This window comes from Heterocephalus glaber, unplaced genomic scaffold (assembly GCF_053883595.1).
Source record: "Heterocephalus glaber isolate CG9 unplaced genomic scaffold, H.glaber_assembly_v1.0 deba00001666, whole genome shotgun sequence".
NCBI classification, from domain to species: Eukaryota; Metazoa; Chordata; class Mammalia; order Rodentia; family Bathyergidae; genus Heterocephalus; species Heterocephalus glaber.
In genome coordinates this window covers 10,456,413-10,578,308 of record NW_028258406.1, presented here as the reverse complement: position 1 = coordinate 10,578,308, position 121,896 = coordinate 10,456,413, and the positions used below count along the sequence as shown (strand labels likewise).

General features: G+C 38.3%; 1 long non-coding RNA gene and 2 pseudogenes across 2 annotated transcripts; 2 read left to right on the top strand and 1 right to left on the bottom strand.

Annotated features, from left to right (window-relative positions):
• The first annotated feature begins 2,007 nt into the window (after positions 1–2,007).
• Positions 2,008–77,480, top strand: LOC101706591 (uncharacterized). The gene is made up of 4 exons (XR_015445833.1): positions 2,008–2,873; positions 4,292–4,376; positions 6,502–6,655; positions 62,750–77,480. It is a non-coding gene; the product is annotated as an uncharacterized LOC101706591 (long non-coding RNA).
• Positions 77,481–100,638: 23,158 nt separating this feature from the next.
• Positions 100,639–112,995, top strand: LOC101706592 (protocadherin-8 pseudogene; annotated as a pseudogene). The gene is made up of 3 exons (XR_015445899.1): positions 100,639–101,416; positions 101,517–104,057; positions 107,801–112,995. The product of XR_015445899.1 is annotated as a protocadherin-8 pseudogene (transcript).
• Positions 112,996–119,552: 6,557 nt separating this feature from the next.
• LOC101706827 (uncharacterized protein C19orf47 pseudogene) lies at positions 119,553–120,748 on the bottom strand (annotated as a pseudogene).
• Positions 120,749–121,896: the final 1,148 nt, after the last annotated feature.

Here is a 121,896-nt window from a genome sequence, read left to right as displayed (position 1 = left end):
AGTGGATGGTATTATTTCAGCTGCTCAGCAATAACTTTATCCATCTCTGCTCTATCATCTGTAATGCACCAGCCTTCATACTCATGTGGTAGCCTCATCATGGAAAGATGGCTGCCATACTTCAGGCATCACATCTGCATTCAAGGAATTAAAGAAGAAAAGGGGAGGGAGATGATTCCAGCAATATCTTTCTGTATTTACCAAAATAGTAAAGAGCCTCCAGAAGCCTTCTGCCTATATTTCTGTATAGGAAGAAATGATCCTCAAAATCAGAGATAAAGCAATACCCAAGGGAATATAATAGGTTAATAAAAACCCAAATAATTATATTTTATAGTTTCTATGGGTCCAGAATTTCACAGAGGCTTAGCCAGGCATGTTGGTTCAGGGTCTCTCATAACATTTTCATTAGAATGTTGACAGAGCTGAAATCATGTAAAAGCATGACTAGGGCTGGAGGGATCTACTTCTAAGATAACTCACTGCCAAGATGGCAGCTTGCAGGAGCCTGTTACTGACCCCGTGGGCCTTTCCAAGGTCCCTGTGTTGTCTTCATACAACATGACAACTGTCAGTGTGATAGTACTAGGAGGTGGGGCCTGTAAGAGATGCTTAGTCCATGAAAGTTTCTCCTTAGTGAATAGTTTTAGGGCCTTATCAAAGAGGGTATGTGACTTCCCCTTCTACCTTCTGCCCTATGATAGTGTGGCAAGAAGACTCTCACCAGAAACCCAACATCAGTACCTTGCTTGGCCTTGGCCTTCCCGCCTTCACAATGAAGAATGAATTTCTGTTCTTTATAATTCCCCAGTCTCAGATATTTTGTTATAGCAGCACAAAATGAACAAGGCAGTTGCTTTCACCTTCTGCAGGGAGGAGTACCAAAGAATTTGTGGTTATATTTAAACAACTACTGCTTCCTTAACCAAAATGAACTCACTTGTTCAGTATCATTATAGTGGAGACTGGGAAATAAATTTACCACTGAAGGCTGTGCCCATTCTTACCTTGAACAACACCACTAGCAAGAAGAAAGAAGAAAGAATATTGGAAAGTCAACTAGTTCAGGAATTTGTATGTAAAAGAATGTTTCTTATCTGAAGGAATAAACCATTTAAATAGATACAAATATTTTTGAAAAACAAGGCTTTTTAGAAGGTAAAAAGGCAATGACCCAAACTGTTAGACTTCAAAATACAAGATGAACCAATGATCTGGCAAACAAATGAGAAACAACACACAATACAAGCATAGATTCTAATTTATAGGAAATTAATATGGAAAGGAATGAGCTTTTCATAAATGCTATTGGAAAACTTATGTTTGAATAAGATCCATTTACGGGCTTACTATACAACAGAATAAATTCTAGATGAATTCAAAAGCAAAACATGAAAGGTGAAACCACTTTAAAAAACTGGACAAAACATTAGGTAAATATTTACCTGGTCCCAAGTGGGGAATTACTATCTGAACATACAAACAGTGAACTAAATAGCAAAGGAAAAGATTGATTTTAATATTTAAAATTAAACATTGTATGTCAAAAACAGCATAAAAATTTAAAATCAAATGAGAAGATTATGCATTATTGATTGTTTGATGGGATATATTTATTAACAAGAAAAAACCTTAGCTTTGCTTGAGGTCTGCGGCCCTTTTCAATAGAGTAAATATTTCAGAAATTAAAAATAAAACAGTGGGAGGATATTAATATATAATGAGTTAATATAACTGATAATAAAACCTCTATTTTCTCCATAAAATAGGCAAAAACATAAACCTACAATTCACAGGACAGACAGAAAAAAAGGCTAATAAACAGGAATAAATGCTCAATCTCATTAGTAATCATACAGATAGAAATAAAAGAATAAAATTTAGTGTTTTACTTATCAGAGTAAAATAGATTGTTTGGTGGAAACACATAAGGCTGGCCATATAACTGAGACTTAAAGGCTAGGACTGCTGATACCTATGAGTAACTAAAAATAGGAAAACTTGGCATCTCTTCCTCATTTTATACCTGTCTCCTTTATTACCTTAAAACTTTGGGTCAGATCTCTGTTCAGCTTTGCAGGTAGATATATTCATCACTTAAGGGATACCTGTTTAAAAATTAGTAAAATGAGATTTATTAGCCCCAAATTTACCTAACCTGAATTGATTCCCTTCAAAACTGAGGACACCGAGATAAGAGTAACTAAGGTATTTTCAAGATTTTCAGGGACTATCAGTGTCCTGTTCCAGACCCCTAGAGTGGCACCTGTAAGTCTCCAGTCATTGTCTAAAACCTACAGTCCACTTGGATTCTAGGAAAAGCAGAGCCTCAGGTTGTCCTAAGGTGAAATCACTCTCTAAGTAGAAGCAGTTACCCTGTAACAGAACTGAGGCTCCCCCCCTAAGCAGGAAAAATAAGTCACCGAATAGGAACCAGATTGTCCCCTCAAGCCAAGAGGACTTTTGCAGGACAACTTGCAGAACCATTCCAGAGGCAATGATCAACCAGACCATGGCCTGACCAGGATTACTTATCTTGGCAGCTATGCAAACCTCACAGCTAACCCCAAACCCTGGCCTTTGTTCCCTTTTTCTATAAAACCTTGAAGTTCTGTCAGCCCCTCCAAGACATGTTGAACCTCTGTTCTTCCTGCTGTGACCACACTGGTTACAGCCCATTTCCTGCCCTTCACCACTGCGCAGCTGCTTACTTGACGTTTTGGGAAGTGTGGTCTGTTGTGATCCCGGGAGCTGGGGCTTTGCCCTCAAACTCTGGTCACAGCCAGAGTGTGGTGAAAAGAGGACTACCTGGTTCTGTTGGCTTTTGCAAAGCACTTTGTCAGTCAAGGCTCTTTCTCAAGAGCCTTCAACAGGTTTGTTCCTTTTGCACCTGATAATTTTTCTTATAAGAATCTAACTAAAAAAAAAAAAGAATCTAACTTATTTCTAAGAAAAATAACAGTAATATACCTTAAGATATATGTATCTCAATATCGCTTATAGAAGCGATATTGGGGTGTATCTCAATATTACTTATAGAAACAAAGAGAAAATTACCTAAGTAGATTCACAGCTAAAACTAATCGTGGAAAACAAATCATGGATGGAGTATTAATTTGTTGTTAAAATATTTTAAGGAGTTTCAGTGACTGTGAAATATGTTCATAACACATCTTTAACTATAAAAGCAACACATAATACATAAAGTATATGTAAAAGTATATAAAGTATGGATTATGTATTGGTGTATTATGTAAGGATTTTAAAAGTGTAGGAGAAAATAGAACAATTTTATACTGTTTCCGGAGATTTTTTGGAGTTTGTAAAATTATAAAAACTTTGAGCCTTGTTTAATTTATGCACCTCAGATTTCCTCACTATGTTGCTTTTGTGATCAGAAAAAACAATACTCAGTAAGCTCTAAATGGACTACTTAATTCTATTATTTGGCCAGTATTCGTGCTCTTAAGGCATTGCAGTGTATGTGTGGTGAGGAGGTGGGGATTTGTGTACTTGAATTCTAGGGAACTTACAAAAATGATAACACTCATTTTGTCAAGAAGTGGTAGATTAAATCCTACAATAATGCATTAACTCTTTCAGGTCACTCAGGGACCAATTAGTGTATTATGCTAAGGGGCACTAAATCATATCCTACTAGCCTGGAGGAGACCAGGCATATCCCGAAGCACTAACTCACATTACCACTGGGAAGTGATTCAAGTCTGGGAAGAAGCTGGCTCACTGAATATTAATTGAATGGGTGAATAAATGAAGGGAAGGCAAAGGAGGGAGTTAACAAGCTAACGTATTGATTTTTTACTCTGTGCTAGGGGCTTTCCATTCTTTATCCCATTTAATTCTAATGGTAGCCTGATAAGACCCCTCTTATAATTACCACCTTGCTGAAAAGGAAACTGAAATTGTTCTACATAAAAACAGCTTCCTGCTACTCCTTTTGGAAGATTCTGGCACTGACTTTAGTCAGTCACTTACGTGCTGTGGCCAGGCCTTGGCAGAGTCTTCTTTCAGGCTAGCTCATTCATACAATTCCACAGTTCAAGAAATGCCTTTTTAGAGTGAGGTTTTTCTGAGCATATTACAAAAATATAGTATCCTCAGGGGAGAGCTGGTTAGGGAGGGGGAATTTATTCTTTTTCTGAGTAATTAATTAATAGTATTAATTAAATAATTTATTATTCTATACTGGAAATTGAACCCAGGGCTTTTGCACTGAACTACATTCACCAGCCCTTTAATAAAAAAGTTTTTTGTTTTTTTTTCTTGACAGAGTTTCACTAAGTCCTTATGTTGTCCAGACTGGGCTCAAATTTGCAACCTTCCTTCCTCAGCCTTCTACAGTGCTGGATTTGCAGGTATGTACTACCACACCTAGTTTAAGAGAACATTATTATTTATTTATTAAAAATATAATACATACAATAAGAAAATAAAGGAGACAACAGCAAAAGATTATTGGTACATAGGAGAACAAAAAGAGTCCCCCAGGATAGAAAAAGACAGAATAAGGGCCAGGGTTATGACCTACTGACTGCTAGAATTACTAGGGTGTCGCCAAGCCACTTCTCCTTTAGTGCTCTGAAGGGGAATAAGAGACACTTGTAATGTCTGTGCTGTGTTTCTGTCTTGCAGAAAAGGAAATTGGTTTGTAAAGGAAATGCACTCCTAACTCCTTTCAATAACAAGAAGTTGTAGCATAGTAAAGAGGCTAGTGTAGGCTTGTATAGGGTAGTAAAACTGTCAAAAGAAAACACAATATGGGGTCAGACCCATTTTACATAGGAATCCTGGGCCAGGGGATGAGCTATTTCTATTTAGAACATATTTTTTTTAAAGTGAGGGGCAATTTCCTGTACGGATGCTGAAATACAGCTCAACGTTTTAGACAATTAGAAGTTTTCAGTTCAAAGTTCTTCATCTCTAGAATTTTTGTTTTTGAAAATGAAAGCATGAGTGACACTTCAAGGAATAAGAAAAATTCTAAAAGAAGCCTTTTATTCCTTTAAACTTCTTAGTTTAGCTACATTTTATATTTAGGCTCTCAAAGAATTAGGGGCAAATATATTCTTTCTAGAAAGAAAATCCAAACTACTAACATCTCTAAATAGATTTACACCCAAATTATAGACTGTGAGTCCACAGGTAACTTTATAAAAAATCATCCATAAGGCCTTTTGTATTGGAATCTTTTATAAGATACTAAAACTCCTGTAGGAGGAAGGAAATAATGATTAGGAGTAAGCAAAGTTAAAAGATATTTTCTCAGCTGGAAGCTGTTAATACTTCAGCTGATAGAGACTTAGAGAATAACTCCTCTGTTGTGTGTTTAAAAAATAAATATACAAGCACTGGAATAATTCACAAGATGAGAATTCACAGGAGGGAGAAAACAGCTGAGCAGATCTGAGACTGATTGTTTTTCTGCTTATGGGGATGTTGCTCTTTTGCTCTAAGTCTTGGACTCACAGCTCTTCTGGATGTTATCTCCAGTCCTTTGGGCCTTGTCTTTGAGCAAATACATATTGCTAAGTCAGCTGATGGCTTCCCATTTTCATAGAAGACAGATAATTATTGCAAATAGACTCTATCTTCTAAATCTTCTTTATGTTTAGGAAAAAATATAACCCTTTTTTTCTTTATATAAAAACAGTACATGTTCATGAAAGTCTTAATACAGGGAAAGAAAGAGAAGAATGTATACAATAAACCTACTAGGGAGAAATAATCACCAGTTAGAGGTATAGTATATATCTAGTCTATCTTTTTTTAATCCTAGGTAGTATTTTTAACCAAAAAAACCCTTCCTCATATGATACACACAGTTATAAAACCTTGGATCTGCTCTCCTACCCATCCTGATGAGTAATAGTTAAAAGTCTACACTTCGGAATCAGATCCAAATTCCATGGTGTTCTAAGCCTGCTACTAACTACCTGAGTAACAATTTACTTCTCCACAAAATAAAGTTACCTGGCTTGAATGGTGATTTGAGGATAGAGATAATGTATTTAAACTGTCTGGCATTACTAAGTTTTTAGTACATGGAAGGTATTAAATTTTTTTTTCTTCCATTTTCTACCTCTACCATAGTACTGTAGTGTGTTGCTTTTGCTTAGTTTTTTATTTTCTCCAGTATTACTAAAATTGCATATATAATTCAAAAATATATATTCTTAAAATGTTTCCTGATGAAGAAAAAACTGGAGTTTCCCATCTGTGTACAATCAGCTGCATTAAGAAAAAGCAGCACTGAATATGTGTAGGTTTGCGTGCCAATTAAGTTTTACTTTGGAATGCAAAAATTGGGGATGCTTTGGACATATCAGAACAAGCTGACATTAGAATGCCTTAAGTCACTAGTTTTACTGCATCAACTCTGACTTTTTAATTAAAAGTGTTCAGCCCCTAATAATCAGGTCACTCCTCTGAGAGAGGAATCCAAGGACTAAGAAAAGAACACCTTTACTTCTGTTTTAACAGCCTTGAAAAAGACAGGAGTGTGGGATCAGGTCCCATTGTGATGGGCAAGAGTAGGAGGTGACAGAAGATTGAAGCTCTGCTAAGGACTGCAGCTCCTTTGGGACATGTTCCCTTGTTCAGGTTCTCATGACCTTGCCTGAGACAAGCAAACGAGGTATCTGACTATTAACTGTGAAGTTACAGAGTGAAAGTAATCACATATAGAAACCTGCCTATTATTTATCATATTCACATTCAGGGAATGGTGGGCTGGGAAAATGTACCCCAAAACTGGGGTAATAGGGACAGAATGTGTGGTCAGGGGCCCTTTCCTCTTCTCCTTGCTTGGTTCACCCAGTAAGCAGAGCAATTTCTTTGTCTGCACGCCGTGTATAAATGGCATGTGTTATTTAGTTGACTAATGGGTGAGCCTGGGAAGATTTAAAAACCTTTTCATTATGGAAATTTTTAAGCTTACACAAGATTAAGGAGAACAGTATAACAGATCCATGAACCCACCACACAAAACTTCAAGCAGATTTCAACATTTTGCCAATTTGTTTCATCTTTTGCTCTGCCATTCCCCTTCATTGCTTTATGTGTTATTATAGCTTTCTAAAGCAAATCTTAGAAAAGACATTCTCCACATGCTTCAGTAGGTATCTCTAAAAGATAAGGATTAAAAAACAGTAATCACAGTACCATTCATACTTAACAAAATTAGTCATAGCTCCTTAATATCACCTAATATCTATTTCAAGTTCAAATGCTCCTGATTGTCTAAAAATAGCACTGATTTGTTCAAATCAGAATCCCATAAAAGCCTGCTCATTGCACTTGATTGTTAATTCTTAGAAAATTCTTAATAATAACCATTCTTCCTTCTCCACCCTCTATTTTAATGCCATTTCATTTTTTTTAAGAAACTGGATTATTTTTCCTTTGGAATCAGAACTGCTTTTGAGTGAGCTGTATTTTCAGGTCATAAATTTTTTTTTCTAACTTAGAGGCCAATATAATAACAGTGTACCTATGAACAGTTAATATCTAATCGTGGTAAGACTCAAATGATTGAGTGATCAATGGACAAGGGAGAACAGTTTCACCACGAGATATGGAAGACTGCAAATCACTTCTTAATTAATTACTTCTGATGCGGAGAAACTTAAGTGACAGCATAGCAGGATAACTGCCTTGTGAATGACCTTAATGATCACATTTTTGTTCTTTCTTTGAAGAACTCTATCTTGACCTATGGCCATAGAATCTGTAAGCCCTGTCATCAGACATAAAGATTTTTGCATGTAAGACTGTACTATCTTCCAAATACAGTGGCAGGCCCTTATTTATTTATTTTGCTGGCATTACAATGATTTTTCCATCTATAGATTCTTTTACCACTTCTAGCCAGCCACTTGTGATAGTTATTTATATACCTACTATGTGCTCTGTGTAAGAACAGAAGTATGGTTGTGTCACTCGAAAAGTCTGCTTTCTATCCCAAATTCAAACTAACTCTCTAAGGTTTTTAAAAACTACTTAGTTGAGGGCCAGGAATTTAGCTCAGTGGTTCTGCTGCCTGCCCCACAATTCCAAGGTCCCAAGTTCAATCCCTGGTACCAAAACAAAACAAAACAAAAAACTACTTGGGGCATGATACCACAAGATTCTGGCATGAACTGGAAAAGAAAAATAGATTCTTGTATAAAAGAAAAAAATTGATAAATAAGATTCCATCAAAATTTAGAACTTTAAATGACATCATTAAAATGAAAAATAGTCCTTAAACAGACCATATTTACAATGCATATAACCTATGAGCAGAATATATAAAGAATTCTTAGAGCTCATTAAGAGACAACCCAATAAATATGTAGACATAAGAAGATGATAAATAGCCAGTATAGCCCAAGGAATGGTGTGCAATTCTAGAATCAGAAAACTACTAATCAGTACAATAATAAGATTGAATTATATACTCATTAGGGAGATGAAGTTCAAAGTTTTAAAAGCCTTGTCAGGACTTTTCTTTTTGTTGGATTCTCCCCCTTTGCATTGAATTTGTCATACCCAATGGATTCATTCTGCTGGGTTTCCTGGGGTTGTGATCCTAATTGCCTTTTCCTGAGGTATTGTCTAAAATTTTTTGGAGTGCTGGTTTGGTATTCATGAAGTTCCTGAGGTGCTCTTTATCATGAAAGTATCTTATTTCTCCATCAATTTTGAAAGATAGTTTTGCAGGGTACATCAATCTGGGTTGGAGGCTTTTTCCTTTAGGGCTTGAAATACATCACTCCAAGCTCTTCTTGCCTTGAGGGTCTGCATTGAGAAGTCTGCTGTGATTCTGATGGGCTTTCCTTTATATGTGATTTGTTTCTTTTCTCTCACTGCTTGTAAAATTTTGTTCTTCTGTTGGATTTCTGGAATCCTAACTATTATATGCCTATGTGTAGATTTTTTTTGATCAAGGCTAGCTGGAGTCCTATATGCCTCACTTATCTGTATGTCAAGTTCTTTTCCCCTCCTTGGGAAGTTTTCTGCCATCACTTCTGTGAACAGTTTTTTTATGTCATCTGCACTCTCCTCTTTCTTCATTGACTCCAATCAGTCTTATGTTATTCTTCTTTGCATCGTCTAGTAGCTGCTGGTTGATTTCTCTTGTTCCCTTACAATTTTAAAGCAATTTTTCTTTTCCTCCTCACTAATTGCAATCTTATCTTCTATATCTGAAATTCTATCCTCGCATTGGTTCATTCTGCTGCACAGACTTTCAATGGAGTTTTTAATCTCCTGGAAATCTTTGTATCTGTTTTACGGATTCCATTTGTTTCCTATGTTGGGATTCCATCATTTTCCTCAGATCCTCTATTTTTTTATCTGTATCCTCTCTAGATTTATTAATCATGTCTTTTGTATCCTAGGTAGTTCTTGCCTACCCTGAATTCATAAATATTTTCCCTTATAATTTCTTCTTAAAGTTTTATACCTTTAGGCTTTTTTATTTAGGTTCATAGGTCCCTTCAAGTTATTTTCATGTATGGAAAAAAAGGGTTGAGGTTAATTTTTTATATACAGATACCAGGTGTTCTAGTGCCATTTTCTGAAGACACTATCTCTTCCTTGGCTCTTGAATTGAGTTTATATTCTATAAAATGCTAATGTTAAATAATCTTTCAACTCAGTGGACTATTTACATATGGTTCTATTTCTAGATTTTCTGTTTTATTCCAGTGATCTATATGTCTTTCCTTACACCAACACTGCCTTGATTACTGTAGCTTTAAAAGAAGTCTTAAAATTAGGTACTAAACCTCTTCCAACACTGTTTTTGTTTTTGGCTTTTCTGGGTCCTTTGTACTCCTACATAACTTTTAAATTTCAATATCCAATTCTTCATTTATAGCAAGTATACACAGACCTAAATTTTTATATATACCTTGTGTTTTCTAATCCTGCTAAATTCAAGTACAAGTTCTAGGGGCTTCTAGAGATTTCTTAGTATTTTCTCTGTAGATGATCATTTCATCTACATATAAAGATTTTGCTTCTGTCTTGCCAGTCCTATCCTAATTGTGTCATTTTATTGCCAGACTATTGTGGTTGGGCCAAGGTTTCAAAGTTTAATGGATAGATAAAGGGTAAGCATATCTGCCCTTGTTCCCCACCTTAAGGAGAAAGCATTTTATCTTCTCCATTCATATAAGGCATTCTTGCTGGAAGTATGGAGTACATGCCCTTAATCTGTTGAGAAGGTTCTGTTCTACTTTTAGTCTCCTGATAGCTTTTACCATGAACAGCTGTAGAATTTAGTCCAATACTTTTTCTCCAATTACTGACAGGATCATATGGCTTTTTCTTTTCCTCTGTTAAAATGATGACTTTTGGGGGTGGATCTTCCAATGCTGAACCAACACTGCCATCCCTATAACAAAACCACTTTCTACCTACTGCCAGATCTGACTTCTAATAGTTTGTTTTGTTAAACAACTTTCTATGTGTGTTCATACTTTTTTCTTCTATTATCTTTATCCGGTTTTAGGATTAGCACAATGTTGAGTTCCTAAAATGAGGGGAGAAGTGTTCCTTCTTTTTTCTGCTTTAATTGTTTGATATAATTTATCAGTTAGAATGTATATGAGCCTGCTGTTGTCATATAGTTAGGTTTTCAAGCTAGAAATATACTTTCTTTAATAGGTGCTATTCAAATTTTATATTTCCTCCAGAGTTAGTTTCATTAATTTGTCTTCCAAGGTACCTCTTAGAAGTTGTTTAATTTATTTCAAAAAAGATTTTTGTAATATACTTTCTATATCCTTTTAAATTCTGTAAAATCTGTGGTAATGTCTCCTAGATCTTGATATTGTAATTTAAATAATGTATAACTGATATTGTGTAACAGGAAGAAAAGGTCTAAAGAAGCAGGGGAATTGGGAGGGGTAGGGGAAAGGAAAAAAGGGAAAAGAAAAAATATGAGAAAAGGAAAAAAATGGAAACAAATAGGTCTTTGCAAATAGGGAAGGGTGGAGGGGGTGAAGGGAGGGCAAGGGAAGGGGAAAAAAAATAAGAACCAAGATACTCATGTGATGGTACAAGATCACAATGATGCATGTAACTGTATTTTATACCTAAAATGTACCAATAAAGTTAATGGGGGCAGGAAAGAAAAGAAAAATAGATTCTTTGTTTACATGATGTTGGAGTTAACTTGGCTATTTTGTAATCCTTGGGGGTATAAATGGGTAGTAACCGGGTGAGGAAATAAAGCAGAGCTCTGGATTCATAAATAGGTCATGTCCATATGGACTGCTCAATTTCTCTTGAAAATACAGTACTTTATGATTTTCTAGCACTGTGTGCTGTTTGCTCTTTTAGCAAATGTTCCTTGTCAACTTCCACTGAAATTTCTTGAAGATTCAGTTATGATGACAACTCCTCTATGAGGCTTTTCCTAAACTCCTAATGAGGTGTGTTTTCTTCTCTGAACTTCCAAAGTGGTAACATTCAATGGACATGTTGCAAATAGAACTTGGGAAGAGACAAGAGCTCTCACTATTCCTTTTCCTCTAAGGCCTCTGAGGAACATGGCCAGATATCCAACCAAGAAAAAAAGGACATGTTTCCAACTAGTCAAGTGTCTTAGTTACTTTTCTCTTGTCGGTGAGACAAAATACATAGCACCCAAAGTTAAAGGGGAAAGGTTTATTTAGCTCACAGTTTGTAGAGGTTTCAGTTCATAATAGGCTAGCTCCAAGGCAGGTGGCACATGGCAGAGGGGCATCACAGAGGAGAAACAGTTCATGTTACAAGATAGCAAAAGCAACAAGGGAACCTTAACAGTGTGTTTCTGCACCTGTTATCTTATCCAGATTACAGGGATTAGGGTGGTGCCAAACCAATCAGTTTACTAGTTTAGTAATCACACACCCTTAATCCCACCATCACCTGTACCACTCTGCCTTTGAGCCAGTTGATTATGGACTGAAACCTCTACAAACCTTAAACTAAATAACCCCTTTCCCTTTTAACTTTGGATGTTGAGTATTTTGTCTTAGCATAAGCGAAAAGTAACTAAGACACCAACCAAGATGCAAAAAACAATTAAGAATGATGATATGTAATAATAGCATTTGGTGAATTATCCTTACCCTCATGTTTTGTTTGTGGGTGGAAAGTTGAGTTCAATTGGATTTTCCTTTTTTTTTGGTACCAGAACCAAACTCAGGACCTTGAGCTTGCGAGGCAGATAGTGGAACCACTGAGCTAAATCCCTGGCCCAATTGGATTTTCTTTTTGTCTTATCTTTTAGTGTTTTCTATGTGCTAAAGACCATTCTAGATACTGGGAGTGAAATAATAATTGTAGCTAAAATTGTATTATATATATACCAGACCATGATCTAAGCACTTTAAAGTTATTATTCACTTAATCGTCAGGACAATGTTATAAAGTTCATGCTATAAATACTTCCATGTCATTCACTCACTCATTCATTCATTCACTGAAATAAAGGTTAAGCAAATTGCCAAGGCTACTTAAGTTGGAAGTGACACACCTGGGATGTGAACAAAGGTGATGAGCAAAGGTGATGCGACTCGAAGTAAGACATAATATTTTAGTCTTTATATATTTACAATCTGAGGATTCTTACAAGATGGGGAATATGATTCTTTTCTGTCTCAGATTCCCAGACTTTTCACAGAACTGGAGTCAACAACAGGTAGAGTAAATTTTGGGCTAGGACACTGTTGGACAAGGCCATGACTGAGGCAGTGCAGTGAGGTGGTTTTCTCAGTGTGTAGCAGGTTGAGAGGGAAATTACAGATGAGGACTGAGATGAGCCCCCTGTTAAATTGTGTAGTCTCACAAAGAAGTTATTGGGCATTGTCCATCAGAAGTGACCAGGATGGTCATAACACAAGGAGACTAGCCTTGCCTTAAGAGTTCACCTCTAGTTCTAGTTCATTGTCACCAGTGAATCTGACTGCACAAAACTACTTTGTGGCACAGACTCACTTCCTATCAAGAATAGCTCTAGGGCCGGGGATTTAGCTCAGTGCTTTTGTGGCCTGCTGTGCAAGCGCAAGGACCCGAGTTCAATCCCCAGTACCAAAAAAAAAAAAAAAGAATGGCTCTGATGAGACCTTAACATATAAATAACCATTTGCATATTTCCCTTCAAAGTAACAATCATTTGAAAAAAAAAATAACAGTCATTTGGCACTGATGAAATTGCTAAACTGAAGCCATGTGGAATTGTAGCCAAATGTTAGGATGGTAGAACAATCTCCACAAGCATTTCTCTGGGGATTTGAGAATGTTCTGTGTAACCCTCCATTTTAAACTCCATTTTTTAAAAAATATATAGCCAAATAGGTTTTCTGAGAAAGAAGAGGTTTTAAGGGCTTCTTTGGAGATAAATGAGCATATAATCATCTACTCTAGAGGGAAATGGTTCCAAAGCTCTGGCATAAATCTAAGAAGTTGTTGCCTTAGAAACAACTAATGTTGTGTAACTCTCTTCCCTGGACAACCATTAAGGTCTCTATAATTTGCTCACTCTATCCACAGTTTCTAAACCTTTAATCCCAGGTGAGAAATCTTAATGTTTTTCTTCAATGAGGATGATAACAAACAACCTTTCTCATTTCCCTACACATTAAGAACTAGGTGGGGACCAGTTCTCTTCTTTTTAAGTGACATTCTGTTGTGCTGGTGGAGAGGAGATAAGCCATGCCAGCACCACTAGAGGTTCAGTGACATCTGTCCTGGTTTACGCATGACTGAGTGGTTTCCTAGGATATGAGACTTTTAGTGCTGAAGCCTGGATGGCTGTTTACCCAATAAAGGACATGGTAGCTCTCTAAGTGGGAATTCAGAACTCCATGGAACCCTGGGCTCTGGACAGCTCAGAGTCCTTCCCAACCCCAAGTCATCTGTGGAGCACATACAGCTCAGAACATAGTTCCCTCTGAACCAATCAGTGACTGTTCTTTCAAAGATTTCTCCAGAGAAGACAGATTTACATTAGTAAAACTGCTGGAAACCTCACACAGGGCCAGATTCAGTTCCACTTATTCAGTTTTACTCCATTTGTCAAGCCTATGTGGAGTTCCTATACATGACAGTGCACTAGGTAGCTGGGGATACAGAGAAGAATAAGGTACAGTCCTGGTCACTAGAGGCTCTTAGTTTAATAGAAGAGAAGCAGTTAAAAAAAAAAAAAAGAGCATCTTTCAACATAAGTGATGATGTAATAGAAACAGCAGTCATGGTGCAGAGGAGGAGCACTAGCAGAATTGTTAACTATGTGAGGTCAAGAAAGGTTTCACAGAGGAAATGATGCTTCAATGGTGAATTCGAGTATGAGTTGTTTTTCAGCTGGAGTGGAAGAACACTTCAGGCAGAGGTGAGAAGACAGAAAAAGTACAGAGATGAGAAATTATCTAGTTGAGTAGGAGCTTCATGGTACACTTAGGGAACAACAAGTATGGCTGGAATGCAGGACTTGAGAGGAAAGGAATGGTAGGGAGAAGGCTGGAGAAAAGGGGCAAAAGATAGACTACAAATAGCATTTATGCTGTTACAGTCCTGTTGGCTAACTGTCCAACATCTTTTTCTACTTTGCTAAATTTTAGGTGATCCTCCCCTACTTAGCCATGACTTTCTTTGAAACAATCCCAGTGATTTCATTTCTCTTAACAGCAGCTTTCTAAAGATTTGTATTGAGACAAAATTCTGGCCAAATAGATACAAGGAGTTGTGGACCTGTTGAGGATTCTGTAGAAAGAGGTGATATATGCATATGTGGCAGCCATCTTGTGACCATGAGGTCATCTGGCTCAAAGACAAGCTGACTCACTGAGGATGTTAGAGCAAAAGATAGAAAGTGTGTGGGGCCTCAAAGTCACTTTCATTGGACATAATGCTATGTGAGATAAGAATTTTTCCCCATTGTTCCACCCATTTTCAATAGATTTCTGTAATAGGTGGTTGAAAACACTTAATTATATGGTATAATATGCTACAAAGCTGAGAAGAGGTTACAAGAGAAGTAAAGTAATGTCATGAGTTTTATTTTAGGGCATTAACTCCTATTTGTCAGTGGCCATGTTTCCTGCATTTAATTCCTACATGCAAACAGGCATTTATTCATTCAATTACAATTTTTTGAAACTTATGTCAGGTACAATTTTAAATGCTGGAGATACAATGTCAAATAAGATATAGCATCTTCTTGTAGGGAACTTACAACCTCTTGGTGGAAACAGGCCAGTAAATCAACTTCACAGTATACTGTGGAAAGTGCTTTGATAAAATTATACTCAGGGTATAGTAGTGGTGCTATCCAGGCTCCTAAATCAGCCTGATAAACTGAGAACATTTACTAAGGAAGTGATAGTGGGACTGAATGAGTCAAAGGCCCCTGAGTAACTGGTCAGCTACAGAACTCCACCTGCACCCATACACATCTACACCCTTACTCCTCTTGTTTCTGCTGTGGTCTCTCTGACTTCAACCCATTTCTGGATGCCAGAAACTGTCTTTATGATTGTTTAGTGTATTAGTTATTTTTTCCATCACTGGTACAAAATACCTGACACCCAAAGCTTAAAGATGAACCAGGATTTAAAGGAAGACAGGTTTAATTTGGATCATAGTTTCAGGGGATTCAATCCATGGCTGGCTAGCTTGAAGGCAAAATCATCATGGTGGAAGGACATGGGGAGGAAAGATGCATAGTTCACAGCAGCCAGGAAGCAGAGCAGGGAAACAGCACCAGAGAGGAAATGGAGAGGATCCAAATATAGACCTCAACACCATGATTAACCCAGATGTACCTAGAAGTGTGCTTCATTAATTCCCTGGGCAGATCCCAATGTCAATCAAGTTGGCAATCCACCTTAACTGTCACATTTCACCCCTTGTCAACTTGACACAGATACATTTCCCTAAACAATAATATTCAAATAAACATAAGGCCACAATTTTACCCAACATTATATAACTTGCACAACTGAAACAACATAATTGACCCCCCCACCCCCACCCCGAAGGGTGAAGCACACATGGCTCCTAATCCAATTGCCAAGGAAATCCTTGTTTCCAGCTGAAACTTCCTGAGTCTGGCCTTTACTATACACGTTCTTATCAACATTCTGGTCTTTTGAGTTTTGGTCAGAATCACCCATCAGGCTTTGCTTACAGCACTCCAGGGCTTCTCTTTCCCACGTTTCCAAACTTTCCAAACTACTTCTGGAAATGAGTTCCAAAGACTTTTGAACCACATAATCTGCCATAGTCATAACAATGACCTCACTCTTAGTATCACTTTTCTTTATCAGTCATTTTTCTCATTGCTGGTACAAAATATTTGACACCTAAAACTTAAAGGACACCCACAACATAAATGAAGAGAGGTTTAATTAGGCTCACAGTTTCAGGGGATCCATTGCATGGTCATCTGGCTCTAAGATAAAACCATCATGACACAATGAAATGGTAGAGCAAAGATGCTTAGTTCAAGGAGATCAGGAAGCAGAACAGGGAAACAGTATGAGAGAGGAAGAGGTGAGTGCCTAGATATAGATCCTAAGGCTATACTTCCATGACCCACAACAGATACATTCAGACGTGCAACGTAACCTGGGTGGATCCCAAAGTCAATCAAGTTGACATGATCAAGCTTAACTGTTACACTCAAACTCAGCTCTGTTAGATTTAGTTTCTCATTCCTATGAGAATTGAGTTGAAGATTTCATCTATTCTAATGTTGTTTTGTTGGTTTTGTGTTTGGTTCTATCTTCCAGGTTCTTTCAGTGGATGTGTTCATCTAGTCTTGACTTCACAGATTTTGGCTTTTGGTCTCTACTATTAGACATATTCTTGCTTGGGCGATAAATGGCTCATTTCTAGCCTGTTTGACTTCTTTTTGTTTGCTTTCAAAGGGTCATGGGATTAGTTGCCAAGGTATATGGGTTCAGTATAGTAATGATGATTGTGGGTCCCATTCATGTAGTCATTTTGAAACTGATGTAAAAGTCATATTGGTTAAGAAAACTTTGGAGTGCGTAAAAAATTAATAGACTATAATTACCATCTTCATGCCACTTTTTGAGAGTTGAATGAGTTTTGAGAACAAGTCTCAAAACTTTTCAAACATACAGAGAAGCTATATATGGACAGCAGAATAACCTCCCATTTACTACAATTATTTTCATTGTAGGTCATGATTTATTTTAGTGTGAGAAGAGTATTAACAACCCTTAATACTATGTAAAAGGGCCTTGTGTTTGTGAAACAAAAGAATAATCTTCAATTCATTCAGTCTTCCTGAGAATTAAGTCTATCAGTCCTAGAGGGGTAAGGAATTTGGGAAGGCTCTTCAGAAGGTGTCCTATACATTTAAAATAGCTAATGTTTACCCTGTAGGATCAGCAGACTTGAAAATCAGTAGGTGGGAAGTGTCCAAGTGAAAAGCATGGATAAGAAGAGGTACATATTATATTTTTTAATGTAAACTTCTCTTCTCTTGGAAACATACCATTTAGAGTTAAATCCACATTCCTGGGCCATAGTCACTCACATGTAGCTCAAAATAAGTGATTTTCTTTCTGTCTTTTCTTTTTTAAAAAATTAAGGTTCTCTCAAATATGTGTATATATTTTCATTAAGAATAATAGTTCTATTGAAGTTATAAAATATAGCTCTTTATAAAGAAATAAAGCATCAAAAAAGGCACAAAGAAGAAAGTCCAAATCTCTCCATACAGTAATACCATCATGAAAACATGTAATATCATTGTACTTAGCTCTCTATGCAAAATCTAAGCAGAAAGAAAAACGCTGCAACCCACACAGCATAGGGTCTGAAGCCAGGGAGAGTGGTGGGAGATTAAGAAAATTGAAAAACAACAAGAAAGAAGGATACATACCAAGATTATGCTTGAAAGCTGGGACCAGGTGGAACCATAGCCTGTCAAGAGCTAATGGCCACCTGGGGTCCAGCATATTCTTTATTTATAGTGTAAGACAAACAGGAAGAGAAGGCAGGGTAACTAGCACTACATGACCTACGTGGTGTAGGCTGAATGTAGCATGATTGAGGTATGCACAGAAAGGGAACAAGGAAGGAGGATACATAATGCAACTGTCTCCTGGGGCTGTGCCATCCAGGGGCTACGACGTTAGTGAAACAGACTGTTTGACTATCTAGTCTAAGGAGGAGAAAGGGAGTAGGGAGGAGGCGAAGCACCATGTTCAGGCTTGGCCTGCATCAGAAAAATATGAAAAAAACTGAATTGGGAATGTTCTGTGACACTTAAAAAAACCTGTAGTTCACATAGTTCTAAAAATCCAAAGTGAAATACATAAAATTATTTTATTTTAAATATGAGAAAGATGTAAAAAAATATTTTAAAAATTGATGTCAGGATTTTAAAAGAACTTTATGTGCCACTTGTGGGCAATATTTATTGACTAAATGTTAATAAAATAAGAGAAATTAGTATATTACTATTTTTATACTATTAACCTCTTTATAATACTTATGTTCTGTTTATAATTGTTATTGCCACCATTGTCTTGTCTTATTCTAAGTACAAATAAATTCAGTGCTCACAACCAACCTTTTTCGCATGGATTTGCTACTTCTGAGATTTTCATCTAATCCACAACTTTATGGTCAAATTTATGTAATATGTAGTATTTCTGCCATATTCCTGTCCCTTCCAAAAATGTCTGTGAAGTGTTTTTTCTTCCCTTTGAGCTCCAGAAAATGTAATCATTACATTTTTTAACTGACAGTGGTTAAAGCCAACTTGCACTTTCCCCTTTATATATGTCTTGCTTGCCTTGAATTACCATGTTATTTTTTTCTTTATATCTCAAAATGCAATAATTTCATCACCATACATAGTTTTCTATAATGTGAAATTACTCTTTAACTTTTTTTGTAGAAATTTTTTCATACTTACTTTATTTTGGAGAAAGGCTTACATTTGTTCTATATTCTTCTTCAGGAATACCAGATATATGTACTTTGGATTGTCATTCTTTTTTTTTCCCATTAAGTTTATTGGTACATTTTTGTATAAAATACAGTTACATGCATCATTGGGATCTTGTACCATTACATGAGTATCTTGGTTCTTATTTATTTCCCATTCCCCTGTCCTCCCTTCACCCCCTCCACCCTTCCCTATTTGCAAAGACTTTGTTTCCATTTTTTTCCTTTTCTCATATTTTTTCTTTTCCCTTTTTTCCTTTCCCCTACCCATCCCACTTCCCCTGTTCCTTTAGAACTTTCTTCCTATTACACAATATCAATTATACATTATTTAAATTACAATATCAAGATCTAGGAGACATTACCACAGATTTTACAGAATTTAAAAGGATATAAAAAGCATATTATAAAAATCTTCTTTGAAATAAATTTGACAACTTCTAAGAAGTAACTTGGAAGACAAATTAATGAAACTGACTCTGGAGGAAATATAAAATTTGAATAGGACCTATTAAAGAAAGTATATTTCTAGCTTGAAAACCTAACTATATGACAACAGCAGGCTCATATACATTTTAACTGATAAATTATATCAAACAATTAAAGCAGAAAAAAGAAGGAACAATTCTCCCCTCATTTTAGGAACTCAACATTGTGCTAATCCTAAAACCGGATAAAGATAATAGAAGAAAAAAGTATGAACATAGATAGAAATTTGTTTAACAGAACAAACTATTAGAAGTCAGATCTGGCAGGATGTAGAAAGTGGTTTTGTTATAGCGATGGCAGTGTTGGTTCAGCATTGGAAGATCCACCCCCAAAAGTCATCATTTTAACAGAGGAAAGGAAAAAGCCATATGATCCTGTCACTAGTTGCAGAAAGAGTATTGGACCAAATTCTACAGCTGTTCATGGTAAAAGCTATCAGGAGACTAGAAGTAGAACAGAAACTTCTCAACAGATTAAAGACATGTACTCCATACTTCCAACAAAAACTCCTTCTATGAATGGAGATGATACAATGCTTTCTCCCTAAGGTGGGGAAAAAGGGAAGATATGCTTACTCTTTATCTGTCCATTAAACTTTGAAACCTTGGCCCAACCACAATAGTCTGGCAATAAAATGACACAATTAGGATAGAATTGGCAAGGTAGAAGCAAAATCTTTATATGTAGATGAAATGATCATCTACAGAGAAAATACTAAGAAATCTCTAGGAGCCCCTAGAACTTGTACTTGAATTTAGCAGGATTAGAAAACACAAGGTATATATAAAAATTCAGGTCTGTGTATACTTGCTATAAATGAAGAGTTGGATATTGCAATTTAAAAGTTATGTATGAGTATGAAGGACCTAGAAAAGTTAAAAAACAAAAAACAACAAACAAAAAACAAACAAACAAACAAAAAACAGTGTTGGAAGGTGTTTAGTACCTAATTTTAAGACTTCTTCTAAAGCTACAGTAATCAAGGCAATGTTGGTGTAAGGAAAGACATATAGATCATTTGAATAAAACAGAGAATCTAGAAATAGAACCACACATATATGGTCCACTGAGTTTTGAAAGGTTAACATTAGCATTTTATAGAATATAAACTCAATTCAAGAGCCAAGGAAAAGACAGTGTTTTCAGCAAATGGCACTAGAACACCTGGTATCTGTATATAAAAAATTAACCTCAACCCTTTATTTCCATACATGAAAATAACTTGAAGGAATCTATGAACCTAAATAAGAAAGCCTAAAAGTATAAAACTTTAAGAAGAAATTATAAGGGAAAATGAGATTCCATCAAAATTTAGAACTTTAAATGATGTCATTAAAATGAAAAGTAGTTCTCAAACAGACCATATTTACAATGCATATAACCTATGGCCAGAATATATAAAGAACTCTTACAGCTCATTAATAGACAACCCAATTAAAATGTAGACATAAGAAGATGATAAATAGCCAGTATAGCACAAGGAATGGTGTGCATCTCTAGAATCAGAAAAATGCTAATCAGTACAGTAACAAGATTGAATTATACACTCATTAGGGAGATGAAGTTCAAAGTTTTAAAAGCCTTGTCATGACTTTTTCTTTTTGTTGGATTCTCCCCCTTTGTGTTTAGTTTGTCACACCCAATGGATTCATTCTGCTGGATTTCCTGGGGTTGTGATCCTCATTGTCTTTTCCTAGGATATTGACTAAAATTTTCTGGAGTGCCAGTTTGGAATTCATGAAGTTCCTGAGGTCCTCTTTATCATGAAAGTATCTTATTTCTCCATCCATTTTGAAAGATAGTTTTGCAGGGTACATCAATCTGGGTTGGAGGCTTTTTTCCTTTAGGGCTTGAAATACATCACTCCAAGCTCTTCTTGCCTTGAGGGTTTGCATTGAGAAGTCTGCTGTGATTCTGATGGACTTTCCTTTATATGTGATTTGTTTCTTTTCTCTCACTGCTTGTAGAATTTTGTTCTTCTGTTGGATTTCTGGAATCCTAACTATTATATGCCTATGTGTAGATTTTTTTTTTATTAAGGCTAGCTGGAGTCCTATATGCCTCACTTATCTGTATGTCAAGTTCTTTTCCCCTCCTTGGGAAGTTTTCTGCCATCACTTCTGTGAACAGATTTTTTATGTCATCTGCACTCTCTCCTCTTTCTTTATTGACTTCAGTCGGTCTTATGCTATTCTTCTTTGCATCGTCTAGCAGCTGCTGGATTGATTTCTCTTGTTCCCTTACAATTTTAAAGCAATTTTTCTTTTCCTCCTCACTAATTGCAATCTTATCTTCTATATGTGAAATTCTATCCTCACATTGGTTCATTCTGCTGTGCAGACTTTCGATGGAGTTTTTAATCTCCTGGAAATCTGTTTGCATCTGTTTTATGGATTCCATTTGTTTCCTATGTTGGGATTCCATTATGTTCCTCAGATCCTCTACTTTTTTCCTCTCTAGATTTATTAATCATGTCTTGCACCATGAGCACAATCTTTGCTGTTATCTGAGCAATTATTTCTGATTTCATTTTTCCCAGATCCTCTTTTGTTGCCAGTTTAGAGATTCCAGGTTTTTGAGTATCAGATTGTTCCATCTCATTTCCTTTTGGGGTTGCTGTAGGTAATCCAGAAGTTTATTTTTGAGGCTTGTTTACACGTCTTCTCATTTCCATGGGGGGCTGGGGGGTGTGATTCTGGCACCTGCGTGGCTCAGCTTCTCTGTCCTAGGAGTGTGGGATGGTGGTGGGGCAGCTTCCTCTGTCATTCTTATCTTTCAACTGTTTTTCATTTTTATAGTTTTGTTATTTTCCACTTTATTGTGTATGAATTAATTCTCTCAATTCAGTCTTTGCTTTTCCAATCAGTGTTGTATTGTGGGTTTCAATCTTTTAATTTTACTTTCAGTTTCTATAAGATTCTCCCTCTCTCTCTCTCTCTCTCTCTCTCTCTCTCTCTCTCTCTCTCTGGTATTGGAGATTGAACCCAGAGCTGCACACTTGACTACTTTTCATTTTTGAGACAGGCTAAGTTGTTAAGGCTGGGCTTGAACTTTCAGTCCTCCTACCTCAGCATCTCAGAGTGCTGAGATTACATGTATGCACCATCATGCTGGAGAAGACTGAACTTAAGCTTCTCCAAAAGTTTCAGGATATGGGCAAAATATAGACGAATTTCCTGTCAGATCATAACACACATGGTCTTGAGTTCAATTGCCAATGGAGTCCTTGTTTTCAACTGAAATTTCCTGTCTTGTCTTTACTGTCTGCATTCTGATCTTTTGAGCCTATCTAGAATCTTTCATTAAGCTTGGCTTATGGCATTCTAGGGGTCCTCTAGCCCATATTTCCAAACCATTTCCAAAGGCTTCTAGACCACATGATCAAGTACAGTCACAGCAACAGCTTCACTAATTCTCAGTACCAAAATCTGGCTTAGTCACTTTCTCTACACTGACACAAAATATCCAACACACACAATTTAGGAGGGGTTTATTTTGGCTTACAGTTTCAGAAATTTCAGTCCCTAGTTTGTGGGCTCAAATACAGAAATACCTTGGTGAAAGGACCTAACATGGAGGAAAGATGCACATGTCATGGTGGCCAGGAAGCAAAGAGAAAAGGAAGGAGTGGGAAAGGGAGTTACATTCTATCAGGTCACATCTTCACTGGCCCACCTCTTCCAACCAGACTCTGCCTCCCAACAGCAATTCAGTTATTTTGCCTCCAATCCAATCACCTTTCAAACACATGAGGCTTTGGGAACCATTTTATTTTATTTATTTATTTTATTTGTTTTTAGCAGTGGAAAAGTTTATTTGAGAAAGTAAAAGTGAAGAGTGGGAGAGAAACTGGTTCTGTGGGGTGACTTGGGCAGAATAAAGAGAAAAAGACGATAAGAGCAAAGATAAAACCACACTGTTTCTGGAAAACACAGCATGGGCTATAATAGAAAGTTATGATAGCTGGGAGCCATTTTAGATTTAAACCATAATACAGTTGTACACATGAGTCTTGTAGTTGCATTGTGGTTAGCCTATATAGTTGACTTGTACAATATTTCAACAAAAAATGATTTTTTTTTCTAGTGGTTATGAATCAGGAAAATTTATACACAAATACATGGATTTTTAGCCTCTTTTAAAATATTAAACAGTCTGCTTATACTGGCTCCACATCTCCTACCAGTCTACAGTCATCTAGAGGTAGAATGCTCTCCTGGAAATGGTGTGATCTTTCATGCTCTAATTCTTCTTGACATAGTCCTTGTCAACCACTTAAAAATATATACCCAGCATTTGCAGAATTTGAGTGGATAATCACTTCTTAATCAAAGGTTGTAGGATAAACCTTTGCATATAGGATAGTAACTTATTAAATAAACCTTTTAGGTGGCTATTTATGGGGCTGTACCTTGTAATATCAAATGGTAGAGATATAAAGACAATATGATGTAGTCTCTGCTCCTAAGGCCTTCAAACCCATGGTAAGGTGGAGGAAAGGAGGTTAAACACATCAACAGATAGGAATTATATCTTAGGTTGTGCCCCTGATACATATATGAATAGCAACAAGATATACCACCTGCCAAGCACTTTATGAGCAATACATTTAGTCCTAGAGCATGTTTTAGTGAAGAACAAGGACTCCATTTTGATGTTGTCAGGGAGAAATATTTAAGCTAGTTTTTAATGGGTTTTCAGGCATTTAATTGGGAGACATGGTGAAAGTGGAATCTCTAGAGAAGGCAAAACCATAAGCAAACCAAAGTATAGAAGTGAACAAAAAGGGAGAGAAACTGGGTACTGTAAATCATACTTCTAGGGGAACTAAGGTTTCATTTTCAATAATTGCAAAAGATATGACTTCAAAGGTAAGTTAAAGTAAGGTCAGTAATGCTGAGATTTGGGTTGTATCCTTTGTTCAGTGAGAAGTGACTGCAGATTGCAATGGGGGAATGACATGATCAAAGCAATGTTTTGGTGGATTAAACATTATCATTGAGTAGGATCGATTAAAAGAGGAGAGAAATGCAAAATATCTTAAATTTATTATATGCAAATCTCTGTGAATTAAAAAAAGTGATCATGCTTATGAGATTTCCCCTCTCCCAGTGCTGAAATATGAAAAAAATGCAAACAGGCTATATTTTGATGGGTGCATCCTTTCTAATGAATGTAACTCGTGTCCTTTTTACTTTAAATTTGATCTTCTTTTATTTGTTTTATTGATTTTTTAGTTACTCATCTCTCTGAAATTCTTTTTAAAAAATATTTTCATTAAGTTTATTGGTACACTTTAGGTATAATATACAGTTACATTCCTTGTTGGGATCTTGTACCTTTACGTGATATATCTTAGTTCTTATTTTTTCCCCATTTCCCTGCCCTCTCTTAACCCCCTCCACCCTTCCCTATTTTCAGAGACTTTGTTTCCACTTTTTCCTTTTTTCATATTTTTTCCCTTCTTTCCTTTCCCCTACCCTTCCCACTTCCCCTACTCCTTTAGACCTTTACTTCCTCTTTCACATTATCAATTATACCTTTTTTTTTTTTGGTACCGGGGATTGAACTTGAGACCTTGCACTTGCAAGCCAGATGGCTGAATCACTGAGCTAAATCCCCAACCCTTCAATTATACCATTCGAAACTTATTTACACTTAGCTTTTTACACCAGAGAAACTATTCAGTGTTTACATTATACATAAATAGTAGATTTTCTGGATTATTCCTCTTGTGTCTTTCACCTTTTTAATACTTTATCATGTTCATCTTTTAGACTCTAAGTTATGGGGAAGCTTCTTGAACTGGTACTATAATTAAAACTTTCAAATTTTATACAGAATCTATTTGCTAGGTACTGTATTTGTTGCATTTTAAAAGGCATCTATCATTTATAATCACTAATAAATATTTTCTGATGTTAAGATGACATTAGAAAAGGTTTAAAAACAAGGCTCTATAAAGTTATTTCATTCCAATCCTCAGGAATAAATCCACAAGGAGCCATTTTTATTTCCATTTTAAGAGTAGCTAAGCTGAGGCACAAAGGTTTATGAAATTTGCCCCAAATTCCAAATCCAGCATGTAAAAACTAGCATGTGAATAGTTTTCCTAACTGTCTGACTACAAAGAGGATGATTTGGTCCCCTTGTTCCACATCAGGAGGAGGGATGGCATCATGGAGAGCTCATAATAATTTTTATGCTTATACCCAATATGCCAAGATACTGAAGAGCTAAAATTATATTATTTATTCAGGACTGAAGTCCCACTCTTTCAGCTATCTGAATTTGGAGACAATTTAATAGCATTGGAGGAGGCACAATCTAAACCATATCCCTTAATTTAATTGGCATATGAGACCCTGAGCCAGAATAGCTGAAACAAAGACTCTGAAAATAAATACTTCATTGACTTTTATTTCTTTCTAGCTCTAGAGAGAAGGGAGAAGGGTGATGAGAACTCTGCTTAAAGTTGTTCAGAGCTCCTCAACCAGTTTTCCACACTGGCAGGTACCAATAGAGGACAAAAGGCAGGTTTGTGGAGTTAACTCCTTCCCGCGTGCCTGCAGGGTGTGCGCACAAGCTTGTGCATTGCTGACACAGCTGCTAGAAAAATCTAGTTTTCTCAGCTCACTCTTAGGGATTTTTCCCTCTTTAGCACCAGGCAAACTTTTCTAGTCTTTTTTTAAATTAAAAAAATAAGTCGAGATACAAATATTTACTTCAATGACTTAGAAATACATTAAAACAGTTTCATAGGGAAAACAGGAAAGAAGACAAAGTTTTAATTAATTAACTTCTTTTTTTTCAGATAGGGTCTCATTATATAGTCCAGGTTGGCCTTGAGTCATTATGTAGCCCAGTCTGGCCTCAAACTCATGGCAATATTCCTGCTTTAGCCTCCCCAGTGCTGAGATTACAGGCATGTACCACCACAAAAAGCACAAAAAGACAGTTTTAAAAAGCTAGTTCTTAGGTATTGTGAGTGAAGGTTAGAAAGAGAACTCTGATTTGATTCCTCATAAATTTTATGCACCTAAGAAAGAGAGTATATTCAAACTGGTACATTGGGGCACTCATCTAGGATTCTCTGGGTTCTTCTTGTGTACAACCCTGTTTACACCCCTTTGGAGGGCTCTGGTCTGCCAGAGACTGACTTAGGTCAGCAGTGTCCCAGAGCTTTTTCCTGTTCCTTTGTGTTTCATCTTAGTGTGGAAGAAAAAAGCCACAGTAGCAACGTGTGTGATGTGGGATTAAAGACCTCTTTTCTAGCTCCTTCTTCAGGGCACCTGGGTTTGCCAGCATATAGGTTACTATAGAATAATGGTTATCTGAGATTATTGCATCAAGTATTATTGAACATTATACATTTTAATAATGATGATTAAAGCTCAATGTGAATGACACCCGATAGCTCTTTATTTCTACTGTATTAGATAGCAATGCACCAAAACCTAAAACAATCTCAGAGGTAATGGTTAGATTAAGGGTGGTATCTCCTGACTGTACTCAGGGTAATGAGTGTGGTTTCTGAATGCTACACTTCTGAGGAGACAGGAAGTGCCTGGAAATTTTGAGGCACTGAGAATGCATCCTAGTCTGCAAGAAAGAGCCCAAAGTAGCATGTGACTCTAGGAGTTAGACTAATTATGTGCTGTTCCAGGCAGACAAAGACAAATGGTGCCAGAGAGAGTTCTATGGAGGAGTAACTTTTCTACTTGTGATGGAATGGGTTCTGTGAGACACAATGAGCTCTCTAATGTAAGGAATATTCAAGTATATACACCAGATAAGCTTCAAAATAAAATACTTTGTGGTTATTTGATGTCCTGGTGTCATGTAAGGAACTTGTTTATATAAGTACATGGTTATAGTTCAGATCTGGGGTGTCTTCTAAAAGCTTCATGTGGTCGGGAGATGATTGGGTCATGGAGGTGCTATACTTACTCATCAGTGGGTTAGTCCACTGATGAGTTATAGCTGAGTTGCAGTTAGGAAGTGAGGTATGGTTAGAGGTGGGTCACTGGGGGCGTGGTCTAGAAGGGTACATATCCTTTCCTAGCTCCTTCCTTCTCTCTCTATTTGCTGGCTGCCATGACATAGCTTTCCTCCACTTCAGGACCTTCCATGTTGTTTCTGCATCTGAGCCAACTAGCTATAAACTGCAACCTCTAAAAACTGTGAGCCCAAATAAATCTCTCCTGCTTTAAGCTGTGAGCATTGGGTATTTTGTACCAGTGACCAGAACATGACTAAGACATACACTCAGAGCTGGCAGCTTTGGTTGGTGCCTCTTTCCTTTCCTCACAGTCTCTTTTTTACCCAATCTAAACTGGATTCCATCCCAAGCATCTTATGAAGATTGCTTCTGTCAAGGTCACCAGTATTTCTCACTCACTAAACACCAATCTCTGTCTCTATAGTCTTTCACTCTTCAGAAGCATTGAATGCAAAGAAACTCCTAGGTTCTGGAAATAGATCCTTCTTTTGGCTTCCATGACCTCAAACTTAATCAGTGTTTTTTTTTTCTCCTACCTCACTGATTTCTGTTTTAGTCTCCTTTGGTGTTTATTCCCTCTCTGCTCAACATCAAAATATTGGTGTGCATTAGGGCTCTCCTTCAAATTCCCTTCTCTTCTCTATTTATATTAACTCTATGTAGTGATTTTAAAGCATCTCCTAACATGCCTTCCAAATAGATTGGATCTATGTCTCCTTCCCTTGAATTTGGGTTTAACAAAGTGATTCATTTATAATCAATAGGATGCAGCAGAAAGAGATGATTTGTAACATCAGAGGCTAGGTCATAAAATACCATGAAGCTTCTACCTAGTTCCCTTGAGCCATTGTTCCTTGGCATTCTGAGCTGCCAGCACTGACAACACACTGTAAGGAAGCGAGGCCTTTAGAGATCCTATGTGTAGTACTCTAGGCAACAGCCCAGCTGAGGATGCAGGCATTATGGAGCAGATTCAACCCTTCCCTGATGCGCTGGTCAAATTCTTAAGCCATAGAAACCACGAACGTAATGAAATGGTTGCTTTGTACTCCTGCATTTTTGGATGGCTTCTTATGCACAATGCAACTGATATTCTTTGAAAAGACCTCATCCTGTTGCATGACTTTAAGTATCACGTGTAAATGCTCATGTGTTCCAAATCCACTTTCCAGCCCTGGTCTCTTCCCAGAACTCCAGACTCTCAAATCCAACCATCCAAATGTGTATTTGATAGTCTCACATGGGTTTTAATAAGCATTATCTGCAACTAAATGTGACTAAAACAGAAAACCACTGCTTGACCCTCAACCCTGATTTATGTTTTCCCATCTTTGTATACATTCTGTTTTTGAAGTCAACACTGTATTAGTTTTGTTTCCACCCATTGCATTCCACCCCAAGATGGCATCAAATACAAGTTTTCATTCTTTCACTAAACTATCACTAGACTCTGTTCCTTTTTCTCATCTACCTCTGTCTTACTCCTGAGTCGCCATGATCTTATTCTCTTCTACTGCCACAGTCACTGACCTAGTTTCCCTGCTTCTACTCTTGTCTTCTTAAAATCCATTTTCACACAGTGACCCATGCTAGTTATTCACTGGTGTGTAACAAATTATCCCCAAGCTGAGTGACTAACAGGCAACAACAATGTGAATGATCTCGCAGTTTCTGTGGCTCAGGCATCTGGATATAGCTCTGCTTGGTTCTCTGGCAATGAATCTCAGTGCTTTCTCTGGAAGGATCTGCTTCTTAGTTCATTCAAATGGTGGTTGGCAGAATTCAGTCTTTTGGGAGTTGTTTGACAGAAGGCCCTAATTCTTCAGGAAGTATTGGATGAAGACCCTGGGTGGTCCCTTTTGATGTGGAATTCTTCATAAAGTGGCTTACACCTTGGAAGCTGATTTTGTTAGGGCAAGAGAGCAAGAGAAAGAAATGGCAAGTAATAGGGTTTTTTTTTTAAAGTAATCATGGAATGAGCTCCCATCATTATTGCTATGTTCTTGAGTTAGAAGCAAGTCACAAGTGCAGCCCACATGCAGTGGGAGGAGGTTACACCAGGGGATGAGTATTGGGAGTTGGGACCTTTGAGGGCCATGTCAGAAGCTGCCTACCACATGGCCCCCAAGAGATCTTTTAAAAACATATGTCATATCAACTTGCACACCTCCTTAAAATTCTCCAGTAGGTTTTCTTGCACTTTAAAATGAAATACAGTTTCTTGGTGCTTTACACTACACATCCAGCTCCTTCCTACTTCTCTCATCTTCTGTTGTACTCACTTTCTTTTTTGTTTGTTTTTTGGGTTTTTTTTTTTTTTTTTTGGTACTGGGGATCGAACTCGAGACCTTGTGCTTACAAGGCAGGTGGTGGAACCACTGAGCTAAATCCCAGCCCTATACTCACTTTCGTTCATCTATTTCATTCCAGCCATTCTATTTTCTTTCCTGTTCCTTGCATTCTCCAAGTGTGCTCCTTCTTGGAGCTTTGGATTAGGTTGTCCATCTTTTGGATAACTTTCCTTAGATCTGCATGGAATTGGCTGCTTCTTTTCATGAAGATCTCCACTTCAAGGTCTCCCAGTCAGAAAGGCCTCCCTGACCACTCAGCTTAACATAGATCTCTAGTGTCTATCACATCAACTTCTTTTATTCTGTGTATTGCTCTACCACTACTTAATATTATTCTTGTTTGTTTATTTCTTTCTTTATTTATTATCCCTTTCTTTCCTTTCCCTCCCACAAGTAGAATGGTTTGGCCAGTTCTAACTTTGGCTCATTCACCTGGTATCTTCAGCAGTATCAAGCTTCATTAATAGAATTACCAGAGACTTTCTAATACCCAATTTTCATGAGTAGGTTTATAACAATAGCTATCACTTATATGAAACTTATAATTGGGCAAATACTGTTTCAAATGCTTTACATGCACCAACACATTTATCACAAAACTCACATTCAACAGATAAGGAAAGGGAAACACAGAGAGACACAAAGTTGCCCATGATCACACAGGTGCTAACTAGGAAAGCTAGAATTTGCTTTCAGTCTAATTTTGGAACAGTCTCTTCTCATTCATGGTATATAAACTTTTGCAAAAATCCTTCATCATTATCCAACACAGGCTGGTTACCAGATTCATAAAATTCCCATCAGTCACTATCAGGCACATCTTCCAAAAAGTGTGTAAAATTTGTAGTCTCATTTGTTTATTGTCTTCAGTAACTATGTTTCTTCCATTTTAGTGACTGTGTTTCAACTATCTAGGACAGAGAGGGGAGAAGTGTTGGCATGCAAAGAAACATGTCCTGCAAAGTGATCTTTGAAGCTACTGTTTTACCTAGGGAACAGATTATGTCTCTACATATCTCTCAGATATGCCCTGGCTTATAGTCATGGGATGTCTTTCAGAAGTTTTTTTGGCTTTTTGTCAAGAAGACGGCAAATGTTAGCTGGGTTATGACCTAAAAAACAGTCCATTGCTCCAAAGAGGTTATTGAATCAATGATATTTCCTGTGTTACACCATCAAACACCCCCCTTGGCTGCAACAGTACAGAGTTTTAGTGTGTAATTGCTTCTTTCTCTCTGTGGAGTTATGCCTATTGCTGTGGTTTGACTACTCCATTGCTTGTGTTTGACTACTCCATTCCCTGCAAACTATACACATTTTGAAATTTAGCTGGTAATTTGCCAGCAAAGAAAGTTCTCCTGCCTACATGATGATAATCAAACAGCAGACAACAGGGCAGCATTGGTTGCCAAGAACTGAGATGGAATAAACATCACCCAACTTCTTATGCCTTGCCTTCCAAGAAGGAACAGCAATGTCTTGATAGTCAGGAAAACAGTGACCAAATAAAAATGATTTATGGACAAATATCCAGGATTCCTTTGGGAGCTCCATCTCTGATGTCTCTGCCTGGAGCCAATCTCTTTTTGTAGCTATACAGAATGGACCTGCTGAGGACATTTTCTTTGGTACATGCTGTCTTGTCTCTGGGCAGGAAGAAAGCTATTTTTTTGTTTAAGCTCAGCATTCACCTGAACAAATAGCAGATGTTGATGAATATTAATTTGTGCTTAGATTAATGCTTCAAAGTGTCAATTAATTTCTGTTTTACTATTCAGCCCTTGATTATAATGAGCTACTTCAGGATACGGGGAGCATACACCTGGCAGGGGGTGGGGCTGGAGGTCTTCAGGGAGTGGAGCCAGGTCCTCGGGCTTTTATGTTCCTGAAGTGGGACAATTCCAGTGGAATCCAGGTGTCCCCTGAAAGTCACTCAGCCATGCACAGTCCCAGTGAGAGATGCGGGAGTGGGGGGAGAGTTTTAGGAGAGGCTGGGAGCTAAGTATTCAAGCTGTACTCCAAGCTCCAGGTAGAACAGGCTGCTGAGGTGACCCCCTCATAGTCTCTGTCTCTTTTTAACCTAACAGTCCATTCCTGTTGTTGGCTTTTAAAGTTCCTGAGAAACTTAATTCTAATTTGGACATTCACAAGTCCATGAGTTGCAGGGAAGAGAACATGGCCTTTGTAGTCAGGTATAATGGAGTTTAAGTCTCAGCCTTGAATTTTCCCAGCTCATGTCATTTTCTCTCCTTTCTGAGCCTCAGTTTCCTCACTTGTAAAGCACAGCCACCTAAAAGACTGAGTGAAGCATCTGTGTTCCATGCTTAGCAAGGGCCTGGCACCAAGAGCAATGTAATAAATGCAGTTCCCTTCCCCCTTTCCCTTCTAATGGACAAGCCCATTCTCAAACAATTTAACTTCATCTTTATTGAGTTTTCAAGTATCTCTCTGATGTCAATGTTTATTTCTCCATGTCATAACAATTTCCTGGTTCTCTGCCTTGGTAACTTGGTAAGTACATGTGACATAAATGCTTCTATTTTGAGTTTTCTACTTGAATAAAGTGAATGCTATGATTTTTCCTTTTGAAAAGGATACTTAAGACAGCATACTCCATATTTTCCTTGTTCCTCATTTACCTGTGCTGCTGCTCCTCTGGAGGTGAACAACAGAATGGATTTCTGTCTTGCAAAAAGTTGCTCTCTGCAGCCTGGACCTCCTTCTTGCCTTGGTCTTACTGCGCCATTTTGCCTTCTCTCTTTAACGCTCCCTGCTCATCCTGCAGACCACCCATCTATCAGCACACTACTAACTACAATCAAGAGGACCTTGAGCAGTGCCAGTGTGTAGGACAACAAAGTCTAATTGTCCTGGTGTTGAAATTGTTGATGGGAGGTTTCAGCATGCACTGTGGCACCCATTTCTCTCTAGCTCTCTGGTGTATCAGTTTCCCAGGGCTGCCAAAACAAAGTACTAGAGACTGGGTGCCTTAAAATACCTGAAATTTATTGTCTCATAGTTTTTGAGACTGGAGGTCCATAACTGAGGTGCCAGCAGGGCTGTACTTCTTCTGAAGTCTCTAGAGGAGAACACTTCTTTGCCTCTTCTAGTTTCTCTTAGTGGCCCTTGGCCTTCAGAGTCCCCTGGCTTATGCCAGCATAACTCCAATCTTTGCCTCTTGCTCTCCTGATGTCTTCAAACATTTTCTCTCTAAGCATAGCTGTGTTCAGACTTCCCCTTTTTATGAGGATCCTGGTCATACTGGGTAACATTTCATCCTAATCACCTCATCTTAATTTGGTTAAATTTACAAAGGCAGAGGCATTGGGGCTTAGAGTTTAATACTTTTTTTCAACCCATAACGGATGTAGATTGTGTCTCATTCTTTTCCTCCTTAGGTTTCTGATGAGTCCTTTTGGTCTTTATATGAATTTCAATAGAAAACAAAGTTCTTTATCATCTAGCCTTAATTTTTTATCCATTTTTATACTTAAAAATGTATTTAGCTTTTGCAACATGCATGGCTTGGTACTCTCATATCTATCTCTTATTGAATTCTCAAAGAGCCTAGGAGGACAAAAATCACTATTCTCATTTTCTAAGGGAGAAAATGGAAACACAAATAAATTGAGAGGCTTGTCCATTGCTGTATGTCATAGGTGCTAGAGGTTGTACTTGAGCTCAGACCTTGTACTGATTCAATAACAACCTTTATTTTCTCTTCAACTGTTTCATCTCCACCCTTGAACCTAAGAATCCTGTCTACCTTGATCTTTCTCTCACCATTCTCTGGTCACTCTGAATCCTTTTTGGATATTTTTAGTGATTTTGGAGCCTTCCCTTAACTCTCAAACCAGCAATTTTGGCTCCTACTGGCTGCTTTCTCCCCAGTAATTCTGTTGTGTTTCAAGAACTTGTCTCATCCCTGCATATCTCCTTTCTCTCAGTCTCTTTGTTCTCATAATTCTTTAACACTGCAGCATCCTGACCCCTGATGTCATTCACCTACACCTAAATCTATGTGGCAGTTTCCATCCTTCCTGTTTATACTTTCTGGACATCAACATAGCTCCTTACCACTTCTTCTTGACACTCCACTGTTTCTTCAAAGCGATCCTGATAGCTTCTGATGTATTTTAAATGGTTTTAAAACGACACTTGATACAAGTGTCCCTACTTCTATTGCTTCTTCCAAAAGCAACACTGGTTCCCTGAGGAGGGATACTACATTTTTTTTCTCGAACACTCAGAGGTGCCTTTTGGCTCTTAGTGTTGTATGGCACTTTTTCAACAAAACTTAAGGATGTTAAGTTAAGACTAGATGTCTGACCACTCTTCTAAGAAGTTTTGTCCCTTGCCTGGGAGAGATAGTCAAACTCATTTGAAAGAGGTCTGTCTGGTTGATAGTTCTGCCTGAAAGAATGACTACTCTAAACTACCCTGAAGGTAAAAATGTAGTCTATATGTAAAGCCTCCAGAAAAAGAGATCAGGTTACTCCCTGGATAAAATTAAAAACAATCCTGACTTGTAGCTTGCCTTATTTTCTTCTGTCTGTATCATTCCTGGTCATGTTCTGATCTTCTTTTTGATGTTTTAGATACTATTTATAATCTGAAAATGTAAAATCTAATTTCCTTATCTTGATACCTTGGCCAGGCTCCTGAGCTATATTTTTAGCTACCTGTTCTCTACCACAATCCTATATCTTCTTCATCTTCTAGTCTGGATTTTGGTTACTGACATCAGTTCCATTCTCCATGTCTCACTGAGTACCACTGATCACTTACTGAATGAACCCAGGTTTCTGATGATCCTTTCTGATTGCTCACCAAACATCAGAACTTTTATTTGTTTATTTATTTATTTATTTATTTATTTATTTATGGTACTGGGGATCGAACTCAGGAACTTGCGAACATCAGCCCTTTTAACTCCTCTTCCTCTCCAGTCTCTTTTCATTCCAATTCAAATAGATTTCTTTAGAAACACTAAAGTTTACCATATGATTTTATTGGTGTTTTTTAGACATGGTCTTGGTATGTAGCCCAGGCTGGCCTTGAGCCCACTATGGAGCCCAAGCTGGCCTTGAACTCATGGCAATCCTCCTGTCTCAGCCTCCCGAGTGCTGGAACTATAGGCATGCACCACCACGCCAGGCTTGATTTTCTTACCTTGATGCTGCTGACTTCCCTGCCTGGGAAAAGTCTCTAAACTCATTGTTGTCATTCTGCACCATCTGAAATCTGTGACCTACTTCTCATTCCTTAAGCCCTGTCTCTCTCCTCCTGCCCACCTCCAAGCATACCAAACTCCTGTTAAAGAGGGTTTCTCAACCAGGAGTGTTGCTCATGTCTGTAATCCCAGCACTCTGGGTCGCTGAGGCAGGAGGATCATAAGTACAAGCCCAGCCTGAGCAACTTAACAAGACTCTGTATCAAAATAAATAATAAAGTTTAAAAGGAGCAGGGATGTACCTCAGTGTAAAGGCCCTGAGTTCAATTTCCAGTATTTAAAAAAAAGTAAGGTTTCTCATCATGCCTTAGAAACATCATATCCTGTTACACCTTAATACTTTTACACGTTTCCTCTGCTTGGGATGCTTTTTTCCCCTTCTCATTTTCAAGATCTAGAGCAATGATGAATTCTTGTTGAAACTGAGTAATTTTCCTAGCTAGAGTTGGTAACTGTGTTAGTTAACTTTTCATTACTATAGCAAATACCAGAAGTAATCAATTTATAAACAGAAATGTATTTTGGCTTATAGTTTTGGGAGTTCCAGTTCATGACCAACTGGCCCTGTTGTTTTTGGGCCTGTGGTGAGTCAGTATATCATGGCGAGAGTGTAGAGTGGAATAACACCACTCACCTAGAGCCTGGGGGTGTAGCTCAGCAGTGCAGCACCTTCCAAGCAAGTGCAAGGCTCTGAGTTCAATTCCCGGTACCAATAAATAAATAAATAAATAAATAAATAAATAAATTCACTCACCTCAAGGAGAGCCAGGGATCCAACAGAAAAAGGAGAAGGGATCTGGGGGTCCTATAATTTTCAAGAGCACACCCCCAGCGACTTAAAGACTTCCAATAGGCCACACCTTTGAAAGGTGCCACCCTCCCAAAACAGGACTGTGGGGATCAGGCACAGCACTGATGGCACTTTGTTCACTGTTGGATAGTGTGACTCTATAATAACTTGCCTGTGGTCCCATTTGCTCTTTTCATTAGAGTATGGATTCTCCAGCAGCCAGTGCAGTGCCTGGGATGCAATAAAAAAAAGCCATACATATTTTTGAAAGATTGAACACTTCAGATCATCTCACTCAATCCTATGTCTTTGTCTTTACCTTCCTTCCATCTCTTTTTCTTTCTTAAAGAAAGATCTGAAGCAGCACATGAAAAACCAGTGTTCAAGCTACAAATGAGCAAACAAAGAAGTTGAGGTTTTAAAAAGTAGTGAAATATTATTCAGCCATAGAAAGAATTAAATATTGTCATTTGTTGCAACATGGATGGAAGGAACTGAAGATCCTCATTGTATGTGAAATAGGCCAGGCATAGAAAGACAAACACTACATGCTCTCATCCATATGTGGAAACTGAAATAGTTGCTCTCAGAGGGGTAGGGAGCAGAAAAATGGTCACTTTAGGCTAGGAAGGGGAAACAAGATGGGCTAGAGAGGGAGACTGGATAATATGCACCAAAATACAGTTAGAGAGGGAGAAAATGTTCTTACATTCTACAGCAAAGTAGAGTGACTGTAGGCCAGTGATGGCCAATTTTTAGAGACCAGGTGCCAAATTGCAACCCAAAACTCACTTATTTATCACAAAGTGCCAACACTGCAATTAAACCTGAATACTGAGGTTTTCATTTAGAAAAAACAGCTCATGCATTAACATCTTTGTCTTAAGGGAAAAACACATGTGCTATATGTTTACCACCACTGCTATAGACTGTCAACTACTATTAAGTTCATAACAATTTATTATATATTTTATAAACAACTATAAAAGAGGAGTTCAAAATTTCCAAGCACAAAGAAATGATAAATGTTTAAGATGATAGAAATGTTAATTATTCTGATTTGGTTTTTACATATTGTATACAAATATTGAATCATCATACTGTACTCCATTGCATAATATGGATAATTATGATAATAATTGAAAGTAAGTTGGTAGGATCAAGTTGAGGGTTAGAGCACAGCATGGGTGCTAGAGGGTGGCCACAGAATTTATTTTTTCTGAGCTCCTCAGCAGCCCAAACAAAGGTACAGGATCCTTATTATGCATTTATTAGTATCCATATGACAAAGTAACTCATTACTCCAGGAAAGAACCAAGTCCTGAGACCAGAGAGAAATTTCTGGTAAGGGTGCCAGGGACTTGGTGAACAACCTTATCCATTCTGATAAAACGGCCAAACAAGGCAGGGTGGCTCCCAGCTGTGCTGTGGGAAGAGTCTTATTTGTCTAGATGAATGAGTTTTAATTTGGATGAATATGCAACAATTCCACTTGGTCTGTGTTTGATGGAAAGGGACTAGCATAACAGTGAAGAAGGGTGGGTCCCTATCCTCGGACTAAAAGCCCTGGCAGGCTTATTCATTCATTCATTCATTCATTCATAATTCTTTTTTTTTTTCATAATTCTTAATTGAATGCCTATTTTACAGGAGGCTCTCATGGGAAATTTCTCTTCTACCTGCTATTATGCAATCTCTCCTATCCTAAGTTCTGTTGGAAACAATCTTACCTTATATCAGCTTTTTCAAATCAAAGGCCAGAGAATGCACCTGCCTAAATTGCTCTGCACAGGATTCAGCTCTCAAGCTGGAGGTTTTTCAGTGGCAACTAATGGTTGTCATAGGGAGGAACAGAAAGGGCTCTTGGACATGCTTCTTTTTAAGCATCCAGGGAACATTTTCTGACTCTGGAAAGATTGCTTTCACAGAGCAATTTTAGCCATTATCAACTGAGAATAAAACCTACTTTACAAAATTAAATTAGCCAGTCTTTCCTCCCAGATTCATTTTTCCTCCTTTAGTGCAGTGAAACCCATCTCTATTTATCAGGCCATGTAACCTCTCCTACGGCATTGTTCCAATCGTTCAGTAAAATAAAAAGGCTTTTTAAAAAGGAGGTTACAAATATAAACATGAGTGCAATTAAGATCTCAACTCCATTACATTAATATTTCTACTTTGCGTGGAGTTCATTATGATGCACATCAGGGTTTTAATGTTTTCTCCAGTTTAGTGCCATCCTTAGTTAGAAGGAAACATCATGCTATAGAAAACAATTGCCTCTTGGGTTGGAAAATAGTTTGAATAGGATTCCATTGTGATTAATTAAACTCACACATAATAAAGTAGAAAGAACCAAACAGTTGTTCTTTAAACTGACAGCATATTCTGTGAACAAAAAAGATTTGTAACACTAAATTTAAATTTCCCTGATATAATAATATATTATGGAAATTACTCATCTTTTTTTTTCTTTTTGCTAGAAACATGGTGAGCCCTTATGTTTCTTTTATTCCATGCAAAAAATAGAAGTACAAACAAGAATGAGGGAAATAGAAAAAAAGAGGACTTAATGAGCAAGCACAGGCATGATAATATGGATAAAAGCCTTCATTTTCTCTCCATTACCCTCAAATTATTTCCCTCAAACATTTTATCAGGCAATTCTTCTTTGCAGCCAGCTCTAAATGTGTGCTGCCTTCGTGAGGAAGAGCTGTACATCTTTCTCCTTGGATAACAGCTTTCTTTCTTGGAAATCGTTCTCCGATTTGAAAAGCTGCTCTCCTTGCGTTTCAGTTCATCTGCTGGCATAACCCTAGCCTTTACTCCTCTCAGCGAGTCTCTCAGGAAATAACCATTGTCAGCCCTTAGAATAGGCAGCGAGCCACATCACTGGCATTAGAAACCTGTAACTAACATGTCTGAAAAGAGAATAATGAGTTCTGCTTTGAAAAATGCTGTTTCCACCCAGCCTCTCCTTTCCGTCTGTATTTTGTCTTTGCCTTATGTTAGCTATTTCGTCTTTCGTGTTTGCCTATATCTTTCTTTGTTATTTGTGTTTTGCTGTCCATTCTCGCTCAGTCAGTTCATCTGTTGTTTCCTCTCCCTGACCACCACCTACCTTATCCTGGCCTGCTTTTCCTTTTGCTCTCTCTGCTCCTCCATCTCCCCTCCTCCCCCTCTTAAATTCTGAGTCTCTGGATTGCAATCAAGATTCTTGAAGCCAAATAAGGAGTGATGGAGCATGTCTCTGGAGAGTGTCTTATATTAACTGGCAACACTCAGGAACTGCTGTTAAGGAAGGAAGGCAGTGCCCCAGGGTCAGCTAGTGTTACCAGGGCAGCACATTCAAGTACTCCTTGTTTCTAAGAAATGCAATGCTGGCCTCAAGGGCTGATTTCCTGTCTGATGGCATGGTGCTTCCAAGGATGCGGCAGGGTCAGTGTGAAGCTGAAAACATTGCCCGCCCCCCGTGTTGTCCTTTGCCCATGCTGTTTGGGGTAACTTCCAGTGTGTCCTGTGAGCTGACCCAGGTAGTGAGCAAGATGGGTCTGAGTTGGAGGGGACAGTCTTTAAACTTTGTCTTTATGAGCCACCAAAGGAGTGTTTTCCCTTAAAATCATTTCTGTTTTGGATGAAGGTGACTTCTGCCAGGGGAATGATAGTTTTCTGATGAAGACCCTAATAGGCCAGACAACTAAAATCATACCCATTTGCTTTAAATATACAGGCTAGAGAAACAGAATTGCCCAATTATTCCGAAGATCCGAAGTGATGAAATGTGACAGAAACTTTATTGATTTGACAGTGTGACTTTCCCTTTCTGAGCTCTTGATGAATGTCTAGAACAAGTGTATAAAACATACCAAGGGTTCAAGTGCTACCTCCTAATTGCAGAATTTTTTCTCCCTCTGTGGCCTCAGAGACCTTGTTTTACGGACTTTTTAAGACAGTTGGAATAATTGATTTTTAAAAAATAATTTATAAAATGAGACTTAAATTCATGTTTTAGCTTTGTTCATGTACCAAGAATAGAGAAAAAGAGTTATTTACTTTTGAAATTGAGCTATTAGGGAAAGTAGTAATACCTAAGAATTTAATCTTTCATTTTCTATGGTTTTCTAGTCCTTGGTGCCATCAGTAAAGTTAGAAAAACAAGTTTGATTCAGTTTAAAATATATTTATTATTGTCCTGTACCAGGTGCTGGTGAAGGGCTGAAATTCTGGGGTGATGAAGATATGGTTGTTGCCTTTAGCTTACATCCTTCATGACCCACACAGGCATTTTATGAGAAAAATGCTCAACAAATGTCCTTCTCTCTCTTGCTACTTACAAATATCCCTCCACACTCCTTTCATGCCCAAAGACTGCGTTCTGTGCCCTCCTCAGGGCCCTCTGAGCACCCTGTGCCAGTGTTCTTGCCAGTGCCCAGCACACCTCAGCACCTTAGCATCCCCATCAGTGACGCCAGAGGAACCCTGAGTGACAAGATTGTGTCTTAATTACTTCCCTTATCGCTGAGACAAAATACCCAACACCTGCCAATTAAAGGAGGAGAGGTTTATTTTGGCTCGCAGGTTTTAGAGGTTTTGTTTCATAACCCACTGGCTCTAAAGCAGGGTAGCATGGCAGAGGGGGATGGCAGAGGAGAGTTTGTTCATCTGATGGCATCAGGAAGCAGAGACAGAGAGGTTAAGGGAAGAGCAGGGGAGGAAGATATATCCTTCCAGGCCACACTCCCATAACCCACCTCCTTTGACCAGGTTTTACTTCTCAACATCGCATTTAGCTATAAACTCATTGGTGAACTAATCCACTGATGAGTATCTTGCCCTCTTGATCCAGTCACCTCAAAAGTCCCACCTATGAGCACATGAGGTTTTGGGGGCACATCTAGATATAAGCCATAATGGGCTGTTTCTACTCCTTGTGTTTCCGGTATCTTCCACAGAGACATCCCAAGCATCTGTAAGGATGTGCAGAATGAGCAGAATTGGCAGCACGTTTATAACAGGGGTATCCATTCTAGAAAAAGTTTGCTGCCTCCAATGTCTCCCAGATAGTTTGTGTCTGGAGCATGACTGGTCAATATTGACTTTGGAAGTTATTTTTCTCTCCTATTCCTAGGCAAACTCTATGAATGAGTGCAACACCATCTCCTTGTAGATGTATCCTAACTATGAGCAAAAGCAAAACTTCAATGAGTGTATTTCCCTTTTGATTGCATGCAAACAACCCCAGAAGTGACATTTTCCACAGTCCCACTAGAATTAGTTAACAATTAATCTGGAGAAATTTGTGGTGAATATTGTTGTTTCCTGAAAGAACATACAGGGAATTAAATAAGTTAATATTTGCAAAGCATGCAATCAACAATATATAAGTGCTTGTTAAATGAACAGAAAAAATATCTTTGCTGTTGTGATTATTATTAAACCCTAAGAAATCATGTACATGGAAACATTATTTCCTAGACCACTGAAGCTCTGAATGTTTTAAAGACAAAATGTATAGTTTAAATTTTGGAAGTCCCTAAAATACAACACGGAAGTACTCTTGGCTCGAGGTTTATTCTATTTAACACCTTTCAATAGGGCAACATCTGGATGTTATCATGGTTTGGCTAGATGAGATGCCGAAATGACAAATTCTGGGAATGCTGTGCATTAGGCACTCTTGTCTTTGCCTGTAATTGCCTTAAAGATATAAAAGAGCCTGATTGTAATAACTCCCCTAGTGTAACTATTCTTCATTTCTATTCCACAAGAGAAGAGAGCAGGAAGTGGTATCACTCTAAGAGTATAAGTGAGGAGAGAGGGAGCTAATCCTTAAATATGTGTGCTCGGCATCGAAACGAAGTACTGAACAACAGTGTGAAAGGATTACTGGTAATCTTATATATATCCCTTAACCTATTAACTGGAATAATTGTTGCACTAAGATAAGAACCCCTGAAATATTCCAGGCAAGGTGGCCCTAGGTCAGAAAGCATTCATTATTTATTTCGTAAAGTCCTGTTCTCTAGTGATAGGGATGGAAATTTGGCAGACCAGGTCTCCCCTTGTCAAGCAAGTGAAATGGCTGTTTCATATTTAATCTGAATCCTTTGCCCTGACAGATAAATCTGAAGAGTGCCTTTGAGAATGTGATGAGTTAGGCTCCTGGTGATGTCGGTGGGGAAGACAGCAAGATAGGCAGCCTGCCACATGACTGCAGGCCCTTTAAAGTGAAATAGGTAGAGCCAATCATTTCTATGAAAAGTTAAGCAAGGAGGGAAGTTTGTCTCTAACATATCTTAAATTCTCAAGGAGTACTTCATTTTATTTGAGGAAATGTGATAAAGGCCTTTGTACTGAGCTAGGGTGATGAGAAGAACTGAGCACTGTTGTGGCAGGGTTTGTTTTACCCCTGGGTGCCATGAAGCTTTGTGAACAGTGAAATGGGTGTTTCTGTGATGTGGTTCAAAAGCTCTTGTTGGAGGTGAGCTGTGTAAACAACAGCATGGAGACCGTGTCTGAAGCAGCCTTTGTATCAGGTGGCCAAATATCACATCTGCTAAGAATGAAGACAAAAATTTTAATCCTTATTTGGGTCATCTGATCTATGAGGTTAGTCAAATTGTGGAGTTATAGTTCACAACTAGACTTTTGTTTTGGACTCAGCGATGTTTTAGACTCAATGCTATATATGATCAGAAGTCACTGCAGGTTTTTACCAGGTGTTGATATGATTTGATTTATATTTAGACATGATCAAGGTGGTAAAACAGTCAGGATTTAGGAGACAGAAACCATAATTGTAATTTGAACAGGGAAAATATAATACTGTATAAAATTATGAACTAATTAAAGGCTCTTACCTACAAGAAGTATGAAGAGAATTGTCAAGAAAGTGAATAGAATGCAGGGAATAGTCACTACTCATAGGGGTGAAGGAGAGTATGCAGAAAAGGAATAAACTTGGAGGAAGTTCCTCCTCCCAATGCTAGGGCTGTGATTCATTTCCTGTGGTTTAGTGGTTTGCAGAGAAGTTCACTGAGGTGATTGGAGCAGGACTGTCAAGCAAGAAGCTACCTGTTAGACCAAGGGTAAAACTTGGTGCAAGGTTTGTGTCTCTGGGTCTCTTTTGTGCTATCGGCAAGGAAGCTGCCAATTGTCAAGGAAATTGCTCAGCTTTGTAGGAAGAAGAGCACAGGAATCAGCTTTGTAGGAAGAAGACCTTTCCTTCTGCAGTTTTTTCTCTTGAGCCCTCTACTGATAAGGTCTAACATTGTGCCTGCTCACAAAAGAGATGTTCATTGGGTTCAGTGATGGGATTAGCAAGCAGGGCATTGGTGGTGAAATGAAGGTTGGCTTGGAGAGGGGAGAGTACCGAGGCTCAGGGGGTGGAGTTGCAAAGGAAGAAGTGATGCAATAGGTTGACATGCTGCTCATGGTCCTGAAACGTGGCTGAAGCAGTGGTGATGAAGGTGGTAGTTAGTGGAATATCCCAGAGGTAGAACTCACAGGACTCCATGGCTGTGGAGTGCAAGAAAGAAAAGACAGAAATTTGTCCTGTTTGCTGTCCTTCATAGCTAAGAAAATGTGTTTGTGTTTCAGAGGAAGATAATTTATTCTGTTTTGGAAAATAATGTCAATTTATGGTATCTGTGGAATATCCTGACATAAGTTAAAATTTCCTGGAAAAAATTCAATAGATTCAAATATGTGGTGGGGCTATGATTTTTCCAACTTCTCAAAAACCCACTTGTAAAGAAAAAGAATAAAAATCAATGTTCCACCTTAAGGAGAGTTTAAATAAATTTTTTTCAGAAATAAACATCTTTACATTCATTAAGATCCAAAAATGATTAAAGCTTATAGCAGTAGTGGTTTTTCCTTAAAATATCTGAAACTTTAATTTAGATTAAGGGTCAGCATTAAAGTTCAGTGTATGCTGTGTGTGTGTTTTGTTTTTGTTGCTTTGTACAGTAAGAAATTTTTATATGTATATAATTCTTGAGTAATGTTTCTGTAGTAAGCAGAGTAAGAAATCTAATACTTTATGTATTGTGGCATTTTATTACATATCAAAAGCTGGTTGGCTACATAGACACAAAAAGGAAGAAGGTGGGGTTAATCATCTGAGAAGGCAAAAAACAAAAACAAAACAAATATAATTTTCCCCTAGCACTCATTTGTTGTACTATATGATAGCATTTCTTTATATTTCATAGTTTGTATCTAGTTGTTTCTTGTATATAACCACTGCTTTCTCTTTTGTATCAATTCCAAGTGGACAGGACAGATTCTATGTGCTATTTCTTCTTCACAGTTTATCAATAAAGATCTCAGTTTTAGTTTTCCATGAATGTTTGTTAAGCATCACTTTAAACCAGCAGAAGCCTAGATGATCCTTGAAACCAAGATAAAAACACATAAGTTCTGTCCTGGAGGAGCTCATGATTAACTGAAGAAAAATATAGAAAAAGTCTATTTGAATACAATATCATTAGGTGCCTAAACTGATGATCTATTCTCTACTCAGAGCTGTCAATTTTGAGTGAGTCCTTGAACTAAGGAGACTTGTAGTACCTTTTTATCTTCAGCCCTGTGGATTGAATTTACAGAATACTAAGCTACACCCCAACACTTTTCAATTTTATTTTTAAATTTTGTGATAGGGCCTCCCTAAGTCTCTAAGGCTGGTCTTGAACTTGTGATCTTGCTCTCAGCCTCCAGAGTAATCAAGATTACAGGCATAAGTCATCACATTGGGCAAATATCATCCATTCCCCCCCCTCCCCAAAGACTGTGAGCTCACTGGGTATCAGTTACTGTGCAAGCTACTGCAAACTTCAGTTGTGTTTGTAGGGAAATGTCAAATGCAAGTTCACATATGCCATGGAATTGTACTGGAGGGAAGGCCAGAACAGTCTTAAGCTTTATAAACTTGACAATAACGTTGAGAAGAATAACAAGTTAATCTTTAACAAATGCTTTGAAGATAGAAAGTGCCAACATAAGTGCTAATTATTATTATTAGCCCTGTGGCCTTTTGCCTTTTCCCTTTACTGTTAGATCTATCATAACACTTCTTAACTTCAAGGGAAATTATTGTTCTTTAGCTGAGCATTTTTAATAAAGTGAAATGTTAATATATGCATGTATGGAAAAATCACTTCTTTCATGGTTCTTTTTATCCTCTCTATAGGACAGAGATCATGTCATTTATCTATTCTGCAAGGTGCCTAGCAAAGAAATCCACATTTTGTCACTCTTTAAGTATGTTGGCAATGGTTGTCTTGCTTTTAGGAGAAGTAAAATGTTTTGTTTAGAATCCTAGCTATGACTATGAACTAGTAGCACTGAAAAGAAGTCAGAACTAAAAAGATTAGCATTTTAAAGTGGTCACCAGGAGAGACTGTAAAATCTACTTATACCAGAGCTGTTAACACTGCCCTAAATATTTTTATTCTTTTCATTTTGAATTGCTTTCAGAAGCATTTTTACAAACCATATTAAGAACTAGTGTAGTTATTTTTTGTCACATCTCATACACGGGAAAGAACGTAGAATGCCGAAAGTGGAAATACAGCTAAGGGCTCTCTGTGTTGGTATGTGTGAAGCTCAGAGAGTCAGTGAGTTAGAAACCCAGTGCAATAATATGAAACAAATCATCCTAATGCAATACACACCCATGTAATCTGGGGAAATATTGCAATGTTTTAGAGGACTTTCAAATTTAGAATTTCTATTATATTGTTTTGCTTTGGGAAAAATCAAAACCATGTTTAACAGATATTCAATGAAGAAAAAGAGAAAGAAATGGGAAGAGTAATAACACAAATAGACATAAATACAACACACACACACACACTTGTCTTTCTCTGTTCTCTTTCTGGTAGTCTAATCAAATGTTTTGAAAAAACCAACTTAATCACATACTGACTCTTTCTTTTGTTCTTCCACCATAAGTAATAGAAGCCAGAAATTTTTGCTTATTTTCTACCTTTTTATAATCAACCTGCTTTGTTGCCAGTAAAGAGGACTAGATAATGGGCAGCTGGAACATAGAATTAGCTAAAGAGATACAGGTTCTCTATTTCACACATCTATTTAAGCTTTGTATTGTCTGCTAAGGCCTCTGTAACCGAGTACCACAGACTGGATGGCTTTATCAAGATTAATTTGTTGTGTAATAGTTCTGGATACTGGAAGTCCACAATCAAGGTTCAGAATTGGTTCTTTCTGAGGGTTGTGAGGAAGACTGTCTCATGCCTCTCCCCAACCTAGTGGTTTGCTGACAAACTTTGGAGTTCCTTGGCTTGTAGATATGCTACTTCACTCTCTGACTTGATGTTGGTGTGCTTGTCTGTATCCAAACTTCCTCTTTTATTCAGGCACCAGTTTGTTGGGTTGAGGTCCACTCAGATTATCTCATTCTAAGTTGATTACCTCTGTGAGACTCTGTCTCTAAATAATGTCACATTCTGAGGTCCTAGGGATTAGGTCTTCACATATAAATTTGGGAGGACACAAATTCAACTCATAATAAGCCTAGGGGGAAGTGGACAGAGAAATGAGAATGTAAGGAAACAGAAAGACTAACAGCTTGGTCTTTACACCATGGCACAGATGAATAGGAAGTTATTCCTCTTATTTTCACAAATTTTCATACTGAAAAGGGTCTGGGCTAAGAAATATTTATCATATGCATCTCAAGTAGATTTCTAAAGCACCTTACACAGTTTCTTTTCTTTTTTAGCTTTGACTACAGTTTGTTTTGGGCATAATTTATCTCTCTTATCAAACTATAAACTGTTTCAAAGTAGTAACTAATTCACCTTTCTTCCTATTCCTTGACCTAGCACAGTAACTGATCTATAATAGACATCTGATAATTACCATTGACTGTGTGAACGCCTGTCTACCCTTTTTAGTTACAAGGTTCAAAAATTATACAAAGCTATTGCTAATTATTTTATCAGTCAGGATAAGTCAAGTTGTGCTACAGGATCAAACCATCACAAACTCTCAGTGAATTAATACAATAAATTTTATTTTTTGCACAAACTCTTTTCCAAGTCCAGGCAACTCCTGAAGGAGATTATCCTCCACATGGGAGAAAAGAATCCCAGGAAATTCCATCTCAGCATTACACATCAATATTTCTTGGCAGGGCAAATGATCAAGAATCCTGCACTGGAGCTTCAGGGATTCAACTGAAAAGTGACACAAGTCACTCTATTCCCAGCCCATTGGTCACATGATCCTAACCAACTATAGGAGTGATGGGAAACTTTGTCTTCCATATGTCAGGAAGGCAAGGAGAACTAGAAAAGCTAGTGCTTTAGTAACATATCTTGGGTACTTTTTTCCCCTAAAAATGTATCTTATGTTGGCATTGTGTTTTATACAGTATTTATGGAGCACTTACTATGTGTTAGGCAGTGTTCTAGATATTGAGAGAAGAAAAGGCAGACTAGAGCCTAAATTTCTTTATGGGGCAAGAGTGACATGGGAGTGATCAAATAAATAGATGACGTATTTACATATAGTGATAAATCCTATAAAAACAGAATAGGATATGGTGGAGAATAATTTCCCTCTGATTTCAATCCCAATATGTTCTAAAACTCTTAGCTTTCTATGGGAAAGTCAGTACTCATTTTTGCTTTCTTGTGTATTTCAAAATGTAAAATCATTATTCTTCTATATTTACTATTCCTTGACCTAACACAGTACCTTATATATAATAGACATCTAGTAATTACCATTGCCTCTATGAATTCCTGTCTAAACTTTGTAGTTACAGGGTTCAAAATTATACAAAGCCATTGTTAATTATTTTATTAGCCAGAATAATTCAAGTTGTGCTATAGGATCAAACCATTCCTGAAATGGTTTACTGGAACCCAATTGAAAAGAACTTTCAAAGGGCTGGGGATTTAGCTCAGTGGTTCCTGCACCTGCCTTGCAAGCGCAAGGTCCTGAGTTCCATCCTCAGTACCCAAAAAACAAAAACAAAAAAACCAAACAAACAAAAAGAAAAGAACCTTTCAGTAAATGGGATTCAGAACCTTCCAACACAGATTTTTAGATTTTAAAGTCGTTATGTGACAATGAATTCACATAGAATATGTATAAGGAAAAATAACTTAAAAATGGGAAAACACAAGTGCAAGGACCCCAGTTCGATCCCCAGTACCAAAAAAAAAAAAAAAAAAAAAAAGAGAAAACACTCCTATGTTTCTATTACTTATCTCTGTATGGTAAATCACCCCAAAACCTAGTGGTTTAAAACTACAACAATCATATACCTGCTCATGATTCTGTGGTTTGGGCAAAGCTGATGAGGAGAGTCTGTGCTGGTTGGGCTTTCTCATTTCCTTGACTGATGACTCAATTGGATGATTATAATTGCTGAGGCTTTCTGGACACCTCTATCTCCACGGTCTTCTCTAAGTGGGTGGCTTTGGCTTCCTCACAGTATGACACCTGGGTTTCAAGATGGAGCATTCCGAAAGGATCAGGCAAAATGTGTAGGCGCTTATGAAATGTTGGCATCACATTTGCCGTCTTAGTTGTGTTCTTGTCCCTGAGACACAATATGCAACACCCACAAATTAAAGCAAGAGAAATTCATTTTGGCAACAGTTTGTAAAGTTTCAGTCTATAGTCAGCTGGCTCTAAGGCAGGGCAGAGGGCATAGCAGAGGAGAATTCTAGAGCTCATGGCATGATAGCAGGAAGCAGAGAGAGAGAGAGAGATATCAAGGGAAGAGTGGAGAAGAGATAATCTCAGGCCATGCCACCAGTGACTCGCCTTTTCTGACCAGTTCCCACTTCCTAGCAGCAAGTCAGCTACAAACCCCCATAATCCAATTGATTTCCCCAAATCCCCCCAAAGTGTCATGCTTTTAGATATAAAACTTTATATGCTTTTAGACATTTTAGATATAAATCACAACACCTGTAAATATCCGATAATCCAAGGCCAGTTACATGGTCAATCTCAGAATAAATCTGAGAACTACACAAGGGCATGATGGGAAGCATAATTCATTGGGATCTACTAAAATATTTGTTGACTACTGCCAACTCTATGGCCTCTACTAATTCCCATTCTTCCTACAGATACATTCTGCTTTGCTAAGACTACCAGTAGTTTTATTCAGTCTTGAAGTCTAGAATCTTATCGTTTTAAGTTCAGCCCAGTTAAGGACGGGACTTCTTAGGTTTGGCTGTTTTCAGCCTGAATACTTGTGATCTGAAGAGACAAATTATATTTCCCTCTTTTGCCCATTACCATCAACATATAATGGTGAAGTAAAGACAGAAAATTGGTAATGAAATTTCCTATTAAAAAGAGGAGCAATGGCAGAAATGTAACCAGTCACTATTCCTCCACCAGCCTGCAATCTAGTTGGGTACATATCGCCAGTTCTTTGAGGGTGTAGGTCTGATATTCTGGAAAATGTTTCTCAGTAGTTGTGATCATAGCTAAATCACCTTTCCAGTTTTTGTCTTTCTCATAACAGAGGGTTCCTTCATTTTGAAAAGTCCCCATCTCCTTAATCAAATCTGGCATTGTTTGCACTAGTACAATTTTCTATGAAACTTTGCATTTCTTATAAATCTTATTAAGGGTTCATTTAATTACTCAAAACCATACCCTCAAAGCTCTTTAAGACTGACCCCCTTTTAGCTGAGTGTGGCAGCACATACAATCCCAGCTCTCAGGAGGCTGAGGCAGGAGGATTGCCATGAGTTCAAGGCCAGCCTGAACTGCATAGTGAGGAGATCCCCCCTCAGAATGACCAAGTCTTTGCCTGTAAAGCAGGGTGCTGTGGATGGTGTCCTTAATATATTTAGAAGACTTTTTTTCCCTAGCTGAGACATCCCATGTGGCAAATCCTAAGGATTCTTTCTGATATCTCAAAAACAATGTCCTTAGTATGATTTTTTGATTTGAGGCCCTGTTTTACTGGGACTGCCTGCATTTGATGGTTTCTCTCCAGCAATTTCTTACTTTGAGAATATTTCCCCAATAACCACTAGGGATGAAAATTAGTCTTAATTTTGAACCTAAAATGCTCTGCCTTTTCTTTCAATTTGAGTAGAAAATGAAATAGGTAAATTTTTAGCTCATCTTACACTCATAACTTATCTTAGACAATTAAAAGATGCCAGGTGCCGCCTTCAACATTCTGCTTGGATGTATCTAGAGCTGGGTCCACAAGTTAATTAGGTATCTTTTCTATTTTCTGTATTAATGCAGGTGACTGTTATGCTAATTAATCTGCCCATAAATAATGTGAGTTTTCATTTCTCCAGATTCCAGAAGCAATTTCCCCAATGTCCTTCTCTCTATCACCGTGTGTTCTCCAGGTTTATCAGTTCTCTGCCTACTGCCTCAGAATCCCAAATCCCACACACTTTAGGCTTTTGTTGTAGCAGGACTCCACTTTTGGTATCAATTCCTAACTTCCAAGTTACCTCAGAGAATGATTTTACTAGTTGCTTTGTCAGTATGTAGCTCAAATCTTCTTTTCTCCACTTTCCTTTACCTGTTTTGTCATTATCCTTTCATTCATTAATACTGAAACACAAATTTTAAAAATCCCCTCCAAGTTATATCTGTAGAGCAATAAGTACACATTTAATTTTGTTCTTTGTATCTTCCGGCTTAACATTTACAGTGCTGCATAGCTATTATGGCAGTTATAAAAATTTCTCAACTGCCAAAGATTCAGTTGTCATAGACTTGAAAGATTGCAATCAAATCTCTCTCCCTCCTTCTCTCTCTCCCTCTCTTTCTCCTTCCTTTCCTTTCTTCTTTTCCTCTTTCTCTCCCTTCCTCCACTTTCTTTCTTTCAAGAAATAAATGTTTCTGAGTCCTTCCTATGATTCCACTATATAGTATTTTGCAATAGGGTACAGAAATAGATAAATTATATTTTCTTGCATTAAGCTAATGTTCTAGAATTTAAAACTTTTCCTTCACTTATCTAAAAATCCAATGAACTAAAAAATCTATTTTGGCAATTTGATAATGCAGGAAAAAATTTCAAAGTAATTAAAACTTGTCTTTGGCTCACCATACTTTACCTGTTGGTGAGTGAACTTCTCAGTTCTGAAAATCCCATCTAATCCTAGAATTCACTGTCTTTAAATTTTTCATAGGAAGTATTTGTTTTCTGCTTACTTTCTCTCACAAAGAGCCTCAGGATCTGTGCATAGGTTTCCTGTTTTTCTTCACATTAATACATATATCTCTGTGTTCTTTTTAAATTCCCTTATGACATTTGGTTTTGTGTTTTTGTTTTGTTTTGTTTGTTTTCTGGAGATTGAACCCAGCCCTTCCTGCTGAGCTGCATCCCCAGCCCTTTTTGTTTTTTATTTTGAGACAGAGTCTCACTAAATTTCTGGTCTTGAACTTTTGATCATCCTGTCTCATCCTCCCAGATGGCTGGGATTATAGGTGGGTATCAGACTAATAGCCTTGTTTTAACCTATTTTTTCCCCAAACTTATTATTTTTAGTAATGTGGTACTGGTAATCACTGTTTTCTTTAAGAAAACAGGGATTTGGATAGGGATGTTCTGAAGATGTCCCAACCTAAATAATGTCTAAAATTATGCAAGACTTGCATAAAGATATGTAGCCATAGCTTGGTCTTTTAGACTTTCCTAAATTGCCATGGCAACTCCAGGTGGTCTCTGCACCTCTTGAGAGTCTCCATTTGATGAGGCACTTGTGCAGGAGAAAGCATGTCTTCATGGATGGATAGAACCAGTGGCTGTGCCATTACTTTTATCCAGTTGTTTTTTAGACCAGAGAGGATAGCAGTATAGGTCTGGTTTTATACCTTTACTTTAGAGAACACATTATGGCTGATCAAGTTGCTAAGTGAATCTAATTAGCCAAGGGGTAAAATCTTTACCCAGTGGCCACCAGAACTTTGACTACAAGTGGTAACTGCCATCACCATGTGCTTTTATATTGACTTGAAATAAATCTGTTTTCTCTTCTGATTTCATACCATCTCGATTTCTGGTCACACCCCATTTTTTCCTTGGCACAATTTCTTTTATAATTATTTATGCCACAGTTGGCAACAGATGGCTTAGACATCAGAAGGAATGGCAAGACAGTGAGAGTGGCCTTCTGGCAGTGTTTCTGCTCTGCATCCACGTTGGGGGAGGGGTGTTGTCACTAGAGGTATCAGAATCCAAGAAAGTTGCTTGGCAGGACAGAGATGGTCCAAAGCCAAGTTCCCAGTGATGAGGTGGATAAGAGGAGCTGCTGCAGTCCTGTGCTATGCATTGACACCTGTGGGACCAGTCAAGTTTGGAAACTGCTGCATTTCTGTAAATGTGAAATGTTCTCAAAAGTAAAAAGAATAATGAGAAAGGCTAATTTAACCTCTTCAAATGATAGTTTCTTAATGTACAAAATCCAGATAGTGACATCCACCCAATCTTCACAAAATAAATTATATTTACCGTTCTGGGCATCCTGGGGTTGGAAATGTTAATAAATTTCCAGGAGAGTTTGTGCAAATCAAAACAAAATTATGTTCCCATAGAAAGGGCCAGTACAAATGACTTCTTTCTGATTCAGTTTGAGTTCCTATCCATGGCCAAGCAAAGTTGCTTTTTCTGTGCTTCTTTGAGGTCAAATTCAAACCCAGAGATGGGGTAGGGAAGGGGAGTGGAGGGTATTCATTTGTACTTTTGTTTCTACCTAGAAGAATTTTCTTTTTAAAAATAGGATTAAAAATAGAATATAAAAGTGTTTCCTTTCTTTGAGGGTAGTTAGGTGTGAAACAGCTTAAAGCTACCATCTAAACAGTTATGTCAAAGCTACTTCTTTTTCCAGAGTTGGAAGGTATAATCCTATTATCTTTGTGTGGTTATCAGCACCACTTGAAATTCCAATTAGTGCAGCTAATCACCTTGAGTTCCTCTGGTACTTAGGCAAACAGCTAAGTCTAATTAATACTTTGGCATGGTGGATAAGTGACATTTAGTTTACTCCTGTAGACACATTTTTCTAAGTAAAATTCTGATTTGAGACTTGTTTCATTGCAAGTGGACAATTTATAGAAATGAAACACAACAAAAAGAATCCTTTATGAAACTAAGCAAATAATATCTTTAAGTGATTTATCTAATCTGAAAAGGTCTAGAGGCCTCAGGGAGAAAAATAGGCTATGAGATGAACAGTCAAAGGTGTATTTCACATCCATTTATTGTTTAAAAATAAATCTATATAATAGGAGAGGCATTATTCATTTAAACTCAGATTTGTAAGGAGAGAGATTCATTACCATTTGATTCTTTAATAATGATTCATTTGGTTAGAAACAGAATAAAATATTATTAATAACCTGGGCCTCTGGGTTTTTTAATGCAAATGACTAGGAGCCAGGGGTCTCTGGCAAGTCTATTATAATAACCGGGGTGACCTCCAGGAAATTAATACTTTCCCTGTGGCCAGTAGACATTTTAGATTGGAACTAGGGCTTAACTCAGAGGCAATCTCTGTTCTTCCACGTAAAAATTTTGCATTAACAACCCTACCACCCCTTTCCCCCAGTTCAGAGCCCCACCACCTCTGGTCCTAGTGAGGTGTTGGAATTGATTAGGATGAAGGTCAGTTTTACTGTGGAAGGCTTGTCCATCTGCTCAGTGGTATGCAGTGACCCAGTATTGTGCACAGTTGCCTATGTTTGCCTGGGAGGAACTGGCAGGCAGGCTCTTAACATAGTCAAACCCATTGAGACTACTGAGGCTCCAGTCCTCAGTGTCTGAAGACAAGTGCCACAATACTAACTGGAAGAGTGAGGGTCTGATTTTCTTTCTAGACTTGTCTTTTCATGGGCCTGGTGGATTCCTATGCACTTATCCCAAAGTAATTTGTTCATAATTAAACAGTTACTTTGTTTTTCTCCCTTTATAAAGTCTATATTTGCAGAAACTACCAGCTTCTAAACCAGAAAAGGCTGTAGGGAAGGCTAATGAGTCTCAAAGAGTGGCAAATTTCCTCGGTTTTGAGTCTCAGCCCTTGACTGGGTGATGATCTGGGAAAAGAGGACATCTATTTTAAGACAAGAATTCTGTGTTTAATTTTTGGGAATATGAAAGAGTTGGATGTTTACTTGGGAAGGGATTTGAAACTTTTGGTAGGCTTTTTGAGTTGTGAAGATAAAGGCAATCTACATTACTGTTCTTAGGCAAAGTTCTCCAAGTAGCTCTCACATGAACGAAGAACCGCTCCCCAATGTGTAAGCATTATTCTTTATAATTATGGATATTTTCACTTCCAGAAATATTTTTTTCCAGAAGCTGCTATTTCAAAGGCGTTCAATTCTGTGTGTCGTTATCAAATAATCTTTTTTGTACTCGGGTGTTTATTATTGGATTGCAACAACTATAAAGCTCTAGGGGTTTTTGTCTCCTTTGGTATGCTAATTAGCCTATTTCCTTTTGATCTTTTTCTTACTGAAAAGAGTGAAAAGCTATCTCAGTAGGGAATCTTAGTGCTGTACATTCATCTCATCTCCATAATCTGAGGATCAGAGGAAGACAACAATTTCAATGCTGAATGAGAGTGACTAGGGGCTTTAGTCAGCTCTCACTGCTTCCCAATAATCCTGCTGGCACCCCAAGATGGGCACCACAGAGGGAGACAGAGGGGGAAAAAGACACAAACATTTCATGTGACAGAGTGAGCCCCATTGTTATTTCTTCTCTGAGCATTCAATTCATGCTGATCTATGTCATTTTGCCTAATTTTTAACTTTTAGATTTCTTTCTCCTATTCACGTTTTTAGTGACAATGACTGAATATTGAGTTTGAAGAAAATGGCCCAAATTGTGGAAAAAAATATGCAGCTGACAAAAATCTCTTAGATTGTAAAGCAGCCTTTCGAAAGACAGTGAACTCACTTGTGCAGAGTAACTGGGGAGAAGTTCCTGGCTCCCTGTGGGTTAGATGCACATGTGTGTGTTGGGTTATGTTTGGAAATGGGTGTAATGCCCAGTTTGATTGTTGATGGGCCTATGGAGTTGTGAATATTCACCCTTTCATTAAAATCTAAGGATTTTATACAGGATGGGTGTTTGAATGGGAAACTTTGTATTCAATATTAAAATCACTTAGTATCTATTGAGAATGCACTAAAAGGGCAGCATTTACATTATGAGGACAAGCAAATTGACATTTAAATACTAGTCACAGGAACCATATGCAGTTAGTACAGGTAGACACACACATTAGGTTAAATTACATGAAATTAATGTTTTGCAAGTAAAAGGCAGTTTTATATGGTTCAACCAAATACAATTTACTATTTGGAAGGTGTATTCAAAGTAATTTAGTTTTATTTAAAAAAATCATTCATATATACAAAAAAGTATTTCTTCCTTGAAAATCATCCCGAATAGAGATCTAATTCCAAAAATATTTCCATGGTTAGGGCATTTTTAGACTAGTCCTAAGCCAGAGGTGTTTCATTTTCTTAATGTTTAGAAATCAATCTTTACTCTTTGAAGATGGGCTTGAAGTTTTAGAGTAAAGGAAACTCATCAAAAGATTTATAAGTAAAGATTTATACTAAATAAAAACTATTTTGAGTGTTCAAATAAGCAAAATTTGAATATGAATAATGGAATGGTTTTGTTCAGTGCCATAACTGCTGCTACCATAGCTACACAAATTTCCATTTAGAAAGTATTTTGGAGATCACTGGTCCAGTAGTCTTTCAGCTTTGTTGAACTTAAAAATCTCAAGGGGAATTAATTATGCAGTATTAGGCACCTTGCCATAAAAATTCTGGTTTATTAGATTTAAGAAGAGACCTAGAAACCTACATTTTTAATAAACTTGTCAGACGATCCTGCTGCAGAAGGCTGTTAATCATACTTGTAACTGCCACTCTTTTCTTTTTTCCCTCAGATTCTTTTATTGGTCCATTTTAGATATGCAATACATTTACATTTATCGTTGGGTACTTGTACCTTTACATGATATATCTTGGTTCTTATTTTTTCCCCATTTCCTGTCCTCCCTTCACCCCTCCACCCTTCCCTATTTACAAAGAGTTTGTTTCCATTTTTTCCTTTTCTCATAATTTTTCCTTTTCCTTCTTTCCTTTCCCCTACCCGTCCCACTTCCCCTACCCCTTTGGACCTTTTCTTCCTATTTCCCACTCTCAATTATTCATTTTAATCATTATTTACACTTTCAGTTTCTCATACTAGAGAAACTATTCAGTATTTACACATGTGTCCTATTTATTTCACTTAAGAGTATGTCTTCAATATCCATCCATTTAGCTATAAATGTCTCTAGTGTCTCATTCTTTATGGCTGAGTAATACTCCATTTAAAAACACACACACACACATCTTCTTTTGCCAGTTTCCAATTGATGGGCCCTTGGGCTGTTTCCAAGCTTTTGCTGTTACAAACTGTGCTGCTATAAACATAGGGGCACATATATTGCTGTGGTATGATTCTTTTAATTCTTTTGGGAAGGTACCCAGCAGAGGAATAGCTGGGTCAAATGGGACTTCTAATCATAGTTCTTTGAAGTATCTCCATACTGATTTCTACAGTGGTCGCACCAGTCTGCACTCCCAGCAACAATGGGAGCACACATCCCGACCAACATTTGTTATTGGTTGATTTCTTGATAAAAGCCATTCTTTCTGGGGTGAGGTGGAATCTCAGTGTTGTTTTCATCTGTGTCTCTCAAATGACCAGTGATGTTGAACATTTTTCATATGTATATTTGCTGCTTATACTTCTTTGTCTGAGAAATGTCTGTTCATTTCAGATGCCCAGTTTTGAATTGGGTCTTTAAATTTGGGGGTCTGATTTTTTTCAGTTCTTTATATATTCTAGATAGTAGTCCTTTGTTTGAGGTACTGCTGCTAAAATTTTTTTCCAACATTGTAGGTTGTCTCTTAGCTCTATTGGTGGTTTCTCTTGCAGTGCAGAAGCCTTTTAATAAGATGAGATCCCAGTTGTTGATTCTTTGTGCTAGTTCCCATGCTACTGAGGTTTTGTTCATGAAGTCTTTTCCTATGCCAATGTCTTCAAGAGTTCTACCTAACTTATCTTCCAGAAAGTTTAGTATTTCTGTTTTAATATTTAGATCTTTAATCCACTTGGATCTTAGTTTAGTGCATGGTGATAGATATGGTCTAGTTTTAATCTTTGGCAGGTCGAGATCCAGTTTTTCCAACACCGTTTATTAAAGAGGCTATCTTTCCTCCAGTGAGGATGGTTGGCTCCTTTGTCAAAGATGAGGTGGCTTTGACCTTTGTCAAAGATGAGGTCTGGAGTTGTTTCTGGATCTTCTAATCTATTCCACTAATCTTCGGGTCTGTTTCTTTGCTAGTACCATACTTTTATCACAGTAGCTTTGTAGTATAGTTTCAAATTGGGGATTGTGATACCCCCTGCCATGTCTCTGTTGCCTAGAATTGCTTTTGCTATTCTAAGTGTCTTCTGGTTCCAAATGAATTTTTGGATTGTTTTCTCTAGTTCTGTGAAGTATATTGTTGGAATTTCAATTGGCATTGCATTAAATCTATATAGCAGTTTTGGAAGTATGGCCATTTTCAGTATATTGGTTCTTCCTACCCAGGAGCAAGGGATGTCTTTCCATTTTCTTATATGCTCTTCCATCTCTTTTTTTCAGAGTGCTGTAGTTTTCAGTGTAGAGGTCTTTTTTCTTCTTTTGTTAGATTGATTCCTAGATATTTCATTTTTTTGGACGCTATTGTGAAAGGAATTGTTTCCCTAATTTCTCTCTCAGTGAGTCTGTTACTTGTGTACAAGAAGGCTATTGTGTTTTTGAATGTTGACCTTGATAGTATCCAGCTACTCTACTGAATCTGTCAATTAAGTCTAAAAGTCTTTTGGCAGAGTTTTTTGGGTTTTCTATGTAGAACATCATATTGTCAGCAGATAATGACAGTTTAACTTCTTCTTTTCCTATCTTCACTCCTTTTATTTCTTTCTCTTATCTAATTTCTGTGGCTAATGTTTCCAGAACTATATTGAATAGGAGTGGTGATAGTGGACATCTTTGTCTTGTTCCTGATTTTAGGGTGAAAGTTTTCAGTTTTTTACCATTTATGATGTTGGCTTTTGGTTTTTCATAGATAGCCTTAATCAGGTTGAGATAAAGACCTTCTACTCCAATTTTCGGTAGGGTTTTTATCATGAATGGGTGTTGGATTTTGTCAAATGCCTTTTCTGCATCTATTGAGATGATCATATGGTTTTTGTCCTTGACTCTGTTAATATAGTGTATTACATTAATTGATTTATGAATGTTGAACTATCCTTGAATCCCTGGGATAAATCCCACTTGGTCAGGATGTATGATCTTCTTGATGACTCTCTGTATCCTGTTTGCCAGTATATTGTTGAGGATTTTTGCATCTGTGTTTGTTAGGGAGATTGGCCTATAGTTCTCTTTTTGGGTTGGGTCTTTCCCTGGTTTTGGAATCAAAGTAACATTTGCTTCCAGGAATGAATTTGGAAGTATTGCTTTCCTTTCAATTTCATTGAAGAGTTTAAAGACTAACAGTGATGGTTCGTCTTTAAATGTCTTGTAGAATTCAGCGGTAAAGCCCTCAGAACCTGGGCTTTTCTTGCTGGTAAATTTTTAATTACACTTTCAATTTCACTGATTGTAATTGGAGTGTTTAGAATTTTTATATCTTCTTCATTTCTTTCATTTCATTTATATCTTCATTTCTTTAATTTGGCGATTCATATGTATCTAGGACTCTGTCCATTTCTTCTGTGTTTTCCATTTTTTTAGAGTACAGGTTCTCGAAGTAGGTATTGATGATCTTCTGGATTTCTGCTGGATCTGTTGTGACTTCACCTTTTTTGTTCTTAATTGCGTGGATTTGAGCCCTTTCTTTCCTTTTTTTGATAAGGTTGGCTAAGGGTTTATCGATTTTTGTTTGGTACTTGGGATCATACTCAGAACCTTGCACTTGTGAGGCAGGAAGTGGAATCACTGAGCTAAATCCCTGGCCAGGGGTTTATCAATTTTATTTATTCTTTCAAAAAACTAACTCTTCAATTCATTGATTTGTTTTTGTATTGTTCTCTTAGTCTCCATTGCATTGATTTCTGCTCTGATCTTTATAATTTCCTCTCTTGTATGAGCTTTGGGTCTGTCATGCTGTTCTTTTCTAGGAGCTTGAGGTTCAGCATTTGTTTATTTGAGCTCTCTCTGTTTTCCTAATATGGGCATTCACTGTTATGAATTTCCCTCATAGAACTGCTTTCATTGTGTTCCACAGATTCCTGTATGTTGTACTGGCATTATCATTTACTTGTAGAAACTGCCTAATTTCTTCTTTAATTTCCTCTGTAACCCATTGGTTGTTCAGGAGAGTGTTATTCAATTTCCATGTGTTTGTGGGGGTTTTGCGTTTTCTTATGCTATTGATCTCCAATTTTATTGCAATATGGTCTGATAATATACACAGGGTAACTTCAATTCTTTTGCATTTACTTAAACATGCCCTGTGTGCTAGCATGTGGCCTATTTTGGAGAATGACCTATGTGCAGCTGAAAAGAATGTATGTTCTGATTCTGTGGGGTGGAATACTCTGTAAACATCTATTAAGTCCATTTGTTCAAAAGCTTAGTTCAGTTCTAGAATTTCATTGTTGATTTTTTGTCTAGATGATCTGTCTATTTGTGACAGTGGGGTATTGAGGTCCCCCACTACAATTGTATTAGTATTTATTTGGTTTTTCATGTCCATTAACTTTTTTTTTGTATAGTTTGGGGGATTTGTATTTGGTGCATATATATTTATGATTGTCATCTCTTCCTCTTGGATTTTTCCCTTCACAAAAGACCATCTTTGTCTCTCTTAATTAGTTTTGGTTTGAAATCTATTTTGTTTTCTACCCCTGCTTTTTTCTGGGTTCCTGTCACATGGAGAACTGTTTTCCATCCTTTTACTTTGAGTTTATGACTGTCTTTTTGAATTAGGTGTGTTTCTTGTACACAGTATATTGTTGGATTTTACTTCTTAATCCATTCTGCCAGTCTATTTCTTTTGATTCGTGAATTGAGGCCATTAACATTGATGGTTATAACTGATACTGACTCACCATTGTCATGATGTCTTACTGTTGTTGGCTCTTTCATTTTTTTAAAAATTTTTTCTGGGTACTGAGGATTAAATTCGAGTCTTTGAGCTTGCGTAGCAGGCAGTGAAACCACTGAGCTAAATATCCACCCCAGCTGTTTCATTTTTTATTTTTCCTCCTTTCCCTTTAGTTCCTTGCCTTGCCTGGTGGCTTCACTCTGTTGGGCCTCATGGAGTTGTGACCTTCATTGTCTTTTTCTAGGACATCGTTTAGAATTGTTTGGAGTGCTGGTTTGGTGTTCATGAAATTTCTCAGGTGTTCTTTGTCATGGAAGTATCTAATTTCCCCATTGATTTTGAAAGATAATTTTGCAGGATACAACAGTCTAGGTTGGAAGTTATTTTCTTTTAGGGCTTCAAATACTTCACTCCAGGCTCTCCTTGACTTGAGGGTTTGTGTTGAGAAGTGATTCTGATGGGCTTTCCTTTGTATGTGATTTGTTTCTTTTCTCTAACTGCTTGTAGGATTTTATTCTTCTGTTGGGTTTCTGGGATCTTGACTATTATATGTCTAGGTGTAGCTTTTTTTTTATTGTGGCTAGTTAGAGTTCTATATGGCTCTCTTATCTGTATGTACAATTCTCTACCTCTGTCGGGAAGTTTTCTACTCTTACTTCTGTGAAAAGTTTTTTATGCCATTTGTACTTTCTCCAGTTTTTTCATGGACTCCTATCAGTCTTATGCTATTCTTCTTTGCATCATGTAGCAGCTGCTGTATTGATTTCTCATGGTCCCTTACTATTTTGAAGAAATCTCTGTTTTCATGGTCACTGACTGCAATCCTGTCTTCTATATCTGATTTTCTATCTTCACATTTGCTCAGTCTGCTGTGAATACTTTCAATGGAGGTTTTAATCTCCTGGATATCTGTTTGAATCTGTTTCATGGATTCCATTTCTTTCCAAGTGTGGTGATCGTGGTTTCCATTTTTTTCTTATGCTGGGGATTCATGGCTTCCAGCATGGTTCTGAGCTCATCTATTTTTTTAAATCTGTTTCTGGAACGGCCACTATGGGTAGACACTGAAGTTTAGTGGCCTGTTGGAAGTTATTCTTTTATGCAGGAGTTGCCCAGAGCAAAATTCCAGGCTCCCTACTCCCAGGACAGCCTTCAGAGGGGACTTCTTGGATCTGAATTAAAGTCCAGTATGGTATTTACTCATTTTAAAAACTTTTATTTTTGAAGGTCATGGTTTCTCACTTGTAAAACAAGGGTGATGCTGGTACTGAGATCACAGTGTTGTGTCCTGTCAATCGCTTCTATAGTCCCTGTCAGGGAGTAATTGCTTAGTAATTGGCTACTCTATTTTTATGCTACAGTTTCTACTATGGCTCTTTGCAGTTATTCCTCTTTTTGTACTTGCTCCATTTCATAGGATCTTCCTTCCCTTTCTTTCAGGCACACCCTCCTGACATTCTTTCCTCCCATGATTGAGTTTTTTGGTCACATCTTGCTTCTTGGAACTGCCACCAGACCTGAGTATCACTGTTGAAAGATAGTGCTCAGTTGCAATAGTTCTCTGGAATCCTCCCAAAAAGAATAGCTGGATCTTTCCCATTTTGTTTTTATGCTCAATTAACCCCTAACAATAGCCCTAGTAAGTTGTTATTGTTACAAAAAAAAACCCCACAAAAAACCCAACTGTGAAACCAAAGTGCATAGAGATAGAAAGAATCAGCACAGAAATTTCCTCTTTATGCAAGATGAGTGGAGGGCACAAAACAGCATATGGGAAGGGTAGCTGGCACAGCTGGCAGCATCTGCACTTGCCCATAGGTTCTTCAGACCTGGCTCTGAAGCCAGAAGCCCTAATGATGATGCCAGAGAGAGAACAACAGCATGAGGCATCCATGCAAGTTGCCAGGGAGGTACTTGTATTTCTTCCCATCTGTTCCCATCACCCTTGCCCCCTCCTGTTTGCTCACAAATGGATAAGCAATGGGTGACCAAATGTTGCCTGAGCTACCTGATGCTGCTAATTACCATGACTGCTTAGAGCCAATTATCTCCACAAAAGCCAAACATCTTCATGTTGCGTTCCAAATGGATATGTTTCTTTGGGGCAGAGACAAATTGAACACTGTGGCTTAGTTTGAGCTAAAAAGGCTTACTTTTTCCAAAGAGCCATTTGTTTTAATTTTTGATTGCTTTATAGATGTTACAATGACTGAGAATGCAGCAAATATGACTGAGATGGGATAACTCTATATAGATAGATATATTTACATATGTTTTTAAATTTGTTTACTGTATACAAATACACACATGCACACAGTAGATGCAGAGTGTGTATGTTGACATTTATAAATCAATATGATCTTATTCTTAGTTTTAACCCCCTACATATTTCTCTCTTCATTATCCCCTACCTCAATTTTATTTAAAAAAAGAAAACCATGTACACTATGTAGAGCTTCCATGTAACACAATTATGCATATGTTTCTTCAAGCTTTTGTTGAAAATCTACCTCAGGACTTCATTTATTTAGTATAAATGATTGGACAAAAACCTCTGAGTTAACTCTTTTCTTTAGTAAAAGTGAAATGATGCTTACATAAGACTAATGAAGCGTAAATCTGAAATAATTTTCTGATTTTCTGGTCAAAATATTTCAACTAAGGAAAAAGGTGGAAAATGAATTATACACATTTTCAGCTACTCTGATTAGTGTCATCGGACAATTGCTCAGCTCTTCCCTCTTTGTTCATAGGTACAAGCTCAGTTATTTCTTTCTTGTGCCACCATTGGAAGAAACAAAGATACTTTGAATGAAAAGTATATGTATGATTTCAATATCTTCTCTCCATGAAGAAAGCTTCCACTAAGAAATCAGCACACGAAGGAAAAGGATGCTGATAAATGCAAGTCTGAGCAGGGGAAACACCAGGGAAAGATGATATTCTCCTGGGCATACTTCTGATGTTTCTTTTGTTTCTTTAGAGGAGAAGACCGTATGTCATGACAAGTGTCCTTATATTGATTTGCCCTGGGAAGGTTAATGTGAACTACAGAGTTTTGTCCCACCTCTCCAGTCATTCCTCCTTGGTGTTGGCACTACCCAGTGATTAGCAGGACACACAAGGCTCCTGTTCCTACAGACTTTCATGTGTAGCTGGGGCAAAACTTATGGGTGAAACAGAAAGGCTTTATTCATTCACTGGAGTTAGTTAGAGAAGCAACAGCAAAATACTTCAAGGTCCAAGAAATGCTCTTTTAAATAGTCTTAATTTTGTTTATTTATTTATTTAAAATTTTTTTTTTGGTACTGGGGATTTAACTCAAGACCTTGGGGTTTTCAGGCAGGTGTGGTGTCACTGAGCTACAGTCCCAGCCCTAACAGTCTTAATTTTGTGATTATAGCATACTTATCTGAGACTTAAAACTACCAAGATTACTTCTGATAGTCTTAAGACCTACCAGCTATCCTTAATATTTAGAAGAAATTTGGACATGCTGGTAGTATGTGTTAATATCAAACAAGATTTCAAGATTTCAATTTATGGACTTGGATCTCTACTGGATAGCTACCATAAAGTCCAACTGATGACTGAATTGAAATTTACTGGTTACCACCTTTTCACTATGTGAGCACCAGGTAATAGTTCTTCTAGAAATGATCTCCCTCTTCATCTCTTCTCTGAGGTGCCTTCCTTATCATTAATTGGGAGTGCGTGTGTTTGACAGAGAGAGAGAGAGAGAGAGAGAGAGAGAGAGAGAGAGAGAGAGAGAGACAGAGAAAGTGTGTGTATGGTTAGTGTATGGTTATGGGTTAGCATGTGTATGAACATATGTATGAATTTCTGCACATGGGATGAAGGCACATATGTGTGACTGTATACGAAGGTTTGTGCCTTCATATACCATCATATAGAACTTTTCATGCTCAAAGAATTGAGAGACTGTTCTGGAGAAAATTATTCAAATTATACAGCATTTGAGTAATTCTAGTAACCCAGTACATGCCTAAATGTACTTTTGAAAGGGGGTTTATTGAAAAGAAGTAGACCCTTTTCAATAAGTGTTAGATTCCTATCAGGCTATGAGGTCATCTTTGGACAGTGTCCATGGTAATCTGTGCAGTAGTCCATGTAGCTCTCATTCTAAATTGGTCTGTTTAAAGTGTAGCATTAAGTGGCTGCTCATAAACAGGATTGAGCCATGCTGAGTGGGAGATTCCTTGGTTCCTTACCCATGTAATCTGTAAAACTGATGTGGGAGTGTATAACATTTTTGCTCAAATATCATTATACAGCAATGGGGATATTTCAGCATAAATATTTTCCAGTTTTTTTTCTGGTGAGAAAATATGCTCATTGCCCAAATCCTTTTGGAAAAAGAACCAACGGAGTAGACAGTTTTTTTTCATTTCTTTTTCTTATAAATTCCTCTCTGAATTGTTTCTGTTCCAGCTACTCTTAGGGGTTGTGACATCAAGATAGATTTAGGAACACTGCTCTGTTCTGGTTCATATCCCTAACTTCAAACTCGATGATATGTATGATGATCATATGTATGCTGTTAGTTCTCTAAGTATCTGGAGGCTTGATTTTTTTTTTTAATGTTAACCACCTAGATTCAACAGATACTTATTAAACAAATTTTTATATTGCCCACAATGACAAGCCCTGGGGAGAAAATGACAAATATAATTCAAGACCCTCATGGTACCCTAAGAATGTGAGGGAGACCTCTGGAAAAAAAAAGGACCCAATGGAGAAGGTAACACAGGGAGGGAGGGAGGAAGAAATTGTTTTCATGGGATCAGGGAAGCTTTACAGTAAGATGAGGTGAGGCTTGATGGGTGTGAATTCCTCCCTGGAGAGAACAGCAGGGTGAGAAGTGAGAGAATATTCTGGTAAAAAACATTTGCCTCGATCTACAAATATAATACCAAATGTTGAATTTTCATCCTTAGAGCTAAGTAGTCACAACTTGAGGCTTACTTACTGAGTCTCTTCCTTTCTCATTTCATGTTCTAGTCTTACCATTTTCCTCCTTCTCTCTTGTACTTGCTTTTCTTCTAAAATCTTCTGAAATCAAGCATTTCAAAAAGGAAGGGGATCAAGGGAAGTGTGGGGAGGGAAAGAATGGAATAAGAAATTAATATGTGTTATGTGCATGTACCAACTTCCCACAAGGATGTAAACATTATGTGCTACACACATATACTAATAAACTAAACTAAAATTTAAAAAAGTAAAAAAGAATTAGAGAGTATCTCTTCTAATAAAGAACAGTGCTATTCTGGGTTGTATTTATTTTGCTGACTTTCTGGTCTACAACAAACTGTTTGCTTGGTTTAGAATTTCTTTGTGGTAGAGATAGAGTTGTAGAGGCAAAAATGATACTTTGTATTCTCCAGGGCTACTCATCCTCCTTGTGATGACCCTGGAACAGGAACAAATCTTCCATTCCCATAGAAAAGACAGATCTTTTGGGCAACCCATAGTTCTAGCCAGAGTTTATTCTAGACTGTGTGTTACTTCAAGAGACTCATTTAAAGTCAAGGCTTGTTTAAAATTGGTCTCCATCTGCTTTTTTATTTTATTTCATGTTTTTGAATTGTGAGGAATTGGAATTTTAAGTGGCCTTTAGATAGTTCAAAATGGACATACCAATAAAATCAGATGAAAACAAAACCCCCAAATAATACAAAACCCAAAACTTACCTTGTCTGATACTGCAACCCATGTAGACCTTTGGTATATAGGAATGGAAACCAAATGTGCTACATTTGTACACAGAAAGTGAAGAGTTATTGGAGTTAGGTAATGAAGGCATCAACAAGGGTTCAAAGCAAATATTCTTCTGAAAGCATCAATGACATTCTGTTCTATTTCATTCTAGGTGGGATTGTAAATCTGCAAAGGTCAGGAAATGGCTTCCTTTCAGGCTTATGAGAAATGTTTAAAGATGTCAGTTTGTACAATTCTTAGTTGCAGTATTATACAGTAAAAAAATTAAGTTGTGATTTAATTCTTTCATATGTGTTCTTGATTTGTGGCAATTTATGCTAAGTAAAATTTGAGTTTATAACCCCTGAGATTATTGCTTCCTGTACTATCATCTGTTTTGTCCCCTTTTGTTCCTTGCCTTGCATAAATGACAGTCTTTTTTGTCTAGGAGATGATTTTTATATGGTATGAGAATAGAATTCTGTTTTCTTGGTTCTAGGAACTTGCATTATTTTATCCTCCATTTTCTCTAATTCCACAGCATGAAGTGTAATACAAGCAGGAGAGATGCGATGTGGAGACCCTGAGTTGATTAATATTATTTATTGTGATGTTTCTTTTGGTGAAATGCTGAAAAAATGAGAGCCATCAGCTCTCATCTGGAAAGAGGCACCTGGAATCCCTGCCTTCCATTATTTTCCATCTTTTGAATTCTGCTCCTTGGTTAAGAAGATTTTGTGACTGGGTATAAAATTCTGGGTTAGTTCTACAGATATTTATTGAATATGTATGAAAAACTCTGTATTTGGTGTGGGAGGTGGAAGAACTGGGGAAAATAGCATTGTGGGCAAAGGTAAATAAGAATTGATCCTTATCCACAAGGACCTTAAAATTTTAAAGGGGAAAGGTCGTCTTGTAAATATGAAGGAATGATATGAGTTTTTTAGTGGGTGTATGCGCACAGTATTATGGCAACCTGGAGAAAAGGAAAGGTTTAGAAAAACCATTTCTCTTGAGCTGTAAAAAATTCCTTACAAACTGGAAGTCATTACTTCCAACTTGATGTACTCTCTGAAGCTGTGATATGAATAGATTCAACTCCATTTCACATGTATATTTCAAAATTGCCTCTGGCTTTGGATTTTTCAGGTAACATGTTTTACAGACTGAATAGTTCCAGAGGCAGGTAGTATATAGTTAATAGTTATGAAAAACATAGTATGTAGTTTAGGGAAACCAATTTTTTCAAGTCTCATTTTTTTCTTGGTAGCTTTATGTTATATGCTGTCTTGAGCATCAGTATTTTTGATTGTGGCTTTGGAAGTTTTGATCATCAGTGCACTGCCCTTATTACAACTTGTGTATTCTTCAACTGGAATTTCCTTATTACAAGTTTTAGGGAATCATGTCAGGAACTGTAAATGCATGTAAGAAGTTCACTCTGTGTATATTTTCCTAGGAAGAGAGTTGATTCTTTTCATCAGATTCTCTAAAAGATTCATGAGCAAAATAATACAAAACTGTCATACGTTCTCCCTTCATAGTTTTATCCACTCTCATTATTTCACAACCAACTAAATATTGATGACTTTAAAACCTGTATTTCGAGGATACATTCTTCAGAGTTTCATTCTTATATACCCACATGTTCGTCAACCATCTTTGTATTTTTTGTACCAATAGCACAAATTCACTAATTCCATGGCTAAATTCATGAGCTTTCCTACTAAATCTTGCTTGTACATTTCCATCATTGATGTCACCAACATCCACTACACAGAATAAAACATCCATTACACAGAATAAAAATCAGAATCATTTGCTGATTCTTGTTTTCTTTAAAACAACTCAAATGCCACTTGCTTTAGAAAGCTCCTCTTGACCATCCAAGAGAAGAAAGGTAGTTGCTCTCTGTTGGGGTGCCATAACAGCCTGTGCATTTCTCCATCATTGTTCAGCTGTGTATTAAAGATCTGTCTATTTCCTGGTTCCTTCATTAATCCATAAGATACTTGAAAGAAGTGACCATCTTTTATTTGGCTTTGTAGCTCAGCATTGGGCCTGGGGCCAATACTTAGTAAATGCTTAGGAATCAGTTAATTAAGAAGATAAACAGGAGGTCTTCCATGAATTACATAATTTCCTAAAATTAAGATATAGTGATAATGGCTTAAAATATTCTGATTTCCTGGTCTGTGGGTGTAGAGAAAAGAAAGTTTTGTCCTGACTGTGGCCTGATAACAAAATTATTTTAAGTCAGACCTTAATGCTGATTCTATGTCACTCAGTAGGAAGGGGATACCAACTGTGTAGTAGTAGCCAGTATTCTATGTGTCCTTTCTAAACTTGAAAATCTTTCTCTCTGGGTGGGGGAATCTATTAAGTTACACATTTAGGTTTCAAAAAATGATGTTTTGGAATCAAGTGATTAATAATTCATAAAGTCTTATGGAAATTTGTGTTAGATACAAGTACAAAATTCCTGAGTTCTGGTGGGAGCATAAAGAACAAGTATAGCAATATTTTGCACATTATATTTAAGACAAAAACACTTTGAAAATAGAGATTAATTGAAAAAGAATTAGAATATACCACCCAGTCCTTCACCTACTGCTATAATGTGAGTATTTGTCTCCTCTAAAATCTCATGTAGAAACTTAACCTCCAAAATCATATATTAATAGTATTTCAAAGTGAGATCTTTGGAGGTAATAAGAAGTAGAAAAATCATGAGTATTGGGCTCTCATGATTGCAATTGTGGCTTTAGAAGAAGAAGGAGAAGGAGAAGAAGAAAAAGAGAGACAAAGTTATCAAGCTGATTCTGTCTCACCATGTGATTCCCTGAGCCACCTTGGAACTCTACAGAGTCCTCACCAGAAAGAAGGGTCTCACCAGATGTGGCCACTTGAGTTTGAACTTCCTAGGCTTAAGAACTGTGAGCTGAATGAGCCTGTGTTCTTTAGAAATTACTCTATTTGTAGTACTCAGTTATAACAATAGAAACAGAGTAAGACACTGCCGAACTTCTCTTGAAGTCATCGTAGTTAGGTTTTTTGCACTTTGTACTCAAATAAATTAGAATCTTACATCCCTCCTGTCCTGATGAGTTAAGGAAAAGTGAGTGTTTCCCCTATTCTGTACCATGTAGAGGTACTTAAGAGGATGTATAATGTTAGAAGGGAAGCCTGACATCTCATCTTGGCTGTTAGCTGAGTTGTAGGAGCCTATCTGTCCCTGTGTGACAGTGAAAGCAAACCCTAGTGCAGAGAGAATCTAGGAAGAAGCTAACCTGTGTCCTCTGGGGTTGAGCGACAGAGTTTGAAAAATCCTAAAGGTAAGAAGTTGTGTGGAGGTGCTCCCAATTATAGGCCGGTAGGAGAAAGCTATATTGGGAGTATCCTATCCATCTAGATTTTGGAGAGATAGAAGTGCAAACTTTCTCATAGGTTAACTGGAAATTGTGGTAAGTAGCAGGTAGAGATATCTGGAAAGGACTCTACTGAAGAGGTCTGATTGTCTGCATGTGGTGGCCCCAAGATAGAGACTGATTGGGGTATGGCAGAGGGAGTGGTGGTGGTGGGAATGGTGTTAGAGTCACTATGTGTGTGTTTTTGAGGGGGTTCTTTCCCAATCTCATCCTCAGCTTTCTCTCCACTTGTTGAGAGGCTAGAAAAGGAGTTGACAATGGGAAAGGCAAAGGAATAAGGAAGACCTAGATAAAAACTGAAAAATTACAAGCTGCCATCTTAATCCATGTACACTGCCACAACAAAGTACCTGAAAGTAGACAAATTTTAAATAGTAAAAAATTATTTCTTATATTGTGGAGGCTGAGAAGTCCAAAATTACAATTTTATCACAGTCTGACTTACGCTATAGTAAATTCTAAATTCTTTAGACAAACGATTCCAGAGAAGTGCATTAAATGAAAAGAATAGATATGTCAATTAAAAGACAAATAATGTCAAACTGTTCTTAAAAGAAAACTTCATGCTGGTTATAGTAAAATAACTTAAAATAAAGTTGCAGAAAGTGACAGCAAAGGATGACAAAACTATTCCTTGTTAACATTAACCTAAAGAAAGTGTTTTGCTAAGTCAGTAACAGACTAAACAAATATTAAGGTATAAAGAATTGCTAGAGGGATATTTCATAGTGATAAATGGTTAATCTGCCAGGAAGTAGGATTGATATAATTTGCACAGATATAATAACAACTCTCAAAATGTATAAAGTAAAAACTGATTGAGATAAAGAGAGAAGATAATTCACAATAGTTTAAAGTAATTTTAATATAGCTCCTTTAGTAACTTATAGAATAGGCAGGAAAAAATATTAAGGTTATAGAACAATTGAACAACATCTTTAATACACATGACCCAATTGACATACATAGAATACTATACCTAACAACTGCAGTGGAGTTCAAAATAAGTCCACATAAACTTCCAAATATTAAATTCATAAAGAGAATCTTCTCTGATCACAGAAGAATTAAGGTAAAAATCACTCATAGAGAAACTAGAAAATCTCCAGCTGGTTGAAAATTAAACAAAACAACTCTAAATAAGCCATGAATCAATGAAGAAATTGCAATGGAAATTAGAACTTAGTTTGGCTTTAGAAAGAGAACAAATATCATTGTGCTAAAATGATAACTGCAGGAGTCAAGTAGCTAGCCCAAGGAAATGTAGTAGATTCTTTCTTTTTCACTCTCTTTCTGTCCAAGTGTCAAGGAATTTTGTATCTGTGACACAGATATGTCATGGTAGGGCTTTTTAAGAGTTTTTTCTAAAGTTTAGTATATTAATCTTGTAGGTCAAATGGTCAATTTAGAGTGTTTTTAGCAACAGTGAACCCTGTGCTCAGATACAAAACTGAAATTTCTATCACCCAAAAGATCTGTCATATAGCCTGAGTCCTTTCCTTTTCTCTTTCATGTAAAATGTTACTTGTCCCTGGGTAAAATCTGGCAGATGTTTAGGAGCACAGGGAAGCACTTCACACCAGTATTTAACCAAGCATACTGTGCAGAGTAATTAAGAATCCTGCTATCTGCTTCCTTGAATATGAACAAAAGGGATAGATAAATAAAATTAGACAAACTAGATGTTTTTGTGTTCCAAATAAGAGAAGAGATAGCTTTTTAATGAAAGTAATTTTTTATGTGCAAAATTTCAAGACATTATTTCTTCATAGGGAATATTGTTATTAAATAATAATAATAACTATGTCAAATAATGAATTAGAGGCTAGTGGTCTTTGCTTCTTCTTATATTCCTCTGTGGAAGACTCTGAGCGCCCAATGTCAAAAACATTAAAAGCTAATCAAGTTAGAGACCTTAAGAAGCCTATGGGGTCAAAAGTTATTTTATGGCATCAGTTAGTGTGCTCTGAGGCCATAACCTTCCCTTGCAGGTTTTCACAAATTAAGTGTCATAGATTAATCACAGGAGCTAATTTTAGGGAGTTAAGGAGATTGTTTACTCCTCTCACAGCTCCATTGCTTTAACCTCCAAGGCAAACTACCAGCCCATCAGCTGCAAAGCACTGCTGGCTTCTATTGGAAATGTAAAATTCTTCCTTGATGTTCAGATGAAGGGGCTGCATTTGTAATATTGTGCTCATAAAACAAACTTCATTCTTTCTCAAGTAATTGGCTTCCTGCTGACAGGAGCTCTAAAGAGATGCCTGACAAGAGTCTGAATTGGTGTGTTAGTCCCTTTCTTGTGTATCTCTCTCCATGCTCTGTTTATATTTCCTTCTGTTAGCACACTCTTCACTTGGTAAAGATGAATTTGGATTTTCAATGTCTTCTTGTACAGACTTATTAGTGATTTGTAGTTGTGTGGTGTTCTCATGCCTCAGTAACTGTAAAATTCATGGTTAGTGTAGGACACAGGAAATTGTATAGTCCTGCAGTCCTGAACAGCTCCAAATGACCCTGAGCTTTTGTCCTTCTCCTGTTCTGGGCTTCCTTTGTTTTGTTATGAAAGACTCACTTGGATTATATAAGAGGTAAAAGGAAGTTTTATTTTCAGTGCCTTGCCCCTTAGGCTATTATAGAATGCAATTTCATTCTCTTTTCAGAGGAAAGTTTAAACCCAATGTCAGTGATTTCTATGGGTGGGTGCCTAGAGCCCAAAGTGCTGGTACTGATGTAGTTCTGGGGCTCATACTAATAGATAACTAAATCAGAATAAAAACATCTCTGAGGACAAACACTATGCGAAAACAACTATGGAGCTGCTGAAGTCTTTGGTAGAGTCACGGCTCAGCATGCTCTTGCTAAAGAAATGAGAACATTTAGAAGTATGTTTTGTTCATTTATCCATATAATGACACTCTTTGCTAACTCCCACTCATTCCTAATCCATGAAGTAAGATCACTGGTATAAAATGGATTCTTCCCCAAAACTATGAAGAATAAGAGAAAGGAAACAAATATCTTCTCTCTTCTAATTGTAAATTCAGAGTTTCCATTTAAAATCTATGACTAGAATGCAAATCCTAAAGATTTAAAGTAAGAATACAACTTAAGAGACTCCAGTTCACGAAGGCAAAAGTAAATCACACTAACATGAGTTAAGAAGCTTTATTAACAGCATATTGGTCTAATAATGGAAAAGTCTGGATGCCAAGCTCAGTCCTCAAGTCTCCTTGTCCTATGACTTAATTAAAACAAGATTCTTGATCATGCTCTGACTATTTCTCCTGTGTAATCTACAAGGGTTGGTAAATGTTGAGGATTCCATGAATCTGTGAATTATACCTATGTTAATTATCAGATTTGGGTTAGTGTTTTGCAAGTAACCAATATATATAGGCAGGGTTGAGATTTGAAGTTTTCATCAACCCTACACAGTGGAGGCTTGGTATAAAAAACAGGTACTGGTGTATGTGTGTGTGCTAGGTAACAATCAACGACACTTACGGGAATGGCCCAAAACTGCCAAAGCACAAAAGACTTTAGAAATCACCAGTCCATCTTCTTGATTTTATAGATTGTTGCATCCTCTGTTAGCAGCAGCACATTTTGGTATTGAAAAACTGCTGCAGAAAGATGCACAGGTGCACAGGGAATAGGTACACAATTGGATATTTTAATAAATGAGGTAGATTGTTACAATAACAGCACTAATGAATCATACTTCCTTCTCTCTACACCCTTTCTCAGTCCTGTCCCACATTCACTCTGGCCTTGGCTCTGTGATGTGCTCTGGTTATGAGACATTAGCAAACGTGACACAGCAGAGGCAAATGCTTGCTCATTAAGATCCAGTCCACCGGGCTGGGGATTTAGCTCAGTGGTTTTTGCCGCCTGCTGTGCAAGCACAAGGAGCCGAGTTCAATTCTCAGTAACAACAAAAAAAGATCTAGCCCATTTCTTGTTACTTTTGGAGCACAGCCACTGTGTGAAGAAGCCTTCTGGCCTGTTGCTGACACAAGGCCCAGCTGACAGGCAGCACTTTCCACTAGACTTACCAGTGAGGCTTAGACAAACAAACCCTTTGGAGGTGACAGATAACTATTGTGATGTGAGCTACCCCAGATGAGACCAGAAAAAGTGCTACTCAGATGAACTTACTGCAAATTGCTGAACCACAGAATCAGAATAAATAAAATAGTAGTTATTTAAGCTGCTAAGCATTGGATTGGTTTGACACATAGCAACAGATGCTTGATAAGATAAGGAACTCCAATTTGGGAAAGCAGTTTCTGAGGGTAGAGTTAATGGGGGGAAAGATAGTAGTGGTTTCCTCCACTTTTCTTCTTTAAAGTTGAAATCAAGGACTTGGATTTAGTCTTCATAAACAAATCCCTTGTTTCCAAGATAGGCCAACTTCTTACTTGATTTCTGGTTAAGCATACTTAGTTTGAGGAAAATATAGCTAGTTTGTCTTAATTACTTTCAGTGAAACAGATGCATGGGTTTTTCTGCTTACATTTGACTCTGTGATGATTTTCCCTTTCACAATGCAACAAGGAACTGTTGATCTGGCCTTTTCTTTCTAATTCAGTAGATGGCTCCTATAGACAATTGTATGGAATATTATGAGCATGAAAAGAGTTCTCGGGGGGAAAAGGTGAAAAGATTTTAAAATGATGAGAAACATTGATCTTTTCCAAATTCCATATTACAGCCTGCAGTTATCTTGCTTTCAATGTTGCTTTGAGACAATAAAAAAATCTACTTTATCATTGTCCTATGGCTGCTATCTTCTCTCCAGCAACCACAAGTTAAAGAGTTCTATAAAACAAAATCCTATGGACTCACGCTTTTTGTTATAAATGACTCTAACACTGGGAAAATATTTGAGGCAGATATTTTTAGGTATTGAGTGGCATGCAGCACAATCTCCCACAGAAAGGGAAAATCTCTTCCGATATTCATCTAACTCTCAGCTAAATTTTCCAACTGTGTCCTGGGAAGCTGGAGTCTGCACAGAGCATGGTGGGTGAGCTGGACCAAGGAGGAGAGATAAGAATCCAAGGCTATTCAAGTGGTCCGAAACCACAAAGAAAGGAATTGAGCTGGGTGTGTGACAGGGAGAGTAAAGTCTCTGCACCAGTGCCAGTGAGTTCATAATGGACTGGGATGCATATATGCAGGATTCAGGGCAAGACCACACAAAGGTTGCTGCTATGGAGCTGAGATTAGAATAGAGATGCTGCCAGAGACTGAACATTCCTGGAAGATGTTTAGAGTTCTGACCCAGCCTGAGGAGAAGTTTCTATTAACACCCTTCATATTAGTTCCTTAAAAGAAAGGACTATGTCTTGTGGTAAGACCTACTCTAGACTCATGGAGATAGAGCTACAAAACCAAGCTTTGACAAGATCTGTGGAGGTTAATCCCACTAAGTTGTGGGGATGGGAAACAACTATCACTTTCTATAGCCTAAAATCCAGACTAATGAGTTCAAATGTACCAGGGGTTAGTTATTAAACTGTCAAGGACATCACAAGAAAATTATAAATGATATCACATATCACTCATCGACATAAGTAAAATATGTGGAAGTCCAAGTAATGTCTTTAAAAAGATAATGTACCAACAAAATTAATTTTTAAGAAAAAATAATAGCTGGGTGTGGTGGCTCACACCTGTAATTCCAGCACTGTAATCCCAGCACTCGGGATGCTGTATCAGACAAAGAATTTATGATTAGAATATAGAGAGAACTCATTTGAGCCACCAATAAGAATGCAAAAACCTGTTAAAAATGGGAAAAGACTTAACATGCCACAATAGAAAATATATAAAGAATTTTTATACCTTAAGAGAAGTTAATAAGACAATCTATTAAAATAGAAAAAAAGACTTGAATGAACACTGTCCCAAAACACAGAAATTTCCCATAAGGACATGAAAAGATGCTTGACATGATTATTCACCAGGAAAATGAAAATTGAAAGCACAGTAAGATACCACTTCACACACACCAGAATATAAAAAACTAAAAAAGGTTCTAAATATCAAATGTAGATGAAGATGTGAAGCAACTGGACGTCTCAGATGTTGATGGTAGCATGTAAGATGGTGCACTATTATGGAAAGTCTCGTGACAGTTACTAAGCAAACATTTACTATTTATTCCACTGATTCCACTTGTAGGCATTTATCCCTCCTGCCTTCAAAGTAAAAGTCCACAAAAAACTTGTACACTAATGTTCATGGTCACTTTGTTCATATGAGCCAAAAATTGTAAACAATTCAAATGTCTATATAGGTGAATGGTGTATTAGTCAGTTTTCCCGTCACTGGGACACAATACTGGACAACCACAACTTAAAGGAAGATAGATTTATTTTGCTCTGTAGTTTTAGAAGGTTCAGTCATGGTTGGCTGGCTGCAAGGCCAAAATGGCACAGTGGAAGGGTAGTTAGGAAGCAGAGAGAGAGGGGAAGAGCTTGGGAAGGTGATATATCCCCCAAAGAAAAGCCTCCATTGATCTATCTCTTCTAACCAGGCTGCAACTCCTAATAGCACATTTAGTTATGAATTCATCAGTGGAGTAATCCCTCCATGATCCAGTCACCTTGCGTCTCTGAACACATGAGCATATTGAGGGGCATTCTAGAGCTAAACCATAACAAATGGTAAACATACAAAACGTGCTGTATTCACACAATGGAATACACAAAGTAAACAAAGAACACACAAGTAAATGAAAATGAAATGTGTTAACCAACATGGATGCACCTAAAAAAATATAACACTGTGTCATAGAAGTCAGATACAAGATAATTATTGCATGATTCTATTTACATGAAATTTGAAAACAGACCAAACAGATGTATCATGATATAATTCAGACCAGAGGTTTCCTGGAGTGGTGTTAATGCAAAGTGATACAAAGGAACTTTCTAGGATGATGAAATTATTCTGCATCTTGATTGAGGTGATAATTTTGTGGGTGTATACACTTGTCAAAATTCACTGAGCTGTACACTTAAAGCATGTGCATTTTCCTATATGTAAAAGTTGAGTAAAATCTAATATCCTTTACTAATAAAAAGAACAAATCAACAGCAATAAATATAAAGCCTTGAGGAATACCCCATTGAATGATTCTTTTGACTGAAGAAAAATAATTTATTACTCATCTCTAACCAGTTATTGAGAATATAAAATATTGAATAGCAATATCATAAAATTTAAGGACAGTGCAAGTTTCAGTTCAAATATAACGATGATTAAATCTTTTCACATTAAAAAATTTAAACTTCACAAAAGCAAGAGAGAGAGACATTAGCTGCTTCATTTTTATATTAAGGAAAATGAGCCTCAGAGAGGTTAAATTGCCTGCCTACAGTCATAGGAAAATGCAAATTGTGATGCAAACTTAGATATTTTGGCACTGGATCCAATGCTGTCTCCACTACAGCATGGTGTTTCTTTTCCATGAATCCTTTTAAAAATATTTTCAATAACCAAAGCTAACAAGGTCCTTTTCATTGTTGGGCCTTAAATTGGATTTCCTTTGATGTTATTAGATAGAAACAGGCTTTCTCAGTTGGCACTGAGTTTTTTTCTAAAATCTCTAGCTTTCCAGGGGTGCAGGGATCTTTATCTTCTTTGCAGGAGATATAGAATCTTTGAAGATTCAAATTAAATTGAATCTCATATTAGCATTTCCATGCTTCAACCTGCATTGCTGATGAGAATAGAAACTGGTACAATATTTCTGGAGAAAAATTTGGCAATGCGTATTAAAACTCAAACTTTGGCATATCTGTGGACTAAGAAATTCTGGAAATTTATCTAAAGGAAAACATTAGAGATGTGTGTATCAATATGTGTATAAGAATGTTCATCACGGTGCATGGAACACTCCGGGTCGGCCCGCTGCAGACAGGCAGGTCTGCGGACGCCCTAACGAGGTCGAGTCCTGTGGAACATGCACTGGACCCCCCCCCCCACTCCTCTGTACAGCCACCTGGTTCCACACTAAAAAGACGCAGAGGACGCCAGACCACCAGACCATGGTACTGGGTCCCGCTGCTCCCGGTCCAGAGGTAGGGGCTTCTGAGCCGACGTCCCACTGCTCCTGGTCCAGAGGAGGGGGCTTCCTGGCCACCATTCCTCCCACTGCTCCCGGCCCAGAGGAAGGGGCTTCTGGGCCACCAACCCTCCTGCCACTCCCAGCCCAGAGGTAGGGGCTTCTGGGCCACCATCCCTACTGCAATTCCTGGGCCTTGTCCCACGTCTCCCAGCTCAGAGGAGGTGATTCAGGCAGGCGACAACAGCACCCCCCCCCGCCCCCCCCAGTGCAAATGAGCAAACACGTAAATAAGTCTCAAAACCAGTCTTCCAGATCACCTACAGCAACCCCAAAGGGAAATGAGATGGAACACTCTGATACTCAACCACCTGGATCCACTGAACTGGCAACAAATGGGGATCTGGAAAAAATGAAATCAGAAATGATTTCTCAGATAACAGGAGAGATTGTGCTCCTAGTGCAAGATATGATTAATAAATCTAGAGAGGAGCTGAGGAACATGATGGAATCCCAACATAGGAAACCAATGGAATCCATAAAACAGATGCAAATAGATTTCCAGGACATGAAAAACTCCACTGAAAGTCTACACAGCAGAATGAGCCAATGTGAGGACAGAATTTCAGACATAGAAGACAAGATTGCAATTAGTGACCAGGAAAAGGAAAATTGCTTTAAAATAGTAAGAGACCACAAGAAATCAATCCAGCAGCTGCTAGATGATGCAAAGAAGAATAACATAAGACTGATTGGAGTCAATGAAGAAACAGGAGAGAGTGCAGATGACATAAAAAAACTATCCACAGAAGTAATGTCAGAAAACTTCCCAAGCAGGGGAAAAGAACTTGACATACAGATAAGTGAGGCATATAGGACTCCAAATAGCCTTGATTAAAAACAATCTACACATAGGCATATAATTGTTAAGATTCCAGAAACACAACAGAAGAACAAAGTTCTACAAGCAGTTAGAGAAAAGAAACAAATCACATACAAAGGAAAGCCCATCAAAATCACAGCAGACTTCTCAACACAAACCCTCAAGTCAAGAAGAGCTTGGAGTGACATATTCCAAGCCCTAAAAGAAAACATCCTCCAACCCAGATTGATGTACCCTGCAAAACTATCCTTCAAAATGGTTGGAGAAATAAGATACTTTCATGACAAAGAGCACCTTAGGAACTTCATGAATACCAAACCAGCACTCCAAAAAATTATATACAATATCTTAGAAATAGACATTGAGGATCACAACACCAGGAAGTAAAGCAGAAAGAACCCATCTGGCATGACAAGAAATTAAATGTAGAGGGGAAGAACCGAACAAAACAAAAAAGTCATGGCAATGACAAGTCAATACATTTCAGTTATAACCATCAATGTTAATGGTCTCAATTCATCAATCAAAAGAAATAGACTGGCAGAATGAGTCAAGAAACAAAATCCAACAATATGCTGCATACAAGAAACACACTTAATTCAAAAGGAAACTCATAGATTGAAAATTAAAGGGTGGAAAACAATACTCCATGCAACATGAACCCCAAAAAAAGCAGGATTAGCTATCCTCTTTGCAGATCAAGTAGATTTCAAACCAACACTGATTAAGAGAGAGGAAGAAGGACACTACATCCTTGTAAAGGGAAGAATCCAAGGGGAAGAGATGACAATCATAAATATCTATGCACCAAACACTAGTGCACCCAACTATATAAAACAAATACTAATGGACATGAAAAGTCATATATGCACTAATACAATTGTAGTGGGGGACCTCAACACCCCACTGTCACAAATAGATAGATGAGCTAGACAAAAAATAAGTAATGAAATACTAGAACTCAATCAAACTCTTGAGCAAATGAACTTAACAGATGTTTATAGAATCTTCCACCCCACAAAATCAGAATACACATTCTTCTCAGCTGCACATGGGTCATTCTCCAAAATACACCACATAGAACATGTTTAAGGAAGTGCAAAGGAATTGAAGTTATCCCCTGTATATTATCAGACCATAGTAGGATGAAACTGGAGATCCATAGCAAAAGAAACTCAAAAAATTTCATAAACACATGGAAATTGAACAAACACACATGGAAATTGAACAAACACACTTCTGAATAACCAATGGGTCACAGAGGAAATGAAAGAAGAAATCAGACAGTTCCTTCAATTAAATGACAATGACAATACAACATATCGGAATCTATGGGACACAATGAAAGCAGTCTTACTAGGGAAATTCATAGCAGTGAATATGCATATTAGGAAAACAGAACGAGCCCAATTAAACAACCTGATGCTGAACCTCAAGCTTCTAGAAAAAGAAGAGCAGGACAAATCCAGAGTTCATACAAGGGAGGAAATTACAAAGATCAGAGGAGAAATCAATGCAATGGAGACTAAGAGAACAATACAAAAAATCAATGAAGCCAAGAGTTGGTTCTTTGAAAGAATCAACAAAATTGACAAACCCTTAGCCAACCTTGTCAGAAAAAGGAAAGAAAAGGCCCAAATCCATGCAATTAGGAATGAAAAGGGTGAAATGACAACAGACCCATCTATAGGATCATCAAAACCTACTTCCAGAAACTATATGCCCATAAGATGGAAAACACAGAAGAAATGGACAGATTCCTAGATACATATGAATTACCAAAGTTGAATGAAGAAGACCTAAAAATTCTAAACAACCCAATATCAACCAATGAAATTGAAAACATAATTAAAAACTTATCAACTAAGAAAAGCCCAGGCCCTGATGGCTTCACTGCTGAATTCTACAAGACATTTAGAGAGGAACTACTGCCACTACTGTTTAAACTCTTCAATGAAATTGAAAGGGAAGCAAAACTCCCAAATTCATTCCTGGAAGCAAGCATCACCTTGATCCCCAAAGCAGAGAAAGACCCAACCGAAAAGGAGAACTATAGGCCAATCTCACTAATGAACATAGATGCAAAAATCCTTAATAAGATACTGGCACATAGAAGGCAGAAGATCATCAAGAAGATCATACACCCTGATCAAGTGGGATTCATCACAGGGATGCAGGGATGGTTCAACAAATACAAATCAATCAATGTAATACACTATATCAATAGAGCCAAGGACAAACACTATATGATTATCTCCATAGATACAGAATAAGCATTTGACAAAATCCAACATGCATTTATGGTAAAAAATAAACCTACAAAAAATTGGAATAGATGGTCTGTACCTCAAACTGATAAAAGCCATCTATGAAAAACCATCAGCCAACATGATACTAAATGGTCACAAACTGAAATCCTTCATACTAAAATCAGGAACAAGACAAGGACGTCCACTATCACCATTCTTGTTCAATATAGTTCTGGAAACATTAGCCATGGCAATTAGACAAGAGAAAGAAATAAAAGGAAAAAAGATAGTTAATGAAGAAGTCAAATTGTCATTATTTGCAGATGACATGATACTGTATATAGAAGACCCCAAGAACTCCACCAAAAGTCTTCTAGACTTAATAACCAAATTCAGAAGAGTAGCTGGTTACAGGGTCAACACAAAAAAATCAATAGCATTCCTCTACACAAACAACAGACTCACTGAGAGAGAAATAGGGCAAATAATTCCTTTCACAATAGCATTCAAAAAATTGAAATACCTAGCAATCAACCTAACAAAAGAAATCAAAGACCTCTTCTCTGAAAACTATAGCACTCTGAAAGGAGAGATTGAAGATGATATCAGAAAAGGGACAGACATCCCCTGCTCCTGGGTAGGAAGGATTAATAGAGTGAAAATGGCCATACTTCCAAAACTGCTCTATAGATTTAATGCAATTCCAATTGAGATCCCAGCAGCATACTTCATGGACCTTGAGAAAACAATCTGAAAATTCATTTGGAACAAGAAGAGACCCAGAATAGCAAAAGCAATTCTAGGTAACAGAGACATGGCAGGGAGTATGACAATCCCCAACCTGCAACTATATTACAAAGCTGCTGTGATAAAAACAGCATGGTACTGGCAAAGAAACAGACCTGAGGACCAGTGGAACAGATTAGAAGATGCAGAAACAACACCAGACACACTCAGCCATCTCATCTTCGATAAAGGAGCCAAACACCCTCACTGGAGGAAAGATAGCCTCTTTAATAAATGGTGCTGGAAAAATTGGGCTTCAACTTGCCAAAGATTAAAACTTGACCTATATCTCTCACCATGCACTAAACTAAAATCAAAATGGCTTAAAGATCTAAATATTAAAATAGAAACTGTGAACCAGTTGGAACAGAGGTTAGGTAGAACTCTTGAAGACATTGGTGTAGGAAAAGATTTTATGAACAAAACCTCAGTTGCCTGTGGACTAGCACACACAATCAACAAGTGGGATCTTTTCTTATTAAAAAGCTTCTGCACAGCAAGAGAAACCATAAGCAGTGTGAAGAGACAACCCACAATGTGGGAAAAAATCTTCACCTGCTTTTCCTCAGACAGAGGTCTACTATCTCGAATCTATAAAGAACTTAAAAAGGTCAGACCTCCCAAATTTAAAGACCTAATCCAAAAATGGGCATCTGAAATGAACAGATATTTCTCAGACAAAGAAGTAGACATGGCAAATAAACATATGAAAAACTGTTCAACATCACTGGTCATTTGAGAGATGCAAATGAAAACAATGCTGAGATTCCTCCTCATTCCAGAAAGAATGGCTGCTATCATGAAATCAACCAATCACAAATGCTGGTGGGGCTGTGGGGAAAGAGGAACCCTGCTCCATTCCTGGTGGGAGTGTAGACTGGTGCAACCACTGTGGAAATCAGTATGGAGATACCTCAAAGAACTAGGACTGGAAGTCCCATTTGACCCAGCTATTCCTCTGCTGGGGATCTTTCCCAAAGAATTAGAAGAATCATACCACAGTGATATATGTGCACCCATGTTCATAGCAGCACAGTTTGTGATAGCTAAAACTTGGAAACAGCCCAAATGCCCATCAAGTGGAGACTGGATAAAGAAAATGTGTTTTTTTTTTTTTTAATGTAAAATGGAGTACTACTCAGCCATAAAAAATGACAAATTAGAGACATTTATAACTAAGTGAATGCACATTGAGGTGATACTCTTAAGTGAAAAAAATAGGACACACATGTATAAATACCAAATAGTTTCTCTGGTGTGAGAAACTGAAAGTATAAATAAGGACTAAAATGTATAATAGGTAATGTGAAATAGGAAGAAAAGGGGCCAAGGGGAAGGAAGTGGCAGGCCTAGGGGAAAGGATAGAAGGGAATGGGATTAATATGAGAAAATGGAAAAATAGGAACAAAATCGTTGTAAATAGGGAGAAATGGAGGGATTGAAGGGAGGGCTGGGCAAGGGTGAAAAATAAGAACCAAGAGAGACTATGTAAAGGTGCAAATTTCCAATGATGAATGTCATTATATTGTATACCTAAAATGGACCAATGATTAGAATGAATAATTGATAATGTAAAATAGGAAGAAAAGGCCCAAAGGGGTAGGGGTAGTGGGAGGGGCAGGGGAAAGGAAAGAAGGGAAAGGAAAAATGCTGAGAAATGGAAAAAATGGAAATAAAGTCTTTGTAAATAGGGAAGGGTGGGCTAGGAATGGGGAAAAAATAAGAACCAAGATGCATTATGTAAAGGTACAATTCCCAATGAGAAATGTAATTGTGTTGCATACCTAAAATGTACCAATAAAAGAATTTAACAACAACAACAAAAAACAATGTTCATCATAGCATTATTAACAATACCAAAAACTGGAAACAAAATACTTGTGTGTGTTAGAGACTGTCCTTCCAGTATTTTGTGTCTCTTCTTCATTAGCAGTAAGAATCCTGGTTGGTGGATGGGTACATAGTCACCGAGTAAAGCTTTTCATATGTTGGGCCTCCCACAGGTACTGTGTAACCGTTAAAAATGTGTATGGCTTCTAAGAAGTCTCCTTACTTGGGAACACCTTTCTTTGAAGTTTTATCTTTCAGCTTCCTGGAATGTGGATGTGGTGGCTGGATATGGAGCATGTGTTTTGGAATATGAGGCAACATGTTCTAGGGATGAACAACAGTGAGATAGAATGAGTCTGGGTCTTGGCACTGTGGGAATCATGACACAAACCTTGAGAATGATTTGTATGAATAAAAATAAACTTCAATAAGTTTTAAGTGACAGTATTTAAATGTTTTATTCACAAATATCCAAATTTTAGCCTCACAAATACAAAGTTCAATAGTAAAGTGATGGTTAAATATGATGTGTAAATATGTGTATGCTTTATAAGGTATAATTAAAGCAGTTGTTAAAATGACATCACACAAGAGTATTAACATGAAAAATTTCCTATAGGGCTAAGAGGAAAAGAATAGGCCACATTCAAAAACAAGGTAAAGGTAATATTTGCAAAATAATCTTATCTCTATGTATGTATTTGTACACATACATACACAAACACGTATCTCTACAGATATACATTTACCTCACTTGCCTTCCCTCCCCAATATATAACCAAATGTTGGGAGCTATTATGTTTGCATAGTAGAATTATAAATATGTTTTTAGTGTATTTTTGTGGCTTTCACATTCGGCATGTATTATGTTGGTAATAAGGAGAGAAATCTATAAAAATAAAAATATTTTTCTAAAATAAATCAAAATTAATTGTGATTTACTAATCTTTAAAGAAAAACACAAGAAATTAAGTACTGAGAAAGACTTTTCCCTTACAATGTGCATTTTATAATGTAGGTTGTAGTTGCATATTTTCTTATGTTTATACCTGAATGGTTATGATTACTCTTTAAAACTGTATGTAAGCCAATTATTTAGTAGATGGGAAAATGTGTATACTGTGTAGCTCCTACTCAAATAGGATGTGAAGCAGAAGATATTCTGAAGATGACATCTAGTGGTTGCTGTGGTAACCTTACAGACTGCATTTCAGTAATCTTTCATGTCAGTTTCTAGCATTGGAATTGACATATTCTTAGCTTTGATATACAGGAAGAAGGCTTTATCTGGTTGTTATTAATCCTTAAGAGACTGTATTTGTGGTAACTATTTGGCTTTGAAGAAAGCAGTAGAATCACAATGGAGGTGGTGAAGAATAGCTCAAAATGATTCAAGGAATCTAACGCCTAGTGTTAGAATATTCATGGCAACCTTAAACAACTATCACTCCAGCTAATAATTATAGTTCATATTTATTGTGGAGCACTCACTAAATAATAGCACTGTACTGAGTGCTTTATAAACACCACCTCATTTACATCTGTTCCCTGATATAAACCTTACAATAGTCCTGCAAAATAGAATTATCACTGCTATTTCATAAGAGAGACAAAAACTGAGACTTAGAGAGTTTAGGTAAGTGTTCAAAGCTACATTGTTAGGACATGGTGGTGCCAGTATTCAAACTCAAGTCATCTGCCAACACATTTTCCCACTGCTCTGTGCAGTATCCAGGTGGCTCCCTAATACCAGATATGCGTCTGTTTTAAATGTGCCCTGTGGAGGGAGACACTGCAGCAATGCAGGTTTAGTCACTGGAGTTTTAATCAGCTGCACTTACTAAACAGCAGCTTTATTGAGTGTGGCATCATTGTGATTTCTGAAAGTATGACATCCCTTTCTTATGACATTAAGGTATACAACTAAGCTTATAAGAATAATTGTACCACAACATAATTTTATATTGAAGCCTAGTTCTAAGGCAGATAGTTAAGTGGAGTAAGTCTGTAAGTCTTCCGTCCAATGATGCAGGAGGGAAGACGTATTATAGCTGACGTGATGAGAAGATGCTTTCCAAAGAGCTGGCCTTCGAATAAGTTTTCTATGGCCCAGCTCCTCAGAGAACACCTATGGAGGTGCAGCAGGGATGTCACCTGTTTGAAATGAAGAATCTTAGGCCTTATCCCAGAACTACTGAATCAGAATCTGCAGTTTAGTAAGATCCTCATTTGATTTTCACGCACATTAAGGTATGAAAAACCCCACTTTAAAGAAGATACTTGCAAGCTGAGCTTGGTGGCATATACTTGTAACACCAGCACTCTGGCAGGCTAAGGCAAGAGGATTGCAAGTTTGAGCCCACTCTGGGAAATTTAGCAGCTTAGGCAGACCCTATCTCAAAATTAAAAAAAAAAAAAGGTCTGGAGAATGTAGATCAGTACAAAAGTTTGGAGTTCAAATGCGAGTGCTGAAAATAACAACAACAAAAACGTCCTCATATAGCATTTGGACAGCATATGGTGGAGGGAACAGGTCTGTAGTCACAGGAAAAGCATGAGCAATGGCATAGTGGTAGGAATGAATGAAGCATTTCCAGAGAATTGCACCTAGATGAGCTGTAGCACAACCTGCAGAATGGAATAGAGGGAGTAGTGAAAAGGTAAGAGGGTGATTTTGTGGAGAGTCCAAGAATATATCTTGCCCTAGAGGGAATAGGGATAATTAAAAATTTTTGATCAAGAAATTATGTAATGATAATTTTTATCCAACAGCCCCTTAAAATTTATAAAGTATTTAAGCTTTGTGATAAATTTAGAACTTAACCTTTGGATAATATGCAACTTCACCTATTTCCTACAGTCTTCACATCACCAAACATATCTATTATTAATAGGTATTCAGTTTATGGAGATTATTAAAAGAGAATGGAGTAAACCCTGAAGGAAAACAGAAACATTTGAGAATTCTACACCTATCACCTGTTCCCTTGTAGAGATTTTATAGTTCAACTAGACTAGGAGATTTAAAAGCCCACACAACCTGGTCCTTCACCAATAGCCAGAACAAGCAGATGAAGCATCAGCTCACTGTAGTTTGTATAGATTCAGTTCTCTTTTGCTTTCTCAGTCTGAGAAAGGGCCCCAAATCCCTTCCCTCAGGCGGCTTTGATGAGGAATCTGTGAGAGACAGAAGCTATTTTGTCAAGCTGTCAGCTGTCCTGAATAAGGAAGCCAGGAACAAGAGAAACAGATAAGAGGTGCATTCTCAGGCATGAGGCGGAGCCTTGTCTGCCTTGGATTAAAAGGACAAGGCAAGAGGATTTGGGAAGGGTGGGTGAATCCACTGAATTTTTATTTGTAGGCTGACAACAGTGTGACAGACACAAAATGAGTCAACAAAGATACCCAATGACTAGTTGAGAGTCAGAGACAATCAAGAGACAAGCACTCTGGACACAGGATGCTTCATATCAGGGGTGACTGCATTTGTTACAGAGAGTGAGATAGTGGGAAGAGGAAAAAGGTACATAAGCAAACATATTGCTCCTGTAACTTGGGCCTTGCTAACTAGGATAATTTTTGCTGCCACCAGTTGACAATTTAAGCAGTTCCTTCAAGGAAGCTCAAAGACATGCAATTACTGGCTTCTGGGAAAAGTCAGATCCTGAGAAGAGCTGCACTGTTCTCAGTCAAGGTCAGGAACAACTGCTTGTGATGTGTCAACCTGTGGGATGCATTTAGATTCATTTAACTTTTCCCAAGTATCTAATGACAAATAACGGATTTAAAAGCCCGACCCAGAAAAGGGAAACATACATGCAATGGACACTGTCCTTGGTATGCAGTATATCTGTTGACCGGGAGACACAAGGATTTGCTACCTAACCAGGCTGAGTGTTCTTTTTTTTTTTTCATCCTTTTATTGGTACATTTTAGGTATACAATATAATGACATTCATTATTGGAGATATGCACCTTTACATACTCTCTTGGTTCTTATTTTTTCCCCCTTCCCCTGCCCTCCCTTCAACCCCTCTATGCCTCCCTATTTACAAAGATTTTGTTCCTATTTTTCCATTTTCTCATATTAATTCCATTAGCTTCTTTCCTTTCCCCTACCCTTCCCACTTCCTTCCCCTTTGCCCCTTTTCTTCCTATTTCACATTACCTATTATACCTTTTAGTCCTTATTTATACTTTCAGTTTCTCACACTAGAGAAACTATTTGATATTTACATATGTGTGTCCTGTTTATTTCACTTAAGAGTATTGCCTCAATGTGCATCCATTTAGCAATAAATGTCTCTAATTTCTCATTTTTGATGCCTGAGTAGTACTCTGTTTTATAAAAAAAACCCCACATTTTCTTTATCCAGTCTCCACTTGATGGGCATTTGGGCTGTTTCCAAGTTTTAGCTATTACAAACTGCACTGCTATGAATATGGGTGCACATATATCACTGTGGTATGATTCTTTGAATTCTTTGGGGAAGATCCCCAGCAGGGGAATAGCTGGGTCAAATGGGACTTCCAGTCCTAGTTCTCTGAGGTATCTCCATACTGATTTCCACAGTGGTTGCACCAGTCTACACTCCCACCAGCAGTGGAGCAGGATTCCTCTTTCCTGCCAGCCCCGCCAGCATTTGTTGTTGGTTGATTTCATGATAGCAGTCATTCCTTCTGGAATGAGGAGGAATCTCAGCATTGTTTTCATTTGCATCTCTCAAATGACCAGTGATGTTGAACAGTTTTTCATATGTTTATTTGCCATGTCTACTTCTTTGTGTGAGAAATGTCTGTTCATTTCAGATGCCCATTTTCAGATTGGGTCTTTAAATTTGGGAGGTCTGATCTTTTTAACTTCTTTATAGATTCGAGATAGTAGACCTTTAGGACTGAGGGACCGCTGGGAAAATTTTTTCCCACATTGTGGGTTGTCTCTTCACACTGCTGGTGGTTTCTTTTGCTGTGCAGAAGATTTTTAGTAAAAAGAGATCCCACTTGTTGATTGTTTGTGCTAGTTCATGGGCAACTGAGGTTTTGTTCATAAAGTCTTTTCCTACCACAAAGTCTTCAAGAGTTTTACCTAACCTCTGTTCCAGCCGGTTCAGTGTTTCTGTTTTTATATTTAGATTTTAATCCATTTTGATTTTAGTTTAGTGCGTGGTGAGAGGTGTAGGTCTAGTTTTAGTCTTTGGCAAGTTGAAACCCAATTTCTCCAGCACCATTTATTAAAGAGACTATATTTCCTCCAGTGAGGGTGTTTGGATCCTTTGTCAAAGATGAGGTGGCTGAGTGTGTCTGAAGTTGTTTCTTCATCTTCTAATCTGTTCCATTGGTCTTCAGGTCTGTTTCTTTGCCAGTACCATGGTGTTTATATTACAGTAGCATTGTAGTATAGTTTCAAGTTGGGGGTTGTAATACCTCCTGCCATGTCTCTGTTACCTAGAATTGCTTTTGCTATTCTGGGTCTCTTCTTGTTCCAAATGAATTTTCGGATTGGTTTCTCAAGGTCTATGAAGTATGCTGCTGGGATTTCAATTGAGATTACATTGAATCTATATAGCAATTTTGGAAGTATAGCCATTTTCACTATGTTGATCCTTCCTACCCAGGATCAAGGAATGTCTTTCCATTTTGTGATATCCCCTTCAATATCTTTTTTCAAAGTGCTATAGTTTTCAGAGAAGAGATCTTTGATTTCTTTTGTTAGGTTGATTGTTAGGTATTTCAGTTTTTTGGATGCTATTGTGAAAGGAATTATTTGCCCTATTTCTCTCTCAGTGAGTCTGTTGTTTGTGTAGAGGAAAGCTATTGATTTTTTTGTGTTGACCTTGTAACCAACTACTTGACTGAATTTGGTTACTAAGTCTAGAAGACTTTTGGTGGAGTTCTTGGTGTTGTCTATGTAGAGTATCATGTCATCTGCAAATAATGACAATTTGACTTCTTCATTTCCTATCTTTATTCCTTTTATTTCTTTCTCTTGTCTAGTTGCCATGGCTAATGTTTCCAAAAGTATATTGAACAAGAGTGGTGATAGTGGACATCCTTGTCTTGTTCCTGATTTTAGTGTGAAGGATTTCAGTTTTTGACCATTTAGTCTGATATTAGCTATTGGTTTTTCATAGATGGCTTTTATCAGATTGAGGTAGAGACCATCTATTCCAATTTTTGGAGGGTTTTTATCATAAATGCATGTTGGATTTTGTCAAATGGTTTTTCTGCATCTATTGAGATGATCATATGGTTTTTGTTCCTGGCTCTATTGATATAGTGTATTACATTGATTGATTTGCATATGTTGAACCATCCCTGCATCCCTGAGATGAATCCCATTTCGTCAGGTTGGATGATCTTCTTGATGATCTTCTGCATTCTGTTTGCCAGTATCTTATTAAGGATTTTTACATCAATGTTCATTAGTGAGATTGGCCTATAGTTCTCTTTTTCGGTTAGGTCTTTCTCTGCTTTGGGGATCAAAGTGATGTTTGCTTCCAGGAATGATTTCAGGAGTATTGCTTCCCTTTCAATTTCATTGAAAGGGTTTAAACAGTAGTGGCAGTAGTTCCTCTCTAAATGTCTTGTAGAATTCAGTGATGAAGCCATCAGGACCTGGGCTTTCCTTGGTTGTTAACTTTTTAATTACGTTTTCTATTTCACTGATTAATATTGGGTTGTTTAGAATTCTTAGGTCTTATTCATTCAACTTTGGTAATTCATATGTATCTAGGAATCTGTCCATTTCTTCTGTTTTCCATCTTATTGGCTTATAGGTTCTGGAAGTAGGTATTGATGATTCTCTGGATTTCTGCTGAGTGTGTTGTAATTTCACCCTTTTCATTCCTAATGTACAGATTTCTTTCCTTTTTCTGATAAGGTTGGCTAAGGGTTTGTCATTTTTTTTTATTCTTCTGAAGAGCCAAATCTTGGCTTCATTGATTTTTTGTATTGTTTTCTTAGTATCCATTGCATTGATTTCTGCCCTAATCTTTATAATTTCCTCCCTTGTATGAGCTTTGGGTTTGTCCTGCTCTTCTCTTTCTAGAAGCTTGAGGTTCAGCATCAGGTTGTTTAATTTGGCTTGCTCTGTTTTCCTAATATGAGTATTTACTGCTATGAATTTCCCTCATAAGACTGCTTTCATTGTGTCCCATATATTCTGATATGTTGTATTGTCATTGCCATTTATTTGAAGGAACTGTCTGATTTCTTCTTTAATTCTTCTGTGATCCATTGGTTATTCAGAAGTGTGTTGTTCAATTTCCATGTGTTTATGAAGATTTTACAGTTCCTTTTGCTATGGATCTCCAATTTCATCGCACTATGGTCTGATAATATACAGGGGATAATTTCAATTCCTTTGCACTTACCAAAATATGTTCTATGAGTAAGTATGTGGTCTATTTTGAAGAATGACCCGTGTGCAGCTGAAAAGAATGTTTATGCTGTTTTTGTGAGGTGAAACACTCTGTAAACATCTGTTAAGTTCATATGTTCAAGAGTTTTATTGAGCTCTAGTATTTCATTGCTTGTTTTTTGTCTAGTTGATCTATCTATTTGTGACAGTGGGGCATTGAGGTCCCCCACTACTATCGTATTAGTGCTTATATGGTTTTCATGTCCATTAGTATTTGTGTTATATAGTTGGGTGCACTAGTATTTGGTGCATAGATATTTATGATTGTCATCTCTTCCTCTTGGATTGTTCCCTTTACAAGGATATAATGTCCTTCTTCCTCTCTCTTAATCAGTGTTGGTTTGAAATCCACTTGGTCTGCAAAGAGGATAGCTACTCCTGCTTTTCTTCGGGTTCCTGTCCCATGGAGTATTGTTTTCCACCCTTTAACTTTCAGTCTATGAGTTTCATTTTGAATTGTGTTTCTTGTATGCAGCATATTGTTGGATTTTGTTTCTTGACTCATTCTTCCAGTCTATTTCTTTTGATTGATGAATTGAGACCATTAACATTGATGGTTATAACTGATAACGTATTGAGTTATCATTTTCACGACTTTTTCTTTTTGTTTGATCCTCCCCCTTTGCTTTTAATTTCTTGTCATGCCAGATGGTTTCCTTCTGCTTTGCCTCCTGGGGTTGTGATCCTCATTGTCTTTTCCTAGGATGTTGTCTAAAATTTTTTGGAGTGCTGGTTTGGTATTCATGAAGTTCCTAAGGTGCTCTTTGTGGTGAAAGTGTCTTATTTCTCCATCAATTTTGAAAGATAGTTTTGTAGGGTACATCAATCTGGGTTGGAGGTTGTTTTACTTTAGGCCTTGAAACACATCACTCCAAGCTCTTCTTGCTTTGATGATTTGCACTGAGAAGTCTGCTGTGATTCTCATGGGCTTTCCTTTGTATGTGATTTGTTTCTTTTCTCTAACTACTTGTAGAATTTTGTTCTTCTGTTGGGTTTCTGGAATCTTAACAATTATACACCTATGTGTAGATTTTTTTTTTGATTAAGGCTAGTTGGAATCCTGTATGCATCACTTATCTGTATGTCATATTCTTTTCCCCTGCTTGGGAAGTTTTCTACCATCACTTCTGTGAAAAGTTTTTTTATGTCATCTACACTCTCCTGTTTCTTCATTGACTCCAATCAGTCTTATGTTATTTTTTTTTTGCATCATCTAGCAGCTGCTGGATTGATTTCTTGTGGTCTCTTACTATTTTAAAGCAATTTTCCTTTTCCTGGTCACTAATTGCAATCTTGTCTTCTATGTCTGAAATTCTGTCCTCACATTGGCTCATTCTGCTGCATAGGCTTTCAATGGAGCTTTTAATATTCTGGAAGTCTGTTTGCATCTGTTTTATGGATTCCTTTTGTTTGCTATGTTGGGATTCCATCGTGTTCCTCAGCTCCTCTATTTTTTTATGTGTATCTGCTCTAGATTTATTAATCATGTCTTGTACCATGGGCACAAACTTTGCTGTTATGTAAGCAATTATTTCTGATTTCATTTTTTCCAGATCTTCTTTCTTTGCTAGTTCAGGGAGTCCAGGTGGTTGAGTATCAGAATGTTCCATCTTGTTTCCCTTTGGGGTTGCTGTAGGTGATCTGGAAGTCTGGTTCTGAGGCTTTTTTACCTGTCTTCTCATTTTGACCCAAGGTGTGTGTGTGTGTGTGTGTGTGTGTGTGTGTGTGTGTGTGTGTGTTCCTGGTGCCCATGCAGCTCACCTCCTCTGTGCTGGGTGCCACCGAGGCCCACCTACCTGGAAGCCTCCTGCTGTATGGGATCTGTGGTGCATGGATCTGGAAGTCTCCTCTGGGCTGGGAGCCATGGCACACTTACCCGCAAACCTCCTGCTACCTGGGAGCCATGGCACACCCACCTGGAAGTCTGCTCTGGGCTGGGAGCCATGGCACACTGATCCTGAGGCCTCCTCTGTGCTGGGAGCTGCTGCATGCCTACCCAGATGCCTCCTGCTGCCTCCAGCCTGTGTGTTCTGAGATCAGCCAATGTGTCCTCCCTAGATTTGGTCAGAGTTGGTTCTTCTTGGAGTTTGTCCTTTGTGATTGCATCTGATCTGGGCATAATATTCTACAGGTTTGACCAAGGCTTTAAGCCATTTTTTTAAACCAGTGATTCTGCTATCACAGCCCTTTGTTTGCCAGGTAAATGATTAGCATTTATTTTCATTTGATCAACTCCACCATCAAAGCTGGGTGAAGTGAGTTTATTACCAGCCTAGAGATTTCCACTCTGAGCAACAGGGCTGGATGATTTGTTCATGCCCTTTAGCCTTCAGCTTAAATGACTTCCACCTGGGTTTCTTCAGGATCATTTAGAACAATTTCTCAGAGTAGGAATTGATAGGTCTCCCACTACCTCAGCAGCTATTATGTATAGTAGCTGCCCTCTTTCTATCGTGCCTTGCCCCTCCCCTGTGTGACATCATGCCAAGATGGTTGCTCCCACCAAAGAATAAACCCTTCTTCCCAGTATGCCCCTGTTCCCACCTAGAAAGTAACCTAATACTTGCTCACCTGCTACCACTTAGTGACATCACTGGCTCCTCCATTCCCTAGTCACTACCTCACTGAACCCCACCTCAGCCCCTACAAACCCCACCCCAGTCTCTATAAAAGACTCTCCCTGCCCCAGCCATATTGCTTTTGTCTCTCCTTTGTTCAGAGAGAGCCTGGCAGATCTATTTCCTTAATAAAGCCTTGTTGTGGCCCGGTCTGGTCTTGGTTTTCCACCCTTTTACCTGACAAGAATCACAGTTAATATGCCCCATTGGCCCAGAATGCATTCCAGAGATAGATTTTTCTTGTGAGGCTATTGTCACTTTTCTTTAGTTACATATACCATACTAAAGTTTGGCAGTTAAGGCTTGGTGAGGCCTCACTCTTTGTAATTTTTTTTTGGATTTATTTTCTTGCAATAGTTTTAGTTTAATGGTAAAATAGTTGTGTTTTTTACTCTTAAAGTGTATCAAGGTTTCCAACTATCAGCCTTGTTGAGTTGATGGCCTTAGTCAGAAAAGGTCTATTTTAGCAATATTATTATTTTTGGTCTTTGTCACTTTCAGAGGAACTATGTTTAGTAGGAGACTATCTTTTTCATGTAACTGTAGCCGAGCCCTTCTAATCCCTGACCCTTAGGCTCTGGCTTTAACAGATTCATTGTGTCTTAAATATGAGCAAGAATTTACCAGCAACTGTGTAAACACCTAACAAGAATTCAGGTCACCCTTTTCAATTTATCATTAATAGGTCCCCAACATTCCCTCCTTGTTTCCCCACCCCAGCTAATTATTCATGTTTGGGCCTGTAACTGACAATTTCTTCCCTGATTTTGGAATTCATGATATTTTTTTAGGAGACTAGTGACAGAAAATCAACCACTAATTGGCAGAATGGCAGACATATAGTTTTTCTTTGATAAAAATCTTTAGCAGGAGATCAGGAATGTTTGAATCTATTTGCTAAATGCCATATCAGCTTTTTGCAAAATTTTGACTTTATTCTCAGAAAGGCACTCCAAACCTTGTGGTTTCAGATTCTAGTCTACATCTTCTGAGATCAACAACTTTCTGAATGGCCACAGTTGGGACACATGCATCTACCTGAATCAATCAATGAAGGTAGGCAGATAGAATCCTCTATTTGGCTAAGCTAGATCATGCGGCCAAGGATTGAGGGGATGTCCATTATACTCTACTTAAGTGGATTGCTTTGGTGAGTAGATGGTTTCTTATTTTAGTGTATGTGCTGCTGAAGTGAGCAAAACAGGTTTAGCAACTTTTTTTTTTTTTTGGTACCCGGGATCTAACTCAGGACCTTGCGATTGCTAGGCAGGCACAGTGCCACTGAGCTAAATCCCCAGCCCTAGACAGTTTCTTGAAACAAAACTAGATGCAGAGCAGGCTAAAACAACAAATTTCCTACTTGTCCTGATATGTTAGTGTTGAAACTGAGGCAAGAAAGCAGTTGTTATATGTGGCTGGACCAAGTCTCAAATGTTATTCAATATGTTTCACTTATTACAGAAGTCTCATAATATACTAATTAGAGACAGTAAGTTTATGATTTGTTAGTGGTTTTCATAGTTTTGAATTCAGATAATGTGGTATTTCACAGAAATAGTGTGTGTGTGGGGGATTCCTCGCTAGTATTAATGAGTCCCTTTCACGTGGTAGGCACTAGACTGAGGACTGGCTTATCAATTTGATGAAGATATGGTTTATACTCAAAAGGACTTATAATGGGGTGAGAAGTATACCCTCAAATAAATAAACCACAATGCAGTGTGCAAATGCCTACAACAAAGGACAGAGTTGTCTTTTTTTGTTTTTTGGTACCGGGGATCAAACTCCAGCCCTTGAGCCTGTGCAGCAGGAGGCAAAACCACTGAGCTAAATCCCCATCTCCCACACAGTTGTCTTTTGAGAGCCCACCAAGTGCTAAATGCTTGCTCTTTTGTTCTTCCCACATTTTCTTACTTAGAATTCAAAGCAACCCCTCAAAGTAAACAGTCTTCCCCAAAGACAAGGCTAGGAGACATTAGATCTTCTGATTTTGGTCATTTAGCTAATGAGTAGCAGCAATCTTTCTGGACTTTATTTGGGAAAATCATTTTGTTTAATACTCAGGAATACTGAGAAAGCACGACCAATCTTTAAGTCTTTAGAACAATTTATTTGTTTCATCTTTTCCATTTCCTAGAGCTTATCATGAAGTCCTACTAATTCTTCCATCACATTGCTCCCCAGATCTTCACCCAATACATCCTCCTACTCACTGTTCAGATTTTCAACATCTTGTCCTTAGATTGCCACAGGCAGCTTAATTGGATTTCTCCTTGCTTCCTATTTCTCTTGAAGTCATTCTGCTACCAGGTAAGTTTTGAGGGTGGGAGAAGTTGAATACAATTTTGTCTTGATCATTCATACAAGCCAATCATTGATATTCTAAGCCAATCATTGCATAGAATGTTAGTTTAAAATTGGATGTTAGTTTAAAATGTTTAGAGAAGGTGATGATATATATTATTTATTATACTAAAATACATACCAACAATCTCTTAATCCACAAACCTTGGTGCTTTCTCACTGCCTCCTTAGAAGTATTGACATTTTCAGGGTATCATCAGTCTGTGTTACCTGTGCCAAGCATTCAAACATGTCTTGCACATTGCTCTCATTGATCCATTCATTCCAACTAACTGGTGTATTAGGGTCTTTTACAGGACTCTGTCTGCCTTTCTCTGCATCTTGATCACATCACTGTTAGGTTTCCATCCCTGGCAATTCTAGCTAACTGTACTCTTATTTGTAAACTCTGAGGTTACTTTTTATTTTGTGACCATCTCTGAATCACAAAAATGGATGTCTGAAGTATTTTCTTCTAGCAAGGCTGTGTGGTTTACTGAATCACCAGTATGCGATCAGATAACTGCTTCTAAAGGGCCTGAAAGTGCTCTAATTAGTCATGGATACTAGCTTTTATACTGGTTTGGGTAGGAATGGAGGGGCTCAGATAAGAGGAAAATAGATGAGAGTTAAAATAAGCACAGATGGGCTGGGGATTTAGCTCAGTGGTTCTGGCACCTGCCTCATAAGCGCAAGGTCCCGAGTTCGATCCCTGGTACCAAAAAAAAGCACAGATGAAAAATTGCTTCTCAGCATTTATTCTTTTGTTTTCCTCTTGCTTTACTATATTCTATGGTGGGAGAGAAAGTCTCCTCCCTGTAGGAGGAGAGAGACACCAAACTTGATACTTTAGCTGATGACTGAAGGTTAAGTACCAAAGTCAATTTCACTGGCTCACTTGGAATTTGAGGCATTCCTGAATCAAAACAGTAAAATGATTTTCAGTATTCGATGACTTAATTTCTTTCATGCAGGAACATTAATAAAATCAGTAGTTAAAAATTATTACTTTTATGTAGCGTTTTAAGATTACAGAATTTTGATATCTTTATTAACATAATGATCATTATGGGAAACTTTTTTTGAAGTGAAGATTATGTGCTTATTTTATGTTAAGGGGAGCTTGTGATTAATGTTGATACTCCCAACTGCTTTTCTGTGATTTTTCTCTGGGGTAAAACACTTACATAGTTGACAAAATATCATTTGTTTCTCTGCTATGCATATGATTGATATTTTGGCTGACTTCAAGGCTGAATTATTTTCCTGGGAATGATTTTCCAAGAAAGACAAGCATTTTGCTAAATTTCCTTATAAAAGTTGGCACAGTCAAAAACCTAATAACAAATTTAGTGTTCAAAGGGGTAACAAGAATGTGAGTGAACTGAAAGACAATTTCTCTGCTTGGGGCTTATGCTGCTAAAGATTACTTTTAGCTTTTTGAAACTATGATTTTTCAAAAATTAAAAAAATTAAAAACTTGTTAGGTAGATTTGTTTTCTTACAAAGATATCTAAAAGCTTCGATTTCTGGAACCTACTCCTTGAAGACAGCAACATTGCATTTGATAAGATTTTACTCATTTAGCTCCAGAATGCTTATTCAGTTGAAAATGAAATGAAAATGAGTCCCAGTATAGAACACAGAATGATTTGTTCTAAATGGCACTGAAACTGTTTGTGGCCTAAGGAAGTACTAGTTCAGGGTCCTTTAAAAGTTGATGCTTACTACAACCCATGAACACAGTCAGCAAAATCTGTGCATTGGGAATTTTCTATGGCCTATTTTTTCCCAAATATATCTTTTTAGTTTTGTGTATTAGGAAAGGAGAACTATGCAAGGGCATAAACACTATTATGAATTAGAGGCTAGTTCCCCCCTCCATGCTTTTAGTGAAAGTTACTTTAGTTTACCTACAAGGTGCTCTAGTGTGTAAAGCACTATCTTAGTGTTACGTGTTTAGCAAAACAGAAAATCTTTTTATTTAAATGATCAGAATGTAAATACTGCATTACAGATCTGAGTTCCTGACATTTTGAAGGACCATTAATATGTCTGGTGTTTTTGTTTTAGTAACAAAGACAAACTCTGTAGAAAGTTCACCAAATCCTCTTGTTTTAAAACCAAACTGAGAAAGAGGAACAAATTGCTGCCTTATTTGCATTTTGGTTTCCTTTTGGTAGTGGCATCTCCTTTGATCTTGTTTATTTTGCTTTATGCTTGACTCCAACAGAGGTCAAAATACATGTTATGGACATATAGTTTGGCAATATGGTGGCAAATGAGAAAACAAGCAACATAAAGCAAACTTTGAGACAGATTTTTATCTAACAGAGCTAACAGAATGGAACATGAGAGTACCAGCAGCTCAGGGCTATAAACACAGCTTCCCATGACACATCCCCAGGGGGACAGATCATCCAGTTTCTATATTATGAAGTTTGGCACTCTACTGGCACAGAATCGGTTTTTGCCTCAGAAAATGTCTTTTTTCCTAAAACTCCAGCTGTCCTTCATTCACAAAGCAGTGTTTTAATAAGGTGGTTGTTTACTATGAAACAATGATACTGATAATAATGAATCACTAACAGCATAGCATATTCCTTACTGTGGATAGTCTACTTGATGTTGAACAGCTGGAGGAAAAGTGGGGAAATGCAATCAAGCATTTAAACATCATCACTGGATGTTTCCAAACATAAGCATCCAGATGTTTGGGATTGTGAAAGTAATATGTTTGATTGCCTGCCTTTCTCAGATTTTATCTGGATCTTTTGATGTTTTTCAGATAGAGTCTTAAGACTATTTTGCATTCTGAATGGTTATTCTGATCATGAATGATAACAACAATGCTGAAGACTAGCAGAAGCCAGGCCTGGCCGGGTTGTGTGAGAGAAGGAAGGAGAACAGATTTGGACTGTGGTGAAATGGGTCCCTCTCCTGGCTAATGTATATGAAAGCATGGGCTTTAAAAAACCATCAACCGAAGCTGTTTCACATATAGGCTGTATAAGAACTAAAATGCTGAGTGGAGGGACGAACATCCTCTCATGTCCCCTGGGAGCCACAGGCTGAATAATGAGGAGCTTCCTTGGAATATTTACTTTTAACCAAGAAAACTGTCTCACATGCCATCAAGGATACTGTCTTAAAAATAATCTGTTTTTACTAATGATGAAGTTGAGCTGTTTCGTTTTTCAGACTGATGCCTCATCGGGCAAGATTAAAAGTTTATAACAAATGAAATGAAGTACTTTCTTTTCTTAGGATCTCAGAGTACCCTACCAAAATCAGCTCTTGCTTCCCACTATACTTCTATGAAAATGGTTATTAGTACTTAGAATCAGAGTCATTGCCAAATGGTCCACTGAATTAAAACCTCAGAAAATTAGTGATCTCATCAAAAGTGGCTCAGTTTCAGAGCTGGATTCATGTCCTGGTGCTAAAATAAAAGCCAATTCTTTCCTCATATTGAAAGAAAAAAGAGTCATTTACTGACATGTCCTTGCAGGAATCAGTAATATTACAGATCATGGCGGAGCCAAGGAAAGCTTGGGTGTATTAAAACTTGGCCTGCTTGCTCATTCAAGATGACTAGTTGTGTTGTGCCCAGATTACGAAGTCCCAAAGACCACCAGGAGGCCGTTTCCGATGTAAGCACACGAGGGTCATTTATTCAAGCTTAAGCAGGGACTCTCAACTGTCACTGACACAGCGGATCAAGATTGAGAGCCCCGAGTTCCAAATTAGCAGGGTTTTTATAGAGGTTACAGCAAGCTTCGGTCATTAGCAGCCATATGATTGGTTAACATTTAGCAAGTATGAAGTGTAGAATTTTGATTGGCTAGGCTCATTGGGGGTTGAAGGGGATTACGTATAGGTTTTTACAAGAAAAATGGGGACAAAGGTTAGTGGTCTACTGTCACGGACTGATGGTCAGCAGACATCTTGACTCATGGTCATGACCGCCTTGTGTGGATAGTCAGCACGTTAACAGATTGTCCTATAGATAGTGGGCCCGGGACACTTGTTTCTAGGGCAAACAGATGGCTGAGTAATGAGCTTAGGAATCTTGAGTTACAGATCATGTCTTTTGTCCCAGATTAAGCATATTTAATCATTAATTTGAAAGAATAAAGGAGACTGCTCCATCTTGGACAAAATGGAGTCATTCTGGTCTCACATTAGCAAAATGGAGTCACTTTTGGTCTCACAGTTGAAGAGCACTCTGCACTGATGACTCCTCCGTGGCATGAGGAACAATGTCATCATTAACATGTGAAACTGTTTAGCATTTAGAACACTTCACACATAAAGAGAATTTAACACAGGAGTATTTATTGTGCTTTAGACAGATGGTTTAAAGTTTCCTTAGCCTTCTGCCTATGAAGCCACCTGTGGGTTTTTTCAGCCGTGGGCTTTTTGAAAATAATTGGTCTACAGCAATTTTTTTTTAACAAGACTGACTGAAATATATTTCCCCAAATCTTTTTCTTACCCTTGACTATCCCTTACAGTGCAGTATGGCTGACAGTCCTCCCTGTCTGCCACTGATTCCTCACATATAAGTAATTACTGGCATAAAAAGAGATGAAAGAGCTGAGATTTCATCATTAATGGTTTCTTTGCTATAGAAAGGCTATTCAGAAATGATTACTTCAGAAAACAGTTCTTCTCTGATTAGACATTGCCACACTCTGGAGAAGCTGTGTCTTAGAAGCCTTCAAGACGGGAAATGATAGCCCAGCATAGCTGGATAACTGTGGGTGGCAAAGGATATTCTGCACGGGGCATGTATGTTCATCTCAAGTGGTAAAGAGAAGAGCAATTGTGCCTGTGAGGAAGAAGTAAATGTGCTTAGGAGAGAGTAGAGAGCTGTGGGTTTCCTGATCTTATTATCAAAGTGAGAGGGCACACACTGAAAGGGAAGCAGGATGTGTTTGTGCAGTGCAAATTCTGTATGTATCTTTTTTTTTTTTCCTTTGGTACCGGGGATAGAACAACAGATAGCATTTTTTTTTTTTCCTGTACGGATCTTAATGACCCCCTGCACTGTTCAGCTCTCCAGGCCCTTCTGTATGCCTTTTAAGGGAGCAACGTGTTCCAGAGGCCCAGACACTCTGCGGATTGGCCAGACCAGGTGCTCATTTGCATATTCTTGTCTATTTAAGCTCCCACCACTTCGGATTCTACAAAGGCATACTTAGGCCCCGGGGCAGAGAAAAGCAATTACACAGCAGAGAAGGTTTAGTGATGAGATGTGCTTAAGGAGGCAAGTGTCTTCTGACTGCACACTCTGGAGGGCTTGAGAGAACTAGAAATCTCAGTGCAGAGCCTGAAATCGGCTTCTCTTTTTGAGGAACAAAGATGTCTGTCTGGCAGAAGGCTCAGATTTCCTGGTGACACCTTAGAATGGGTTGGACTGGAGTTCTTGCTGCTTTTGAGGCTGCTCTTACTATCAGGGTCTTGCATCAAAACTGTCAATTTCCTCACCCATGAGGAAGAAGCCCCTGGTACCCTCATCAGTGTTCTCTTTGACTATGTTCAGTTTGATTCCCAGAATAAGGTGCCAAGCTACTTCCGCCTGATTATGTTCATCAGCTCTCTGGTCCGGGTGCGTGAGGGCGACGGCCACCTGACTGTCGGGGACGCAGGCCTTGACTGCGAACGGCTGTGCGGCCAAGCCCCGCAGTGCGTGCTGGCCTTAGACTTGGTCAGCTTCTCCCAGGAGCAGTTCCGGCTGGTGCACGTGGAGGTGGAGGTGAGGGAAGTCAACGACCAAGCACCGTGCTTCCCTCGGGCCCAGATCCCTGTGGAGGTGTCCCAGCGCACGGCGGTGGGCACGCGCATCCCCCTGGAGGTGCTGGCGGACGAAGACGTGGGGCCTAAAGGTCTGCAGACCATGCGCCTGACCGAGCCAAACAGCCCCTTCAGCGTGGAGCTGCAGACGCGTGCGGACGGCGCCCGGTGTGTGCAGATCTGGTGCTGCTGCAGGAGCTGGACCGCGAGAGCCAGGCCGCCTACAGCCTGGAGCTGGTGGCCCAGGACGGCGGCCGCCCACCGCGCCAAAGGCGAACACCACGTCACCGTTGGGGCCCTCGTCCGGGTCGGTCGCGTCCAGGCCCAGCAGCAACGAGCCCAGGGGCGCGTCCTCCGTCAGCTCCCCTCTGCCACCGCAGCCCTCGGCGTGCGCGTGCTGGACGCCAACGACCACAGCCCGGCCTTCCCCCAGGGCGCCGTGGCCGAGGTGGAGCTGGCGGAGGACGCGCCCGTGGGCTCGCTGCTCCTGGACCTGGACGAGGCCGACCCGGACGAGGGCCCCAACGGTGACGTGGTGTTCGCCTTTGGCGCGCGCACCCCACCGGAGGCGCGCCTCCTGTTCCGGCTCGACCCACTCTCGGGCCGCCTCACTCTGGCGGGGCCGGTGAACTTCGAGCGCCAGGACACCTACGAGCTGGACGTGCGGGCGCAGGATCGTGGTGCTGGGCCGCGCGCTGCTACCTGCAAGGTCATAGTGCGCATCCGCGACGTCAACGACAACGCTCCCGACATCTCCATCACTCCTCTGGCTGCCCTGGGCGCTCCAGCCTCCTCGCCCTTTGCAGCCGCCGCTGTCGCCGCTGCCCTCGGGGGTGCGGACGCCACCTCGTCGGCGGGCCCCGGGACGCCTGAGGCCGGAGCCACTTCGCTGGTGCCGGAGGGGGTGGCGCGCGAGAGCCTGATGGCGCTGGTCAGCACCTCGGACAGGGACTCGGGCGCCAACGGGCAGGTGCGCTGCGCCCTCTACGGGCACGAGCACTTTCGGCTGCAGCCAGCCTACACTGGCAGCTACCTGGTGGTGACCGCGGCGTCCCTAGACCGCGAGCGCATCGCCGAGTACAACCTGACGCTGGTGGCGGAGGACCGTGGCGCGCCTCCGCTGCGCACAGAGAGGGCCTACACCGTGCGAGTGGGCGACGAGAACGACAACGCGCCACTCTTCACGCGGCCAGTCTATGAGGTGTTGGTGCCCGAAAACAACCCGCCCGGGGCCTACCTGGCCACCGTGGCCGCCCGGGACCCAGACCTGGGCCGCAATGGCCAGGTCACCTACCGTCTGGTATAGGCCGAGGTGGGCCGCTCCGGGGACGCCGTGTTCACTTATATCTCTGTGGATCCGGTCACTGGGGAGCTGCGCGCTCGACGGGGCTTTGACCCCGAGGAGCTGGCCGAACTGTCTCTCCACAGCTATGAGGAGTCTCTTACGGTTGCACTTGGAGGATCTGAAGGACCATGCACCTCGCTTGGTGGCCCCACTACTCTTCAATGATTCAGCCCAAGTGCCTCTGGCCCCGGGACGCGCCTTTGGGCTATCTCGTGTCCACACTGAAGGCAGAAGACAAAGGACTCCAAAGCTGAGCTGATTTACACTCTCCTCCGGAGTGACAGGGGTCCCGGGGTAGTGGCGCTGCAGCCAATTACAGATGAGCTGTCCTTGCAGCTCTGCCTGTCCCCGCAGCCCTCTGGCCCCCTGACAGTGGTCATCATGGTGCGGGACAGGTTGGCCTACCCTGCCTTGCATTGCCACACTGCTTCTCGTGCCCGCGGGCCCAGTGCCACCTGGCGGTAAAGTAGTGCTGGTGCCTACGCCACCGCCAAGGGAGCCAGGAAAGGGACCGGAAGTGAGAAGCACAGAGCAGGCAGACTGAGGCAGCAGCCTGACCTTTCTGTAGTCTGGGTCGGTGTCTTGGCCAGAGGCTGAAACCTTCTGCCAGTAGCCATTGTTAGTGTGACTTGTTTCTGCCAGGGCAAGGCTAGGTCGCAGAGGAAGAAGCTTTGTGAGCGCTAGCCAAGTGGGTATCAGGCGAGGACTGACCAAGCTGCTCCAAGTCAGAGAAATTTAAGAGCTAATCCTGAGGACTTCAACTGGACATTCTTCATGGAGTCACCGCTGTTCTCCATTTCTGCAGAGATCCTGAATATCTTTGTGTCCCTCTCCTCAGGAGAGGACTGGGATCCCACTTGCCCAGGTAGAGCATCTTTTGGCCTGTTATTGTCCTCATGAACGTTACTAGATTTTCATGTCGGGGGCCTCATGAAAATTCAATGTCTGATCATGTCTGGGTCTTCAAGTGGTTAATTTTGGGGGAGGGGACTTGTATAGGTACTTTTTAACTTAGGAGGAAAAATGCTGCACAGATGAGGACAGAAAGAAGCCAGATAGCCACCTATTTTTGTAGGCCCAGGTCTGCTTCTGTATCATTGGCCCTGGTGACTCTCTCCCAGTCCCTCGTGGGTGCAGTCTTCCCTCAGGGTCAATGCTGTCTTCCTCAAGCTCTTTAGAAGAAGAATGTGGAACCTGTTCTGTCATCTCCATATCTAAAAGTGAAATACTATTAACTGCTGTGCTCCTCTCTCTTTTTAAATAGGGCTCAATCTCAGTTCTTTCTCATTCCCCATCCTTTCCTAGAGAGGATAAATCTGCTGCAAGTTTAAGGTAATTTTAGAATATTTATTGTTATCACTAAGCAATGTGTTTGGCACTTAGAACATTTTTTTTAATGGATAGCAAGATAACTCTTTTCACTTCTGGGACATATCCAAATCCAGATGAATTTAGTGTGAAGGACAGTGGAAAAGGAGACAGTGAATTGAACGACAGCATTTCTGATATCAGCAGAGAGGGCTTCAAAAAAGCATCCTATCAAATGACTGCAAAGCAAATTGGTAAGTTCAAGTCCATGACTTTGAATTTCTTCCTAAAGTCACCTTACTTCCATACCTGACTGAATTAAGTAATAAACAAGTGGCCCCACTTGAACCTTCATAGAGGGGAGTGCCTCAGTCATTTCAGGATGCCATAATAAGATACCCCAGACTGGGTGCCTTAAATAATAAGCACCCATCTCTCAAAAGAGATAAATTTCATATAGGTCAGGATTTCATTTGCTGCAAAGATCTGAATACATGGTTTTGTTTGGCTTTACTTTGTTTAGAGAATATGCACTGACACAACCTTATGTTATGTAATCCATCTGCTATTCATGTTATTTAAAGGTTTCCTATAAACACATTCTCTGTAATGGTCAAATTCTCTGCATTATGTCTGGTCCTGGGGTGCAGCTTCTGTGGGGAAAGATAGACAATTATTTAGGAACTAGGTCTTTAGTCCCTCAAAGAAGATACTTTACTCAAACATGAATCCTAAAGAGATTTCTAGTGGTTCAAATGCATTTTCACCATAAAGAATTTTTTTTGCCCAATCTATGTTTAATTCCTTCTGCTTTTAAAAAAATGAGGTGGTGGTCGGGCTGGAGATTTAGCTCAGTGGTTCCCTGCCAGTGGAAGGACCTGCCTTGCAAGTGGAAGGACCTGAGTTCAATCCCTGGTTCCAAAAAAAAAAATGAGGTGGTGGGCTAGGGAGGTAGCTCAGTGGCACCATTCCTACTTGGCAAGCACAAGGTCCTGAGTTTGATTCCCGGTACCAGAAAAAAAATGAGGTGGCAACTATAAGCATCAGTATACTAATTATATTCTTCTGAATATTCTCTAGTTTGTTGATATTGTTCCTTCAATGAGGCATTTGGAGTTGAATAATACTACAGAATGAGCCTATCTTCAGAGTGCTGAAGTCATTCTTTCAATTGCCTCCTCAGTATTCCCATCTGGGTGACTAATGAACATGCTACAGTTGGAAAGTAAATGATTCCTATTTTCCCAAACTATTCTTTTGTATCTCAGTAAATGATACCTCTATTCACTCAGTTGTTTCTGAGGCTAAAATCTTGGTGGCATTCTTGATTCTTTCCTTCTCACACACAAGTTTTAACCCAGAAGCAATTTCTGATTAGCTTAATTTCTAGATATATGCTCAATCAAATCACTTCTCACCACCTGCATTTCTGTTTCTCCATTCCATAGACCAGTACCTTTTGCTTGGATAACTGAAAAATCCCCAAACTGGCCTCGCTGCTTCCACTCTCGTCCTTTTGCAAACTATTCTCTATGTAAGAACTGGCCTTGATCTTACTTCATAAATCATACATCATTTTTTAACTCTTCAAAGTCTTCTCATTTAAAATTAAATCCTAAATCCTTGTCATTGTGTCCCAGTTACTACTGCTGAGTAACAACCTATCCTCAGACATGGTGGCTTAAACAATCATCTTGTTATGCCATGGATTCTGTGGGTTAGTTTGCGCAAGGCACAGAAGATATGGCTTGTCTCTGTTCCCAAGTGTCTGGGGCCGTAGCTGGGAGGATTTGATAGCTGGGGGAAGGAATCATCTGAAGGCCTATTTAGTTAAATGTCTGTTTACTGAGCTACAATGACTCAAAGTCTAGGAAAGCTTACCTGGGGGAGAGGAAATGGGGGTTACGTTCTCCCTCTATATGTGGCTTGACTTCCTTACAACATGGCAACCTCAGGAAAGTCACATGGCAGTTCAGGAGTGCAAACATGAATGATTCACCCAACAAGAAAGAAGTTACATCTTTCATGATGCATATTCTAAAGTGACACTGCTTGGTCCAAGCAGTCTGAAGTCCACCTAATTTTGAGGAGAGGAGATGAAGTCCCTACCAACGCACTGAAAAATTGCCAAACAGTTTTGAGTGCCATATTTGTAAATTAGCCACAGATGGCCTAGAAAGTCCTACATTATTTGATCCCTTGGATTTCTTACCTGATTTCCTAGGACTGTTCCTCTTGGTAACTTAGATCATCTTACTGACCTTGTTGTTTGTTGAGCACCCCAAGCATATCTCATCTCAGTCTGCAGGGTCTTACTGTTCCCTCACTGGTCAGCTCTTTTCCTATATCCACATTGTTTGTTTCCTGCTTTGTTTTGTCCTCTGCTTTAAAATGCCCATCTACTCAAGATGTTTCTCATACCCAGGGCTGCCTGTCCTGCTTGTTTCTGTCCATCTTCTTTACCCTGATTTATTTTCCTTTATAACATTTATCACTGCCTGGTATTATTTTGTATTGTCTGTATTTTATTTTTTCCCTTCTTCATGTTGAACCACCAGCATCAAATATATACACAAAACTAAACAAAACAAAAATAGCAAATTTACTGACTAAAAAAATGAAAGGTGTGGTTTAACCAGCACATACATTGCAACTTGTGTGATTTTTTTCTTATGATCACAGTTACATTTTAGACTAGGGTAAAATTGTGTGTGTGTTTTTAAGAAGTTCCACTGTATTCTTTTACTTTTTGGAAAATTTTAGTGTCATCTTAGTATATGTACTGCTGAAGCGAGCACCAATTTTAGTGTCACCTTAAAACCTGAAGATTTTTCAATGAATTTATCCGTTCAAGTCATTTAATGTTAAATTAGCCTTTAAAATATAAAGTAATTTGTTACAGGAACTCCTACTGTTTACTTGCTGTTTAGAGAAGTACCAGCCTATTCTGGTCTTAACTCAGTTTCTTCTTCCTAACGTAACAGTAAGTAGGCACTGTGGATTCACATCTGCAGTGGCAGATGATAATGTGAGAAAGGCAGTATGTTCAGCTTGGGAGGATACAGTTTCTTGGTAACAACAAACACATTTTCTCTTGTCTATATTCCATAATAACCTTTTATTTATTTAATAAACATCAAAATAACACTCTCTGTGTGCTAGGAACTGTTCTAGATGCTTTTAAATATTAGTCCACTTATCCATATAACAGTACTAATAGATAGATATGATCATTTAATCCATTTCACATATAGGAAACTGAGGCACAGAACTGTTGGAGTACTTTGGTCAATGCCCCCCACCTGTAAAAAGCAGAGCTTAGTTTTCAAATGGGAAAATCTGGTTCTGGAGTTCATGTTTTTAATATGTGCTATTGCATATTTTCAAGTGGAGTTTTAAACGCTTATTTTATGGGTCCTTTAAAGATTTATGATTGATTTCCATTCCTGAGGATGTTTCTAAGTTTGAGTTTGAATGACATGTATTGATTAATGGTTTGGTTTATACTCCAACTCCCTGATTTTTCTGTACAAGTTTTAGTGAGACAGTTGAAAGATGACACATGGGTGATAGCATGACAATTAAATTAAAAGCTGATGGCTGGAAGATAAGTTTAATTAATGGTTTTGGATCATTTTTATGGCTCTTAATAGTTAACACAGAATGAATAGATTAATAAGTGCTAATCTTCTGAAATTTCATGTTGATTGTAATTTCACTCATTCCTTTCATCAAACCTGCATCAAAGATTCCAGCAAATGATTTGACTGACTTGCTTGAATTTGATTTTCACTTCATTTCCTCAGTGTGCCAGCAGGTGGAGGTACGAATCACTGGCAGAAAAGACAGAGGCTGAAAAGAGTTAGAAAAGAGCTTAGAAAACCAGTACACACAAAACTGAATGTAGTTTGCATTTTCAAGTACATTGCAATGTAGCATTTTGATTTTTCTCATTTTAGATTTTAAACTATTTTGCTTTATTTCCAAATTGTTTCAGAGTATTCAAAACAAGAAACATTTAAGGATCCTGAAAGATTAAACCATGTATTCCAAACAAGCAAGTATCTTTTACCATGAAAATACCTGCAGGATTGAACTTTCTTCAAAGACCCTGGTCTCTCAGATTCCCCAGCTGAGAAGTATGAATTTCCAACCAGAGCACTCAGAACTCAAATGATGTTACTTTCAAGTCTTTGCTTCCCAAAGTGAAGAGCTGCCAAGTGTATATGACAGAGTTCAAAACCACAAGCCAGCAATGCTGTCTGCCCCTTTTCTGGACAGAATGAGGAATTAAATCATCCTTCAGGGGACGGATCACCTTGGTATCCCTCAGAAATAGCCACTTCATTCTGAAAGGCTGCAACTCATTTAGAAAGCTATGTTTTGGGAATCTATACATTTACATATCTGTCAAGTATTTGTAAACCAAGTTATATGCATGTGCCTCCTGTAGTTTTGTTATGTCTCCTTCAGTTATGTCAGTGGTCAATGACAGCACATGATGATCTTTTATAATTCATGATATTTTATGAAAATCTTAAAAATGGTCTTTATTGTCATGAATATAATAAACATTTTATATTCTACTATCATTTATAAATGCGAGTAAAATATTCATTCTACCTGTTCATTTACTTTTGAATGCATATGTATTTCTGTTGGGAATACAACTCTGTTTCAGAATAACTTTAGACTGAATTAAGAACCTAGACCCAGCCTTAATCATGAAGCCAAGAAGGAAGAAGCAGAAGCTGTGGACAGGCAGCATTGAGGTGTAGGGTACCCAAATCATCTGTCTAGCTTGGTGTTGGAGAGGGTTGCTGAGTGTTTAATGAGGATAACAGTGGCAGATTTTGGCCCGGTGAAAATCATGTGTTTCTGGGCACTGCATTCCATTCCTAGCCACAGCTCAGTCAGAGGCTGGAGCTAAAAGAGCAGAAGTGGCAACTAAAGAGAATGTATTATGGCTTAGGACATCTGGGTTAAAGTTCCTACAGGACTCCTCACCTCTCTGTAAACAGAAAGCTGGGAGGAAACTGAGGCAGAAGAGCAGGAGCAAAAGAAAGAACTAGACCTAAAATGAAGTGGCTCGGGGCCTATGTGAGCAGGTGGATCTCATCTGTATATAACCAGATCCAGGGGCAGCAAAACTGGGCATGTGGTGGGATGGAAGCATCTGGATTGTGCCTTATTTTTGAAAAGACCGGCTCATGCTGTGGGAAAAATTAGATCTTCAAGAGTAGGTCATTAAAGTCTTCAACTGAAAGAGTCTGAGTTTGTTAAGATCTGACAGGCAAGAACTTTACTGCCCAGTACAATAATTACTGTTTAAGTTTAAGTGAATTAAAATTCAATACAATAAAAAGTTGATTTATTGGTTACAGTAGCCACATTTTGATTGCTCAGTATGCATACCTGTGTAGTGGCTCCAGAATTAAAGAGCAGCTAGAAAACACCTCCATAACAGAAAATTATAATGGAAAGCACTGGTCTGGAAGAGGTGGGTTGAGGATCACCTCCGTGTGCTGGGGCTTGAGGGGAGCCTGTTCCCCACTATTCCTACTCAGCTTATGTAAATTTGAGGTAGTATGTTTTCATCAGTTCTCTATAATTCCCTAGCCCGTGGCAGTTAGCTTTTATCAGTTCATGTATTTCAAGTAGATTGACATATTATGTGATTTATTGTAAAATCTTTGGAAATTTTCTAATAAGAATTTTCAAGTACAAGGTTTTCTGTAGGCTAGGGAATTTCCAAAGTCTCAGCTGTGCTAGTTAACACCTTAAATTTATAGTCCTCATAATCAGTCCTATAACCTTAGAGATACTTTGGCAATAGTCATGAATAAAACTACCTACTCTTTCTCATAAACTCTTCCAAGAAAGATTCAAGAGTTTTCAAGACCAGTAAGTCGTGCTTAGGCAAGAAGTTGGTAAATACTTTTAACTCCTTTTATCCATGGAACTCCAATAGAAAATTAACTTTTTAAAAAATAGTCTCTGGGTCCCATGGTATCTTCAGAGGTCAGGTTATCTGTCAAATGTCTCTTTTCCAGATCAAGTGGTCTGGTCTCCAGAGAGATGGCTGCAAATGTGAATGTATTTTGCTTTACTTAAAATACACCAAAAAGTAAAGTAGACACCTATCTTTTGGGTTATATCTAGTAATTTTTGAAATTTATTGGAGTATAGCTATCCCTTGGTATCCACAGGGGATAGTTTTGCTGTTTTCTAGAACTTCCCATGAATACTAAAATCCCTTTTATCAAATGATGTAATATTTTTATATAACCCATACATAGTCCCACATACTTTAAGTCATCTCTACATGACTTACCATACTTAATACAATTTAAAGGCTATGTAAATAGTTTTTATACTATATTGTTTCGGGATTAATGACAAGAAAAAAGTTTGTAATTGTTTAATTCAGATGTAATTTTTTTGAATTTTTTCATCTATAGTTTTTTCAATTCATGGATGCAGAACCCATAGATATGGAAGACCAAATATGATTTGTTATGTAAACGAATTCTGTGGTGAACATTTTTAAGCTAAAACTTTCCTTTAAATTTATAAAAATAAAATCATATATGTTTGCTTTCCTTAAAACCAGGTTCATATATATTTATAATATGAGCTGCTACTTTAATTATGATTCCTGAAGCAATTTATAACTCCCAAATCTTGTCCATTTATGACTATATTCTCAGAGAGAAATAATAATAGGCAACATTTATCAAACATGCACTATGTATAAGACTCTCTGCTAAAAGCTGTATGTAAATTATTGTATTTATGTCTCATATTCATTCCATGAAGTAATTACATTATTATACCCAATTTTTAGATGAGGAAACATGTCTAGAAAGGGCAATTTCATTCATGTACCTTCCCAAGTAATACCTCTTCCAACAGCAAGCACTATGCAGAATATAAGTTGGTATTGCCATTATGAAAAATAGTAGGAGGGTTCCTCAAAAAATTAAAAATAAAACTACCTTATGATCCAGAAACTCCGTTACTGTGTATCAATCCAAAGGAAAGTGAAATCATTATTTTAAGAGACATCTGTACCTCCATGTTCATTGTAGCATTATTCACAATAACCTTGGTATGTAATCAAACTCGTATCTGTCAGTGGATGAATAGAAAAAAGAATTAAAGAAATTGTGATATATATGTGAAATGCCTGTATGGCATTGCCATAAATATATATATAGATATGAGATTATTCAACTTTAAACTTACTAAATTTTACCATTTATAAGAACCTGGATGAAACTGGAGGACACTATGTTAATAAACCCAATGCAGAAAGAAAAATACCATGTAAACTTGTGCAGTCTAAAAAAAAGTCAAGTACATAAAAGCAAAGAGTAGAATGGTAATTACCAAGAGTGAAGGATAGGGAAAGTGGGAAGATGTAGGTCAAAGGGTACAAAGCTTCACTTATGTAGGGTGAATGAGTTGTACAGAACTAATTTACACATGATGACTATAGTTAATATTAGTGGATCATATACTTAAAGTTTGCTAAGAGAATAGATGTAAATGTCCACACCACAAAAAGAAAAGTTAGCTTTTTAGCTTTAGCTCATCTATAGTTACCAGTTCACTCTGTATATTAAAACTTCTCTACATATCTTAAATATATATAATTTAAAATTTAAAAAATTTAAAATGAAACCAATGATTCAAACATCTTTCACATCTATTACTTTTTGAGATTTATATAAATAGAATATTTGAGATTTATATAAATAGAATAATATAGTTCATACTGGCTCAGAATTATGTGTATGAGCTTCATTCAGCTGTGTACTCCAGTAGTTTGTGCTTTCTTACTGCTGTGTACTACTTCACTGTATGAATTTTCCACAATTTGTTTGAGCCTATTGTGGTCAATGGACATTAGGAGAATTCTTGGTTTTGAGCTTTTGTGAAAAATAAAGGCCTAAAATAACATTTTTGGGTGGACATGAACACTCATTTCTCTGTATTGCATACTCAGAAGTAGAATTGTTAGGTCAAGGGATGATGGATGTAGGATTTGAACCTGAATTTCCTGGCTTCACTATTAGGCATTGTGCAATAACTACTACATCAGTAAAGCCAATAAGGACTGAGAGAGCTCAAAGCTATTTTTTTTTAGGAAGGCTTTTCGTTCATTTGAGGTCTTTCTATAAGATTAATAACAGCAGGGGAGGTTTTATATTTGTTCAAGAAATAAGAAAGTCTTTTAAATTATCTTTAGCTCCTGTTTTACAATGTACGTGGACCATTTAGTAGCTTCTTTTTGAAAAGAACACAATAATACCCATCTTTGACAGAATTGTTTTGTTCATTGAAATATATATGGTAAGAATAGCATTAGCAATTGATTATTCATTTACTTGTATACTCTAATTAGCTTAGGAAGAAACAAGTCAATTTAAAGCCAATTTCCATAGTCTATACATGCACAGAAATTGATTGCAGACTTGAATTTGCTGAATAAAAAGTGAAGCTAGCTTATCTCAATTTGTATTTCATTGAGTAAATGTCAGCTATTGACTTCTGTAGCTTACTACTAGTGAGGCAATATGTCTGTCATTCTTTACAGGCGGCACAGCACACTCACTGTGCAGTTTAATTAGGTGTTGGCTAGTCATTTCACTTGCTGAGGAAGATGAAATATTTCACTATAATGGAAGGCAAAACCTCAGCCAGCTGCCTGTTCTACCACCTTCTTTCAGACTCTTAACTCATCTTAATTTAATGCTCATTGATTCTTATTGTTAGGTGTTGTACAGGGCAGCCCTTTTGTAATGTGGCATTGGAAAATTGGCCTTAAACTGACTTTACAGGCCAACTCAATTCTTTCAAGCTTTCTTGAACTTTTGACAATGCAGCGCTACATTTTAGGGGAATGATTTGACCTGTGTGTTACACAATAGGTTTTCACAGTGTGCCTGGTTTTCTTAAAGAGTGATCCATGTTGCCATTGTCATATAAGATTTGTACACTACTCAACAAGTTTCAGTGCCTTCTGTCCAGGCACAGCACACTATAGGCAATATTGCATCATATGTGAACACATCTATTTATGTAAAAAGTGGCCTGAAGTGACAGAGAAAATAAAATAATGTCTTCTTTCTCAAAAGAAATACACAATCTCTGTGGTTTTTGCTTGTTTTGTTTCATTGCGTGTAAAGTGAGGATAAGAGGACCTTGTGAAGGTTATGCAAGATAGTAATAGAGATAGCAGAGCAATGCCTTGCATATAGGTGTCACTTCATAAATATTTATTATTATCAACACCAAATAATGAAATATTTTTCATTTTCCTTTTTTCTTGTTTAAATTTATGTACTTTCTTATTCCACATGTTCATCGATTTTTCTCTTTATGTCTTTTTATTTGGTACAATTAATTATTTCATCTTTTTTGGTTGGCAACTGTTAGTATTTTTAAATTAATTTTTTAAAATAGTTGAGCAATAATGACTTAGATCATTAGAGATCGTAATGTTTTTGACAGAAGTATAAGACTGATTTATAAAAAAAAAGTCTTTGTGGGCATTTTTAAACAGTAATTTTTGAGAAGTTAGGTCAGGTGATTATTTTGTCTATGTCTATATATCAAGCCAGTGTTGATCTTGACAGACGTATGTGAACATTTAAATGGAAAGGACAGACAGAGTCTAGTAATAAGAAGTGTACTGATTATTAGTTCAAGAATCATATAATAATCTCACAAAAACATAGGAGCTCACCTTTACCTGCTTTGACACATGCTAATGTGCCATTTAAACGAGGCTGTTGGCAACTTACTCTGCACCCCAAATATACTCCTGTCAAGATTTGTTGTAACACCTGCAAGAGGCATGGAGTAACAAAATACAAAAAGATCAACTTCAGGCTCAGACCATGGTAGCTGGGGAGATAGGTGATGGAGAGGAGTTTCTAAATAATGGGAGAGTCTTCCGGAAAGGAGTCATCCTGGAGGGTATTTCCTCTTCAACTTGAAGTCAGGAAAACCTGTAGAACTTCTTCCATGTAACAACCAAAAGGCATTCACAGATGTTTCTAAATATTATAGTAGTTATCTTTGGAAAAGACAGTTCTCTAGTTCTGCTTACTTTTCAATTTCATATCCTGCCACCTTCTTGCTTGCATTTTCTGCCCCAATCTCATTGGTCACCTCCTTTAGAGTGGAGAAGGGGAAGTTACATGGTAAGTCAAAGTTCTAATGTCAAGGACCAGTTCCACCTCTCAGGTGGGCCCATAACCAGAATACCCTAAATCTCCTCTCACCCCCCACCCTGGTACTGGAGATTGAACCCAGGCCTAGTAATGAACTGCATCCCCAGCACTTTCTATTTTGGGACAGGGTCTCACTAAGTTGCCCAGGCTGGCCTCAAACTCACCATCTTCTTGCCTCAGTCTCACAAGTACCTGGGATTACAGGGATCCAAACCCAAGATTCTTTAGAGAGATCGCTATGTGAAATATGTCTATGTCCTCAAGCAAACTTTCCCCTTCTGCCTGTGATTTTGCTTTCCATGCAGATTTGTCTTCAGGGAAAGAATGGGCTGGACATATAAAATAATGTATTATGTCCATGTACCAACTAATTTTCACTGCAAATCAATTAAATTATGATTTTGGCTTTATATATCAGTACCATTGGACTGGGTTGACATGATTCCACTTTGCAAATGAGAGTCTATTTTATCCTGCTGCTGAATGATATGGGTTCTGAGTCTAAATTTCTGAAGGCTGGACCCTGTGTTAAGGCCAACTGGCAGAGGAAATATATGCAAATAACTGGTACATCTTAAAAGATAGCCTCTGGTCTTTCCTTTCTTAATCACATGTCCACAATAGGGATGGTGATGAAGTAATAACTAATGTCAAGTATAGCTCTTTCTCTGTATGGTGATACTTACTACAACCCAGAGAAGCAGGTTTTATTATTACCTTCCTTCTGCACATAAGAACACTGAGGTTAAATTACTTATCCAAGTCTCAGAACTGGTGTTTGGTGGAGCTTCAAGGCCAAGCCACATCTTCTGAGTTCAGGGCATGTGTCACTTTATCTCACTACCTTTTCTTTAGCTTGTTAGTTCTTCATTTTATTAGGTCTATAAGCCTAGAAATTGAAGTACTTAAAAACCCATTTTGGTGGTTTCTTTGGTCAAATCTCCAAGAGCAAATAAATAGCCTAAATGCATGTTTAAACACTAAAAGCTGAGATTGGTTCCCTGGTTGAGCATCCTTTATCCATCATACCAGTTCCTGATAGACAGGACAGGTCTCACCCAAAGGGGAGTATTTCTTCCTCTCTTAGTGGTGCTTCCTTTGAGGCATGCTGTTATTTAGGGCCCGGTTGAGATTTTGATTAAAAAAGACAGATATTATGCAACTTCCATTAATGTTCTATTTTTCCTATAGCAAAATGTAGGCTCTTGCAACTTTCTCAAGGGAATTTAATTTTCCATGTCTGTTGGCAATTCAATTTTGAGTTTTACATAAAACACTAGAAAATAGTGGCCTAGTCAGGGGTTATGCTTATAATTTGATGATGTCTGAAGTGACTTTAACTCTTTTTTTTTCCCCATTAACTTTATGGGTACATTTTAGGTATAAAATACAGTTACATTCATATTGGGATCTTGTACCATTACATGAGTATCTTGGTTCTTATATTTTTCCCCTTCCTTTGACCTCCCTTCACCCCCTCCACCGTTCCCTATTTGCAAAGACCTTGTTTCCATTTTTTTCCTCTTCTCATATTTTTTCCTTTCCCTCTTTTCCCTTCCCCTACCCCTCCCAATTTCCCTGTTCTTTTAGACCTTTTCCTCCTGTTACACAATATCAGTTATACATTTTTAAAATTACAATATTAAGATCTAGGAGACATTACCATAGATTTAACAGAATTTAAAAGCATATAGAAAGCATATTACAAAATTTTTTTTGAAATAAATTTGACAATTTCTAAGAAGTACCTTGGAAGACAAATTAATGAAACTAACTTTGGAGGAAATATAAAATTTGAATAGCACCTATTAAAGAAAGTATATTCCTAGCTTGAAAATGTACCTATATGACAACAGCAGGCTCATAAACATTTTAACTGATAAATTATATCAAACATTTAAAGTGAAAAAAGAAGGAACACTTCTCCCCTCATTTTAGGAACTCAACATTGTGCTAATCCTAAAACTGGATAAAGATAATAGAAGAAAAAAGTATGAACATACATAGAAAGTTGTTTAACAAAACAAACTATTAGAAGTCAGATCTGGCAGGATGTAGAAAGTGGTTTTGTTATAGGGATGGCAGTGTTGGTTCAGCATTGGAAGATCCACCCTCAAAAGTCATCATTGTAACAGAGGAAAGGAAAAAGCCATATGATCCTGTCAGTAGTTGGAGAAAAAGTATTGAACTAAATTCTACAGCTGTTCATGGTGAAAGCTATCAGGAGACTAGAAGTAGAACAGAAACTTCTCAACAGATTAAAGACATGTACTCCATACTTCCAGTGAGAATGCCTTACACGAATGGAGAAGATACAATGCTTTCTCCTTAAGGTGGGGAACAAGGACAGATATGCTTACTCTTTATCTGTCCATTAAACTTTGAAACCTAGTCCCCACCAAAATAGTCTGGCAATAAAATGATACAACTAGGATAGGATTGGCACAGCAGAAGCAAAATCTTTATATGTAGATGAAATGATCATCTACAGAGAAAATACTAAGAAATCTCTAGGAGCCCCTAGAACTTGTACTTGAATTTAGCAGGATTAGAAAACACAAGGTATATATAAAAATTCAGGTCTGTGTATACTTGCTACAAATGAAGAATTGGATATTGCAATTTGAAAGTTATGTAGGATTGCAAAGGACCTGGAAAAGTTAAAAACAAAAACAAAAACAGTGTTGGAAGACGTTTAGTACCTAGTTTTAAGACTTCTTCTAAAGCTACAGTAATCAAGGCAGTGTTGGTGTAAGGAAAGACATATAGATCATTTGACTAAAACAGAGAATCTAGAAATAGAACCACACATATATGGTCCACTGAGTTTTGAAAGATTATTTAACATTAGCATTTTATAGAATATAAACTCAATTCAAGAGCCAAGGAAGAGACAGTGTTTTCAGCCAAAGGCAGTAGAACACCTGGTATCTGTATATAAAAAAATCAACCTCAACCCTTTTTTTCCATACATGAAAATAACTTGAAGGAATCTATGAACCTAAATAAGAAAGCCTAAAAGTATAAAACTTTAAGGAGAAATTATAAGGGAAAATATTTATGAATTCAGGGTAGGCAAGAACTACCTAGGATACAAAAAACATGATGTATGAAAGAAAAAAATTGATAAATGAGATTCCATCAAAATTTAGAACTTTAAATGACATCATTAAAATGAAAAGTAGCCCTTAAACAGGCCATATTTCCAATGCATATAACCTATAACCAGAATATATGAAGAATTCTTAGAGCTCATTAATAGACAACCCAATTAAAATGTAGACATAAGAAGATGATAAATAGCCAGTATAGCACAAGGAATGGTGTGCAACTCTAGAATCAGAAAAATACTAATCAGTACAATAACAAGATTAAATTATACACTCATTAAGGAGATGAAGTTCAAAGTTTTAAAAGCCTTGTCATGACTTTTTCTTTTTGTTGGATTCTCCTCCTTTGCGTTTAATTTGTCATGCCCCATGGATTCATTCTGCTGGGTTTCCTGGGGTTGTGATCCTCATTGTCTTTTCCTAGGATATTGTCTAAAATTTTTTGGAGTGCTGGTTTGGTATTCATGAAGTTCCTGAGGTGCTCTTTATCATGAAAGTATCTTATTTCTCCATCCATTTTGAAAGATAGTTTTGCAGGGTACATCAATCTGGGTTGGAGGCTGTTTTCCTTTAGGGCTTGAAATACATCACTCCAAGCTCTTCTTGCCTTGAAATACATCACTCCAAGCTCTTCTTGCCTTGAGGGTCTGCATTGAGAAGTCTGCTGTGATTCTGATGGGCTTTCCTTTGTATGTGATTTGCTTCTTTTCTCTCACTGCTTGTAGAATTTTGTTCTTCTGTTGGATTTCTGGAATTCTAACTATTATATGCCTATGTGTAGATTTTTTTTTGATTAAGGCTAGCTGGAGTCCTATATGCCTCACTTATCTGTATGTCAAGTTCTTTTCCCCTCCTTGATAAGTTTTCTGCCATCGCTTCTGTGAACAGTTTTTTTTATGTCATCTGCAGTCTCTCCTCTTTCTTCATTGACTCCAATCAGTATTATGTTATCCTTCTTTGCATCATCTGGCAGCTGCTGGATTTTTTTTCTTGTGTTCCCTTACAATTTTAAAGCAATTTTTTCTTTTCCTCCTCACTAATTGCAATCTTATCTTCTATATCTGAAATTCTATCCTCACGTTGGTTCATTCTGCTGCACAGACTTTTGATGGAGTTTTTAATCTCCTGGAAATCTGTTTGCATCTGTTTTATGGATTCCATTTGTTTCCTATGTTGGGATTCCATCATGTTCCTCAGATCCTCTACTTTTTTCCTCTCTAGATTTATTAATCATGTCTTGCACCATGAGCAAAATCTTTGCTGTTATCTGAGTGATTATTTCTGATTTCATTTTTCCCAGATCCTCTTTTGTTGCCAGTTCAGAGAGTCCGGTTGGTTGAGTGTCAGATTGTTCCATCTCATTTCTCTTTGAGGTTGCTGTAGGTGATCTGGAAGTCTGTTTTTGAGGCTTGTTTATGTGTCTTCTCATTTCCATGGTGGTGGTGGTGGGGTAATTCTGGTGCCCATGTGGCTCAGCTTCTCTGCCCTAGGAGCATGGGATTGACTTTAACTCTTTTGCAAATTGTTTTTCCCTCCTGTAATTCATAAGCCACTGACATTCTAAAATAAAACCACTTTTAAAATATGAAGTGCTTAAAGTATTTTTTTTGGAAATCACAAAAATATATTAATACAGCTGTTGTCTTCTCTCTCTAAACTGGCCTCCCTTCCCACTGCCCTTTGCCCAGCATTCACCACAAACTTTCAGAGAAAAAGATGGCCAAGGCAGGAAAATGGAGGTGCCCCAGCTGCAGCCCAAGGCTTGGGGGTCCCTCCGGCCTGGGAGTGGAGGGCAGCTAACAGTCTCTACAGGCTCGATGCCACCACCGATGAGGGGGCTACTGGGAGGCCGGAGGTGCAGGAGGGTCAGGCAGGACACAGCAGACAGTTGGGCCTTGCCACAGGGACAGAAAAAGAAGAGAAATGAACAGGATGAAGAGAGGAAAGAGTGATGTTACAGTAGCAGGGGAGGGACAGAGGAGTGAGGGAAGCCAGGGTGTGGGGAGCCAGGAGCCCCCAGGAGACTACCCTCTGTGGCTGGAGGAGAACAAGAAGCTGAGGAGCTGGCAGCAGATGCTGCTAAGAGGGAGGAAGGGGGCTGGGGGAGAGGAGAAGGGCACCGGGCCCTTGGGATAGGGAGAAAGTGGGTTCTGCCAAGGTCACGGCCAAAGAGCAGAGCACAGAGGGCAGGAGAGAAGGGAAATTCCCAGAGCAGGCAAGACCAGGCCACAGTGACCACCCAGCCCAGGAAAACTGGTGCGTGCTTAGAGGGCTTGGGCCTAGGGCCAACACCCAGAGGAGACAAGCAGTGCCATCCAGAGCTGGCAGGGAGGTGAGCAGGCCCTCGAGGCAGACTCAGATGGAGCCAGGAGCTGGGGGGGCTCTGCACCCTGCCCTCATGTGAGCTAGAAGGTCCTGCGGCCCAGTCTTTTGAACACCCTCACAGTGCCTGCATGGCCCATCTGGGCACCGAGGCCCTCACTGGAGCTGCTCCCCCGGGGCCCCACCAGAGTCCTCTTAATGGTGACCTTGACCTCAGATGAAGACTTACTCCTGGTGCTCGTGACCTGGCTGTACTGGGCCTTGGGCACAAGGGCAGCCTTGCCCAGTCTCTGGATGATGCTGAATTTGGACAGAGACTCCAACTTCCTCTTGAGCCCAGGGCGGGAAGAAAGGGCAAGACGCCACAGAGTTGGGGCAGCAGCTGGTGTAGCCTTAGCCAAGCTTGTGGCCTTAGCTTTGACAGTCAGTGCTGGCTGGGGACTGGCCTTGGCTCTGCCCCATCCTAGCTTCTTCAGAAAGCCAGCGTATTGCAGGACAGAGCTACTGCTTTCGTTGTCGCTGTCCCATGCCAGATCCTCATCCATCTCTGGGGTGGCCCCCAGATGGCTGAAAACTCCTGTGGGCTTGCTCCCTGTGGTCATGTCAGCCTTGGTCTCGGCGCCGAGGCAGTTAAACATGGACGTCCTGTGCAGACCTTTGGCCACCTACTGCTGCTCGAGGATCTTGCGGGTCAGTGGTATGGTGCCCTTGGGCATGTTGATGATGTATTTCCTCTCCATCTCGGCAGTGACCTGGTGCCGCATGGTGGGAACCTCCAGGCTCTCCTCCTCCCTGCGGGCCAAGGCAGAGGCCTTGGCACTCTTTACTGCCATCTTGTTGGACACAGTGATTGAGATCTTGGAGGTACTGGTGTCTGGCTGCCTTGTGGGAGTGCCGGGTGGGGAGTCCCGGTTCAGGCTGTTGGTGATCATTCGGGAGGCAGCGCTAGGGGCGCCAAGACTTAGCTCAGCCGGGAGGGGCCTGGGGCTGCAGGGCACTGATTCAGTGGCAGCTTTGCACATGTCCCGGCAGTGTACCACCTTGGCATGCTTGAGGATGGCGATGATGTCACCCACCACGGTCACGCCCAGTTCGTTCATGATTTCCTTGTTGAGATCCAGCAGCATGCTCTTCTGGATCCTGTTATCCACAAACACCACAGCGTAATTCATGGCAGGTCCTGAGGGAATGCCGGCTTCCTTAAAGAACTGGATCCACTCGGAAGTGGCCAATAGTCACTGAGACCATCGTCTCTCTGTCCTTGACCTTGCTCCCGGAGCCTTACTAGGATTCAAAAACAAGTTCTCCTTGATTCCGATGCCCATGGAGTTGCTCCTATTGCGTGTTTATATCATGTCAGGAACTGAGTATACACACATCTCATTCTCACAGCCAGCCTGGCCCACCGATCCCGCGCCCATTCGCGCCCCTCACTACCTTAAAGTATTTAACTTTCACTTGTCCTTCTCCTTCTGGTTATTGTAATGTCATTTGACTTCTTTTAAAACTTGCTAAAGGGGTAATAAAAACTTTCTTTAAGCTAAGGAGGTATGAAAATCTGTCTTGAAAATGCTCAGTGCACAGTAACTAATGTTACAGTACGTAATACATTTGAATTGCTCCAGCTTTACCCTACTTCCAATGATACTGTATCCTTGTGAGTGTGTGTACATCTTAGGGTGCTCATCTTTGTTTCGCTTCATGTATATATAATTACCTAATTTGCATTAATTAATATTTGGACTTTGTGGATTACCAAAATATATATCCCCTCATTGTTGATTTTCCCCCTACTTATTAGTGCTTTTCTTGTTTAGGAACTAAAAAGGATGAGGAAAGTCAAATGTACAAATTTGATTTCTTTTGTGATTTGGTCAATTGAATACTGTTTTAAAAAGTGGTTTAATAAATAATGCAACCAGTTCCAAGCTTGGAGCAGCTATTTTTATCAATACTTTTTTAGACACTTGGAGAAAACTGGGGTAGGCAGTGGCTATAAATACTACCTTTCTGCCACTAATATGAACTTTCTCTCATAAGGCTACTATTTTCCCTGAGATCCTACATAATCAATTCCCAACACTCCCTCAGAAAGTCTAAGATAAAACTTGGAAAATAACTGACCTAGCTATCCAAGATTGTGTTTTTACAAAGCTTCAATATTATTTCTATAGAAGCCACACTTACAGACTTCATTTAACTATACATATACAGAAAACTGATAATACAGTTTTGTGGCATGAGAATTTTTTTAAACAGCTACTTTAATTGCTTTGTAAGTCAAACCAAAGAAGCAGTTTGATAAAAAATATATTTTATAAACTATAATTATTAATTCTGATATGTCAGCTTTATTGAGTTAAGAAATGCCTAGAAAATTAGTGTGCCTAGTGGGAAATGGAAGTGTGACCTTGGGT